General features: G+C 38.9%; 3 protein-coding genes across 6 annotated transcripts; 1 reads left to right on the plus strand and 2 right to left on the minus strand.

The window, feature by feature from the left end:
- Positions 1–8,055: 8,055 nt before the first annotated feature.
- On the minus strand, positions 8,056–103,900 carry maml3 (mastermind-like transcriptional coactivator 3). The gene is made up of 5 exons (XM_052601651.1): positions 102,862–103,900; positions 51,722–53,302; positions 11,901–12,167; positions 11,661–11,736; positions 8,056–10,905 (listed from the first exon to the last, which is right to left on the minus strand). Exons 1-5 carry the CDS (start codon positions 103,249–103,251, stop codon positions 9,923–9,925), a joined length of 3,297 nt encoding a protein of 1,098 aa, XP_052457611.1. The 5' UTR covers positions 103,252–103,900; the 3' UTR covers positions 8,056–9,922.
- A 15,668-nt stretch (positions 103,901–119,568) lies between these two features.
- On the plus strand, positions 119,569–123,537 carry scoca (short coiled-coil protein a). 4 transcript variants are annotated; one of them, XM_052601837.1, is made up of 4 exons: positions 119,569–119,816; positions 121,770–121,841; positions 121,954–122,034; positions 122,209–123,537. In XM_052601837.1, the coding sequence occupies exons 1-4, from the start codon at positions 119,753–119,755 to the stop codon at positions 122,349–122,351; spliced, it is 360 nt and encodes a 119-aa protein (XP_052457797.1). In that variant the 5' UTR covers positions 119,569–119,752; the 3' UTR covers positions 122,352–123,537. The 4 variants fall into 4 exon arrangements, with proteins under 4 accessions (XP_052457797.1, XP_052457818.1, XP_052457827.1 ...); XM_052601858.1 differs by lacking the exon at positions 119,569–119,816 and adding an exon at positions 121,026–121,186; XM_052601867.1 differs by lacking the exon at positions 119,569–119,816 and adding an exon at positions 121,040–121,088.
- A 51-nt stretch (positions 123,538–123,588) lies between these two features.
- On the minus strand, positions 123,589–133,936 carry LOC128016853 (calnexin). The gene is made up of 15 exons (XM_052601697.1): positions 133,771–133,936; positions 132,794–132,967; positions 132,550–132,623; positions 132,303–132,361; positions 132,028–132,169; positions 131,863–131,944; positions 131,417–131,609; positions 130,959–131,148; positions 130,563–130,676; positions 128,665–128,821; positions 128,255–128,470; positions 128,041–128,157; positions 125,834–126,005; positions 125,625–125,731; positions 123,589–124,558 (listed from the first exon to the last, which is right to left on the minus strand). Exons 2-15 carry the CDS (start codon positions 132,965–132,967, stop codon positions 124,478–124,480), a joined length of 1,878 nt encoding a protein of 625 aa, XP_052457657.1. The 5' UTR covers positions 133,771–133,936; the 3' UTR covers positions 123,589–124,477.
- Between the last annotated feature and the right edge of the window lie 10,243 nt (positions 133,937–144,179).

Genomic DNA, 144,179 nt, shown 5'->3' on the forward strand with positions numbered 1-144,179 from the left:
TTTTTTTATCTTATCTGACAATTAAGGTTTAATTTGATTTGATTTCTTAGGACTGACCGGCACATTCTGATGCAGGCATGTTCCTGGGTCAGCATGTTTTGTTGATCCTGGAACAACAATCCTGTGAAGTTATAACCCAAACCCTAATCACAACCTTACCTTTAAACAGGGCTGGTATGGTTACTTTTAAAATGTATTTCACTACAGATGACAAAATACTAGCTTTAAAAAGTAATCAGTAATGTATTTCATTAAATTACTCCGGTTTAGCAACTCAATCTAAATACTTAGAATACTTTGAAATACTTAAACTATGTAACGCAAAGGAACATATTAAATTGATGGCTTGTTTTTTTAACTCTTAATAAAAGTGACATCCACCAGTCTTGAGATCTGTGGTTTCTTTGCATTTTATTTTAAACAACATAAGTTTTCCAGAGAATTTCTATGAACAACAACAACAAAAAAGTTTTTTTTTATATTGATCTTCCAATCTTCCAATCAATATAAATTTTATCTGAATACAATGAATGGAATTCCATGCTGTTTCCATGCTGTTTCAGCCAAAACAACTGGCACAGTTGTTTAATGAACTGACCAAACTTTAAGTGATGATAATCCTCTCTACAAACAGACTGATATATTTCAGATTTTTATTTCTTTTAATTTTTATGATTATAACTGACAACTAAAGAAAATCCCAAATGCAGTATCTCAGAAAATTAGAATATTGTGAAAAGGGTTAATATTGAAGACACCTGGTGCCACACTCTAATCAGCTAATTAACTCAAGACACCTGAAAAGGCCTTTAAACGGTCTCTCAGTCTAGTCCCGAGGCTACACAATCATGGGGAAGACCGCTGACTTGACAGTTGTCCAAAAGATAACTATTGACACCTTGCACAAGGAGGGCAAGACACAAAAGGTGATTGCAAAAGAGGCTGGCTGTTCATAGAGCTCTGTGTCCAAGCACATTAATAGAGAGGCGAAGGGAAGGAAAAGATGTAGAAGAAAAAAGTATACCAGCAATAGGGATAACCGCACCCTGGAGAGGATTGTGAAACAAAACCAATTCATAAATGTGAGGGAGATTCACAAAAAGTGGATTACAGCTAGAGTCAGTGCTTCAAGAACCACTACGTACAGACGTATACAAGACATGGGTTTCAGCTGTCGCATTCCTTGTGTCAAGCCACTCTTGAACAACAGACAGCGTCTGAAGCGTCTCGTTGAAGGGTCCCAAAGTCTGGAAGAATAAAGGAGAGGCACACAATCCACGTTGCTTGAGGTTCAGTGTAAAGTTTCCACAGTCAGTGATGGTTTGGGGTGCCATGTCATCTGCTGGTGTTGGTCCAGTTTTCTTTATCTTCATGACTATGAAAATTGTAGATTCACACTGAAGGCATTAAAACTATGAATGAACACATATGGAATTATATACATAACAAAAAAAGTGTGAAACAACTGAAAATATGTCATGTTCTAGGTTCTTCAAAGTAGCCACCTTTTGCTTTAATTACTGCTTTGCACACTCTTGGCATTCTCTTGATGAGCTTCAAGAGGTAGTCACCTGAAATGGTCTTCCAACAGTCTTGAAGGAGTTCCCCAAGAGATACTTAGCATTTGTTGGCCCTTTTGCCTTCTGTCTGCGGTCCAGCTTACCCCTAAACCATCTCGATTGGGTTCAGGTCCGGTGGCTGTGGAGGCCAGGTCATCTGACGCAGCACCCCATCACTCTCCTACTTGGTCAAATAGCCCATGATGCCTTCAGTGTGACTACAATTTTCATAGTCATAAAAATAAAGAAAACTCTTTGAATGAGAAGGTGTGTCCAAACTTTTGGTCTGTACTGTACATACAGTATGGGACAGCATGAGGTTGACTAAATGGGATAGTTTTCATTTTGGGTTGAGTATCATTTGAAACACCATGAAACTGATTAAATATGTACAGTACAGTACAGAAGCTGAGCATTCTGCTCATAAATGTGTTGGTTTACCAGTAGGGCTGTAGAGAGTAAAGACTGGAGAGTCTCCTGTGATATACACTGTCACATTGGACAGAGTTGGATCCAGCACAAAAGAAAAGTTCCTCTTCGGGAACTCGAGCTGCGTCGAGCGCTTTTGGGGAACGCCTTTGGCAAGAACAACTCTTAATATCATGTGCAATCAGTTCAATGGAAGAGCGTGACGTCACGGACGGGGTGACGTAGCTACCAGGAAGCTATAAAGGCACGTGCCACGCAGCTGGCCTCAGCTTCGCGTCTTTCAGCAAGCGCTCTGTGTGTGCATGTTCATAAGTCTGTCTTGTAAGTCTTATTTACTGTTGTCTGTCCAGTATTATTAGACTAAGATGCCTAAGTCTAAAGCAAAGACCAGACATTTGAAGGGCGAAATCAAATCACACTATAAACTGTGTGTTCCTCCATGCCAGCGCTACATCACGGCTGGAGACACACATGATTTATGCGTGGTTTGCCTGGGGTCGGAGCACGCTGAGTCGGCTCTCGAGGGAGCATTGTGAACGATTGCCAATGCGGACGCTTCGATCCCGGAGGGCTCTCTTCGAGGAGGGAGCCTTCGCCAGCATTCCCCACGGCTCTGGCCCCACGTCTGCTGAGGCAGAGTGGCTGCTGCACTCGTGGGGTTCGCAGGTGGATCTGGCAGAGGGAATGGAGATGGGCCAGTCCTTATCTCCTTCCTCATCTGCTAGATCCGGCGCCCAAACCCTGGGATCGGAAGCACGCTCGTCGGTTTCTTCCCCCCAGGGCGAGGGGTCGACACTCCACCTCTCTTCGTCTGATGAGGTGGATGTGGAGACAGTTGGTAGGGATTCGCCACCCCTTTCGCCCCAGTATGAGGAGCTACTGGAGGTGGTTACTCGAGCAGTCGAGAAGTTAAAGATAGACTGGCCCCCAGAGAAAAAACATGAACCGCAGAGAAGTAAACTCGATGAGCGGTATCTCAGGCCCAGACAACCACCTCCAGCCCGGAGCCTTCCCTTTTTTCCCGACCTCCATGAAGAAATAGCGAGGTCGTGGAAACACCCATATTCCACCCGTCTCTTCGGCCCTGATTCGCAGTATTACGGGAATGTGACAGGGCTCGATGAGCATGGGTACAGAGCGATGCCACGGGTTGAACAGACGCTTGCGGGCTATCTGTCACCCGGTTCGGCGTCGTCTCTGAAGGCTCCGGCCTTGCCTACTAAAGCATTAAGAACGACATCAGCGTTAGTGGGCAAGGGCTATGTGGCAGCAGGTCAGGCAGGGGCGTGCCTTCACACCATGGCCGTCCTTCAAGTATATCAGGCCGACCTGCTGAGAGACGTAGACGAGGGAGAGGGGATCAAGTCCGACGATATTGCAGAGCTTAGACGGACCGCTGAACTCTCCCTCCGTGCCACCAAAGAGACCGCTCGCGCGATTGGGCGGTCTATGGCAGCCTTGGTGGCCGTGGAGAGGCATTTATGGCTGAACCTGTCCCAAATTAAAGACCGTGACAGGTTCTGCCTCCTGGACGCTCCGCTCCAAGCCTCGGGCCTGTTTGGCCACACAGTCAATACTGTCGTCGACAGGTTCCAGGAGGCCCGTAAGCAGGCGGCGGCGTTCCAGAGTTTCCTCCCTCGTCGCTCTTGTGGGTTATCTGGACGGGAGATACTCGCACCACTAGCAAGCTCCTCATGCCACGAGGCACAAAAGCAGAGCGTCGCTACTCGTGCTCCCCCACGCCGGGACGCTCTGAGTCGGGGGCTCCTAGAATAAAATCTGATCTTCGTACAGTTATCGAAGCTAGGAAGTCCACGACAAAGAGGTCCTGACGCCAGCATTCCAGTGACCTCGAGGGTAGCCCCTACGGGGTCAGAGCGGTATCCACCTCATTATACGGTGCCCGCCTCTCCCCGGTACCCTCTGGAGGCCGGTCTGCCAACCCTGCCAGTGTTTCAGGGCGCAGCGGTCTCCCGGGAGCGTCCCTCCCAGTTATTTCCGCCCGTGAGCGTAGCGGAGCTGGGAAGCTCGCCTCCCCTTCGGGGGCCTCTTACACCAGAGATCAGTCTTGAGAGACTGATTCACTTAGTACATTTTCGAGCAGCGTGGAAACTTCTGCCAAATGTATCTCAATGGGTCCTGCACACAGTAGAAAGAGGCTATGCTATTCAATTCGGCCGTCCACCGCCGAGATTCAATGGGGTTACACCGACAGTTGTCGGCCCCCAGCAGGCTCTGGTTATGGAACAAGAAGTGAATACCCTATTAAGGAAGGAGGCCATCGAGGTGGTCCCTCCTCTAGACAGGGAATCCGGATTTTACAGCCGGTATTTCATAGTTCCAAAGAAGGATGGGGGGTTGCATCCGATCTTAGACCTACATCAGTTAAACCTCTCAGTTATGTCACTGAAGTTCAAAATGCTTACTGTCAAACAGGTTGTAGCTCAAATCAGATCCGAGGACTGGTTTGTCACGATAGATCTCAAAGATGCATACTTCCACATATCCACCCTTCCACAACACAGGGAGTTTCTGAGGTTTGCTTTCGGGGGCGAAGCTTATCAATATTGAGTACTTCCATTCGGCCTTGCACTCTCACCCCGCACGTTCACGAAATGTGTAGATGCGGCTCTGGTACCCCTCCGTATGCAGGGCATCCGCATTCTAAATTATATCGACGATTAGTTGATTTTAGCTCAATCAGAGCAGATGGCGGTTTGTCATTGAAGTGTCGTTCTCGCCCATATGGGGGAGCTGGGTTTGAGACTGAATGCCAAGAAGAGTGTACTTTCTCCAGTTCAGAGAACCACCTATCTAGGCATAGTATAGGATTCGACCACGATGCAGGCACCGCAGGCACCGATCGAGTCGATCCTCACATCAGTCAAGAGAGTCAGAGAAGGCCAGTCACTCACTGTGAAGCAGTTTCAGAGACTGTTAGGGCTCATGGCAGCTACATCCAACGTGATACCTTTTGGTCTCCTGCACATGAGGCCCCTTCAGTGGTGGCTCAAGACCAAGGGGTTTTCCCCAAGGGGAAATCCTTTCCGAACTATTCAGGTCACGCAGCGATGCCTTCGTGCCTTAGACATATGGAAGAAACCTTGGTTCTTGAATCAGGGCCCGGTGTTGGGAGCTCTTGGTCGCCGTGTAACGCTAGCGACAGATGCGTCCCTCACCGGTTGGGGTGCGGTCATGAGTGGCCACCCTGCCCGCGGTCTGTGGAGCGGTCGCCATCTGACATGGCACATCACATGCTGTCGAGACAGGGGCCGAGGCCCGGGGAATGGATGCTTCATCCTGAGGTGGTGAAGCAGATATGGCAAATATTTGGCAAAGCTCAGGTGGACCTCTTCGCGACTCGAGAGACATCGCAATATCCCCTCTGGTTCTCTCTAGTTAACCCAGCTCCACTGGGACTAGATGCCATGGCACAGACTTGGCCGAGGCTTTGTCTGTATGCCTTTCCCCCCATCGCTCTGCTCCCGGGAGTTCTGGCGAGAGTACGCCGGGACGGGGTCCGTCTGTTGTTAGTAGCCCCGTTCTGGCCGGGCCGAGTATGGTTCGCAGATCTGATTTCTCTCCTCGACGGCTCTCCATGGCAGATCCCGATCAGGACAGATCTACTCTCTCAGGCGCAGGGCAAAATAATTCACCCTCGCCCGGAGTTGTGGAAGCTGTGGGTGTGGCCCCTGAGGGGGCACATCTGTTAGCAGCTGGTCTCTCAACCGAGGTTGTTGAGACCCTACTCCAATCCAGAGCTCCCTCCACGAGGAAACTGTACGCCCTGAAGTGGAAACTCTTCACTTCATGGTGCAGAGATCGCCACCTTGACCCTGTTAACTGCCCAGTTGGTACAGTTCTGGAGTTTTTACAAGCTAGGCTCTCTGCGGGGTTAACCCACTCCACCTTAAAGGTGTACGTTGCGGCCATAGCTTCTTACCACGTCCCTTTCAGTGACCAGTCACTGGGTAGACACCCCCTAGTTACACGTTTCCTCCGAGGTGCACTGAGGCTGAGACCTCCAGTACGGTCCCGTATTCCCCCATGGGATTTGGTTGTGGTGTTAGAGGCTCTCTGCAAAGCTCCATTCGAGCCAATTCAAGAAATCTCAGACAGACATCTGACACTTAAGACTGCCCTATTACTGGCTATTACCTCTCTAAAGAGAGTTGGAGATCTTCAGGCCCTCTCGGTGGCCCCTAACTATCTAGACTTTGCCCCTGGTATGGCCAAAGCATTTTTATACCCTCGAGCGGGTTACGTTCCTAAAGTTCCCTCTGTCACACCACAACCTGTCATACTGCAGGCCTTCTGTCCTCCTCCCTATCAGGAGCCAGACCAGGCGAAGCTAAATTGTATGTGTCCAGTGCGAGCATTGGACGCATAAATCCACAGAGCTGCCCTGTGGAGAAAGTCTGACCAATTGCTTGTATGCTACGGTCCTCCTAAAAAGGGTTCTCCTGCCAACAAGCAGACCCTTAGTCGTTGGATAGTCGAGGCTATCAACGTCTCCTATGAGTCCTCTGGTCTTCCCCTTCCTTTGGGAGCCAAGGCTCACTCTACGCGGAGTATGGCTGCTTTTAAGGCATTTCTAGCAGGTGTGTCCCTCTTGGACATCTGCAACGCTGCGGGGTGGTCCACGCCCTCTACATTCGCCAGATTTTACAATCTCGATATGCGAGCCGCTCCTGGCTCTTCTGTCCTCTCGTCCGCTGTGCTCTTCGGATACACACTAGGCAGGGGCTTGGTAGTCTGGCAGCGTTGGCACATCGTTCCCCAAAAGCGCTCGACGCAGCTCGAGTTCCCGAAGAGGAACGTCCCTAGGTTACGTATGTAACCCTAGTTCCTCGAGGGAACGAGACGCTGCGTCGCCGAGCCATACTCCCGGCACCCCTGCCTGCACTTGCTTCCCTATTCTGGTGATATAAAGCAAATTACATTTACATTATAAAATGCATGTCTACGTAATAGTGATGATGGAAGTACTGTAAATATATTTTGATAAAATATAACATAACATTGTGATCTCATTGTTAGAACTTACCAGGTCAGCAGTGATTAAATCTGTAAAGACTGCAGTGGCCTGAGATGATGTAGTGTTTGTGATGTCTATGGTCTGTCCATCAGAAACATGGGTCAGGTCTCTGTAAAGCTGTATTTCTGACTGAGACAGTGATCTTGATAAAACATTCAGTTGACTACTTGTTGAGATGGAGTTTGTCAGCAGGAAAGTGACCAGCAGTGCGGGAAGAAAGAATAATCTTAAGACCAAGTATATCCAACACAACAGATCCTACCTGAAGAACAAAACCTTTTATGCAGGAACTCACTTTTGACTTGGTGCTTTCTATCATGGTCCCAACTGAACTTTTGAATTATGTGTCCTTTGCTGAAGCATCAGTGAAAACCAAAATGTCTGAAGATTGAGGAGCTCCTGCTAGTGCCAACTGGAGAACCATGACACATTTGTTTGGATGTACCTACCTTGACTATGGCCCATACACAGTTCAACCAGTCAACTAGTTGCTCTATCTTCTGTTTTCTGGAGTTTCTTTTTCATATATCTAAATAAACAGATTAAACTTGTGCAATACTCTTTCCTAATATCAAATAAATTCCAGGGACAAATTTTAATGAGAACATTTTTTAATGATCGATCATTTCATTTCATTTATTTCTAAAGCACAATCAATCTCTTTAATGTATTTTTTTTCTGAAAAACAAATATTTGTAACTCTCTGGCATTACCATTTACATAACTCTGTACATGACAAAGAAAAAAAGCACTGCTTTAGAGTAAATTTTTTTAACTAGAAAAAAAAAACCTTCAAATAAAAATTAGAGGTTTACATTACAAATTAGTAGTAAGACATTGTCTGAAGTGCAATGGTATAGGTCAGATGAGTTTAAAAGTGGAAAAAAAGATGAAATAAAAATACTTCTCTATTTTAAACAGCAATATCTTTACAGTGTGTAGAGACGTATCCTCTGATGTATTTAAAATTGTAAAAACATATTTACAAATAACTGTATCTGATACATATATATCTTTTTCCATCACACATATGTCAGCACCAGTAAGAAACAAAAAGAAGAAATAGATAAGCTTGATGGCTTAAGAAGAAATCAAAAACATGTTAATCTTGGTCCCAGGTTGTTGAGTGAGTTATTTGGTGAGACGGCAGAAGGACATAGACTTTACCCTGTCCATCTGCAATCCTCTTGACAGAGCAACAATATAACACTGCGAAACATTACAGATGTGACGGCGTTCAATCTCCCATTAAGACAAAAAATTCTCAAAAGAAAAAAAGGCAAGTCAGTCGCAATGTTACATTCATGTTCATTCTTCAGAGAGCAGAAACAATAAAGCTAGACTTTTATTACAGAAACACCATGACTAAAATACCATAATACCGCAGCAACACACAACAGAGCAGAAAAGATAGATGTTTTATTTGTGTGGCATCTCATGGTTAACAACAGAAAACTAAAGTCTGGCTAGTAGGATACCATTCTGAGACTTCATTTAAAATTATTTGACAAATGCACAACAATGAACTCAAGTAGCTAGAAATGGGCAATAAATTGATTTATATTCCCAATAAAGAGAAAAGGCCTTTATAAACAAATTAAGTCCATTTTTGTTTTTGCTTAAATTTTGTCACATTTGAAAGAGTTGAAAGTTGTCTGCAGTTCAGTTGGCTTGATGGAGTCTTGATGTGCTTGTCTTTCCTCTGTCAGCCATTGTGTAGCAGGTAAAAGAGTGTCCGTGCATGTGTTCAAGAGCTGGGAGTGGTGCAATGATTGAAATTAAACATTACAGAAACTAATAAATATTGTCATTTGAAGAGTAAAATAAAAGACGAAAAGTGGTACGACCCATGAGCGGAAATACAGTATGTACGGTGTATTTTTTTTTTTTTTTTATTAAAATATCTTCAACCAGTGATCACAAGCAATAATGTTCAGGTAAAGAAAAAAAAACTGAATATTGGGAAGCATTTAAATATTGATTTAAAATTCTAGATGTATGAATTAAAATGCTGAATTTGCCTCAGATTAAATGTCTGTGTGCAGTCAAAATCGCATCATAAATTATATTGATGAGTTCATGTCATAGTTTCCTTCTAGCTGCCACTGTGACTAAAGAAAACATCTTTCTCACAGTTTTAGGGAGGGGAGGGAGAAGTTTGTAGCTGCCAAATCTCTTCAAGCAATATTAACAAACACACATGGCTTCACTCTTCTACTGACACCGGTCGCCTAGCGACAGTAAGAGCATCCATCTTGCATGCACTGAGAGCACACAGAGTCGGATGTGTTTTGTTGTGATGCTCATAGTGCAAACACACACCAGCACAAAGCAGAGCAAATGCAGAGGATGAACACGTGTCAAGAGCAGTGAAAAAGGGAGAGAGAGAAGATATGTAAGAGAAGAAAGAGGTGTGGGTGAACTGTTTGGTTTTGGGAAAAGGGATCCAAAGTAGACAAAGGCCCACCTCAAATTTTCACACACTCTTTCATACGAGAACAGGATGTCAGAATAAGGGTGAACTAAAAACAAAACATAAAAACATCCATCAAATCTTTGCCAATGTCATTTTGCAGGTTTTCAGTGCCTCTTACCCTTAATCCAGCAGAAAGGATTTAAGAGTAAAAAAAAAAAAAAGTCAGAAATGGATCAAACCCAAAATGGTTATTTCTTTAAAAAAAAAAAAAAAACACCACACAGAACACCAGATCCTTACATGAGAAGCAACCCAAACAGAGAGGAATTGGTTTAAATATTGTGACAGCACACACATGTAATACACAACATGTAATATATTTCTTAGATTTGTCGACCATGTATAAAAAAAAAAAAAAGAAGAAGAATAAAACGAATCACATTCTTTTCATAAAACTGTCCTGTTAAAAAATCCCGTAGGCTATTGGCTGGGAAAAAACTCGTCCATCCAACCTTCCGTTGAATCCAAGTCTGTCCCATCTGACAAGCCGAACGAAACCCCGGGCCCAGCCCCTGATTGGCTGCCGTAACCGTATGCCAGGTCCTGACTGGACGTCCTTTGGTAGCCCTGAGGCTGACCCCCTGGCAGGTACGGCCCACCCCCCCCCGATGTTCCCGGCATGCCCTGAGCAGGGCCCTGTCCGAAAGCAGCCATGTTGGGCACACCCTGGTTCATGCCTGGCATCACCATACCCCGCGGCTGGTTGGTCCTTGGTTGCCCTGCCATGTGTGGCATCATCGGCCCACCCATTGCAGCTGGGTTTATCGAACGCGGGTCCACCATAGTCTGTCCGCCCATCGCTTGTGTAAAATGTTGCTTGGCCATTCTAGGAGCCTGGCCACTTTGCATGGCGTATGCAGGGTTACTGTTAAAGGCCACAATGTCGTTTGAAGTCCTTCCGCCCATGGCCTGCATGTTTTGCTGCTGCTGCTGCGGCCACGTCTGGCCTCCACCTCCCATCATGCTTTGCAGTCTCTGAACATTGGCCATCGGCTGCCCACCAGGGGCAACACTGGCTGATTTTATTTGCTGCTGCGGGAGGGAAGGGTTCATTAGCATTCCCTGCCCATACCCGCCTCCAGCGCCTCCGCCGACCATCCCTTGCCCGCCAGCGCCCCCTTGTCTCTGTGCCATCACCATGCCGGACTGGTTGGGATGGTGCTGCTGTTGCTGCTGGAGCATCTGGCCCATATTTGGTTTCATACCTTGGTAGATCCCGGTCTGTGTACCTGGCTGGCCTCCATATGCCATGCTCATGTCACCCTGTGAAGGCATGCCGCCCGAATTTTGGACGGGTGTCATCTGCAGTATCCCAGGATTCTGTTGCTGCTGCTGCTGTAGAAGTCGAGCGTTGCGCATGTTCTGCAGTGCCTGGTTCCTTGCTGCCATCTCCTGGGACGTGCCTAAAATAATTTACAATTAAATAATATTAACTGACATCTGATGTTCTCATTAGTTTTCCAGTACATCAAAGGCTTGTTTCAATTAAGTCAAATGGCATAAGGACACACTCTCAAAAGCTTAGCAAATCACTGTCAATTGTATATGATGACATACACTGCCACACCGAAATCTCCAGATGTCTGTGCATCAAATTAATAATTCCATGTTCGAAACCTTAGAGCTTCAATAAACACACACATATGTATTACATGTTAAAATTATGTTGACAAGCATCAGACAAAAAATTTGCTATAAAGCTCAATAAAATTTAAGCTTTACGTTTCCTGTCTTAAAGCCGTAACACACACGACTGAACAATACTGCTTTTCAGCATAATTTGATTTATGAAGCTACATTTCTGATATTGTTGTCAGATTTTACTGCTGATAAGAAATATTTTATTAAACTGTAACTTCAGCAGACTTTAGTTTGGGTGAATGTATGTGTGTTATACTGCTTCATTGGGCATCAGTGGCCAGGCAGTATTTTAAAGTGTCAATGAGAAAATGATTTCTTTTCATTTTGAAATAGAGAAAAGCACTTTTCCCAAAGTTTTAAAGGAGGAGCTGAGATTTAGTATTTACATCAGGTCCTTACATTGCTTATATTAACACCATAAGCCATTTGGCCACAAAATAATGCGGCCATTATATATAGTGGCAAAGTGGTTAGTGTTTGGGCATGGATATTTTTTGTGTATTTGTATGTGTCTTGCCTTGAAACTGCTGGAGCGGGTATGGATTCCTCTGTGCCTGACTCATCTGTCTGGGGAGATGCTGCTGCTGTTGTAACTGGAAAAAGAAACAAAGCAAAGCAGAAAAATGCATGAATATCCAATAATCACAAAGAACTGAAAAGAAAGCTGAACTCAGAAGCCACAAAGGATCAGCAGCTGCTTGCACACTCACAAAGGTGACCATTTCATACGAGTATAAACAAAAGCCCAGCATATCACCTGTTCTGCCAGCATGTGCTGCTGTTGCTGTTGTCTCTGTTCTCTCATAAGCTGTACTTTCTGCTGCTCCATCATATGAAGCTGGACCCTCTTTTCCTGCTCCATAGCCATCATCTGCTTCATCATGGCTGCCTGCTGTTGCTGCTGTGGATTGGGCATATAACCACCGGGCCCTGCCCCGTTAGGCCCTGCTGAGGTCACGCCCCCCGGTCCTCCATGAGGTGGCTGGACTCCACCAGTCTGTCGCGGCAGACCAACCACACCTTCCTAAAAGCACAAGAAAAGAGAGCCGATTAGAGAATGCTCTGTGTAACAGATGATTCATTTCATCTATTCAGCCGTTAAATTATTGACAGCTAAGACAAATAATCCTGTTCGAATTGCTTAACTGATTTTTTTCAGGTTGAATTGTCAGTATGATTTTTATTTATTTAACCTTTTATAGGATGAATCAAACAGATCAAAAGTTATAGTAAATGTTACAAGAATGTTAGAGTAATGTCACAAAAGATTTCTATTTTAAATACTGTAACTGCTGTTCTTTTGAAAGTCCTGAAAAATGAATCATGGTTTCCACAGAAATACTGATAAGAAACATGATTTCTGAGGGGTCGTGTGACACTGAAGACTGGAGTAATGGCTTTAATATTCACAGTAAAAAATTACACTAAAATACGTAATATAATTTTTTTTTTATATTTAATATTTCACAGTATTACAGTTTTGATTTCTGATCAAATAAATGCAGCCTTTGTGAGCATAAAAGACTTCGCGTGTTAATACATTTCAATTTAATACTTCAGTAAAAACAATGTTAACATCAATAATGTAAATGAACATGTCCTTTCCATACTGAGACTCTCATAAATATTTTGTCCGAGAATAACTTGGCACACTTTCATTAAAATTTGTTTCCTAATGAACAAAAATAAAAACTCAAAACAAATTTTAAGGAACACCAAAGATAATAGGAGCTCTTTATATCATTCTGAATAGTGGTTCAGGTAATATAACATTACTTTTACTACTCTGGACACAGATTGTGGCCTGTCTGAGACATTATAAACTGAAATCCAAAACAAAGAGCCATGACACCCTGACCATGTGTTATGGACTTCCAAGAAAACTAAACTAAACACATTCACTAGGAGCGATCATGTTAAACCAGCTCTCCACGAGGCTTATAACAGAATAAATAATGAAGCACAAACATGCACACACCACAGGAGACTGTTCAGATAAATCTAGACCGGACCGGTCAATGAGCACAAATCTGTGTGTAGACAGCTGGATCTCTTCTGTTAACCAGTCATGCTGCCCAAACCTGCAATGATCAGCACGTACATATCTGTGGTGAACGCCGGACAGGCCAGAGGGGGGCAGTGTTGATCTTTCCCCCTCCCTAACTCCTTCATTCTCTTTCTCTCACTCCCTTTTTGAGTCGTCTATCTCTATTTCTTCCACCTCTGTGCCCATGTCTCTATTCCGTTCTCCATCTTTCCCTCCTTCCTCCACATTTCCCTTTACCTCCTCTCTTTTTCTTCTCTTTCACCCTCACTGCCTTTCATACTCTTTTTCATTACGATCTCCTCATCCCCCCCTTTCCCTTCAGCTCTCTCTGCAGATGGCTTAATCATGAGTGGTGTAAAAGATGTGTCTCCTTCTTCCTGCCGGATAATGCGTGTGAGCCAAAGACTCCTCAGCCGAGCATGGAGAGAGAAAGAGATGAGAGGTGAGAGAAAAGGACTCAAATGACAGAAAAACATTAAAGAGAGGGAAAGAGAAAAAAAAAACAGGAAAAAAAGACGAGAGATAGAGAGAGAGAGCAGGTAGCCAGGCAACAGTGGCTGTAATGTTGAGCAGATGGTACTCATAGGAGCCATGATGGACGACAGCGGGCAGCAGCTGAGAGAGAGAGAGAGAGGCTGAGCGAGAGCAGCGTAAATTAAGTCTCCCTCTTTCATCCTCTCTTCCTCTCTCAATTACTGATTCCATATCCATCTTTTCTCTTTCGTTCACACATGTGTGAACCACTCTTGAGCCACTGTTCGTGCTTTGTCATCTTTCTTTGAAACAAAACGTTCTGTATGACTGTATGGGAGGATCAGTGCAAATACAGTAAGAGTGTTTTGTATAATAAGATTGTTTATAAATATGTTGGGTACACCAGGGGTGGGGTAGTTTGTTTCCGGACAGGTTTCCAGGATATTCCTACTGCCAAAGTTTAAGCAAACAAGTAGCCCCGCCCCCAATCTCACTCCATTGGTCTAGCCAGAAGCAGACATGGTGGACAGCCCAATCAAACGGCAATGTTTTGAAACCACCACAGAACTTTCACTCTGCAAAGATGTCAAATGGATCAATATCAATTACTTCCTAACCTTTTAAAGGGATACTCCATCCCAAAATGCATATTTTGTCATTAATCACTTACCCCCATGTATTCCAAACCTGTAAAAGCTTTGTTTGTGGGAAGTCGTGGCCTAATGGTTAGAGGGTTGGACTCCCAATCGAAGAGTTGTGGGTTCTAGTCTCGGACCGGACGGAATTGTGGGTGGGGGGAGTGCATGTACAGTTCTCTCTCCACCTTCAATACCACGACTTAGGTGCCCTTGAGCAAGGCATCGAACCCCCAACTGCCGCAGCATGAATGGCTGCCCACTGCTCCGGGTGTGTGCTCACAGTGTGTGTGTGTGTGTGTGTGTGTGTGTGTGTGTGTTCACTGCTCTGTGTGTGTGCATTTCGGATGGGTTAAATGCAGAGCACAAATTCTGAGTATGGGTCACCATACTTGGCTGAATGTCACTTCACTTTCATCTTCTAAACACAATTTGAGATTTTAGATGAAAACTGGGAGTCTTGTGAATACTTTTTGTACGTGAAAGAAAACATTCACAACGTTATGATTGAACCACTGATGGCAGATGGACTATTTTGTCTTTCATACTTTTCTGGACCTTAACAGTGTAATTTACTTGGCCGTCAATGGGACTGTCACAAGACTAAAATATCTTAAATTGTGTTTCGAAGACAAACAAAGCATTTATGGCTTGATATGGAGGTAAAGTGATTAATGACAAAATTTTCATTTTGGTGTGGAGTAACCCCTAAAGTTATATTTTTACAAAATTTTTATGATCGACTTTTTTGATTGTTTTTGATTCAACAAAACAACATCCATTTGAACAAACAGGAAGGGGGAGCAACAGACATATCAATATTTGTACAATCTGAAAGAAGAAAAAAACCTTATGTTCATTCCCTTATATAATCCACAATTTTGGAAGGAAAACATTGTCATGCATCAAGCTACTAGGTTTTGCCTTTTTCATTCATGCTGCTGTACATCACAAGTCACTATTTAAAGGAGTATATGAATCCAAAATGTTTTTGCACACGTGAGGAGTAAACCAGTTTTGTATTATTGTCTTATTTGCCACTGTAAATCCAGCAAACATTCTCTTCTTTAATGCAATTATAAAGGAGTTAGAATCGTAATTGAGAATACATAAACACGGATTAGTGAAGAAAGTGAAAGTGATGTGACATTCAGCCAAGTATGGTGACCCATACTCATAATTTGTGCACTGCATTTAACCCTTAGGGCACCTAGGTCATGGTACTGAAGGTGGAGAGAGAACTGTACATGCACTCCCCCCCACCCACAATTCCTACCGGCTAAGGACTCGAACTCACAACCTTTCGATTGGGAGTCCAACTCTCTAACCATTAGGCCACGACTTCCCCTTCTCTCTTTCCCTCTGTAGACATGTAATCAAGTTGTAGTAAAAAGGATAAAACTAAATTCTGTCCATAGGTTTAACAAACAGGCAAGACTATCCGATGATGGCAAATTCTAAAAGTTCAGCTCATCTGCAGTTGTTAAAGGTGTTGGTGGATGCGCTAAGGAAAACAGCTCACTGCAGTTTGCACAAAGCAATACAAAGTGCAATACAGAGATTCAGAGTGATTGCTTTCATTGATCTCATGCATACACACACAAACACACATTGATTACCAGTAGTGAGCCTTGGCCCAGATCAGACACTAATCTGAGGGGCTTGCTCACAACATCCCCTCTAATAATACACCACGCGCCAACACACGGCCCTCATGAGGGCATTTGTGAGTGTGGGTGGTGGTAATAGAGACCGGCCAATTCAACAAATCTGAGCTGAATACTGACAGACGAGCACATAAACTCAAGCTATGACAAATGTTAAAGAATTTTGGCAATACCAAAGATTATGCATAAATTTAGGTTTGGCTGATCATTTGCAAGTTCAGGCTCAATATGGCTTAAGACTCTAGAGAGGAAGTTTCAACTGCTCTCAACTGGTTGACAGATTTTTTTTTATGTTCAGTGCCTGAAATCAGGGTGAGAGAGCAGGGTGGTGGCATATTTATATTCACACACTTCCTATAACTACTGCTCTTATATACTTGCGACCATCGCATTGGTTAGTGACTGTTACTCTCAAGCAGCACTACTTATTAGAATGATCGCTTAAACAGACTGATGAAATAAAAATACACTACAACAAAGTGTGGAGTGGCCACTGTCTATAGAAACCACCAGGTGTTGCTGCCTCCTTTATCAGATTATTTGCTTGATTATCAATAACGTCAAATCTACTGAGAGCATAAACAAATGAGAGCCTGGCAGGCACAGGATCACCAGCCAAAATCAAGAAATCCACAACACAAATTGACCACAAACAAAATCATATTTCATATTATCCATATATCTACTGGTGCAGTGAAAAAGAACAAAGAAATGCCCAAGTAGCCATTCTTTTGTGTGTTAAAATCCCCTTAACACACCTGTTATGAGGTAGGACTGGCTGTGCTGCAGCCCACCCCCTCATTTCCACTCTTCCATCCCCTACTCCACAAACTCTCCGCCTCTCTACCCCCAACCTATTGCCCTCCCTTCCCTCCCCATGTTGCGTTATCTCTCCCAGTGTCTTTATTCCCTTTCTCGCTCTCTCTATTCCTCTGCACAGAAGCCATTAGTGGTGGCCGTAAAGCCATATTTCTGTCTACAGCTCAATTACACGCACACACACTCACGCGTGCATAGGTTCAACGCCAGTTCATTGAGAATTATGGATGGAAATCCATCCGCAGCTCTGCACGCCGCTTTGTCCATATGAATCCCTAATAAACAATTCCAGTAAACAGACTGAAACATCAAATAATGACATTAACATCACAGATTTCTGTTTATGTTCATTTCAGCAGCCAAAGTGGGTGACCACATCTACAAAATCAGATCAGTTACTTAAAATAGCGTGAAATGAAATTAAATGATCACTCTTTGAGAAAGACTGGCGTTAAAAATGCAACAGATAGTGTCTGAATGAGGCTACTTGTTTTCCTTTGTTTGGACAAGTCTGTGGCGTGAAATTGTGCATTGTTCATCGGCTTCGCCCCAAAGTTTCAGAAATAAACCCTGAGCACACACGGCTCAATTAAACACAGACGGACTTGCTCTGTGAGGATCTGCAGGTAGAGGTAAGACGAGAAAATGATGTAATCTGCTGTAAGGATGAGAAAGGAAAGACAACAGAAGAACAGCGAAATAGAGGACTCCCTCTTGCTTCCTCGCTGTTACGCTCACTCTTCCTGTCCACCACTCTCCTTTTTTTCTTTATGGAGGATGAAATGCTGTTTTTGGAGCAATAAGCTATTCTTTTCTGCTTTTTTTTTAATGGATGCCATTAAGAAGCCCACACAACATACAATTCCGAATTCCAGACATGTATAAAGTTGTATGCATTTACTACATCATTATTAAATATTTTGGGTCATTTATGTTTTCATATATGAACAATAATGCAACATCTCTTCACAATTTCACAGGTGTTCTCCAACACTAGCAAAGAAAGCGCAGGAGAAGTATGCAGATTTGTATGCGTATGTGCGACCTGCATGTGTCATACAAAATTCTGATTTTCCCCTTAAAACACAACAGAATTCAGAGTTGAATGTCTCAACAGGTGCTTGCGGGTGTCAGTTTCAAAATCTTCTCTCATTCTTTCTCCTCTTATCTCTTCTTTGTTTCTCACAGCTGTGCCTTGTTGAAAGCGATCATGACCAATTATTCAAGGCTCAACAGACGCAGAAATTATGATGAACTTTATTATCCGAGTGAAAGAATGAGAGAGAGAGAGAAAGAGCGGAGGAAAATGTTTTAAGCTGTAGAAACGCTGTTTGATTGGTGAAGGATTTTTAAGTGTGTCTGTGACAGATTAATTGTCATCTTTTACGGTCTCACTTTCCAGGGATGAGTGAACCAATCATGACTCTTCTCTCAAGAGGGGAGATAAAACGACCAATCACAGCCTCAGATCTCCTTTCTTTATAGTCCAACATTCCCACACAGGGAGGCAAGCTCAGGCTCTGATAAATTGTGTGTGTGCGTGTGGAATGAAGGAAGCAGAGTGTGTCAATAGTACATGTGAGCTTTGTTCCAAATCCTAGTAAGCTGCATACCTACAGAGTATTTTAAGGTATCATAGGAATGCAAGCAATGAAATTCTGTAATCATTTACTCAGCCTCATGTCGTTCTAAACCCATATCGTGTACTTTATTCTGTGGAACATACAAGACATTTTCTGTGTTTTCTTTTTCTGTGGTCATTTCAAAATTATTTGGTTACCAAAATTGTTCAAAATATATTCTCGTTTTCAACAGAAGAAAGGCATACAGGTTTGGAATGACATGAGGGTGAGTAAATGAAAACAGAATTTTCATTTTTGGGTGCACTATCCCTAGATTCCTTGTTTTATTACTTTTGAAGATACCTTGTTTAAAGACAAATCTAAGGTAGCCCTGAACGACAGCACAAAAGGCAATCCCAAAATGTTCACTCAAAGCAAGATAAAATAACTATATGTAACAATAATAAAAAACTGATTATTTCACACCACATATGCATGTCCTTTGCATTTTTATGCTATCTGTTTGTCAGGCTGTTAGCTTAGCAACATGCAACCCCATTGGAATCAACTCACTAGTGACATTTCAGAAGCTGCCTTAAAAGGTAGCTGTCTATAGGCACTAGGTTTTCAGAGAGGAGACATATCGTTTCAAATCACATTTGAAATATGATGGCCTTGTGATGTGTGTGAGCATGCGCTAACGTGGCTTTAGTGTTGGGTTTCACAACCACCCTCTCCCAGGCACTTTTTCTCCTGAGCAGCAATTACAAGGGGCCTTGATTTATGTGTCCAGTCAAAGAAACCTCCTCCCCCTCTCTTTTCCTCCATCTCTTGCAGGCCTTTTATCAGCAAGTCACTCTCTAACAACACCACAGCCACCCCGGAGACAGACCTCATCAGATAACACACACACACACACGTACGCACGCAATGAAATCTTTAAGAAAAAGGCCTCATCCTCTCGAGACAGGGTGCAATCGTTTAAGTATCTGAGAGCGGAGCATCTACGCACACATGTATACGTATGCATCTTGTTGTATATTAATGCGGAGGGCACTACACACGTCTTCAGTGAGAGATGGGTGGGGGAAGGACTGAAGAATGCACGGCCTCGGGGGACTTCCGATGCTAAAGAGAGGGAGACAGAGCGGTGGAGAGGAAAAAGGGAGGGAGAGAAAAAGGGAGGTAAACAATTCAGCACACTTACAGAGCGCAGAGGGGAAATTGAGAGGATGGGTTAACGTGTTTAAGAACACACACACACACCACCACCTCAAAAGAGCCGTTCGTGGGCGAGACTTTGACACATACTCGTTCGACAAGGAATGGCAGAGAGGAAGAGACGAGATGTCTTTTTTTTTTCCCACAGCATGACAGTGTTGACTGTTGACGGCTGGGAGTGTCATTGTGGGCAACGAGAGGGAATTACCAGACATGAAGCAAACTAATTACTGGCTGATTCACTAATTACCTCCAGAGAACGAGACTGAGAGAGAGCTGCTAAGTGAGCATCTCCCCTCCTGTCATGAAATAATGGGAGAGGAAAAGAACAGCAGCCTGACACAATGTGCTTCGTGACTTCATAATGAGAAATGAACAAAGAACCATTTGTTATGTTTTTCTTAAATGAATGTTGCCATATAAACCTGTTGGTTTAAAACTAGAACTACTGTAAACACACATATAAAAAAAAAAAAAAACTTTGCAATGTCTGGATTGCTAATACACTTGCTGTTGATGTTAGGCCCAATATATACTTGGGTTTCAACCTTTCAAAGTATACTCCATTAGAACAAACTAATCCTTGTCCAGTGTTTGCACCCCCCCCCCAAATGTATGCGTGAAAACAATGTATTCATACTGGTTTAAAGTTAAGTGTCTTTTAATCCCCCAAAGCAAGCACTCATCGATGCAGGTGTCTATTGTTTTTTTGCCGTCTTCAGTAGTTTGTTCTTGTTCTGTATCCTCTACTTCATTTATAACTTTGAAACAACAGTTGGATTCAGTAAGTGTACTGTAAGTAGTGTAAGTTAGTATGAATATAAAAACTGTGTTGTACACACACACACACACACAAACATGACCTAATGACCAAATTCACGTCACGCAGACTGTAAACATACCCTAGCATGAGTAAAAAAAAGTATATTTTCTTATTAGTCTATATTAGTACTCCAGTAAATAATTAGTATATTGAAAATAATCAAAGTGCCTTTGATTTTCTATTAAGGGTCCTTACAGTGCATTTGTCGTCATGACAACTACCACGCCCAAAGGTGATGATGTGGCTCCTGAGAGGGTCATGTCTATATTGATTTCCTTGCTTGCTGCTAAAAAGGGAGAAACATCGTGCAAGAGAGAGAGAGAGAGAGAGAGAGAAAGAGAAAGAAAGGAACAAGAATATGGCAGCGGCAGAGATGTCGGAGGGGAGTGGTAATTACTTAGATAAAGAGACAGAGTGAGGGAGTGAACGAAAGAGAGACTGTGTGACAGAGTGAGAAAAGAGAGCAAGGGAAGGAGGGAATGCTGACACTAGCGGAGAGACAAAGATCTAGATATAAGAGAGAAAGAGTGGCTCATTTGCAGTCTGTCTTTGTGGAGAGGGTCATGAGCTTTTGCACACGCTCAGAGCGTGCCTGTCTACATTAGCTAGCAGAGCGCATAGCGACGGGGGCTAACACTAGATCTCACACACGCTCCACAATGGAGGGATGAAAGACACAGGTTAAGACCCTTAAATATCACTGGGATTTAGGTCTGAGAGAGAAACAGAGAGAAACAGAGTGAGAGAGAGAGAGGGATACAAATAAAAGTAGTGTGAGTTCAGTAGAAAGGAAATGTTATTTTATATAGTGGACCATTTTATACAGTCAGTTTATTAAACATACACAGTCTTAAAATTAACTTTCTGCCACACTGTTCAAAGATGTTTCTTCTATTCGGCCCTAATTTTTAATATACTTCTTGTTTATTGACGGAAAAATTATTTAGCAGTTGTTTCCCCCTTAGATAATTGTGACAAAGTACAGGTCAAGGTCACTCACAGCAAAATATTCGCGATGAGCCAGTATCAATCTCTATGAAACAAAAACAAGATAATAAAATATAACGTTTTCTTTACATTTTAATTCCATGGCTCATTACGAACGATTTCCCATATATCTGTGCCTTTGATTTGAGATCTACACATCTGCAAGTGTTAAGATGAAAGTTATTACAATATTATTTGGATGTTGACCATGTTACACAATTTCCCTCCAAGTTAAAGGGGTCATATGATGCAGTTTCAAGTTTTCCTTTCTCTTTGGAGAGTTACAAGCTATTTGTGCATCGATAAGATCCCTAAAGTTGCAAAGACTAAAGTCTCAAACCCAAAGGTATATTCCGTACACCTCATCCACACCCTCCTAAAATGCCTTGTTTAAACACTCTCCACATGTCTACGTTATGATGTGGGAAGATTTGCATAAGACCGCCCAAATGTTCACGCAAAGAAAGGAGGAGCAATTGACTATTTCTGATTCCTGAACCTGGAAAGGCTGTGCATAAAGGCTGTTTCTTTAAAGTGGGGCAATTCCAACTTTGCAAAGACAGTTTGGCACTTTTGACTCGCAGTCTGTAAGTACGTTTTCATATTTAAAGAATTTTCCCATTGAAGATTCAAACACGAGTTTGGAGCAGTGTAGAGTAGCGCTTGTTTTTCACTTCTGCGATCAAAAATGCAGACATGGTTCGATGTTTACGCAGTGCATAACGCAACACATGAAAAAAAAAGCGGTATATTAGTCATTATAATCAGTAATTAAGTCCCCACAAATGACTCGTTTGTAATGGTTTTTATTGTTTTTGTCTTGTTGTGCCGTGACAAGGCATCAGAGTATGGTAAGGGGCGTAACATTTCTGCTTGAGGTATTCAGCCAATCACAACACACTGGATAGCTGAACAATCATAACACACCTTGCTTTTCAGACCGATGAGCTTTGTAAAAATCAATGCTTTTCATGTTTCATGTTAATGTGTTTTTTTTTAACCTTAAACCACATGAACACATTGCATTACACCAAATACACAAAATAATTTTATTTTTAGCAACATCATATGACCCCTTTAACAGCTGTCTAGTAGCTCATTAGCAAGTTTTATTTACTCACCTATGTCAATTTTACTCACATTTGGCATTTGGCAACTGTTCAGTTTGGCATACACAGCATTGAAAATCCTCTCATTCACACAGATACTAAAGGCATGTGAGCAATCATACACACATGAAATACCACCTGTAGTGGAATTAAGCTTTTACTGTCAGTAGTAAAACTGACTCAGGCTTTTTCAATATCTAATGGTCATGGAAAAGACCAAATGCTTTCCTCTATTTCAATACACACCTGAAGCCGTAGCCTATGTATTGGCCAATTTGAAGCAACTCTGGACTCAGTTGCAGAATCGAAACTGCTTTGATATGATTTATCAATCTCTCCCAATGAAGCACGCTAAGCTGGGTGGGAGTTCAGAGAGCATTCACAATGTTTGGAACCATCCGTCCTGGGATGCATTAAAATACCAAAATAAATTAGTTGTACTGTAGGTTGTCTGAATGATTAGTTGATTAGTCAGTTTTAAGGAATCCTCATTAAGTTGGTCTTACTTTCACTTTTGATAAATTTAATGTATCCTTGAAGAATAAAAGTATATTAAAATAAAAAAAAAACTTTTTGGATAAATACAGAAAGCAAGCTAACAGTCAATCAGCTAATGTTTGGATGATAAAGCACATTGTTATAACAGTCCAACTCACTCTGAGAAGTTTCCACTAAGTTCATTCCACTATATAATATTCAATATTACAAACATTAGGATTAACTAGTCAGTTTTTGGACAGCTACTCGACAAGTCCATTGTTCTGAACCATTCCTCTCCTCCAAAACAACTGATCAACTTTTTTTCAACTAAGTCACAGTTTTAACTACATAAAATGTTAAACAATGCCAGTTTAAGACATTTAGCTTAATAAAACAGGCAATGAGAAGACGTGTAACATCAGAAGATGGCCACTTTTCACTCTTGAAAAGCTAAAAAGCTGTCAAAGGAGCGCAGATATGATTGGTTCAAACTAAGGTTAATGCATGTTCAAGCCTGAACTTGTCAAGTTAAACAAGCAGAGAATCTCCTGTGTGATAGTGGATGTCTACTGGGATCCACAACTATGTCCAAAGAAATGAGTTACATACTTAGAATCAGAGAACAATTTGCTGTACAAGGCTAAATATAATTAGTTAAAGTCATTTAGGAAAGACACACACACACACACAGAGATTTGTGCATGAATTCCCAGGTGAGTCTGAAGACATGACCATCACTATTTTTGTCTCTTCTACAAAAAAAGAAAAGGAAAGAAACGGAAAAGGGGGAATGGAAAAAGACGCTAAATATAGTTCAATGTGACATTCCAGAAGATAATAATACTTTTTTGCAGTTTGACCAGAGATTGAAAGAGTTAAGAAAAGAAAAGAGCAAGACAGAGAATTAAGAAATGCAAGTGATAAACACTAAGTAATGCCCTTAAGAATCAGATAAACATTATATTAATGTTTTTGAAGGCCTATTTTGAGTAAGTGTGAAAGTGACAAAGTGAAAGTGACGAGACCTTGCTCAAGGGCACCTCTTCAAAGTTCAAACCTTCTTCAATATGTCAGAAAAGATGACACAAAAACATAATAATATTTCTGATGGCTACTCAAAACTAAGTTGGTTACAAATAACACATACACATACATATACATATACACAGACGCGCATAAATATATATATATATAAAACTAACATTTAAAGTAAAAATAAAGAAATAAATAAAAAACAAAGAAACATCCCAATTCATATTAAATGAGGCAAAACGGCAAGCAGTTTTTATCTGCTGGAAATTAGCTGGATCCTGAAAAGTAGTCAGTCGATGAGATGAAAGTTTCATCTCAGTTTGGAATAACAAGCACTAATGAAATGCACAGAAACACCAGAAGTGGGTATAATGTGTCATTTTCATGTTTACTAAATCTAATTTATCGTGCCATTCTGCATTAGTATTTCCGTTTCACTCTGATTGTTACTTTAGGTGATTACAAAGACTATAGATTTACAAAGATGGCTCACTTCTATCATTTATGAATGGGAGAAACAGCAATATGCAATATGGCGAAATATGCTAATTAAAAGAGCCAATCACTGATTGATAAATCATTGTGTCACTGCAGTTAGAAGCTCTGGCTCCCACAGAAACCTGAGACTCGCGTTTATGACTGCACATGCGCATTGGCACGTCTAGCCTGAAAAATAAGCTTTTTTTTTAACGCTATTTAAGCATAAGGAACAACATTCATGGGGCAGTTAATTTAAGATTTTATTGCCAATTTGAAATATATCTTTTAATTGTGAGTTCAGCAGGCAGTTTTTGAGATTTAAGGATTTCCCCATTCATTTACATAGGACTTGGTCTTGGATGCCCGAAATAGCTGCCCGGAGATGTTGCAAATATACCAGAGTTTGGGAATTATTTATGATATACAGATATAAGTTATTGTCAGTGTCTTACTACATTTTTCCATGTTCAAATTAAATCCGCGGATGTTCCTGTAAAATTTGCACAGAAAATGTGACAAATGTCCACAGGTCTAGCGGATGCACCTGAACTCACCAAGTAATTTTGCTTTGCAGCTAGTAGTGTACAGTAAGCAGCCTGACCTTTTACTTGGAAGAGACGGAAAAGGGAGAGACAAGATAAGGTAAGAGCTTTTTCTGCCAGTTCAGCAGGAACCGTTTGTGCTATTCCAATCCAAGGGTGATATGTGGCAAGGAAGGGAAGACATAATCAAACACTCAAGAGCAAAGCAGCACAGAGAGATGAGATGAAGATGGGCCACTCTGACCAATCACACCCTGAGACTGACGAGCAAATCCATCTAGCTTAATAGCAGGCATCAGAAAGAAAGACAGGAAGTGGTGCGGAGAACACATGAGAGAGAGAGGGAGAGACAGCTAGGAGCACAGGTCAGCAGGAAAAGAGAAGGTTTGCTGACTTGTCAGATTTAAGCTTTCCTCCCCCCATGCTTCATTAGGACGACCATAAAGCACTTTCAAAACAACAGAGGGCAGGCCAACTCTTATGTCTCATTCAAAGCAAGTGATTATAATTAAAAACAAAAATGCCTAATAAAATAGCTGTCTCCATCTTGAAGTAAAAACACTTTTCTTTCATCTACACCCTCTAACACTAGCACTCTATTCTAGTTCTATTTTATCTGATAGTTTTCTTTTTACTCCTTTAAAAACCCTGACCATATAACACTTGCACTCTCTATTCTAACTACTTGTTTTCTTTTTATAAAAAAATAAAAATAAAAAATCTAACACTAGCATTCTCTATTATTTTTGTTTATGCTCTTTTTTTTGTTTTGATTGCTTCTATTGTCGCTTTGGATAAAAGTGTCTGCTAAATCACTAAATGTAAATGTAAATATAAAAACTGAGATGCAATAATATTACATCATAAAAATTTTGACATTATAAATAATTTTTATTTATTACATATTATTTATTACATATTTATTACATATTTTACATATTACAATATATATATATATATATATATATATATATATATATATATTTTTTTTTATTTTTTTTTTTTAAGAAATGACATTTTATTCAGCAAGCAAACATTAAATCAAAAGTAAAGACTTTTAGATTACATTTAAATTTAGTAATTTTCAGGTTATTTTTAGATTATTTTGCAGATTGCAATATATATATATATATATATATATATATATATATATATTCTTTAAAAAAACTATTTTTACTTTATTCAATAAATGTAGCTTTGGTGAGCATAATTATTATTATTATTTTATTATTTTTAATTGTTAAAAAAAAAACAATCAAGGGAAACAAAAGTTTAAATGAGCACACAAAAAACAACAACAAAAAACACACAAAATTGGCTAAGAAACACTAATAAAAAGAGTGAAAAAATCTGTAATTTTGACCATGTGATCCCTGTAAATTGTGTCTTAAATTATTTCAATGTCTTAAGTGTCCTATTACTAGCGTCAAGCACCCTCATCTACAGAGGTGATTCCCACGCCAAGGTCAGATGCCTCAAATAGCAATAAAGGAGCAAACATATAAACAAACATACATATCAAACACTTTCCAAATCACCTAAAGCACGCTGAATTAAAGATACATTCTAAGGACTGTGTATTTCCACATTACTTTTATAACATGCAGGCTGTGTGTGTTCTTGGATCTCCAGAGAGAAAAAAATCTGTGTGAGTTTCAGTGATGTCATTCAACATACTGTATGAAATTCTCTGATGGGTGGGTCACTCCAAATATGTTATTATACCAAATTCACCAGAACAATCCACAATGATCAGCATGATAAGTGAGCAGACCACAATGTCAGAAACATTTCCCATAAACACTCAAGAACAGAACTGAACAAATTTGGTGAAAAAGATGGTGGGAAATAAAACCATGCAACAAGCTGAAAACAACAGAGATAAGGCATAGAAAACATGCCGAGGGCATGAGGAAGGTAGAGGCTGATCATGAATCAAGAGAGAGAGAGAGAGAGAGAGAGAGAGAGAGAGAGGGGGTGAGTCTCTACTGCCAGATTAGCGTCTGACGTAACATTATCACACTGCTGCTGATAGGAGCAAGAGCTGGAAAGAGCAACCATTAGGGAGGAAGAGAAAGAGTGAAGGAGGGACAAGACAGGAGGGAGGGAGAGAAGATCGGAAGACTTTTTCCCTAGAACAAGACAGATCTTTTACCACCACACACACAAAAAAAAAAGAAGAGAGTAAGAAAGGACTAGCAAAAAAGGAGGGGCAATGAACAAGGGATGGAATACAGTGAGGCCAAGAGAGAAAGAGTAAACAGCCTTGAAAAAGTGGGAGAAAGATAAACAAGACTAAAGTGAGCCTAGCCAGAGAGAAGAGGAAAAAATACATTCAAAATAAGAATCGAGATAAGAAAGGAGAGATGAATCCAGGCCATTTCGGACATAATATTTTGGGTTGTGTTCATTCCTGTATTGCACGGCGATGCACTGCAACATTTGAAATACTTTCATGTTTGTTTTGTAATTTAAGGACCTATTTATATAAAAGGGTATGTAAGACATCTATTCTTTTAATATCTACATTATAATGATACAAGATCAGGCCCTTAACTTTATTTAACAAGATTTACAGTACACAATTGCAAGAAATCATGTCAAATAGGATGGAAACACACAACAATCAAGTTAGAAATTGCTCAGTGAAGTACTGAGATTTAGTTTACAAGAGGGTATAACTCTAAGGTTAATTTCTTAAAGATTTTTAACCATTATTTAAAATGTTGATATGATCATAATGTCATCAAACAGAATGGACTGAGGAATTAGACCGACCAAGACAAGTTTAATAACGCAAAACATCACAGAAATCATAATGTCCAGTGCTAATACTGGCTGATGTTTGAGCTGTTTTTCTCACCAAAATAAAGCCACTTCCTAGATGATGATGTCATGAGGAACTGGTTTTGGTTAAAGAGATTTTAAAAAAATTTAAAAAGGTGGAGCTTAAAGGGATAATTCACCTAAAAATTAAAATGTTAATCATTTACTCAGCTTCATGTCATTCCAAAACTGTAAGTTCCAAAGAAAGAAAGGTATGCAGTTTTGGAATGATACGAAGGTGATTAAATGATGACAATTTCCATTTCTGGGTGAACTATCCCTTGAACTATCTATCTGATAAACTGATTACCAAATAAAGCAATATCCCAACTACAAACTGTCCCTAAGTTAATATGAACCCCAGAACCGCACCTCTGTGGATTCTCTTACATTTCATCATAGTCTCTCACACAGCCTGAATAAGGAAACGGTTTTCATTTGTCCTGCTCTAGTCATAGACCTAAAACCACCTTCCCTCACTGATGTTCTCTCCTCGACAAACACTAGACATCAGAGGGGCTGAGAGAATGCCAGGCATTCCTGAGGCAGAGCCAGCACAAGGGCCGAGCTTTGAGGGAGTGCTGATCCTCACATCTCCTTCTTACTGCTGGAATGCAGCTCCATAACCTCTGTGCGTTTATTCAGGTGAAGAACAGCATGTGGCTTGATTTGATTTTCTTCTTTACACGATAAATGTAATCCACTTGAGAAGGTAACAGGTCTGAAGAGGCTTTGGTGGAGAGGCCAAGTACATAATCATCATATTTCCAATCAAATATGGAGATTAGGTATTGGTGGAGGAAGTCAAGACTGGTTGTGGTTTAAAGCTATTGGATAAAGGTATCACTGTGGTAAAAATGAAGTACTGAAAGGGCCTAGATTAGCTTAAAATTCTCCTGTGATACACATATTTTTGGTGATGTTTTGTTCATGGAGTGAACAGTGTAAACAGCTCTTGGCCTCTGATCAAGATGTCCACTTCAGTTTATAGAGTGCAATAGTTGGGTTCCTGGAGTAAAAACTTCATTCATATTCACCATTAAGAAATTTTTATTTCTTTTTGATGACAATAATATAAACATTTAAAGACAGACCTATAGTGAGCTCTGGGGTTGTTAATCAATGGTATAAGCTTTTGTTGAAGCCATCTGTTCGCATTATTTCAACTTATTTTATAATGATATAGTTTAACAGTTTAATTTGTGAGAAAGAAAATAATAATTACAACCCATGATGCTTTGGAAAAATGTATCCAAATCATAGAGCTGCAGCGAGTAAATCATATCAAAATAGCATGCAGGGAACTCCAATCCCATGAAGCACAACAAACAGCGTAACCACATCAGTCTCGCAATGCTGTCAACATTTTAAAATATTAGTATGTATATGTACACTAACCGGCCTCTTTATTAGGTACACCCATTCAAATGCTTGGTAACACAAATTGATAATCAGCCAATCACATGGCAGCAACTCTATGCATTTAGGCATCTAGATGTGATGAAAACTAGTTGCTGAAGTTCAAGCCGAGTATCAGAATGAGGAAGAAAGGGGATTTAAGTGACTTTGAATGTGGAATGGTTGTTGATGCCAGACGGGCTGGTCTTAGTATTTCAGAAACTGCTGATCTATTGGGATTTTCATGCACAACCATCTCTAGGGTTTACAGATTGGTCTAAAAAAAGAGAAACTATCCAGTGAGTGGCAGTTGTGTGGAAGAAAATGCCTTGTTGATGTCAGAAGTCAGAGGAGAATGGGCAGACTGGTTAGAGATGATAAAAAGGCAACAGTAACTCAAATAACCACTTGTTACAACCAAGGAATGCAGTATACTATCTCTGAACACATAAAATGTCGAACCCTGAAGCAGATGGGCTACAGCAGTAGAAGACCACACCGGGTGCCACTCCTGTCAGCTAAGAAAAGGAAACAAAGGCTACAATTCACACAGGCTCACCAAAATTGGAAAACAGAAGATTGGAAAAACGTTGCCTGGTCTGGTGAGTCTCGATTTCTGCTGCGACATTCAGATGGTAGGGACAGGATTTGGTATAAAGAACATGAAAGCATGTGGTGGAATGGGAGATTTGCATCATGGATTGGCAGCCGACAAATCTGCAGCAACTGCGTGATGCTTTCATGTCAATATGGACCAAAATCTTGGAGGAATGTTTCCAACACCTTGTTGAATCTATGCCACAAAAAATTAAGGCAGTTCTGAAGGCAAAAGTGGGTCCAACCAAGCACTAGTAAGGTGTACCTAATAAAGTGGCCAGTGAGTGTGTGTGTGAGTATATATGCATATTTACTTTAAGTATGGTTTCTATAGATACAATAAACAACTTAAAACATTGTCATTCACAATGCTTCATTTGATTATAGTTCACAGTCTTGTACCTTTGTCTTTTTGTCCAATTATCAAATACCTTTTTGCTTCAAATAACTGTTTGTAAAAGTAAAGTTTGTAATGTTATGATTCACCTCATAGCTAGTTGGTTTGGTTAACAGTGGACAATAAAAGCATGTGGGCACTAATTCACTATGACAAACTACACGTAACAGATACTGAAGGCTGTATATCTTACATAAATTAAGTCAAAATCACACAATTTGATCGTAAAGAGGTAAAACTTGTTTAACTGCCTTTTCATATATGAATACTTTAATTTTTGCAAAGCAAATAGAGAAGGAAATAGTCCATTAAAGTATTGCTTATTGCAATATCATTTAGGACAAACCATCTTGTCTTGGCCAATGTGTTCCCATTTGCCACCCACTGTCAGGTGCGAAGCAGGCCGACGTTTCCAATCTTAACTCTAATGGTGTCGATGAAGCAATAGAGTCTCCTTCCCTTTCATCTACTCTGATTTATGACCAGAGTTCCCAAGATTGCCTTTAACCGCCCAGACAAAGCAAGGTCTCGCCGCACAAAGATACACGCAAACACACACCATCTCGCAGTTCTCCTCGTCAAGGTTAAAGCGGACAAAAACAAATAAATGATCACATCACGACCAACGTCTCAACAGTGCAGACTATAAAACAACCAGTAAGGGCTAGGGACGCTAATGAGGATGTGGAGGTGAAGGTGTTTATGGTTGAAACAAATGAAACTGTAGCGGAAGGCAGTTGGGGCCTCAATCACGCACCACAGATGCTGCCAGTGGCTGTTAGGTTCGCTAAGAGCGTCAGCAAATTCCCTCCCCTTGACAGTGAAACCAAAGCTGATCGTACCAGTGATAAATGGCCCTCTTCGCAGCAGGGTCCTCCTCGCGGGAACGCCAGGTTTTTGTCTTTCGACTCCTCCCGGGGTCCGCAGGCCATGACGTTCCCAAATGAGATCCGGTTTAGAATTCCTGCATGCCCTCTGTGCCTCCTATTTTAGAATCTTTACCACCGCAGTGGACACAAAGATGGCGTTCCTCATGGCAAGCTGCAAATCCCAAGTGAGTGATTGAGAAAAATGGGGTTTAAAATGGTCTCTTGTTAAATTGGTGAGGGAAAAAAAGATCAGGGTTGACAGAACATGGCAGATGACATACGAGCAGCAAAAATAAATAAAAGAACGCCTTGAGGACAGGCTAAAATGGGGATTCAATGTGCTTACAATAAATCTGACTTTGGATATGTCAGCACATATAGCTCAGATTTTACGTCACATAGTGAAAAAATCTAGCAATGAAGTTCATTCTTGCAAATATTCCCTAACATTACGAATGTAAATGAACATTTAAAATAAACTAATTTAAAATAGCAAAAAATTCTAAAATATAATAAGAAATAATATAAACAATACAGAATCAGTTACACTATGACAGGAAGCTGTATTGTTTCGCTCTATTGACCTGGACCCACAGCACTCTAGGAAGTGTGGCCTCTCTTCCATGAATGCAGTACTCATCCCCTGACTCTCCTGATTTAGCCCTCCCACCAGCTTACAGGGACACACACACATGCACACGACGTACATCCCAGTTCATAGGCAGGGCTTAGCAACGCGGAAGGACAATTTCAAGCCTAGTCCACTCTGCAGTGAACCCCAACCAGAGACCGTCACTGGATTAGACATTCGTTCTCTCACACATTTACAATCTGTATAACTGTTAATTGCTCTCTAATTCTTTCTAGATCTCTTTTTCTTGTTCATATGGCTGTGCTCATCTAAAGACTTCTTTAATACTGGACACAGCTGTCTGAAAGATGTTTTTTTATTTAATTACTGCCAAACATTTTTTTTTTTTTTTTTACATTACTTAGTTCCTTACAAGGTGTCTGGTGTGGAAAACATCCACTATATTCATAAATTTGGTCTTTTTTAGGGCTGCAACAACTAATCGATAAAATCAATAAATATCGATAATGAAGATCGTTTAAACTGTTCTGCCCACAGTGCATGTCCAACTTCAGCCGGTCGCATCAAATTATAGCACTGAATGAGGCATTCCTACGGACAAAAAAAAAATAATTTAAAAATACTGGAGGAAACAGAATGAGTTCCCGCAGTAAAAGTACGTGATCCAGGCTGCCGCAAAACATGAGAAGTCTTTATTTTAGACTTGAAGCTTGATTAAGCTGATGCATCAGTCGCTTTGACAGATACATGTGTGTGTCCTCAGCGCAAAAAAATTTCAGTTAACGGTCATATCCTTATCTGTAAATGTCACAAATTCACGCAAGCCTTTCCATTTTTGCATAAAGGCCCGTCCTGACAGTCTGCGTTAAGTAGAAATCTTTACTGAAAGAGCGCCGCAGATGGAACACAGTAGAGAGAGAGACACTATTCAGCGTAAACTATATTGCCTAAAGTGATTAACTAATTTTGTAAGGTTTGTGCCACTGCTGCTCTTAACCTACAGTATTGGTAATTACCAAAATAATTTTTTAGCTTTCTTTATCAGTTAGCCCTCCAATGTGTGTAAGCTCTTTAGTAACAATAGTAGGCTATTTCTAATGCTATTATATTATTACGGTTGCACTTTATTTTACAGTACGTGTACTTACATGCACTTATAGTGTACTTACAGTGTATTTATCTAAGAATGTTCTGGTAATAAAAGGTAACTACATGGGGTAGGGTTAGGTTTACAGGTAGGTTCAGGGTTAGTACCTAGTTATTACATAGTTATTGTAACTACTATAATAAGTACATAGTATGTACACGAGGAACAGGACTGTAAAATAAAGTGCTACCATTATTACTGCTGTTATTTATGAAAGGCAGAAAAAATAGTCAAGAGATTTTAATCCAGATATCCAATTAGTCTAAAAAGTACATAATGTCAGCAAGCATGCAAGCTGTTATCAAAGGCAAAGGAGGTATTTTTTGTTATTATGTGAATAAGTATTATTTAGTTGTTTCAGTTTGTTATCTGCCCAATAAATGACAATACAATTTTTAGATTAATTTTTTTTGACAGATTCCTAAAATATTTGTGTTTTCTCTATTATGACAGGTGGTCTAATAAATAGTTAAGCACTGTATGGTTTCTTAGCATTCAGTTGGCACATTTGTTTGAAGGACATTGGGCAGAATGTGGAGTAGTTTGTTTTTGTCAATAAAATCTAAGTAAAGAAAATGATGTGTTTTTGTTTATCTGATTAATCGAAAAAAAAAATAATTGGCCAACTAATCGATTAGTATAAATACTCAAATTGTTAACTCATACAAAGGATGTCTGATGAATATTAATGAAGTGGTAAGTTCAGTTGGTTTAAATCCATCAGTTAAATTTTAACACAATATTAATATTAGAACAGTTAAATACTTTAGTTTTAAACTTTGGTTTTTATGATGTTTTCTAGTCTCAGTTTTGAACCGTCACCATAGCATCATAACCTAAGTGTTTTTGAAATTTAATCTAATTTATTAGACGTTACATGTTTTTGATGTACTACATTTTCCAAAATTACACGCAACAAACCCTAAACCAAACACTATTCCTAACCCTTTAGTAAGTACATGTTTAAGTCTATAATTACACTGTAACAAGGGTGCATCAAAATAAAATGTAACCTAATTTAACTTAACTTAAATGTATTTTAATTATATATTTTGTATTTTAATAGTCAATCAAACAAACAAACAAATGTTTGCTAGCAGAGGAAATGGGAGTATTTATTTGTGACAAAATGTTCGAATGTGTTTAAAACTATTTCGCTACTTTTTTTTACTAGCTTGTAGTGTAGCTAAAGTCTTTTTAAAATCTGTAGCCTTACTGTAATTGAACTTGGTTCAAGTTACTCGTACTGTAATTTCAATTTCAAACTTCCCAACACTGCCTCTGTACACGCTGCACCACTTAGCATTTTGCTTGTGAATTTATCACATTACTCAAAGCTATCCAAGGATCCGTGAACGCTACTGAGATTTAAAGGATTCCGGACCTGGAATTGGTATTCAGATTGTCTCTTCTCCTTTTTCTCTCCCTACCTCTCAATGTGATGTAACAAACCATATGGGCCAAGTCCAGCATCTTGACATTCCCCCAGCGTGCATCTCACTCATCACCTAACACCACTGTCCCATCTCTTCCTTTCACTCTCTCTTCCTTCACTTTCTTCACCTCTCTGTGTTATCGCTCCCCTTTGGAGAGCTATCTCGCTCCCCTTTGCTTTCCTTATCGTTTCGCTCCAGCCCACCACACACACAGGCAAACAAAGAGCTCCATCAGCCCTGGGAAGAGGTGTCGAGAGGGGGCAGCGCGGCCATGGGCTGGTCTGGCGGGGGCGGTGGGGGTCTGGAAGGTGGAGTGAGGCAAAACGGGGCTATTTCATTACAGGCTAAAGAGACTGGTTACTGCTGTTGATGATGGAGGGAAAGAGAGGATGAGAGGGGAAAAAAACCCAGGGTTACGCTATTTTTGTGTCTGTCCGTGTTTGTGAGCGCTGCTGAAATGAAACCATCAGTGTAGTGGGCGGCAGTGGTTTCTGATGGATGACTAGACAAGAGGATGGGGGTTGAAAATATCACTGTTTTCCTCTCTTATCTGGCAACACAAAACACAGTGAAGTGCAAAATAATTTGGCTAATTCACTGACAGTTTTAGTGTTTGTCACGGCGTATTTTTTTAAATTAGATAATAAGTTTAATGCATGGATGAATTACAGAAAGATAACCGTGTTACTACACACCTGAAAATGTGTGATAATGCCATGCAATGCATTGCTAAATGCTAATAAAAAAATAAGGCTAATCGCTAGTTGCTAACTAAAGGATAAAAAGAAATACACAATATATTACCACATCAGAAGTTGTTATATTAATAAAAGAAAGATATCAGCATATTATATAAATTAGGGTTGTCAATTATATATATGTGTATGTATGTGTATATATATATATATTTTTTTATAATAATAATAATAATAATAAAAGTAGATCAGATGACAACAATATTGCTGTTATTGCTGCTATTGTTGGTGGTGTTATTAACACAATGTTGACTTAATATAAAGTAAACTGTTTTAATTAATTAGTTTTGACTCAAGTATAAATTAAAGTCAATCATTTAATTCTGATGACAATGTCAGTTTTATAATAGTAATGCTCACCATTTTCTACACAAAATAACTAGGTCTGTCTAGATAAAACTATATAGCCTTCACATGTGAATCAAGTCCCTCAAAAGGAGATCACCATATCCTTGGTATTCTATTCTTAAAAGTGGAGTGGAGGAAACTGAGACCGAGAGAGAAAAAGAGAGTCCTTATTTTCCTTAGTATTGATATGTTCTATTCTTCATCTGCACACACACACACACACACACACACAAGGAAATAGATCTCCCAGCTCAACCCTCCAACTCCCACACCCAGGCTGTACCTGCAGTATCCTCTTCTTTCACTCCCTATGTTTTCAATGGAAATGGGCAGAAATGATTCATTACCACTAATGAATTGATTCAATTGGGCATAATAGAGTAATTTATCTATCAGAGAAAAGCCAATTCATGTTGAGAGAAAGAAAGGTGAACGAGGGAGGAGAGGAAGAAAATGGTGGTAGGGAGGAGCGAAATTGGGTGCGTTTGAGGATCGCTCTCATCTTTGGTAATTAGGCCAGAGTGCTGAGGCTTTGCCATAACATGCCACAATGTAGAGAAGTCCACACAAACACACACACAAACACACACTCTTTTTGTGAGAAGTTGGAACATCCCATAGGGGTAATGATTTTTATACTGTACAAACTGTATATTCTATCGCACTACACCAACCCTACACCTAACTCTAACAGGAAATTTGTGCATTTTTATTTCTCAAAAAAAAAAAAAAAACTCATTCTGTATGGTTTATAAGTGTTTTAAAAAATGGGGACATGGGTTATGTCCTCATAAGTCACCCTCTCCTTGTAATACCTGTGTCATACCCATGTCATTATACAGAGTTGTGTTCTGATATGTCACAAAAACAAGAGAACACACACACACACACACAGTAAGTGAATGATTCAATTCCGCCGGGACCAGCGGGGTCTGTGATAGGCAGAGCAGCAAGTTTTGCAGGAGGGAGATGGAAGGAGCAGGGACTAAATTGAAAGTTAGTGTGCAAAGTGAATTATCTCTGGCTTCGTTGAGCTCCACTGGCTATGAGGTGAGAGCGTGTGGTGTGTGTGTGTGTGTGTGTGTGTGTGTGTGTGTCTCGTGTGTGTGTGTGTGTTTACGTGTGTGTGTGGTGTGTGGAGGTAAAAGTGAGGCAGCTTGGGAAATAATGATATTATATGACAGCACAGCCAGGCAGAAAAAGCCACATATGCAGACAAATAAAGACACAACAGTGAATGCTCAACTTTTGCAGCCTTGGCCATGGAAATATTTTTATATTAATTTTCTTAAATGGATAAAAAAATAGGACTCCTAAGAAATGGACCAAACAATCAGATGATCCCATTAAGTAAATTATAAAAAGTATTTTAAAACTGGAAAAGACAAAAGACAAAAGTGAATTAAGCCATTAACCAATGACAATTACAATGATTGCAAAATATTGATAATACACAAAATACACAATATTCAATAAATACAATACCATTCAAAAGCTTGGTGCCAGTAAGATTTAGGGTGTAAAATCAACTAGTTCACTTGCTTTGGTCCAGTGCGGTACACTTTCACACTGCCCTTTTTGCAAGTGAACCAGAAATTGTAAACAAAACCACACGTGTGGAAGGTCATCCATTCATTGGACCGAAATTCCCAAGTAGGAAGTTCGAAAACAGGCTAATCATGGACATTTTTCGTAGTGCATTTGTTATTATTTTACTTCTTTTTCTGTTATCAGCTACAAACGCAATATGAAGACACATATGAACATCAAATGAGACAAATGTCATCTACACAATTTTGCAACAAGGATTTTGCGAAGACGAAGTGCTGCAAGACAGTTCCGGCAGAGAGAGCATGCTGTCGTGTGCGCTTACCATGGCATCATGACAGTGGCACTATGCAGAAGTCGGATTTGGTATAAAGAAAGCGAAAGTGAAACTAAAAAAAAAAAAAAAACAGCTCGGATAGGAAACCGATTACAGGCCTTGCAAGTGTCAGCTAACTGCGCAATCATCCATAAACACTACCTCATGTCTTATGTCAGCCTTGATGATGGTTATACCAAGAAAACCAAAGGTGCCTGGGGTGTGCAATATTTTAGTGGAGGTTTTCTAGGTCTGTAAATATTGACATCCTAGTTTAGGTTAAAAATATTTAAAAAAATTAAAATTAAAATCAAGACCCCAATATTTCTTATAAAGCAGTTATTTATATCTTTCAGTCCAATCATATGTTGCCGCCAATGTAAAACATGAGAATGATCCCCTCACCATGTCACAAAACAGACTGATACTAAGTAATGTACCTACATAAAACCATAAGATCCAAACGCCCACACCTGCAGGAGCAGAGAGCTCATGCTGAGTATACTCTCAAAGCGTCAGTCTGACCCTTCCATTAATTTTCATTCGTTTATACAAACATAGTGCAGCCAACAGATAAAGCGCCAAACTCCACATCGTCAGCCTGAGGCATCCTTATCACCGCCTGGGGGACAATGGGTCCTCTCTGATAGGTGACTGCTGCAGTGCCTGATAGGAAAGCTGGCTTCAATCAAACTGTCCATAAATGTGATAAAATGCACTAACAGTTGTGATGCCAGCACTATTAGTATCGAGTAACCCACAGTAACGGGATGAAAAGGGTAGTGAGGAAAAAACTAATGTGGGTCAGGGAAATTACCTGGCATCGCCCAATATGCCATCAATCTTATCAATGCAGTACTGCATCAAGACCCAGGACCGTAACAAAGGTTTCTAGAGGAGAAAAATCAAGGTACAGGAAGGACCCCTGAAGAGTCTGCAAACACTTGCGTAGGAGCAGAAAGTATTTGTTTCATGTCCAAAAAGTGAGCGAAAGCTGCTGGAGTTTGGTCGCTGCAGCATTCCCAGTGTCCTGTAATGAGAGAGGAGAGCTAAAGCAGCCACTCCTCCCAAATTACACACGCAGCTCGCTCTCTCGCTCTCTCTCTGTCTCTCGCTGCGAGTCCACAGGCAGTGGAGAGTGGGTGGGAAACACAGTGTGCAGTGCTCCTCAGGTTGCAAACAGAAAGAAAGAATGAGAGCAACAAATAAAGGAAAATTCACATAAATAGAGAGAAAAACTAAAACGATAAAGGATACAGAAACCTTAGATTTCCTGATACTTGCAATTCTAACTGCGAGAGTTCTTTTCAACAATGCAGAGTGCGAAAAACAATGTGCAAATTAAAATACTGAACCTGGTGTAAGAAAACAACACTGTTTTATGTTGCATTTCACCCTCTAAATGTTTAAAATATATTCAATCACTCTGATTTTATACTTTACTGTGCAATACATTTTTTAAATATATAAAAACAGTAAAAAAAAGTATATATACATACATTACTAATACATATAAACATATGAACTTCATATTTCATTTATTTATTCTCTTTTCATGGTAATGCAACACAAAATGCCACAACAACAATCCAACAAACAAACAAAAATACATTCCTTGACAAGAAGAACAGGAGTAAGATGAAGAAAAAAAATCTTATAAACCCCTACCCCATTCTTATATTAAGAAAATTACAAATTACAAATTAGATGGCCTCACTGACATGACATATATATATATATATATATATATATAAAAATATATATAAAATAAAAAAACAACAACAACGATGCAATAATGACAACTCCAGCAACAAAAACAATGACGAAACCATCATTTTTATATTTTTAATAATTTTCACATTCATCTTCGTACAAATTAAATATCTTCTGTTTATACTTATATTTAAATTGAAGAATATTTGAACAACATTTTAAATCATTTTCTAGAAAATTCCATCTTTTCACACCAGAAACTGAATCATACATTTGTTTGAGGGTATTTCCAGCAAAAGGTTGTTTAAAATCATTATTTCTTCTACTTGCCTCAATATTTACAGTAAAAAGGGTTTGCAATCCATGTGGTAACAGGCAGTGTTTTGCTTTATGAACAACTAATAAAGTTTGTAAAGAAACCAAATCCTTCAATTTGAGTAGTCCTGACCTCAGAAACAGTCCTGTAGTATGTTCTCTTGGAGCAACCAATTCCAATTCTTGTTCAATAGTTTTCATTAATATGTTTAAATTCTTCCCCGATACAAAAAAATTTGTATCGTCCGCAAAAAGAACAAAGCGCAAAATCTTTGATTCGTCACAGAGGTCATTAATATATAAAATAAATAATTTAGGCCCCAGCACAGAGCCTTGAGGGACTCCACGCTGTATTGTTACCAACTTAGATTCATGGCCTATATACTCTACATATTGTTGTCTATTTTCTAAATAACTAATAATCCGATTTAATACTACACCTCTAATTCCATATGTCTGTAATTTAGATATCAATATAGCATGATCAAGAGTGTCAAAGGCCTTTTTAAGGTCAATAAAAACTCCAACTGTGTGATTTTTATTCTCCAATTCTGTAGTAATGTCTTCTGTGATTTTCATCAAAGCCATAGCTGTTGAGCGGGTACTTCGAATTATATAATATATAATATATATAAATCATATAATATATAAATAACATAATACAATTTAATATACATATTTAATATATATATAAATACACTAGGGGGAAAAGACTCTAATGCTCACCAAGGTTGCATTATTGTAAATTAATAAATAAATAAATACTACTACAATTTAAAATAACTTTCATTTTCATACATTTTCAGCAGCCATCACTGTCTTCATTCTAAAAACATTGCCATCCTAAAAACATTAGTAGCTACAGTAAAGAGAACAGTAGCATGCTTTACAAATAAATACAACAACTGCCAGTCAAAACACAAAGACAGTTAATACTGAACAAACAGTCTCTAAGCATCGTTGACTCTTAGTGTTGACAGATTTTATCTGTTGGCACTCTTGCTATGTGAGTACTGCCGAAGACGTTCAGAGTTTTAAATCACAGATACATATCAATGTCACACACACATGCTTTACTTTCAACCCGGAAATACACTAGATCTGTTTGTCAACAAGAGTGACCTAGACTGTTTTCAAACCTGAAGGCAGCTGCCCAGTCAGTCAATGATTCACAGACCACACTGCTGATATAACGTGATGTTTGACTACTTTTAAATTTCTTAGATCCCAGACTAACAAATTTGAGATATTTTAATAAAAAGTGGACTAAAAATGCACAGTATACAATAGTATGCAGCACACAGTGTTATAGACTAACTTTAGCTTTACTTTTGGAGATCGCAGTGTTGGCTTGTGATCATTTAAGTAAAGTTTATCATCATGAACAAGTCATGTAAGAATCAAACTTCACAAGAATCACAACCTTTCTTTTCTGCAATAACCCAAAAGCCAGTGGAAAAATCTTATTGGTTTTTCGTTGAGGGAACTTTCAGCTTGTTCTACAAAAATATGTCGTCTCTGCAGTGCTCTATAGAACAAATGTGTGTTTGTGTGTGTGTGTTTAAGGGTTGCACAATGGTAAAAAGGTTTAAAAAATGGTTCAAAAGAGATATAGCTTACCAAAAATAGTAAGATAATGGTTTTTTTTTAATACTATAAGTGCTGCACACACCATAAAAAAATGGTGTAAAAAACGTTAAAAAAAAAAAAAACATTATTTGAGTATGAGAAAATGCTCAGTCTACTCCAATGTTTAATTCATTGTTACTTGCCATTTCTTTGCAAATGTTTTAGATTTACTAACACGTTCTGAGTGAAAATAGGTTTTACACTTTTTTTTTTTTCAGTGTGCAGTGTATACTTTACAGTACTAAGTACTCAGTCTTTTTTGCATTCCTCCTGAAATGCTATCCTTGGCACACTTTCTATCGGTAGCAGCTCTAACACCATGTAAGTATGTTCTGTGTCGGAAGTAAACGAGTGTTTCAGCTGACGGTTCAAACTCCTGCGTGTTGGTTCAGGTAAAGTGGAGCAGCACAGCTCTCAGTCTCTTTGCAGTGTGGATCAGGTAGCAGGGTTGTTGGATTATGCTCTTTTAAGAAGGGATTAACCATGTTTCAGCGTTCAAGGCGAATTGCTCTGAGAAGGCATCTTTGGCTACAAAAAAGTTAAATTCTGCACCTAATCCTTCTCAAAGCTCCTTAACTCGCTCGCTCTCCTTCCTTGTCACTCTCTCAAGTCAGCGAGTGTTTTGAGAGCTGCCTCCTTTAAGACAATTCACCCACCCTCCCACCGTCTTCCTTTCGGGATATGACAGTTTGGAGGCTCCTTGGAAAAGATAAGAGTCTGTGTTGGCAGGATGAGGTGCCGTTATTACACTAAATATAAAATAATGACACGACTGTTCGACTGGCATATGTATAATGCCACAATACATATTTCTGAGTGGAAGCAGAGGAAGCTGACACAACAATGACAAAAGTTTGGCTTTAAAGCTCCACTATTAAAATGAACTCAACGTGTCACTGCGTGGAAAACGCATGCGTGAGTTTGCCGTATTGCAGTTCAATTTGGATTCAGGCATGAAATAGTGAAGGTCTTTCAGAAGAGAGCGGAGCAGCTTGTGTTGATACTGTTTGTGTGTGTGTGTGTGTGTGTGTGCGTGCAATTCAAGTGTCATATCCATGACTTTGCCATATGGAAAAAGACAGCTGTCTTTCTTTTTTGGTGTATGTGGGGGTGTGAGACCCAGGTGTTCCTCACTCTTTATCTTCCTGTTTCTCTCCTTCAGTTGTGTTGGGAATACAACAAGCGATAAAGCCTGAGGAATGAGGATAGTCACTAAGATCTTGTTAGTTCTTTGATATAACTAGCTTGTGTGAGTGTAATGAAATGTAAAAAAAAGCTTAAAACTAAATGTAAAAACGCAGAATTTTTCCTACAAGGGTTTGATTTAGGAGTTATTATATGTCATACATCAGTAATACCTTACTTGTAATAATTATTATGTTTCAACAAGTGGTTAAATGGGACTACAGAGGTTGTCCCGTACATTAAGCATCCCGGCAAACTTATCTACTCACTAGTTTGATTTTGTAGTCTTGTTTCTATATATATATATATTTGTGTTTTTGCTATTCTAACTCAAACTTTCCAACTTAATGGAGCAAAACATGTAGGAGTCATAAACTTTTATTAGCCACAGAGCTTATTTTATGCAATAATGCAAAAGAAAAAAAAAAAATCATATTGGCTTTCTGTTGATCGAATTAGTGCAATGCTAAATTCCGGGTTGAAAATGCATCATCAAAAATATTTTATCACTGTAGAACTTTATAGGACAGATGAGTGTGTGGGTGTTTATGGGTTACACAATATTAGTGGCAGGGGAAAAGGGTACAAAACCAGGGACGGACTCGGACAAAAATTCAGCCCTGGCACTGTAGCCACACTGACACAGCACATTTACTACTTACATATGTGCACAGATGGTGAAATAACATAGCAGTACCATATGTAACAGATATTTATACATTTAATGTATGTGTCTGGCAAACAATGCTTACTACTTTTTAAAGAACACACATTTATAACAAATTTACACATACAGTAAAAACAAAACAAAAAAAAATATCTGAGGATGCTGCAGAGTCAGTGCTCTCCGTTTATGCCATTTGTCGCCTGTTACTGTCATTCACTACAGTATGTTGCTCTCTGATGACGTGCTTGATTTTTTTTTACTGAACGATTCGGACGGCCCATCTCGGGACCAGGTGACTGACCATCACTGACTGGGCCAAATGCTTAACATTTATTTATTATTAGAAATCATGCAAGCGATAAAAACCCATCCTATGCACTGGTGGCCAATAAATTTATTTTATTTATATGCGTTTAGAAAAAATCTGACTGGCCCACATCAAACAAAATGGTCCGGCCCCTCTGGCATTTGCTAGATGACCAATCCACCGCTGTACAAAACAATGTTCTGGCAGTTCAGGCAGGTGTACCAAAAAAGTTGAAATGTACAGAAACAACTTAAGATATTTTAAGCTAGATAAAAGTGATTATTATGTTTTGGATATGGATATGGATATGGATGTATGTCCTGTATGAGGCCTTTGTTCACCAACTGGAGCCCCGTGATACACTTTTTTTTTTAAATTGAAGGGTGCTTTTTATTTCACTTCTTTTGTACTGAAGCAATGCAACACCGATTGACTGCAACGATAGAGCTTGAAAGATCAAAGGCAATTTTTTATACATCTCCAACTGGATTCGTCTGAAGGAAGAAAGTCATACACACCTAAGGGTACTGAAAAATACTACTCACTGCAATCTCACAGCAGCAGTAAGCACACTAAAGACTAAATAACAATCCTCGCATGTTGACAGGTGTCAAACATTGCCATGCACACATACACCAAACACACATGTGCAAGCTCTTCACACACAAAACTCCCACCTTCCCATCTCAAGTCTGCCATTGATTTCGGAAGTAAATCGCTATGAGCCATGGTATCTATGGCAACACAGTGGCTGAGACGGCCAAAGTTTCTCTCTCTCTCTTATTGGTGAGGTATCCTCACTGGAGGAAGTGAGAGGAGGGGTAGAGGAAGAGAGAGAGGCATCATTCTTATTCTGTGCTACAGGCCAGTGTTGGCTTCATAGCACACTGGCAGCAACAGCATCCTGGTCCCTGCATACTAAACAGAGCTCTGTCAACCAAGCACACACTCAAATAAATGTGAATCTTATTAATATCCAGACTGTTTTATAGCCTACATTATTATAGCTACAACACACACACACACACACACACACACACACACATATATATATAATGCAAATATAATGCTAACACACACAGGCAGGCAGACACCCACTGCAGGCTGCTTTTTCCTGGGCACCATATGCCCCAGCACACACACACCTCCTCCTGGCCTGTGCACTAGCCCCCCACCACCACCACCATCCTCTTTCCATCTCCTCTGCTCTCTATCACCTCCCTTCCTCTCCCTCTCCGCTGCCATGATCCATGTGGTCTCTCCATCTGTCAGTGTTAGCGTGTGGACAAAGAGAAGAGTGCAGCAGTGGCAGCGCTCACACACACACACACACACACACACACACACACACACTACAGTCTGTTCGCACAGGTATTGCAGTGCAATAAAACCAGCATGTAGCTACAGTTGCCATGAGTGAATCCCAAAAAAACTATGACTGGGACTTAATTAAAACAGAAAAAGAAACTGCATGTTGACAACTGAGGTTATGTTAGGACCTATAAAATTTCTGCATTGTGACACTAATTTTGTGGTAAATAGGTGGTATATTAAACACATGCTTGAAGCCATATATTAATTATTTAAGAATTTTTCTCCTTTTGATTTTGCAGTGGAATATTACCGATACATTTCTTAAAGGTTCACGCTCACTGCACTGCAACACTCATGGTGTAACAGGTCTCTGTAGGCACTGCAGCTGCAGCTGGAAATCATATCACATCATGATACTGCTTTTGGTCTAGGTGCCATATTTCACACAGGTTTTCCCTATAAAGATCAACGTTATTTACCATTAATTAGATCTAAACTAAAATAAATAAACATTAACAAAAAAATGTAAACTCAAATATAAAATAATATACCACTAAAAGATTTTTAAACTAAACAAACAAACAATTATAACAATTCAATAATGATACTCACAAACTGACTAGTTGCTGGATGGCCATGTAACAGGTTAAGTACTGCAAAAAACACACTGTATGATTATGTTCTCTGTGAATATAACTTTATATCCAGTAAAAATTAACATGTACCACACAAGCCATTCAGAATTTTACATCTATGAATTACTGGTTAAATGTGTAAAATATAACCATTAACAACCAATCAACAAAAGGTGGTATATTATTAGCTGCAGACATTTTTAAGATCAACTTGAGTGTATAAGTGAGACTCTACTTACTCTACTCAGCCTTAAGCTTTAGTCTATAGACAGCCGCTATCTATACTGACACTCTTTCTGTAGCTCATTCATGGCTGTGTCAATGCAGTTCAGTGCAGAGATGTTGACTATAGGCCCCCTGTGAATATGCAATAGATAAACATACATCACTATTGGATATCAAGTGGAGAAAATATTGGCTGGGGAATTGTGTGTGTGTGTGTGTGTGTGTGTGTCTGCGTTTACAAACTCTCTATACAACTAGTCGCTAAAACAATGCTACATTGCTGTATCTGCCCTCTTTCCTTGTTGACTCACACAAGTGCACACAAATGCCTTCGTTTAGGCGGCACAGCGACGGTCGGCTGTGGTTTTGTCTGGTGTCTGTGTTGTCAAGGATACAACGAGTGCGGTGCACTTCAGCCCCCACCGCTCTTTCCTCCCGTCCTCACTCCTGCAGGATCCGAGAGCGGCTCGGCTCAATCCCTGATGTGTGCACGCATGTGTGTGTGTGTGTGTGTGTGTGTGTGTGTGTTTGGGAGAGAGTGTCGGACGAGGAGGGGGGTTTGAAGGAAAGCAATACCTCTCCTTCCTGTGAATAAAGAGAGGTGGGGGAAGGGGTGAGGACAAGAGCAGTAGGGTGGTCTTTTTATGATGCCTCTGAATTATGAATTTCTCTGAAACTCTGAATTTCCCCACTGTTTGAGATTTATTCCACAAGATTGTGCTTCCGTGGCACATGAAAGATGACCGCAATATAGGCAGAACTCAAGGTAAGCTAGTCATATGAATTCACTTTTACCTCAAAAGATAAGATAGAGATGTCATGATATTGCCGTTCTTTGTCAATATGGAATAAGGAACCAAACAGTGTCTGTCTTAGACACTGTAGTGCAGTAGTGCTGGCTAAGGCAAACATCACTATTACCCATTCTTAGGCTTCTGGAATCGAAGAAACCTAAACCTACAGAAACCTACGAACCCTAAACCAGGGCACTTCAGTCGTGCACGTAATTTGACCCACACACTTGTGCTACGAGCAAAAATGCTAGCTCGAATAACAGATGCTACTTGAGACAAGGAATGTTTTTACATTTAAAGTGTTCAGACATAATTTTGGCTTGGTGTATAAACAAAAGAGCAAAAAACTCCACTAGATAAACAATGCAGGAGAGACAAGGCCTTATCTCAGGACCATTTAGGCACATTCCTTAGTTAGTAACCGCCTCCTAGCAAACCCACAATATGTGCTAGAAACAGAACACGTTATAAATTGCACAGTAACACTTAAGCAACAAACTAGTATGCAAACGTACAAACTACACACAACATTTCAGCGACCACTTAGCAAGCCTTACTGTAGAAATCACAGACAACACTCTAACAATCTATATCAGCAATAGACGAATCAGCAGATGATTTGCTAATCTAACTCAAGGTGAGGGTGTTAGCTAACACAACATTAAAAAGTTACCATAGTTTAAAAACCTATATTAAATGATTACCTTTCAAAACACAAATATCTTTTTTTTTTTTACAATAAGAGGCTGTGCAATTTTGCAGACAAAAAAGGTCCATTGCCTACTGTCAATAATTTTGTGATGTATGAAGCACTGTTCACACAGATGCCAATTTCAAACCAAGCAGCTTTCTATTGGATCACTTGGCAAATTATCTTGACCCAGTTTAAACTTCTGTTTCAAAATCTGTGTTGAGAAATCACTTGCCCTCACATTTTTATCCAAATAATGGATCTTTTTAGAGTTGTTCCGATTCCGATACTAGTATCGGAAATATCTCCGATACCACAACAAATTCTGGCATCGGCATCGGCGAGTACATGAACCCATATACCGATCCGATACCATTTTCTTAAAAAAGACCTAGTTATGACCGCAAGCTTTGCCTAACCGCTGCACGGTTCTTCTTCGCTGCTCAAAATGCATTGAAAACACAGGAAGTTGTGCTGTGTTGCCACAAGCAACCCCTGTTTAGAGCAGCGAAGAAGAAATGAAAACGCGTTAGCAGCCCTTATCTATATATGACTGGATCACTCATCACATTCTAAACTGCCAAAAGACAGTGAAGCCGCTACTATATTATAGATCAGTGGTTAGCAGTATGTCTCTGTAGTACCGGTAGTTACAGACTCTCGAGTATATTCAGTACCGGCAACTGCGTTCAGTCGCTTCCGTGTAAGTCAAAACGCAGGGCTCCAGACAGTAGCCGAATATATACTAGTGTCTGTGAATATTAAACTGCAAAATACTATTTAAATATTACTCCCGCAAAATCTACATCTCTGTGGGTGACTGGCACAGATGCGCGAGAGCTCGCTGTTTTGTAGTCTCTGCTGTGTGTCATGAGGACACGAACGCATAAACCGTCACTTCATGAGAATTTACCGTTTCATTTGAGAATACTGTCATATCATAAACACAGACACTCAAAGATCTTCATGGCAGCCCATTAAAATAAATGTTTGGTTTACATGAGTAAATTGACAATATATAAAGCTACTGTTGTAGCCTACAGTAATAATAATACATCTCTATAATAATAATAATTATGCCTAGATGGTTGCTTGTTTTTTACTTGTTTTTTACTTGTTAGAGATTATCTGATTAATAGATCTTTTTTTATATTCCTAGACTTATTTGTTGCAGTTTTTTTATACAGTTATATTGTAAAACTTAAATACCTTTTTTAGTTTGCGGTGTTAGATTTTTGGCTGCATTTGAAGTTCTTTTTTGCATAAGAAAATAAATAATACTGTCAAATTCATGTTAGATAATAAAAATACTGTAATAAATATAGTAGTTCACCATGTATTTGTTCATGTTTTATTGAGGGATCTGTCTGAAGCACACCATAAAAAAATTCTAGCAATTTACACAGGGCTAGTAGTATATACAGCTGTATATACAGATATACACCCAGGTATCGGATCAGTACTCGGTATCGGCCGATACCCTGAGCCCAGGTATCGGAATCGGTATCGGGAAGAGAAAAAGGGTATCGGAACATCTCTAGATCTTTTCCAAGAATATTCTGTGAAAAATGGTAGATGTGATGGCACCTTTAGAAACTACATCATATCACCCCCACCTACAATAACCAACCACCTAGCAACATGCTAAAACCACTTAAAACACCTTAGAAAACACAAAGTAATGCACGCTAGGTGGTTGCAATATATTGGTAACCATCCACAACACCAAAGAAATGCGTTAAAAACTAGTCCGAACACTTAGAAATCTCATAGTAACACCCTAGTAACCATTCCAAACACCCTAGCAACCACCTACCACCAAAGCCCTAGCAGTTTCCCACAACACCCTAGCAATGTGCTTAAAAAAACCTCTTAGAATACTGTAAAAATGGCTTAGTAATGCCCTGGCAACCACCCACAACACCTAGTAAGCATACATCTAGTAACTAACGGATGACAGATAGTTTTGACAGATTTTTTTGCTCTGCCAGGTACCATTTATAGTTTCTTTTGAAACATGAAAACATAAATTTTGTCACACCAGACTACTTGAGAGGCTGACTGCCCATTAGGCATCCCCACTGTTAATATTTGAAGCCCCTAAGCATCTATTAGTTCACACACAAGCTTTCCATTGACATTAGCCCCAGTACACACACACACACACACACACACAAACAAAGCCCACCATATCACTTCCCCTTCTTTCCCTTTGATCACCCACAAATAAATTACAGCCGTCACAGCGATATGCAAAATGGCATGGAGTGACAATCAAAGCCTGACTAACAAGCTTTTAAGGACCGTGCTAAAGTTTCATAATCGCACACTAATAAGATTATGTAAACTCGTCCATTTAGCCACCTGTATATGAAAAATAGAAAAGGAGAAAAAGAAAACTAAACAACGAGATGCGTTCTGACCTCTATGAATGTGTGTTCAAGGAAGCTATTGTGAGAAAGCTTTTTACCCAATGTCTTCACCTTTATAAGCAACCACAAATATTTCTAATTGCTATTCCACCCCATCCCAAGACTGTCCACCAACAGAATCTGCCACTCTTTAATCAATAACCTCATGGTCTGCCTATTGTTTAGATGAAAGATCCAATAAGATGTTTAATTCAAATGTATTATCCAATCAAAAACTTGCCATTCCAATCCAAATGAGAACCTGTGCACACAGAGTATCAAGATATAACAATGGTAGTGAGATCTGAAAACAAGCAGCCAGTTATTTGATAATATATTGAAAACGATTACATCCTCCTTGTTCTTACCCCTATAGACCTACCCCTATTGTGTGAAGCCAGAAGCCACCTTCTGGTTTCATTGCAAACAATGGAGCTACTAATTTACAAAATGCATGTGCTATGATTTGTTATTGATTTTCCATAGCAGAAAACTGCACATGTAACACTGCACATGTTCTCTATGGGCAAAAGGGAGATAAGAATTATGAAATATTATCAGAGAGAAGCATTAGCATCGCATTCAAATTGTCTCAATTTAATGTCTGTGCTAAGCTAGCACCTTTTGTTTTGTTTACTGAAACAAATCTTAAATAGTTTGCTAGCTACTTCACTGCAGGTTGATTATTGTTCTAATTTGTGCGTAACAACATTTGCCACTAATAACTACAAGAACGGAAGATGATGCTGCTCTAAAAAGAAGCAAAGAAGTAATTCTGATATGTAGACCTCAGGCAAAACAAAAATTAGCATTAGCGATGAACACACCAGTCTGACTGGTCTTAGAAGGCTGAGAAAACATGATGTGAAGAATTAGCAAATGTCCGTCATGATTTTATCTACTACATTCAAAGAAATGAAACCAGCATTTATGTGAGGTCAAGTACATAGAGAAAAGTGCATTAAAATAGAAAAAGCTGATTTTGGTGCTCCCATATTGATTTAAACTAAGAAAATGCAAGACTGCGGATTATAACATCAATAGCATATTTAGCAGAAGGGAAATTACAAATGAGCTTATTTCTCTTTTTCATAGTGTCCATCTATTCTCTTTCATAATACCTTTATCTCATTTAGTCTTTGATTTCTTTTACACCTTTTCCATAATTCACACCATCTTTTACTTAGGGTCTACCTTCATTCTGGTTTCTTTATTTCTCTCTTTTTCTTTCTCTCTACCTTGTTTCACTTCTCTGCTGCATTATCCTCAGGCTGCAAAAGAACCAACCATCATAAATCTACCCCTTTATTGCGTCTGAGGAGAAAGAACGAGGGAAAAAGGGAAGGGAGGGGGGACATGGGAGCTGCAGGAGAAGAAGAAAAGAAGAGGAGAAGGGGTGGTGGAATATCTCATCTCAGAGCAAGAGCTACAGAACCCAATGAACAGATGGATAAAATGGAAAAAATGTGAGAGAGGGAGCCTGGGAGGGGCTAAGGATGTCACCATTAATGAGAATAATTTACAGTTCAGAAGCTAGCAGACTCGAGACCTCTTCAGTAACTGAGACCACCACCAGCACCCTTCCAATTACAAAAAGCATTCTAGCACTCTTGGCTGACTTTTTCATGTAAACCATAGTCTAACTAAGAAAGCTGTTTTAGATAATTATGCAAGAAATAGTAACATATTTCACACTTCTCTTTATTTGTGGACTGGAGGCCAGTGGTTACAACCATTGAGCAAATGGCAGTGACATTTAAGTGAACAGTAATGAATTTGAAAATCTTGTCAAAGTAATTTGAAAATCCTATCAATTCCTGACACTGAAAGAAGAGCTTCTCTCTTCTTTTAGTGTTGTCATTTGCTCTTTATTCCAATGATAGGATGATGGAAAGGGATTTTGGTGGCCACTGGTACATCGGAGGTTGGCGCATACGCATAAATATATTACAGAGTGTAAATTTCCTATTCAAGAGCTAGCTGTTGCTCAGGGCAACAGGAACCATTACTGTCCCATTGCACAACAGACATAAAATCCAGATTTATGGGTGAGGACTTATCGGTTGGACTCTTATAGGTTGTTTCTAGGCAAACTGCCCAATGCTGAAGCTTTACATGCATGATTAAGAATTAGCTTTTAGTCTTACATAGCCAGAATCTTGTCTAAAATTGCACAAATGTAGCATCTTATATCTTATAAAGTCAGTCTAATTGGCATATTAAAGCATCCAATCACAATCCTGATGTTTTGAGGTGGTTTTATCTGATGTACATTACACCACAATAATTGAATGATTAAAAAAAACCTAAATAAAAATTCAGAAATACATAACAATGGTGCAGCAGTCTCAATCAATGACTGTATAGAAAATATAGACACATAATAAATACACCATTGTCTTTGTCCCAAGCACAGACTAACAAAGATATAGTACACCAAGAAACTCTAAAGCGGACACCTCGCTGTAACAACAACCATCTGAACACAAAAAACTCAATAATTAGCTTATAAACATCCGATTTCCATTCAAATATTGATATTTAGCCCTCCATAACATAGCATGATAAAAAATCAGGGATCTTACCTGTACATGCTGCTGTATTGAGCCATATGGCATTCCTTGACTCAGCATTTTTTTATTCATCATCATCATCCTCTTCTGTTCTTCACTTAAATGGGCTGACTGGTTGGGCATTGGACCTGGAGCTTGTGGTGGCCCACCCCCTTGCCCTGCGGCGCCCTGCAAGTAGGGCATTATCGGGTTTTTGGCTTGATTGGCCATGGGCGGTGTTATCCGCTGACTCATGTGGTCTACTCCACTGAAATGAGTCAGCGGCTTGGTGTTGCTATAAGAGAGCTGCTTATTGAGGTTGTTTTGGGCAGCCAAGTTATTAGATTGCTGCTGCTGCTGTTGCTGGTTTAGCATGTTCATGTGGTTCTGTGGGAGGTAGTTGTTAATGCTTGGTGTTTTTGGCCCCATTGTGTTGCTAGCATTAAAAGTCTGCGTATACATCATGGGGCTATTTGGTTTGTCTGGGTTAAAGGGTCCACTGTATGGGCTTGTTGGTGCTCCTGCAGGCGACCAGTTTGCTGCCTGGGACTGCTGTTGGTGTTTTTGTTGGATAAGTTTGGCACGTTGCTGCTGCTGGGCAGCCATTTGCTTCAGCTGCTCCGCCGGTGAAAGTTCAGAGGTGGGTGGGGCTGGTACACCTCCACCTGTTCCCCCTGATCCAGGACCACCTCCTGTTACTGGAGTTGATGCCATGGGGCCAACAGCAGGAACTGCGTTCATCATGTATCCATTCCCGGGCCTTGAGGTCTGGGTCTGCGCTTGGGTGGGCGTTTGTGGAGAACGAGCCACGCAGTTAGCGGGTGATCCTGATGGCATTCCAACTGCGGGTGACTGCTGCAAGGGTTGTTGGGGTGGTGTCCCATTGGCAGCAGTTGCAAATGGGGGACCAGAGGAAGATGGTCTCACCTGAGGTGACCCCATGGGCATCTGTCCACTCTGCGGCTGCGGTGTACTGTTGGGTGCCGTAGCGACTGAGTTAGGTGCTGGGTCTTGTGCAAGCTGTGTTTGTTCCATTGTGGCCCGTGTGAAGTCACTCACCTCCTTTTTCTCCTCAAAGTCCTCATTGAAGAGGTCGTGCATGTCATCCTCAGGCACCGTGTTAGCCAGCTCATCAATAAGTTCCTGCCATTCCTGGTCATTCAGATTAATGTCAGAGAATAGCTTGTTCTGATTTGAAAGTGACGTTTCCGAGGAATCGATTCCACCGCCATCGTCCAAAGGCTCTTGTTTCATGTCCTTTAGTAGGCTAAAGCCATCTTCCAACTCCATTGAACCATTCAGTTTAATATCAGGCATTCCACCATTTTTGCCTAAATCCTCAGGTCGTCCAGTAATATGGTTTGTACCAGCATTGCCGTTGCCGGTTCCATTGTTTGAGGAGGCACTGTTGTTGCCCAAGGGCAAGTTGGGTTTGATGTCAATCGGATGAAGTGGGGAAATGGGTGGGAGGCTACCAATAGAGTCCATTCCAGTGCATCCTTCCTTACGGAGTCTCTTTGTAGTGGGAGAGTAACTCCCATCACTGAGACCATTTTGGTCACCGTTTAAAGGAGACCGGGCACTGTCTAATTTCCTCTTCACTGTCTCCTGGAGCTGAGAGAAATTAAAAGAGAGAACAATGGTTAGAAGGGTCTCTTTAGGTCCATATAAAAACATATGAACAACAACAACACACTTTCAGAACATTGTTGTCCAGTGAAGCAGTTCCTCAGTCTATAAATAGTCAGACATGGTTTTATTCAAATAAGTATTTACATTTCAGAGCAGAAGCACGTCAGAGTGGTTTCTAGTACAGAATGACAAAATGTACATAAGTAATATATTTTCGGTATTAAAACACTTCACAATAGCAAAACTTGTGGTTACCTGTACAATAATAATAACAATAATATTATATATAATAGGGGTGCTCCGATCGTGATCGGCCAATCGTTATGCACATCTCGTCAGAGAACCGGCTTTACTGACGAGATGCGCATTGGTAAAAGTTACATTTTTAAAAACTGGATTTTTATTTTTAACTCAAAGACACTTTCTATCTGACTGTCAGATCAGGTTCTTGTAAACTCTTAAGGCCGGGACACACCAAGCCAACGGTGTTATCATCTTGCGTCGGGAGCGTCGCACCAAAATGCTGTACTCGAACAACACCGCACAGACTACAGCCGAAGGCAAACTAACATCCGTTCTGTGCAAGCGTAAGAGGAACTATCTGTCCATATCAGCAGCTATCAATAATATATATCTGTCATTCAAAAGGAGAAACCGTAAACAAAGATATACGAGATAAACTCAGATACACTAAACGTAAACAAAGTGGCGCTTGCATACCATTTTGAATATCAGTAACGTTGATTACTTTAATAATTTTAAGAGGCTCATGTTGTTATGAATACATTTGCATATTAGAATGATTGGGAAAGATCACATAATATTTTAAACAGCCTTCTGTCTGTGCCACCTTCATTTACATGCTTGTTTTCATCACTTTCACTTTAATTCTCGGCACGGATTCGTTCACCAAACTGAACATCAAATCAAGACTTCTTACTCTCACCGACGGCCCCAACGTAGATTCAACATGTTGAATCGGGCAAACTGCTGCTGACATGAGCCTGACGAGTGGAAAACACCAAACAAACTAGCCCGACCGTTGCTTGCCGTCAGCCAACCGTTGGGGCTTGGTGTGTCCCGACCTTTAGCCAGCTTAATTTTGCAAGGCCTCATAGTGAGCTAGTCATTCAACCCACCGGCTCATTCGTTTTGTAATATGTACACTACACACATAGACAAAAATATTAATTCTCACTGCACGGACAATTACTGATAAGAGGGAAAAGGTTACAAGCATCAGCTATCACTTCACAATTACAAAGAGAGAGAGAGAGAGAGAGAGAGAGAGAGAGAGAGAGAGAGAAGAGAGAGATAATCTGTTGCAAAACAAACTGAATTTCAGAGTTCACACATAGGCACACTTTTATCCCACAATGCTCTTCTGCTTAATTTGTCTCAGCCATTAAGCTGTGTCTAAGCTGCTCAACACAAGCATGCTAGACAGTAACACACATGTACATGCCAACAGAGGTTAGGGATGGGAGACACACCTTAAAAATGTCATTATTGCCTTAAATAGCATTACATATTGTCACAATAAACAACAAATGAGAGAACTGCAATTAGTCTAAATGAAAGTTTTCCTCCAGTTAGTCCACAAATCTTTCTTTTAACATTCAGTTGTGCCACTTTGCAGACGGTCCCTTTCCCTCTCACACTGCAGGGCAGTGCGGTGGAGAATGAACAGCAGCAAATATTAACGGGGGAAAGAGTGATAGATGCCTCCTCAGAGGTGAGGAGAGAAAAGAAGGTGAAAAGCATTTCCCATCATCTCTCCACATCTTTCTTCTTGTGCTAATGACTCTCACAGTGAACACATTTTACGGTGTGTTAATTACAGAAGTGAAATGTGTGCGTAAATCCAGAGATGTAGATAAACTGGAAGAACATTAGCGACAAATTCTCCCCATACACAACAGCAGGATCCCACCCACCTTATGCTTATCCCAGTGGACTTCAGTGTGTCTGTGTGTGCGTGCATGTTAGAAATCTCTCTCTCTCTCTCTCTCTCTCTCTCTCTCACACACACACACCACTCTACTGAAACATGCGAAACAACAAGATTCATGGATCTTCTCTCCAGCTCTTCTCCGAGGCAATACGTCTAGTCCCCCTCCCTCCTTCTATCTCTTTCTCTCAGTCTGTCTCTCCCTACATAACCAGAAGTACCGTGAGAGGCTGATGTTTACTGTCTAGCTTTATGTAAAAGAGGAAGATAAGCATGATAAAATGAGATATGCATACACGTACAAAGCACGCTCTGTTGTGGTCCACTTCTTCTCTAAGACCTTTACACCATCTGGCTATGCTTAACAGACATTAGTCATGCAGCATGTACTTGAAGCTATACTGTAACAAGCTCAAATATGACCCTCGTATTCATGATAACCGTAGGTCTGCGTGGGGTTGCATCTTTCATTGTTACACCTCTGTCGTGTGCAACAGCTCAGGGGGTTGTCAAGGAAACCGTTCTCATGACGTCTGTCAATATTCGTGCAGTTTATCATGCCATAAAGACGATTAGGATGACTGTCACTCACATGGAGAGAGTGAGTGATGAGGAGAGAGACACAGAGAGAGAGAAAGAAATCAAGGCAGTAATCGAGAACAATACAAAACCGGCTGCATTCGCACACTAGTATTTACATTGACTATATGAACAGGTAACCAAAGTCATTCGCCTTCACTTGTAAAGCACAACAGTAGATTGGGGTGTCATACACTTGTTTTAAATGACACCAGTGGCAAATCAATGTATAATAATACATACAAATAAAAATAAATAAATTACATTTGTATACAAATGAAATAGGAATCTCTTTATATAATATTGTCATTACTAATTCAATTCAATATTAATATTACAACGAATATATATGCTTTTATGGTTGTTTTTTTTAATCAGAAATTGTATTGTCTTGCAACCAATTCCAATAAAACCTCTAAATAAAAATAGTAATAATATATATAAAAAAATAATAAGTATATGTAATATAAAATCATTTTTATTATTAATGTTATCCTCTCAATGTCTTTCATAAATAAATTTGTTGATGACCCCACTAAGCATTTTCTCGCTCTACTCCAGCACACTATTGGTCCGTGTGTGATGAATCCTATCAGAATGGCACATGAATGACATCAATATGATCTTCTTCCTGCACAGACTCTGCACACTAACTGAGGTGTAATTGGGTATGTTGAGCACCAACCCCCGCTAGCAGACATCTTCACTGACGTTTGGGGTCGATCGGTGTTGTACGGTACGGATGGCCTAGCTAGCGACGCCATAAGCTGCAGACAGAGACCCATCTAACCAGCAGCATTTGGCTCAAAACCGCCGTAATAGGATAAGAACGGCGAGAAAACCTCCCCCTAGCATGGCAGGGTTAAGAAAACATGAAGTGGAGGTAGAGACAGGAAGAGAGAGAAAGTTTGCGTGTGTGTGTGTGTGTGTGTGTGTGTGTGTGTGTGTGTGTGTGTGTGTCTGTGTGTAGCGGGAGGGTTAGGTGGGGGCTGATGTTTGTTTTTCTCAATTTCACTGCCTATTAAAGTGTTCAGTAGCTCACACAAACACACTCCCCTCTCCTGCTCTCTTCACAGTCACCATGTGGGAGAGCACACAGATAAAGGGAGGGATAGAAATACAAGAGGGAGGGAGGGAAAGACAGAAGAGCTCTTCAGACAGACGGTAATGCTTTCATGTGACTAGAGAGAGAGAGAGAGAGAGAGATGGGGGGAGAGAACCACCAAGGTGCCGTTGTTATAGCAACCTCGTGATCCTGAAGCCCCTCCTCCCAGCTCCAGGGCTGAGTGCACTGGACACTTCTGCCAATAATCTCTCTCGCTCTTTCTCTCTAGTGGTCTCCCTCCCTTATGTTTTCTTTACTCTCTTTCCTTCTATAATAACCCAATGCTTTTTTTCTTCTCATCTATTGCATCCTCCTTTCTTTAGGTCTCATTATCTGTGCACTCTGCTTTGTCAATGTATGCAGTACTTACCCTGCATTACTGACTTTCTCTTGTGACAGTGTTGTAAAAGGACAACATAAAAAAAAAACACAAAAAAAAAAACATTCTTGATTATTTCACCTTGACACATGACCATGCATTTATTACAGGGTGCACCGAGCAAATGAGCAAAGATATGTTGCAGTTGAAGGTAAGAAAAGGCTAAATTGTCTCAGCGACAAGCCATTTGTCTGTCCAAATAGACTGCAAAAATTGTTGTGCAGCATGGCATAATCACAACCAATCAGATTATGTTTGACATTTAAATGTACTGTACAATGTGAAGAAAAAAAGTCTGGACCAATACAATTTTACTGTGGGTGGCGCTACAAAGTGGGACAAATTAATGACAATGCCCTGATGCTTGTTGCAGAAGCTTAGGACAAAAAGAAGAGGTGGTATTTATTAATACAATCCAGCATAAGGCAATCTAGATATTACTGACAGATACAACAACTGTTAAAAAATTTAGGGTCAGTTACATATTTTTAAAATGATAAATTAATACTTTTATTCAGCAACTAAATACTTCAGAATTAAATTGCTATTTCAACTATTTCAATAAAGTTTTTTTGAGATTTCTATTCATCAAAGAAACCTGAAAAAAAAATCTTCAAAAAAATGAAGCAGCACAACTGGTTTTCAAAAACTATGATAATAAGAAATGTTTCTTGAGAAGCAAATAACCCTATTAGAATGATTTCTGCTGTATTCTGTGACATTGAAGACAGAAAAAATGATGCTGAAAATTATATTTTGCCATTACAGGAATAAAGTTTATTTTAAATAATATAAAATTAAATAAAAACAAAATCATTCAAAATTTTAATATTTTGCAATACACCTTTTTTATTTTATTTGTATTTTTGAATTAATAAATGAAGCCATGTTTCTTTTAAAAACATTTAAAATTAAAACTCACTGAATAGGTGCTTTTTTTATTAAGACTATGGATTCTATTTCTATGAACTAAATATAGACACAGACAATGAGATATGTACAGTTAGACAACAAAAGATGGCCATGAAATGCATGCATTTGTTGAGTATGTCTAAGTTGATGTGTGTGTGTGTGTGTTTAATTCACATCATTAAATTAAGCTCTTGAATATGCATAGTGCAATAAAGGCAGACCGACCTTTGACACACAACAGATAACAGCTAAACACACAAAACAGGCACTTACACACACCTTCTCTATAGTAAATACTGTACAGAGTACTGAAAAATGTGGTTTATGTATGTATGTGTATGTTTACGTGCGTGTTCAAGATCTAGCTCATCAGACCATAAAATGAGCTGAGTGCATGACCCTTTAATTTCAGAAGTGAAAGAAAAATCCTATGATACAGACCGTTACTCACAAGTTTACACTTTTGCAGAATAAATTAAAACATTCATAAAATTGGCATTTTATTTTTTATTTATTACAATCCCTAGGAAGCTATTTGCATAGCAATAATTTACATATATTGTGTTAAGCCAAAATTGTAAATTAAATTGTCCTGTTCAGGAGTTTACATACCCAAGGTTCTTAATATTGCCTGTTGATCCTTGAGCTTCTACTCTTTGTGACTGTGTACTAGACCCTGGATTGTCCTGGCTAGTAAAGCTGCTCAGTGATTTTAATATTAATTTTAAGAGAGAGAGAGAGAGAGAGAGAGAGAGAGGGGATGACTGAAATAGTCAACAAATTACTCTGAGTTAGATCTGTGATAAAAGGCTCATCCAGATTATAAAACTGGTCTGAATGATTCAATAAAGAACTGGACTGATTCAACTCTCCCGTTCAATTCACTAACCAAATTTTGGTCTGTTTGTCAAACAAAGTTATTGTATTACTTCAGAAGACTTGAACAGTAGTTGTCATTTTTGACATTTTAAAGCTCCAGTCCACATAAAGCCAGGAAAAGAGTGACCAGCACATTATTTAAAATGTCTCCTTTTGTGTTACACACACAGAAACACAATTAAAAGTCATTAACGTTTGGAAAACTGCTCAAATAGGAGCAAAAAAATGACAAAAGGTTCATTTTTACGTGATCTATCCCTTTAAGAACTAAGTGTATGTACTATTGAACAAGAATAATATACTTATTTCACACACATATATTCTTGTTTAGAAGTATATATGTTCCTCGAGGCAATACTAAAAAAATGGCATTTTTATGACCACTCTTATTTGTTTTAAAATACTAAACATCTGACAGATTATGCAATGGATATATAAACATATGAGCAGGACTGTACGTAATTAAATGCACACAGCATGCACACATCTGTACTAAAACCAAATTAGTCATTTTTAGCTTGTTGCAAGCTGTTGCTTTATCAATACATGTTGTTCACGCTTGAATCAAGTTGTAGAGAAATTTTGGAATGTTGTGGTTAGCTGGAAAAAATGTATTACCTCACCCCTCCTTTCTCTCTTTCTATCTGTTCTACCTCACTCTCTCCCTCGTGAGTTCCTGTCTGGGGGATACAGAGGTTTATAAATAACTCTCAGCCCAGTACAGTGTTTTTCTGGTGGCAGCATGTGTGAAGATGGAAGGAGCACCCACTGGCTAACACTAATATAATAGGATATTAATGAGGGAGATGAAGAAGAAGAAGAAGAAGAGAGAGAGAGAGAGAGAGAGAGAGAGAGAGAGAAGGAAGACAGGAGGGGGAGGACAGGAGAGAGCAGAAACAGAGGAAAGGAGGGAGGAGAAAGAGGGGGCATGGAGAGTCAGCACACGAGGCTTCCGCTCGTTGAGCAACACCGCCTCCTCCTAAATGCTGCTAAATACTCGCTCTCTCTCACTCGACGTCTCCCTCCCTCACTGTTAATAGCACCCTGTTTAAACACTGGCTGAGTGAATGTGTGTGTGTGTGTGTGTGTGTGTGTGTGTGTGTGAGTGTGTGTGCACTGTAGCGCCTGGGTGCATGTTAAACACAGTCCCTGAAATCCTACTCCAATCCAATAAAGCCTTCAGCAGCCCTGCCAGAAGAGACAATTACTGCACCTCAACCAGAGAGAGAGAGAGAGAGACAGACAGAGAGAGAGAGAGAGAAAGAGAGGGAGAGAGAGAGAGAGAGAGAGAGGGAGAGAGAGAGGGAGAGAGAGAGAGAGAGACAGAGGGAGAGAGAGAGAGAGACATTCGAGAAACGGAAGGGAGAGAACAGGAAGCATAGAGAATGAGGGAAGGAAGACAAAGAGCATCTTGTCACAATAAACTGCTCATAATCATCTGTACATTACTCACACGCTCTTCAGGCTAAGCTCCTCCCACTGACTTTATTTGGCACATTCTTAATAACTTCGAGTCATCAATTCAAGGGTTTGACAAAGGCTTGAATTTTATGGATTCCTTATCAATTCCTAGTTTTGATTCCAATAATATTTAAAAAAAATCTCAAAATTATTTATTATTTCTATTTACAAAGTATTCTCTTGCAGGTGAATAACATGAGCAAAAATCAGCAGCCTACAGAACACTTAAACGTACAAGAGGAACATGTGCCTATATGGTTTTAAAGAGGTCAAATAATGTGATTTCTATTTTTCCGTTATCTTTGAGTGTTACAAGCTCTTGGTGCATGTAGAAGATCTATAAAGTTTCAAAGACTAAAGTCTCAAACCCAAAGAGATATTCTTTATCAAAGTTAACACTCTTCAGAGGGCGCTCTCGTGCAGAAAGTCCAAATAAGCCTCAAAGAAGAAACCCAGGAAATGCCGGTCACTGTAGCTGAATAAACAGAAGATTTAACTCCTTTTATTGATATAACTTGACTAATAAACACATGACTACAACAATATATGGTTTATCTGAGTTTGTCTTATTATAATTTTCATTATAATAAAGTATAGAATAATGCAGTGCTAATCAACAGACTATTTATCACTGTTTAGAAAACTATGAAATATTGTGTGCCTTATTCTGTGTAAGAAGCCACATCCTCTCACAGAAGGATTTATTTCAATCACTCGACTGATGTGATGAAGTGAGTTTGGAGCAAAAACATGTTATTCAATGTGGTATTTTCACATGCTTTCAGATGGAACAGCATTTACTACACAGAGCTGTAGTTCAGTGAGAAACTACGCAAACAACTGTCATCGTCCACGATTTCTTTCCGTAACTTGTCAGTGATCTCTGGCTCTGTGTAGTAAATGCTGCTCCATCTGAAAGCAGGTGATGGAGTTTTACTACTGATTACAGAACCAGCTTTACTGACAAGATGCACATGACAAATCACATTCGATTAAATGTGCAGCCCTACATCCGGGTACTTTTTGCCTACGGTTATCCGAAAACTATGAATTCAGATTCGCCTCATATACTGTTCAGAGAAGGGAAGCATACCACTTCGGATGCAGTGCAGTTCTTCTGTGTTCATGGCACACAAAACAAGTTCTTACCCTTCTTGCGCTTAAATAATTGAAAATCTAATTAAACGTGGGAATCGTTAAGTGGAATCGAAATGTGCATGTCTTATCAAAAACCCGGTTATGGGAAATTTGGAACCGGTTCTGAAATGGAACGGGTTCTCAATACTATAAGGGACTATAAGTCGCACTTGTTTTCATTGTTTGGCTGGTCCTGCGACTTATAGTCAGGTGCGACTTATTTATCAAAATTAATATGACATGAACCAAGAGAAATGAACCAAGAGAAACCATTACCGTCTACAGCCGCTTATGCTCCTGTATCCTACACTGAGCAGCATAGAGCGCCCTCTCGCGGATGTAGACGGTAATGTTTTCTCTTGGTTCTTGGTTCTAAATAAATGCGACTTATAGGCCAGTGCGACTTATTATGTTTTTCTCCTCATCATGACGTATTTTTGGACTAATGCGACTTATACTCAGGTGCGACTTATAGTCCGAAAAATACAGTAGTTTGACTTAAGTATGTCATCTTAAAACATCTACACAAAGCCTCAATGTCTGATCAAACACTAGCTAAAAGAGGTATTCTTAAGCTTTTAGCAATATACTTTGCTAGCAGGCTATGCTGTTAGCTTGCTAACCCAGAGTTTCCCAACCTTGTTCCTGGAGGTACATCAACAGTACACATTTTGGATGTCTCCTTTATCCATCCAATTCATTTTTGATGTTTTGGATTCTGTACTAATGAGAATAGTTGAATCAGGTGTATTTAATTAGGAAGAGTTTGAAAAAGTGTTGTGTTTGTGTACATCTAGGAACAGCGTTGGGAGACCCTGTGCTAACCAAAGGCTAATCTCAAAATTAAGAACAATAAGAAATACCTGCTGTTCATTTGAACAGAACAAATACCGTAAAGGGGTTGGTAAACATGTTAAAGCGATTCATTGAATTTCATATTATACATTTTTACCTGGATCTGCCACATGACATTTTACGATCCGATGGGTAGAGAAACATAATCCACTGACTGCAGATTTCAAAACACTTTTATTGACTGGATAATCAAAGATAATCTCACACAACATGATAACTCAACATTCCTAAAGACAAAAAAAAAAAAACATTAGACATTGATATTGCTTAAGTTTCAAGCTTCAGCTTTTTACTGACAGCCAACAGTGGATCAAGGAAATAAAAAGGTAACATGCGTGGATTTTCCTTAGATTAGCCAAAACACCCTCAGGTGCCATGTGTAAACGATGTTAATGATTGAGAAGAAGCTATTCATGATGCACTCATCTATACTAACCAAACACTACTCACTCAACTATGGGATTATCGCAGAAAAACACCTAATGTCAGACACCTGACAAATTTGAACTCAGGAAGTATGTGTTTGCGTATAAGCATGTCTGAGTGGTCTCTATAGCTATATGCTAATGGTCTGTTAGTGCCTTATGAATAATTAGCATTGATGCTACAGGTTAAACTCCTCACAGAATACCTGGCCCAAATGGCACTTTTTACAATTTGCAACCATTCTGAGTCCAAATTTAGTGTCTCCATTCAAATAAACATTAATCTAATGTAATAGAAAGAGTATGAATAGTAGGCTATGTGAAAAGACCAGTATGTCTAAATTCACAGTATTCATAAAACAGCAGGTAAAAAGTACTCCGATGACCAACTGCTTTGTCAGTAAAATAACACCATAATAATGCCTCCAGAGAGGGGTTGTGAACGTCAGTGAAACTGACGCAGGTAGGTCACATGACAGTGACAACATGACAAATGTAATACGTCAAGATTAAATTCACACTACACACATTCATACTACATAGAACATACTTTTGTAATAGTCGCAAAGTACTTATTCAAAAGAAGGTCCTACTCTAGGAATTTTTGGCTTTGGACTTGGCCCCGGAGATGGGAGGAGGGCGACCTCTCTTTATTTATCTGTCGCCCCCTCATGTCATTTACCTTCATCCTATGTCAGCAGGAAATGAAAACTTGCTTTACAGTTATCTTGTTGACCACTGTATTACTTTATTTTCTCTCCCTCCCTCGTTCTTACCAATTACCCATATGTTTATGCAAAGTATTTCTCTGTTTATATCTTTCCATCCCTACTTTCACCATCCCTCCCTCTCTCCAAATGCTCTTTTCTCCGTCTGTCTCTCTTTCTCTATTTTTAGTGTTCCACTGTGTCCTGTTCTTGGAGCCATACCATAGTGAGTGAGAGAGAGAGGGAGAGAGAGAGAGAGAGAGAGAGAGAGAGAGAATGTGGATAGGCGGAGGAAGAAAGGAAGGGATGAGAGGAGGGGCTTGCGCCTGCTGTCCTCAGTCCTCTGTAAATCAATCCAGCCATTTGCCTGTCCTTTTCCTCTCTCCACCACCTCCCTTTCTCTCTCCATCTCTCCCCTCACACTGAGATCAGGCTCAAAGCAGGAGGAAAGTAATAAAACAAGGAGAGGAGGCTGAGAGAGACAGACACAGAGGAGTAAAAAAGTGATAGGAAAAGGAGAGAAAGAAAGGACAGTAAGCCAATATTGTTGATGCAGAAATGCATTAAGAGCAAAAAGGGGATCAAGTTATTTTAAAAACCAAAAAATGAGCTCTGATACTTATGCCTTTACATACTAAATCTATTTGGAAAGGATTAGCTGTTAAATGATGTCTCTGTTACAAATATTAATAGAGCATACATGTCATTTAATGTACTGATTCAAACAGGTTTGGGATCTTTGTAGTTTTTATTAAGATCCTGTCTGGATATGGCCATTATTGAAGGTCAAGTGCTCTGGATATGTGCATCACAGCATTTATTAAAACACATAGGATTATAACAGATAATATTAAAACGAGAATCATCTCTGACACTTCTACTACCATGGCTACACAGGCAAGCAAGAAAGCACATTTCTGCATAGTAGCTGGTAAAGGCCAGCAGTAGCAGCATCAAGGTCATGGGTGCAGTTTTTAGGAGACACACAAACCGACAAGTTGTATAGTAGTTGATTCAATAGTTGAGCCACTAGCCGCATTTCCACTGTCGGGCCAGTGCGAGCCAGGGCTTAAAGCGGGCCGGGCGGGGCTCATAGCCCCGGGCCAGTAGCACCGAGGCCAGAATAGCGCAGGGTTTCCACAGTGGAGCTTGAAGCACCGCTGCACGTCACTAAAACACGCCCTTACACGCCTCTCAGAACAACGTCATGCAACCTCATTATTTCACCAACAAAGAGAAGTTATCAGAAAACTAAGAAATAAGTCACTGGAACATGCGCGATCACAAAACGAAGATGATGAAAGCGGCAGTTTGTTTGCATGCTTTGTTATATATTCAAATTCAAAAGCATGATGTTTTAACTATAGAATAAGTGATACATTGATCATATTGTTTTAATTTATCATGACTCAAAATAATTCACACATAAATACACTTATTTCTATTTTATTTATTTATTTTTAACGCTCATGAAAATAGCCTGCTTATTCAGTCGAGTCTGTTTCTGCTTATTAGCCACAGCCGTCACATTTAGAATGAAGCTCCCGAACAAAAAACATTGTTTGGCTATATTCTTTTATAATAGGCAACGTGAGAAAAACTCTCGAGACGAGGCTTGTGACAGATAATATAAGTTACTTAATAAATACACGATTGTGATAGAGAATAAGAAGCTGACGTCTAATTTCTTCAAGCGGTCATATTTTAAAATGTTTACTATGGTAACATGTTTAGCGTGCATATCTTTTTCATCACTTATAAATATTTCTGCCTTGTTTAGTGATTATAATCCACATTGGATCAAGTTATTTCAAACACTCACTGCTGACTGAAAGAGAGTTTTGAGCTCGACTTATTTAAAAAAAAGTGTTAAATGCTGATGTTAAAGCGGTTATCTTTTTGAAATGATCCTCAGCGCAGACTCTCTATTTTTATAAAAGCTCCCAAACAAAAATCATTATTATATTTTGATGATATGCAACGTGGAGCTAAACTCACGAAACGACAGATACAATGTTACTTAATAAATGTGATAGAGAATAAGAAGCTGACGTCTGATTTATCCAAGCGGTCATTTTTTAACATGTTTACTATATAACGTTAATGTTTGGCGTGCATAATCTTTTACATCGCTTATAAATATTTCTGCCTTGTTTAATGATTATAATCCACATCGGATCAAGTTATTTCAAACGCTTGGTGCTTACTAAGAGTGAGTTTTAAGCTCAACTTATTTTAAAACGTCTTTAATGCTGGTGTTAAAGCTGTTATCTTTCTGAAATGATCCGCGCTGACGCTCTCCAGACGCTGAGAAACTCCGCCTTTGTTCATAACCCCTCCTCTAGCCCCAGCTGGCCCGCTTTGGCCCAAGGTTTTCGTCGGGCCGAAAAAACCTGGCCGTTGGCCCCGAGGAAGCCCCGGCGAGGCACGATCAAGCCCCGGAAGTGACAGTGGAAACGCGACTGGCCCTGGCACGCACTAGCACGCCCGGTCCTAGCTCGATAGTGGAAACACGGCTATTCTGAATTGTTATTTTATAACAAAAATTATTTAATTCAATACAAAGGTGCGCTTTAACCAAAACTTAAGATACAACAATCTTATAGAGGTGTCTCAATCATATGGTTTGATTTGCTTTGTATGTGTATGTGTGTGTGTTTGTATATCAATAAACCTACTAACTAAATCTGATCATCAACCTTACCTCTTCACAAGATTAAACTGCTAGATTTATATGGATTTGTTAAACATTAATACGTTACCTAGACTTTCGATGGAGGTACAGAAACCTCTCATATTTCATAAAAAATATCTTCATTTGTGTTTCAAAGATGAACTAAAGTCAACATGAAATAAAAAAAAAAGAAAATGTATCCAAATTACTTTCATGTAATGCGCCACTGTGTTAGAAAAAGAAAAAGAAAAACAATGTTTGCTCCACCTTTAAAACAACTGTTCCTTTGGAAGACATCACAAATTCCCAACTCCCTGTAGTCTACCTGTCATAAAGAGATGTCTTTTCACAACCATCATAAAGTCTTTTGGCTGAAGTCCAACTCACTTTTTTTTATTGTACAACTATCATCTTAAAGTTGGCTTTAATATAACTGCAGATGGGGCTTATTTAAAGGTGGTATCTGGGTTTGCCCTCTCAGGGTGGGACAGGGTGCCTTTGACTTGGAGCCATTTAGGCCAGGGGCAAAAGGGGGAGAGAAAGAAAGGAGGGTGTCCCTCCTCAGCTCGCCAGCCAGATGGCCTGGTCTCCACGGCTGCATTGTCCCCGCCAGGAGGTGCTTTGATACTGGAGTGTGTGTCTCTGTGCATGTGTACATTGTCCTTCTCTGTTATACATGTAGTCCCTATATGTCTCCATAAACATCTCTGTATATATGGAGAAAAATTATTTGTTATATTGCAGAACAATAAAGATGGACTGCTGGCCTAGAGCCGGTGTGAATGTGTTTCAGGTCAGTTGACAGACTGGGATCTACCCTATGGGGCCAATGCTGCATTATCATGGAGAGATTCTGAAAGACCATCACTTTCCAGCAAAAGTTAAAATCAAGATTTAATTGCAAATGAACACCAAATTATGTTGTACAGAAACCTAATATTTAATGAAAAAAAAATATTATAATAATAATGAAGTGAAGTTAATCTCTGAGCTACTACTGTGACTGGTAAAAGTCGGAAACGTAACATTTAATGAAATACATAAATTATTAATATATATTAGCACACATAAAAATGCATTGTAAAAATGTAAAAATTTTCTTGGCAGGTGAAAATGTTGGCAGGGCAAGAAAGACCTGGCCGGGGGGGGGGTTAATTGTAAAGCCTTAATGTTTGCACATTTTATACAACCATCCTTACAGAAAGAAGCAGAGCAGAGTACAGCAATAATACATTTCAGAGAAGAACAGGAAGGAGTTTGTTTTTTCCAGTTGCTTTCAAAGAAAACCAGAAGTGCAGACAGTAACCTCATAATATATTCTCAAAAATACACAAAAGCCCATTCAAGTGGACAAACCATGGATATCTTTTCATATTCAATAATGAGTAAAACACCTGCTGCTGACTTCAAATGGGAGTGTGTGTTAAGTCTGGAGTGTGTGTGTGTGTGTGAATAAGTGGATGAGAGTGTGCACCTGTGCATGATTCAGTGTGTGTGTGTGTGTGTGTGTGTGTGTGTGTGTGTGTGTGGCAGTCTGTCTTCTTTAACTGGCTCACAGGCAGCGGATGGCTGACTACAGCTATGCTAGTCGAACCAAAGAGAGAAAAACACAGACATTCTTGAAAAGAGATGCATACTTTGGTGCTATAAAGCATCACTGACATATTTTTCACTCTACCTACTTTTTTCCTTTTAAACTGTTCCACTTTTTCAAGATTTCTTCTTCCACAAAGCAGCTTTTTCAGGGTGGTGGGGGTTTGGCTGGAGGAGACAGAGGCTACCATGGAAACGAAGCACATCATCGATATGAGCATCCCTGATGGCGCACTGGCGAGGCAATAACTGTCCCACTGGCCTCACTCTGTGAGTGTGTGTGTGTGTTATGGCATGAGGAGCAACAGAGGATGTGCTGTGTTATTCAGTATTCTATGAACAAAGGTTTTCTAGAGAGCCAGACTGTGTGAGAGAGAGAGAGAGTGCAGACACAAGGAGCTGCTCTCTTGTAATTGGCCCCAGTGTAGGCTCTCAGGCAGAGGGCAATTTAAATATTACTGAAAAACTAAGTATTTTCTACTGACATGCTGCAAGAAGAGAAAAGATGGAAAAGAATAGGGCTGCTAAATAATAGATAAAAATCTATAAAAAAAATGTCTAAGGAAGCTTGTTTCCGCCACGGGACAAAAAATAAAAAACTTACGAAGGTAATAGCAACTTTTTATCTAGGGTTGGGTACTGAAACTTTTATGACCGTTATGTACCAGACTGAATCAGAACGCCCTCTTGTGCTCCGATAAGAATGCAAGAAGGATCTTCACCGCGCGTGATTCGCTAGTTAAATTATATTGCAATCATGTGGTGTCAGAATTATCTGAAAGATTATTTCCTGACTGAGAAAATTCACATGAACTCAAGCTGAAAAGCTCTGGTAATACAAATCCATAACATCTTTGTAGTAACGTTAGTGTCCATGCCGTTTATATATTCAGCACAACTTGGGAATTGAAAACATCCAAGGAGCGCATGAATGCAGCTGTTACAATTGCTCTGATATCAGCAGGTAGCCAACCATTAGCTAGCTACATTAAACGTGCTTAAATTAAAATGCCTAAAGCGAAACCTCCCTTGTGATGACTTGCAATGAGAAGCGTTTCTAAACTGGTGTCCAACAAAAGAGAACATTATGACATGTTTTACTCCACGACATCAGTCAAATGCTTCCTTTTGTGATCTGATGTGACTTCACGTCAAAGAATGAGGCAGAAAATATATTCTATACTGTTATAACGGCTATGCTAATTAGCAGTGGATTATAAATATACTTAATTATGAAAAAAAAACAGATGCTTTAAAGAACAGATAAACTATACACTGTCACAATCAAGTGTTCACGGTCTTCATTTTTCAACGTTCAAAATGTTTCATCATCTTTTTATTCAGTCACAGTGATGGCTGGATTTATACTAGGGATTTCTGGTGCATCATAAGTTCTATTACTTCTGTGACGCATATGAGAAGTTTCTGCACGATGGTGCCCTTTGGCTTCCAGTACAAATGAATCAGACATTACATGTGTTTATAGCGCTTAATAATGCCCAATCCATCCTATTTTGGGTAAAAATAGGAATAGTTATACTTCGCTCAACAGAAAATTGAAGTAGACACATGATAATCCATGTTTTTCTCCAGTGTACAGGAGTGTTATTTTTATTTATTTTTTGTTGTAGATTTGCTTTTTTTGTAGATTTTGCTAGATTTGCTTGTAGGTTTCTTTAAGTACCGGTGGTACCGAGTACCCGGTCAACCCGGTTCTTGACGCATACAGCACTATGATTTACGCGAAGCAGAAAACGTGGCCAGAATCTCAAAATCATGAAAGTCATGAAAATGAAACATACATTTAAAAAAAAAAAAAGTTATTTAAATTTTAAATTTAAAGCCGTTTTGTGACTCTTTTTTTAAGTATCGGTTCAGGCATCGTTTAGGCTACAGCTTTAGAAGTATCGATTTGTCACAGCCTGTTACTTGTACACTGAAGGATGACTTGTAATTTGTGTTGAACTAGAGGATTGACAAACCACTCACCAAAAAAATAAAAAAGTCAACTGACTTCCTTAAAAAAGACAATAAAAAATTTATTATAAATTATTATTATTATTATTATATATGAATATATTATTATACACACACAAACATATACATATCTATATACACCAAGTGGCACCTCCCGCTCTCTCTCATGAAGACGAAAACTGCAATGCATCAACTGGCCGCTGGAGGCTGGCTAAAAGGGACCCCTCATGTTGAAATGCCCAACTTTACAGCAGAAAAAACCATGCTTACAACCTGGTACAAAAAATGGTTTTGGTCTATATAGCTAATTTGCCCTTCGTAACAACCGTTGTGTGTGTGTGTGGGGGGGGGGGGGTTGTTATAACTTATCCATTTAAAAAAAAATTACTTTAAAGTTCTGCATAATTAAGGGCGTGGCCACTTGAGTGACAGGTGGATTGCCGCTTCTGACACCGCCATCGAGCTAGGTGGATGTGGCTTCAGCAACCAGCTCATTTTCGATGATCTGGGAGTGACATGCAGTGACGCGCTGCCAAGATGGTGGAGGTCAGCTCCGCACAATTTGAGCTTCAGAAACACTCTTCAGACAACGTTCAGGTTTTTATACAGTCTATGATAGACACAGACATACATACACATACATATATACTCTATCAGGAAATCAATAGGAACATAAACACTTTGGTTACCAGCATTCAGCAAAATATCGTCAAAGTCAGTAATACAGGTTTGGAACGAAATTAGGGCAAATACAAATGATGATGACAGATCTTTCTTTTTTGGATGGACTGTCCCTTTAAGATGGGATAGGAGAAAGTATTTTAACATCAAAACAGTCATATAAAAGAGCATTGTAATTGCAACAAAACTATGCATCCCTATGAACCTTACAAATTAGTTTTTACCCCACATTTTTTTAAACTATTGATTTTGCTTTTGTTCAGGTATGTGAACTGTTCTCAGATGCTCATGAAATCTCATGTTACATTTGTTATGAACCGTTTTAGTTTGAAAAAGAAAAAAAACAAACATCGCTTGCAAGTTTTGTCAGTGATTCATAGCACTTAGTCATGTCACTCTCTGTGTGAATCTGTTAGTCAGAAGCAGCAGGAAAACCGTGAACTACAGGGCATCAAACATAAATGTGCACATGATCTGCTTACTATGTGCTAGGAGCTTTGGTTTCTTCACTACATCATGACTTCTGGACCAAATGCATGGAGTTAAAAAGACGCTCGATTCCACCACTCTATTTTTTATTACAATACCTTGCATACACCACAGACAATGAAAGCTACAGTAACATAAACATCCTAATGAAAGTTCAAAACATCTTTGAGGGAGAGCATCCATGTGCAAAAATAACCTCCTGATTAACATGAACTTTCTACTGAAAGTGAGACAGAAAGTGATCAAATGAAATGAACAAAGCGGAGGAAAGGCTACGTACTGGTGACTCATTTGTGTGTGTGTGTGTTTGTACGAGGGAAATAAAAGGATGGAGCTATATCCCAGACAGCCTCTCTGTTTGTTGGACCAATTAGGAAGCGCTAAGAGAAGCTAATCTAATCACAGAGGCGGTCCCAGCTGCTGTTTACACACACTGATGGAGAGAAAAGAGAGCACACAGCATTTATGAATGGACCCAGGGTGATCAAAACACCTGTATCTGTTAATTCAGCTCATGTCAGTTCATTCATGCGGTCATTGTTAAATGCTGAAGTAACTCTTTTGAGCCACATGATTCTTAGCTTTTATAACTCCTGACAAGTTTTCTCATCATGATAGTAAAATAACATTCACATTTAAAAACTACAAAAGGCCTGTATCATCCTAGAACCGTGTAAAATGACTAAAAGTGGCACAAATACAGCCGACATCAAAGCCTGAAAGTAAAAACATTTTCCATTCATGATTTCAATAATAAAAGCAGGCTATAGAATTTATATACATTATATAGAGTAATCTACATGGACTCCATAAAAGTACACTAACTGTGTACTTTCTACAGGTACAGTGCTGAATTAGCACAACCAAAAGCTGCTCTGGTTTGTACATTAGAATACTGTAGTACGCTGACTACCACCATAATAACACTGGTGGTAATGAGGAAGCCACATGAAAAAAAATCTGAGAATCATCACAAGCTGAGGTAAATACTAAAATATAGAAGGTGCACTGTCTCATGCAAATAAACACCATCATAGTAACAAAAACACTAAAATAATACAATAAACATTGTTTTTTACAACATGAGATGTCATATAAAACCCTAATGTACGTAAGCGATAGGAAAAAGGAACAACTATGAGCTTGAATTCTGGGAATGTCAATATACATTTTTATCATTGTAAATTACAGTAAGACTTTACTTAATAGTTTTTTTCTTTTTTACAGTGTACTAACAATGGCAACTAAAATATACATGTATTCATTTAGCAGGTGCTGAAGAACATTAGCAAACAAACACTGCGAGTGAAGCGCAACAGCTAACAGCACCACTATTCATCAACTGTGCCACAAATAGAACAAAGTAATTAGTCTACAACTGAATATGCTGAATAAGAGAGACTTTGAGAGAGAGAGAGAACCGTGTTGTTCAGATAGAAGTGCAAATGAGAGATAAATGCCACTAAAAGCCGGGCAGCAAAATATCGAGAGCTGAAGAGAGAAAGAAGAGGAGAGTTTCTTTTAATATCTTGGAAGAACTCTTCTTACGTCAGCGTGATAGTATTCATTCACACTCCTGAGTGTGTGTTTGTGTGCGTGTCTGTTTGTGGAAGCTCCTAATATACCACAGTCTGTAATCTGAACAAATCACGGTTATGGTGAGGCGACCCATTAATATTTTGCCTTGAATCCCTGAAGGAAGCCCCAACCACCGTCATCCACCATGACCGGAATCAACTCATCAGCACCAAATGTGTAAAAGCTCAGAGATATTTTACAGAGTTCTGAAAAGCCACATCTTTCTGACGAGTGTAAAAGGTCTGGATGAGCAAAACATAAAACAAAAACACTGGAGGGTTGCAGCAAATTCCTCCCAGACACATAAGGAAAAGAACATTCTCATCCGAGCGGCTGAATCTCAACGATCTCCACACAAGCAAGTACACCTGAGCCCTGAGAGAGGGGGAGGAGAGGGAAGCCAGAAAAATAATGATTTTTCTCCCTTTTAAACCAATGCAAATTGTTGCTGTGGAGTTGTGGCATCAGCACACACACACACACACACACACACACACACAGAGAGATCCACCATGTCTGATAATGACAAATAGTCCCCCATGGGCTCTGATCAACAACCTATCATGACGTCCAAAAATAAATCCACCTCATCTAGGAGTACAAAAAACTCAATTCCAGAGGTACACACAAACACACACCTCTGGTCTGGACGGATGACAGGGACTGTACTCAGGTGGTAGCCCGCTCCCTGCTTACCCACAATGCCAGGCGACGGCTCTGAAGTCACATTTGGTTGGGTAAAGGAGTAAATGGCAGGCTTGAGCGAATGTATTACGATGGAAAATGACAACATTAACATATAAATGACTTCCTACCAAACACATCTGCTAATGTGTGGTTAGTGCCAGCGAAACACACACACATGACTGTATTTTCTCTTCTAAATGTGACTGTCACAGAACGGAAAAGGACGTGTGTGCATGGTCTTGTTTACTGGAGAAGTGTGTGGATGCTGTGTGAGTGAGTTGGCTCACTGCAATGACTGTCCAGTGTCCAACGTCACAATCGTCATGTTGCTTAAAACACACCCAGCCACACACACACACCCTCCCGCTCAGAGTGTGTCAGGAGAAAGACTGGTTTGGACAGGAAACAGCATGTCCAGATTGCCCCTGAGACAGGAAAAGGATTGGGTGCCGTGTCTGGTCCAGCATTCAGTGATGCTGTGTAAAAATATTTTTTGTTTTTGCTTTAAAGGGGTCCTATTATGTTCTTTTACAAAGTCTTGATTTTGTTTTGGGAGTGTACTAGAAGAGGCTCCTATACTAGGTTATTCAAAAATACATTATTTTTTCAAATTTTTCACATATATATTATTACAACACTTCTCTCCCCAGTCTGGCATGAACTGCTCAAATAGTTCCTTTATCAAATGAAGGCCCGCCTTCTAAAATACGAAAAGTGCTGTGATTGGTCAGCTGGGCCAGTTTGTGTGGTGATTGGCTCCACTCAGCACCTGGTCAGGAAATGTCACGCCCCTTACCATAGCCGCCTGCTAGCTTCAGTGTAAATATTACTTAAAAATTTAAACCTGGATGATTGTAACCACTCTTAAGTTGTCTGTCTTGGGAACACTAACGTGAAACACTAGCATGTCTCAGACATTCGTCTGCATTTCTGATATCACAAATCCTGGAAAATATGTGTTGTAGTCCAAACGAGTCATTCGCTGTAGTTTTTGAAAAGTGATTTCTGTTAAATAAAATATCTTCTTTTAAAGTGGACTTTGAGCTTTGCAGATCTTTTTTTTATGCTCAAGCAGCAACATTACAGACTAATAGTTGAAAAAGCATAATAGGACCCCTTTAAAGTAATAGTTCAGACTTAAAATGACAATTTTGTCATCATTTACTCATGATCATGTTATTCCAAACCTGTATTATGTTCTTTCTTTTAATTTTTATATGGGAACATCTTGCTAATTATTTTCAATATAATAAAAAAACTGAACAAAGAACTGGACTGAACAAAGACAAAAAAATTTGTGTGAGAAACAGATCAAAATTGTAGTTGGTATTCACTAGGGCTGGATATTGAGAGATGAACTGATTCGATTCTGATTCACATGTGTGTGTGTGTGTGTGTGTGTGTGTGTGTGTGTGTGTGTGTGTGCAGCTTTTAAGCTCCATATTCATAGTAATGGCATGGAAAAGAGCAATCAGCACATTCTCCAAAATCCATGATCACCTTTCATACAGGTTTGGAACAACAAAATGATGAGTAAATAATGACAATTTATGTTTGTATAACCATCACACTGTACTTATTAACAGAAAATAATGCTAAATCACATCTCATAATGATCGGAGGACAATTTTAACCCTCTAACATTCAAATTACATGAGAGAAACACTACCGGTCTCAGTCCAGTGACCAACAGAAACCGATTCCAGCTCGTAATATTTCAGTTATGAAAAAAGCTTTTAGACAGAGCCAGTGTGAAAAGAAAAAGAGCGTGAAGGCAACAAAAGGAGTGAAGCTGTTGCCTGAAGCCTGTCCTCTTCCATGTTTCCTTCAGCTTTGTGTGTCTGTTCCCTCACATTTTCCTCTCTCCCTCAGAGCGCCTCCGGGCATCAAGCCCGCCACACGTCACAGAGCCTGGCCGCACCGAGAGAAGTGTGTGTGTGTGTGTGTGTGTGTGTGTGGGCTTTGTTCCAAAGCTGTAAGGGCTGTTTACTCACTTGTGCACTCAAGCCTGTGTTCACTCCTTCTCTCCACATGCGCACACACACACACACACACACACTCTGAAAACCACCCATTTCCTGTGAGCCAATCATCTTCCTCTCCAAACTCTCTGCTCCTAAACTATCCCTCTCTGTTTCACTCTAACCTCACCAACCCATCTGTCTTTCCTTCCGCTGTTACATGTGATCTTTCCATCCTCCTATGCGCACTCCTCCATCACTTATTCATGAGCTCTCTCTCTCCCAGTGTAAAACGCATGCTCACCTTCTCACAACTGCCGTTGTATCCATAACCAATAGCGACCACTTTGATTGACATGGTGTAATTGGCACGCTTCTACATCGGAGGGCTGGTCCTCTTTAAGGGGGTGGGCATTACAGTCGGGACCCTTAAAGGGGTAGTTATTATCGCTCATCGTAACAGTCCCTTAGCAGAAACAAAGAGGTCGTCTCAAGAGAAGAGGAGAATTAAAGGGATTTTTAAGATGAGGAGTCGACGGAAACATTAGGATCAATTATGTATGACGAAAGGTCACCCTCTCTGCTATCCCATTGATTAGCATGAATGATCATTTGCTCATTTGCTGATTGTTTGATGTAATTAGCAGACTGGCAACAGTGATTAATACTGTGGGTTTGAACAATAAATGAACTAGCAGAAGTGTGTGTGTGTGTGTGTGTCGGGGGGGGGATAGTAACAGAGAAAAGGAGGGAAAAGCATGTCAGATGGCTCTGACTGCAGCGTGAGGTCTTACAATATTAACCACGACTGTGACACATCAGAAAGGCTGTGTATGTGTTCACACAGACACAAAAGACAGTCGACAGCAGCAAAAGTTGTATACATATATATCTACACACACACACACACACACACACACAAAAATTAAAAGCACAGCAATATCATACATGCTGCAATGTTAATATAATTATAGAATATTTAGATAAAACATGTTTTTTTCCCTCTCTCATTATAGTAAGGAAGATTTTTTTAGGGGTAAAATTTATTCTTAAATCCAAAATCCCTTTAAATGGAAATTATGTCAAATGTATTTATAAAGAATATAGTCACATAATTAGCAAGAGAACTGGAAGTTTGTGTTCCCAAACCGGCAGGTGAATGCAGAGATTGTCCTCTTCTCCTGCTCTCTCTCTCTTTTCTATGTCACACTCGCTCTGCCACCTCACATCCTGCTTTACAATCTCTCTCCTCTAACAAACTCCCGTCCGCCCTTTTCATGTGCTCTCTTTCTCACCCTGAAGTGTTTAATCATGATGGGGGCTGGTAGGTCTTGACTGGGGGGTAGACACACACACACACAAACACATCTGGATCTACTGTGACAAGCGGTCAATTTGATGCATTAATGATTAGGAGAGCGTCAAAGACTTTTGCACACCGGCTCTGGTTGAGAAGCGTTTTAGGTGTGTTTACTGCAGAATGGAGGTGTCTGTCTCTCTCTCTCTGTGTGTGTGTGTGTGTGTGTGTGTAAAATTGATTGTTCCGATGTGGCGAGATGACAGACTACAGCCCATCTGGCTTTGGGCTCTTAACGCACCGATCAGCAGAGATGTTCCAGCCCTTCACAAACACTGAGACACACAGAGCACAAAATCTGCACTTTCCCTGGATGTTTCCTGCAGCCAATCAGATGCTGATGTGCCTCTTTGACTTCCTGGTCTCCACAGACTCCCCTTAAAGTGACAGCACACAGTTTTTGCCATCGCTCCTGAACATACAAATACACACCGGACACACACTTCCAGAAATGATATGAGGTATGTGTGATTTTAACAAACACACACTCACATACACGCAGGTTCACCAAACCATCCTTTATGCCAGGAAAAATAACTCTCATATCTCTCTGCTCCGCTCCGCATTTGGAGAAGCTGTCTGAGGGCATTCAGTACCCATGTCACCACACGGGGCATTGTCCATACCAAAATACTGCCAGCTGCCAAACAGGACAGACAACACTATCAGCCAATGAAATGTTCAGTTTGAAGAGACGAGGCAGGAGTGAGTTTGATTACAGAAGCTGTATCAATGAGGTGTGCCATTAGAAAGAAGAAGGGCTTCATAGAGAGAGACGCAGGCACAAATGCGCACACTCTTTCTGACCCCTTCCGTTGTTGAGCGCTAACACCTCCCAGCCACACTTCTAAAGCAAAACACTGGGGCTGAGGATGGCTGGGGTTACACGCACACAAAGCACAGCAAACACCTCATAACCCACCGCCCCCGACCACGTAGTTGCTCCCTGGGGGTCTGCCGGCTTCCTCTTACTCCCTGTCATTCACATGTCCTTTGTCTTCTAAAGACAGGAAAAGACATGGTGGGGGGAGTGGATAGTAAAGGCTATACGACAAAGCCTCTTGAAGACAAATCAGTTCACTTGGTAGATATCTTGGTTAAGCTCCCGGGGAGCTGTTTTCATGTATGTACTGAGTAGGTTAAGTACAGCTCCTAGTACAGGAGAAAGAACGAAATCACTGTCAGAGAGGAAAATGATTTGTCTAGTCAATCAGTTTAGTGTAAAGTGTGCACCAAAAGGTAGAAAACTAGACTGTGCATCATTAAATGTGCCAACAATATTCTGTCTTGTATGTTTGCTTGGAAAAAGAACACAAAATAGAATTAAAAAGAGAGAAAAACACAAAAAAAATGTAACGAAACAAAAAAACAAAACACAACACAACTTATTTTTTTTTACAAATTGATCATCTCCCCCTTTATAGTGTCTATTCCATATGAGAGAATTGGAAAAAATAAACAGATCAATTTTGAGAAAAAATATTAATAGGGAGAGAGAGAGAGAGAGAGAGAGAGAGCACAGGAGAGGGCGAGAGAGATTGAGAGAGTACTGGATGAAACAAGTTCAGGGCAGTTCTCCTTCCAGTTCTTCCTCCACATACATTCCTGTGGCTGCATGGGGCTCAGTGTGTGTGTGTGTGTGTGTGTGTGTGTGTGTGTGTGTGTGTGTGTGTGTGTGTGTGTGTGTGTGTGTGTAAGAGAGACAGAGTGAGAGAGAGAGAGAGAGAGAGAGCATGTGTCTGAGTGAGTGAGGCAACAAAGAAAGTGCTAAAAAGAGAGGACCATGTGTCAAGAAGTTTACAGATAACAACTTAAACAACAGGAAGATAACTCTACAGAACTTGTCCCATATCAAATTTTCAGACTTTCAGCACAAATGTCTAATATAAGCGTTCTAACTCAGGTTACTACTACTGTCAACTCAAGCTACTGTCAATTGTGCATTTCTAAGAGACAAAAAAAATGATATTACTACTTATGTGCCCTCTAGAAGCTTGCATTCTGCAAGTGAACGTCGCTTGATTGTGCCATCCCAAAGAAGCACAAAGTCACTTTACGGACTTATGAAATTAAATGTTCCCTCCTGGTAGAATGACCTCCCCAACTCAATCCGAGCAGCTGAGTCCTCAGCCATCTTCAAGAATCGGCTTAAAACACATCTCTTCCATCTTTATTTGACCCTCTAACTTTAACACTCACTATTCTAATTCTATTCTTTAAAAAAATCTAACTACCTTTCTAATCTTTTTGTATTGTATTTTCTTTTCATTTATTATGCAATTGTATATGTATGTGTGTGTGTGTATGTGTAAAGACCTCTAACTAGCTTGCTCTATTCTTTTATTTTTTTATTCTATCGGTTTTCTTTTTATTTATTATATTAGTTAAAATCCCATGCTACGTGTACTGTGTTAACCTAACTGAGACTTGATATAGCATTTATATATCATTGCTCTTTTTGTTGTTTTTGATTGCTTCCACTGTCTTCATCTGTAAGTCGCTTTGGATAAAAGCGTCTGCTAAATGAATAAATGTAGATGTAATGTATATTATTAATGCCTACACTGCAAACTGTGCTGAAGAAACCTATCATCAAAGTCGGGTAATACAAACCGGTTTCATGATTTAAACAATATCACTCATTACAAACATGCAGAAACTAAGGAATTCATTTTTCTATTACTGGTAAGATGTTTATTTTGTTAAGGAAAACAAATACTAGAAAAGCATAAAGAATTGAAAAACGTGAAATGTTTGACATGCTTTGACCATAAAGAGTAGTTTAAAACCACAATTAATCTGGTTTCTACTATTTTTACCAAGGAGCAAAAATCTGCCTTTAAACTTAAAAGAAAGAAAGATTTTAAATGTATCACGATAATTATCAATATCAGGTGATATGAAAAATTATATTCTGAATTTTCTTGGCCATATGGCCAGCCCTAGTTGCACCATTAACCTCCGCTGTAAGTGGATTTCTGCCAGTCTCTGGGAATTATATGGTTATTTACTTTTACAAAACTGACACATAAAAATGAATTTCTGTGGTAATAGACTGTTGGCAGAGCTAAAATACTGGACTTCTCTTTATTTCACAAAGATGCAGTCAAACCATGCATCAACGGCACCACTTGGGTCAATACAGAGGGAAATATTTCCTTTGAAGCATTGATCAACATAGCACTTCTTGATTTCTCACCTTGGAGCCATTCAACAGGTTTGTCAATATTCATGAATTCAGACAATTTTCCATCCCAGAACACCACTTGATAACTATCCTGCTACTGGTGTATCATGCATAGCATACTGTATGTACAGTAGCTAAGCCAATGAAGTGACAAATCAAACTACGTCAAAATGATTCTGGTTTTCTGGTTTATTTGTAGATAAAAGATCCCAGGAAACCCATGACTAGTTCCATGACAACCCTTAAACTCACACAAACAAATAAATGTCAAACCTCAAACACACCCAGAATAAGAAGTCACATAGAACATAGTAAAGACGAGAAGTGATATCAGTGTTTGTGATCGTATAAAAGGATCAATGTTACCATCATCATCATGCCAAGCTCTACATACTCATGCATAAAAAAACTATCAGATTTTAGTATTACATGCATTCAGTTTTACATGCATCTGAAACCTACACAAACAGAAAACAACATTGAGAACTGGTTTACACTTGGTTTATGCCTTGTGCACGTGAACCAAAATAAAGCAAAAATGCCATATTGTAACATTTTAGTTTCAAAATACGATGCAATGTATTTTGAACGACTGTAACCGTAACAAACAGTGACAAAAATAACAACACAGAGAGCTTATATTTAACTGTGATTAAATATTTCCACCTAACTATTCTCCGTGAAATTTACTTAAACACCTAAAAATTGTCCCAAAATATACAAGGGGAAAGAAACACCAATTCAAAAGCACCTATACGGCACAATAACATTCCACTTTAAGCTCAAAACTTTCCTCCAACTTCCTCAGTTTGCCTATATTAATCAGAAAATGCATTTGAAGTTTTATACATATGGTTGAAAAGTTTGGGGTTGGTAAGATTTGTAATGTTTTTGCAATAATTCCCACCTTCAGAAATTATTCTAATATGATGATTTGGTTATTATAAATAATATTTTTGTGAAAGTGATAGTCGACAGTGATACTTTTTTTTTCAGGAACAATATAAATGTCTTAACTGTCACTTTTGATCAATTTAATGCATGCTTGCTGAAGAAAAGGAATAATTTCTTAAAAGAAAGTCTTGCTGACCCCAACATTTTGAACAGTAGTGTGTTTTAAAAGCTTTAATATAATTTCAGTTCCCTGACAACTGCCTGGAATAAACTAATTTAGTTCACAGTGCAAGCTGATTAAAGCACTCGTAACAAACAGAGGCATTATGTCACTGTCTCACAACGCTGGAAATCAATCTGCACTAAAATAACATGGAATTAAAAGATCTTTCAAATAAACATGTAAAACCAAAATAACTCTTACCTGTACCCATAAAGAATCAGAGCAGGAGAGTGCCAGGAAAAACATGGGAAAAAAGAAAAGAATCATGCTTAATGTAAGGAACCTAATTATTTATTACATTCTGTATTCACTCACTGTAGGGTTGAAGATTTTGTTTTGGAATAGACACATAAAATCAGAGCATCTTTTTTACAGACAGAGCAACTTAAAAGAACAACTTTTTTTATTTTTTTACAAACTATCATTACATAAAAGACAAATGTAGTAAGATAAATGTTCTAAGAAGATAAAATTGTAAAATACACACATACTCTATATAAGCTTTAACTCCACAGCAATCAACCAACACATAAAAAGCCAGAAAGGATATCCCACCGACACAACCACAAAAGAGGGAGTGATGCCCTCACACAGCTAGCCGCGTCACAACTTTGCACCATTCCTCCAGACCATTAGGGGCCACTAACACAATCCTTCTGCTCCAGACTCACTGATCTATTGCATTATTCAACATGGACCTCTTGTAATTATTTCTAAATAAACCCTTTGTTAATATCACCTGCAGTTAAAAAAAAAAAAAAAAAAAAAAAGCTCATTCTCCACTTATTTGATCACACTTGCAAAATGCAGCCATTGGTTACAGAAAATGTAATTAATTTCCAAATCATGACAACAGCACTGGCTGAATTTTACATACAACGTAATGTGACAACAATGTAGCTTACTGCTGTTTGAAATCTTTATATTTTACAATATATTTAGAAAAGAAAAACTCATAGCCAAAAAGGCAGAAGGAAATTCTACAATATATTGACAGTATTTCAATGCAAACATAGGCACCGACTCTCCCATTGCATGTACTACACATTGTTATTTTTAGTTTACTTGCGATAATAGGCCTATATTTTTTCATTATTTTACATTGTTATTCAGGTTTTTGAATTTTCAGTCAACTGACTCTGATACGCTCTACATATACAAATACACACTGTACTTCACTAAGGATGGTCAAGTACACACATACTCTGTGTTCATAAGCATTAACATATCCAAATTAATTAGCGTACAATTAATTATCACACCACTTTTAAGTTCATATATTTAAAAACTGTTGTGGCAACCACAAATATCAGCCTTAGAACCACCAGATATACAATGCACCTGAAAAACTGTGTCATCTAGCATGTTAGGCGTACTATTTATTAATGTACTGTTGTGTGCTTACTTTACAGGTGTCCTGAAAATCAGCACGTAGTAGCACTCAACACAAGAAGGTTTGCCAGGCTATGTTCAATAATACTGCAAACGTATAGAACAAACAAGACAGAGGGAGAAAGCGGGGGGAGAGACGTGGAAAAGCCAAATATTTGAGATCAAGAGAGAATGTTTTGGTGTTTTAGCCTTGCAAAGGTGAGGAGATGAGAGAAATGAAACCGATCCCTCGGATTGTGAGTTACATAAACGCAGACTTTGTGTGTGTGTGTGCGCATGTGTGTTAGCGGCAGTCCGAGAGAGAGAGAGATTTGACGCATCAGTACACAAGAGTTAAGACTGCATAGACTAAGAGTTCAAGTGTGTTGGTGTAGGGGTTTTGCAGCAGTGGACCTGTGTCTCAGGCACATGCAGTGTAATCTTCTTACTGTCTGTGGGTGCGAGCTCACTGCTGCCATTATATAACTGCTAATACATACACACAAAACAGCAACTGTCAAGCCATGACCTCTCACACACTTACACTCACACTGTTCAGGATGGTTCTACACACTTCATATCAAAAGTCACTGTCAGTGTCCTTCCTCTTTAGTGTATGTCTCTCTGTATGCCCCGAGTGTCTGTCTCAATCAACAATTGAGAAGTACACATTACTTGACAAATGATACAAATACCAAGTGTAATATTAAAATCATACACTATTCACTAAAACAAATAGTGAAATTAATTATCATATGAAAACATGAAAAATGGAAATGTATTAAGTCTTAAGTTGCACAGGGATATCTGTAGCAATAGCCAAAAATACGCTGTATGGGTCAAAATTATAGATTTTTTTCTTTTATACCAAAAATCATTCAGTAAAGATCATTTAAATTTTCAACCATAAATGTATCAAAACTTCATTTTTGATCAGTAATATGCATTGCTAAGAACTTCATTTGGACAACTTTAAAGGTGATTTTCTTAATATTTAGATTTTTTTATGCACCCTCAGATTCCAGATTTTCAAATAGTTGTATATAGGCCAAATACTCTCCTACTGTAACAAAAATGTATACTTAAGACTAGTGTTGTGGTCCAGGGTCACATTTGTTCCACAATTGTTGCACATTAAAGTTCTGTATTGTTTAATAACATAAAAAATTAAGCTAAACAATCACAAATGAAAGAAACTCTACACAAAGAAGATGTGCATGTGCTTGAGCAGTCATATGCGCAATGTGAGTTAGATCCTGGCTTGCCTCGTTTCCCAATTCTGTCCCCCCTTTACACCCCATTTAATGTTCAAAGCTTCAACAAAATTAAACATCCCTATAAATATAGACACAAGTAAAGATTTTACATTCCTTACTTATCAACCATTCATATCAACGTTCTTGAAATGAGAAGTCTTGCACTGCACATCCTGAGAGAGATTATTTGGCTCAAGCTTAAATTAACCAGAGTTCCACATTCATCACCCTTTGTGATTGACTTTGATCAAACTCAGATCTGCTGGGGGGTTGCGTATTGTATGAGCTTATTCATCAGGAGTCGATGGAGTAAAGTTTCTTACATGGGGTCAGCACAGTTTCACAAGTGGTTTACTAGAAAACGTCATAAAGTGAAATAAAAAGGCAATATCTTCATGAGCCTTCTGAGGAAAATGGAAAAAAAACCTTTATAAGTACATTGCTGGAATCTTGCTGCCTACAAAACATGGGCAGAAAAAGAAAATGTGGAGTCCTGGCTCTGTTATTTTTTCTTGTTACTTAATTACGTCAGCAATACATTGACATTTTAGCCCAAACAAATGTGAAAAAGGTTGTATTTTTCCAAATCAGTTTATCTTGACTTTCAATAACTTCCATGACCGTTTTGTTCAGTAACACATACACATATTTAAGGGAGCAAGTGCTGATGATCCTTGGATAACACCTGTTTGGGTAAAACAGGGTTTTTGCGCTTACGAGACCACTAAAGCAAAGCACCATTAAAGACTGAATCCCAAGAAGAACGGTGATCTGAACTGCCCTTGAGTGTCCTCATCTCGTCTGAGCTGCTGATAATCAGACAGCTCCTTCCCTCTCGCTTCAGCAAAGAAAATGTAATTCGTTGTTAGAACATTACTGTTTAACAAGACAACAAAGCTTGCATTTTGAAACCTATACCTTTGTCATAAACAGACTGGGGTGATTATTTGAGCTACGTCTGTCAGATGCAGAAAAAGAAAGGCAACTTGACTAAAACGGAGACTAAAAAGTGAGTGGATTTAGTCTGAAGAAGGATTTAGGAGAGATATAGCAGTGTAGTGCTGAATGAAGTTTTTGGTTTTTCATTGTTCTCTTGGGTATTTGGCAAATATCGGAACACAACCACAAGCACATGACATACAAACAAACAGCTGATTAGTGCATGCTGTACGGCCTCTGCCTTTTCCTTTCATTGATATAAAAGCATCTACAGAATGAGAGGAGATGCGGTTGAGTAAACAGGCATTCTTTGTTGACATTTCAGCATTAAAGGAGTAGTTCACTTTCAAATTAAAATTTCCTGATAATTTACTCACTCCCATGTCATCCAAGAGGCACATGACCATATCGTTCGATATATTGTCCAGCCATACTGTAAATTGTACAATCTTTTATCACTTCAAAAACTGTATTCTATCCATAAAATTTCTTGAAATGTTTATTACAGTTTTTCACTGTAAGGGAATTAACCAATAAATACGTTTTTACTGTAGCATTTTACAGTATTTTATCATTAAAGTTAAATAAAGTTTTTACAGTTTGCACACTAAACTAGGGCAGAAAATGCATCCACTAAATCAATTATGTTTATTACAAAAAAAAGTCGATTTGCATGGAATGCAATACAATGTTTAAGGCCCCGTCCACACGAAACCGCATAATGATGTAGTTACATGCCAGACCAGTATGTGGCGCTGTAATTCTGCCACAGAGATACACTAAAAGACTGTTGGTTCTTTAAAGTACATGATGGATAAACAGGTGCCTCATTGGACTAGTTTTTTTTAATGAACCATGAATGCTGATAAAACTTCCTGGTGTTGTGCATAGATATTTATAGGTAGATGGCTCTTTTGATGAAGACGTGTCCACCATCTTGCAACGGTCAATTTGACATAACTCGCCATAATAATCAATGCCACAGGTGAGAATGCGAGAGACAGAGGGGGCGGAGCCATAGATATGGCATCTTTCAATATTCATTGATTATTATGGTGAATGACATCAAGTTGACCCTTCCAAAATGGCAGACAGCTTATATATAGCGGCCCAGTCACTAATGAGGCATCTCCGTTTACATATCTATGGTCTATGGGTTACAGATATTTATTCAAACAATATTCAATATATATATATATATATATATATATATATATATATTCAGTACTGTGCAAAAGTCTTAGGCCATTAGAATTTTCACAGACATAAAATGGTTTTAAGACAATTATTTCTATCTTTTGCTTTAGTGTGTCAGTAGGCAATATCAGTCAGTAGGGAATATCATTTCCAAGCATTTATTTTGCCATTAATTGTAAGACTCCAGTAAGATTTTTGTTTGCACAAGGAGTCTGACGACAGCCAGTGCTCCACACAGAGATCTGACCTCACCATCATCCAGTCTGTCTGGAATTACTCACAAAAATAAAATACAGAAAAAAAACTTAGACTACATCCATAAGAACCATGACAATGTCTCCAAGACACTTGAAGAAACCTACCTGCAAAGCTACAGTACTGTGAAAAGTTTTAAGCACTTATACTATAAAGTTTTAGGCACTTGTGTAACAATACTGTAAAGTGAGGATGTTTAAAAAAAATTATTTATTAATTAACTTCTAAATCAAATCAGTAATTCATGAGGCCACTCTGTGTTTAAAAGCTTGTCCTAGGAATACTTGCATATAGCTTTTCAGATAGCTTTGTTTTTCAAGTGTCTTGAAGACGTTGTCACTGTTCTTCAGAATTTAGTCTGTCTCAGTGTTGTAGTTTTTTTTTTCTTCATGTTTCAAGTAATTCCAGACAGACTGGATGATGGTGAGGTCAGATCTCTGTGTGGAGCACTGGCTGTTGTCAGACTCCTTGTGCATACAAAAATATCACTGGATTATTACAATTAATGGCAAAAGCAAAGTTTGAAAATATAAACTGATATTTCCTACTGGCCCACTAAACCAAAATATAGAAATAACTGGTTTATAACCATTTTATTTTTTTTGGAGAAAATACTTATAGCGCATATATATATATATAATGCTCACATACGTATATTATGTAATAATACACCTACAATATCAACTACAGTTAATCCAAGTAAGGGATAGTGTATAGTTAGACAATAATTAGCGTAAAATAAACCTTACCAGAGTATATTATAATTACATGGCTACATGTCAAATCTGCAAGTAAATTGACATATGCCGCGTTTCCACCGACTTTTTTTCCCCCCAGACCTGTTGCTTTCTGCGTTTCCACCGCGGTGTAAAGTGCCGGGAAGATTAGGCAAATGACTGGTGACGTAGGTCCGCGCGCGTTTCTCAATACAAAGTACCGCTGATAAAAAAAAAAAAAAAAAAGTATGCTGATTTTGGACGTGCATCATCGGTAGTTAGTTCAGACTTTGTGCATTCGACTGGGGAGTGTGATGTCTGCAACTATGCAAGTCTGGTAAATCTATAAACAGCAGCGTAACTAATATATATATATATATATATATATATATATATATATATATATATATATATATATATATTATACTTGATAACTTCAGTCAGCTCGTCTTGGCTACTGCAATTTTCCCTACTGTATATTTACAATAAAACGAAATAGGATATCAAATACCACTGCCTCCTTTCGTTTTCATTTAAACATAATAACAGCTGCAGAAATGTACTTAGTTCAGAGATATGTGTATATGCAGCCATTACAATGAAACGAAATATTATATAAATTTGCCTTTTTTATTTTCATTTTAACATATAGATAAATTGAATACAGACCAAAGAAAACCTGTTAGATTTCCCCCGCAGCTGAATTATATTTTATGTTTAACCACTAAAGAGACATCAGAGCCAGCGGCACATATCAGAAGGTCTAGCCGAGGTGAGGCTGCTCTCTGCGGATACATGAGGACTGAGCTCCCGCTGATCGCTGATCACATTTTTTAAATGGGCGCTGTCTTTATAAATAAACCACAGATTTGAGTTTTAAACAACTACATTCTCGCCTGAAATACTTTTAAAATTACATTTCATGACACAATAACAGTAATATTTTGAAAATGTTGATTCGAATAAATGGTGGTTGAACTCAACCAATGCTGCGTGAACTCAACCAATCAGCATGTTTAGCGCCAAAGTCGCGCCCCCGAAAGTTCCTGAACTTTAAAAAAGTACCACCTCGCCAGCAGGGACTTTCTGGGGGGCATTTTTTTACCCGGAACTTTATTTAGTTCCTGGTTCCTGTGGTGGAAACACACCAAGTACCAGGCCAAAGTCCCTAGTTCCTGGGTAAAGTTCCTGCGGTGGAAACGCGGCTATAGTGACAATATTATTTTGAGTTGAAATGATATCATGTGAGAAGACAGACACCACAGAGTGATACGAGAGACATGAAAGCATTGCTGTGAGATTGGCTGCCAAGAAGACATTCAAGTATGACTTAGTGGTAATTATACAGAAACTTAATTTGGTGATTTGAAATAGCTACCAGGGATCACTTACCTCCCCTTTAATTTAACAATAACAACACTGGTCATCACAATCCTGTTACCACCACTTTATAAAAGCATAAAACTTTTATGGTTTGTTTTGTGCATTTTAACTTGTGCATATGATCAGGAATATACTCTTTTTATTGCTACATCTGGGAGGCCAGACATTTAAAATAATAAATAAATAAAAATGTTAGTCTTTCTGCTATTTCTCCTGCCCCATTAGTTTTCTGGCTCACCCTGCTGTCTAAATCACACAGTTCCCAGTTTAAATGTTGAACACATCCAGTATTCGTGTAGAAGTCTGCAAATACTGTTGGAGACAGCACCTAAATAGCTCTTGACCACAGTTCAAGATCAATACAAGCAGAACACAGAGGTGTGTTTCCCTGGAGCCACTTTCTGTCGCTCACTTCAGCCTCCTGCTCTGGGTTTAACGGTGTCGCAGTAATTAAAAGAGATGGTGTGAGCACAAAACTCATAAAAAGTACAACAATGTCTTCTCGCCCACACTTCACAATAGATAACTGCACAAACAGCACGAAACAAGATAGAACCAAACAAACAAGCAAAATACTAAATGTAACTGGAACTTTCTATTTCCCACTGAAGTGTGCATACTACAATAACCTTGAACCAATACCAACAGACAAATGTCTAGACTTGTTTTCAAAAGGGAACACTTATGAAACAATCTCTCTTCTCCCTTGTCGCCTATTACTCTCTCGTACTTATCCAAAGCTACAAGCAAACCTTGAGCTTAACGAAGAATTAATCAGGAATTTTTGCAAGCTCAAAAAAACTGCAACTGCATTCTCTTTCCATGAGATCAAATTGCTATCCTCATATTCACAGCAAAACTATTAGGGCTGGTCCGAATGCCATTTTTTGAGCTTCGAAGCTTCGGTAGTAATCAACAGCGAATATTGGAAGCTTTGGAGGGAGGGGCTTAACATATTCTTCTCTGTAATAAAGGCAGGAATCTGTGTATCTGTTAGCATTTTTATTATGTCGAGAACCGTTCATCCAATCGACTTCACACGTGGCAGGTGTGCTGCTGCGGAGTGCAGTGTTGTACAATATATTACTACATACAGGTGATTTTTCAAGCTTGATGTGCTGTTGTGGTAAGTCCAGTTTCAATTCGCATATCTAACACACTGACTTTGTCTTGTCCTCACTCAATTTAAAGTGCTCCCACACAGCTGAGGTCTTCGGCATGTTTGTCTTCTCTTCCAGATGAACTGAATCACAACGTTCACTCAAGGGCGATTCATAAGCCGCTTTCCCGTGCCAATCTGGGCCAGTCAGCATGGATACGGTTTAATTTTCTACTGTGATGCTTATAATGGAGCTCTTTGGAATGCAATACAAATGCGTCAGTAGTTACCTTTGTTATGCAGGTGTAATATAAACAGCGAAATGGACGAGGATCAGATATTTCTGTATTTGGGACTCTTTGTGATTTACTTTGTTCAATAACAGAAAAAAAGGCACAAACTCTACATGAAATATAAAATAATCAGAAGGCAACGATGATATAATATCAATAAGTACAAATGTTTCCTCCACAGACCAAACTGTCCCAGACATTTTTTTTCTCTTTTATACTGAATGTAGTGTAGTTTCACTTACGTGATCAACAGACAACACAGTTGTCTAACCATGCCGAGAATTCCTGGCAGAGAATGGTTTATAATCATGCCACGCTATACCAAGCTAACCTGGAAATACAACTGTAAACGTACCTGACAGTCCTTGGAATCGGTCGGCCCGATAGCAAAAAAGTGGCTATATTCAACAAGCGCGAATTGAAACCGTTTCACGGGGGATGCAAGGTTTAAGTTTATAACGATTATTTGAATCTCAAAATTGAAAATCGAATGCAAACCCACTGAGCGAATATTCAAATATTCTGACCCAGCTCTGAAAACTATCAACTAAATCGAAAAAAAAAAAAAAACTCACTGACCCTGTGTAAACATTGTGTCATCTACATAACTAAACGCACGCCTTTGTCAACTATCTTGACGCCACTTTCAAAAAAAGATAGACAGACTCTTTTTGCCTAAAATATTACTATTAATGAACTATTAATTACAATTAATTAACTTCAAACACACAAACTGGATGCTTAAACATTTAAAAAAAAGAAGAAAAAAAGAAAGAAACTCCACAGAACAAATAAAGATGCGTAAATATGTCTTTGAATGACAAAAAGAGAACAAATTAGCAGCTCTATCCATTTCTACTCTCACTGACTATTTCCTGCCCCCCCACCCTTTCCTTTAGGATGGCCCGCCCTCATTGCACATGTGAGAGCAAGCTAGTAGAGGATGTATTTTTAGTTATGTTTGCAGATTAGCCAAGTATTTTTAGACAGTGTTATCCAATAGCACACCCCCTCCTACACACACACACACACACACACACACACACACACACACACGTCACAGGGGCTCTCTGCCTACTCCCCACCCCTAACTCACATTTCAGAGTCAGACCTAAGAGAGAGTGAGAGAGTAAGAGAGTGTCTAGGCAAGGCACGAGGTCACAGTTAGGCTTAAATAAAACCCAAGCTAAATATCATGTCACAGGAGGCAAGTTCAAATAGTTCAAATAAATCAACACATTAAATGAATCTACATATGTGAAATATTTTAGAACTTGTTACATTAATTTTTTTATTTATTTATATATGTACCAACACGCTACCTGATAGATAATCACAAACAACACAGGCCACATCCTAATGCTACAAATGACTGTAGAAGAGGTCACTTGCTTTATAATTATGAGTAAGAGATTCAGAAAAAAGCCGCTAGCGCTCACTCTCTCCCTCTCTCTGTTTTAAAAGAGAACATTACATAATTTTCTCTGTAAAATGAGCACTGTCTAGTCTTTTCGTGCAAACACACAAACACACACTGACAGATCCGAGATGACAGCCAGGCTGTTCCCGGCTGTCTGCATCACTGTCACCATGACAACTCCCAGAGATGGAAAGAGAAAACGAGGGAGAAAGAGAAAGACTAACAATGAACACCTGATAAGCTAGACCAAAAACAGGATGCAAGGTCTCCATCATACGCAAAAGGTTACATTACGAAGAAGCTGTCGTTGAGCCCAATGTAAACAAACACAATGAAGAACAAACTATAACTACAAGAAAACCATCTGTCATCCAACCTCAAAGTCAAACTAAGTCATATGTCATTATCACATACATATCTGATGAGGTTCATTTAGGATGAAAACAAATATTTGCATATGGTTTGAGATCACACAAACCTCTTTGCACATTCTTTTGCCTAAATAAAAAGTATCAATTTCAAACCTCAAAATATTTTCTCTAGCCCAGCTCAGCTCAATACAGAAACAATTACAATTAAACTTTTAATTTACTTTAAACTTTTTCAAAATGTGTACACACTGGCTCTGTGGCACCATCACTGTAAAAAAAAAAAAAACAAAGACATTTCAATGTAATTTTTAAAAACAATATTGTGCCATATGCAATGAAAAATTGGTCAAACATACTGCAACATTTATAAGTTTTGTAAGTAAAAACTATGAAGAACCATATAATTTAGAGTTAAAACTGTTATTTTAACATTTTTGTGTAAATTTCAATTTAGTTTGTGGATGTTTTAGTGTCATTTTTATCTCTCTGATGGTTTTGTCTTTGTGTGCAAGACTTTGCAGCATCATATATGAGTATTGGTCATGGTTTATGGACAGTAGTATTTATCTGTGTAACCATTTAATGAAAGGTTAATTGGCGAACCAAAAACTTTTTGGAAGCCTTATTTTTAAGAGTGCACCTGTACTGACAACCACCATAATAATACATTTTAAGAAAATAAGTATTTTTGGTAGTTCACATAGATGGGTTTATTAACATTATATCACTTAATGAAATAAATATGCTTAAAAGTTGTAAAACATACAAGCACCAATTTGCCATCCTGTATTACTTGAAACATGGCAACCACAGCTGTCAGTTTTTTGCTGTAGATTCCGAAGCATTACTCTTTTTGATTACACTGTTTGTCCCAACACAGCAACAGTGTGAGTTTGGGGCGGGACTGTCTGCTAGACCAACCAATGGAAGATGGTCTTCATCTTCAAAGAGTGTTCAAAATAACCTGTTTGAAAAATTTACATTTAGCAATTTCATACATTGACACTCCTGGGGAAGAAATGATGCACAACAGTTCCACATAAAAATAGATAAACTGATTACAAAAAAGTTATGTTTTCATGTGTATATACATGTACATGTGCACTCAACTGTAACCTGGCAACGTGAGAGAAAGAGGGAGGAGTGTAGTAGTCTCTCTCTCTCTCTCTCTCTCTCTCTCTCTCTCTCTCAGGGAGCGTCTGTTTTGAAATATGCATGAGTGTGAGTGCTCAGTTTCACTTTTCTCATTTCTGCGTACTTGGAAAGCAGCTTCATTCCCTGAAGAGCAAGCCTTCAGCTCTGCAACGCAAGCGCTGTGTAACCTGCATCATTAGCGGTCAAATCCACACGCAAAGACTCAAGACGACATAGCCCACGGGACACTTATTACAGTTTGCTCTAAGAATAAAGAGGAGTTTATAATTCTACTTCTGTTGAGGATGTCATAGCAGGTCAATAAAAGTTTAGAAGGTCTTCGTAATTGGTGTAAAACACAAAGTATAAAGGACACTGAAAATCAGTAAAATAAGGGAAACTTTTGAAGAGGTTTCCCTTTTAGCATTTGTTATCTGGTTGCTTTCTGAACCACTCTGCTTAAACAAGGAAGTTATAAACCAGATCGAGAGCGCTTGACGGGGAATGTGCTCTTTTGTATGCTGCAGGTGAAGTAGGTCATCCAGGTATTCCATTAATATTTTGTATACTATGGGAAAATATAACCTCTTAAAATCAACTTTCTATTTGAATATAAAGTATTTTAAAAGGTAATTTATTCCTAGGATTGCAAAGCTGAATTTTCAGCAGCCAGTACTCCATTCTTGAGTGTCACATGATCCTTCAGAAATCATTAAGCTGATCTGAGAAATATATCTGCGCAAAACAGGTGCTGCTGAATATTTCTTTGGAAACATTTTTTATCAGGAGTTAGAGTTTATCAGTTTAGTCTGAGGAACAGAAAAGATTTAAAGAGCAACATTTAATTGAAATAGAAAACCTTCGTCTCATTTTAAATGGCTTTACTCTCACTTTTCATCAATTTTAAAGCATCCATGCTGGTAAACGGCAGTTTATGCTGTCTTACCAAGCTCAATTATAAGTAAGAGGAAACGATTCAGATCAAAAACCTCAGTAAACCCTTATCCCGGACCACTTTAAAAAGCCTGTGTTACAACGGCTGCAGAGCTGGACAATATTCATCAAAACGTCCTAGTAAAAATAGCATTTGTGAGCACACGTACATCTACAATTATTCCATAATTAGATCCAGAGAACACAGGGGCAAGAAGTCAATCAATGGTCCATTACGTTTCTGGAAAACAAACACTTTTAAAAGTATGTTCCAAAAACGTACACCCCACATGCTGATCTGTCTGTGTGCATCTGTGTTTATTAGACTTGTGATGACTTTCGATTTGTCATCCACCATGACAGTTTTAACGTATGACAAAGGCATTAGAGTTGGTAAGTTGTAATAATTTCCATAAATCAGGTCAAATGGTCCTTTTATCCAATTCAAAATTTAGATTCAGCTATTTGTTTGTATTGTTACTACAAAAAAAGTCTTCTATTAAGCCCCTGTTTGAATTTATGTAATCGTACTTTTTGTACTGTTGCAAAATTGCAAGCTGCCATGTGAAATTTACTGTAATGGTGCATATAGACCTATTGTACTTTGTTTCTGATTCAGGTTGAAGTTCGCTAAAATGAGGAAGAGGCCCAAGAGGAAGGAAATGCGTTAAGAAACAACAAATGTCCATTTTGTAACAGAACATACTAATTATGCGTTTCAAATTATATGAATACTGAAAGACAGTCACTAATAGATGATACCTTAATAGTTTAAAGCTCCTAGTCACATGTTACAAAAAAGTTCTAGTATAAGGTTGCTTCATTAAAACTGTCTTGCGTGTGTGTGTGTGTGTGTGTGTGTGTGTGTCTAGCGTGTAAAAGCTTGTTGATCTGGTCTATGCAGAAGTGAAATGCTAGGACAAGGACTAAGCTCACTCTGTGCAGATCACCAATGACAGATAATCCTATCAGCGCTAAAGTTCATTTTGAGGGTCGATGCTGCTATACTTGCCCTGCATAGTTCATCCTGAATTAAAGTGGGAATGGTTCTTCCATTAACCTGCAGTTTACATGGAGGCTATACAAAGAGCTGTTCAAAAGTCTGCATGGGGTCAGCTTTATTTATTTCTTTTCTTGAAAATAATTAATACTTTTTTTTTTATCATGGATGCATTAAATGAATCAAAAGTGACACTAATGAACATAAATCACAGTTTCCACAAATATATTAAGCAGCACAATTGTTTTCAACATTGATGATTTAATGTATTTAACAAATAAATGCAGCCTTGATGAGCATAAGAGACTTCTTTGATCATAAAACTAGTCCAATGGCACGGCCTTTAGGAAACTTACAAGGCACAGAAAAGTAAAGAATACACTATTTGGTTGTTCTCAATCTCCACCTCACTTTTTAAAATCAATGTGGATCAAATGTGTGAAGGCGTCACAGTACGGGTGTTAAAGGTGGCTTTTGAATGACAGGACAGGATTCCAACATTGGGATTATGACAACAGTACTGTGTGCGTACAGACTGGACACGGATTAGTATGTGGTGCATTTAGCATCTCACATGCAAATGCCAGAGACGTGTTCATAAAAAGTACACATGCCTTTTTATGGGTGAGAAGAGAAGCGTGTTCAACTGTTCATTGCTTAAAAACAGCACTTTTCACTTCAAAATGTAAATCTTTAATCCAATGTTACATGCTGTTTCTTTATAATTATGTGAAGCTTACTAGCAATTGATAAGTGAAAAATGTTTCGACACCAATCCTACATCAAAAAAGTGGTTCCTTTAATGCAAATGCGGTAGCGACTGAGTGAAAGATCATGGCTGTGTTCCACACAATCTGGTCATTCATATGATGACTCTTGATGAGTGTTTGGCCCTGGTCAGCTCCACAGACAATGAGGACGAGGAGCCGTTCGTGTGCCTTGAACATGTGTATGTTGTGTCTGTGCACCATTTTTGTGTGACTCAAGGCCAAAGCAGTGGGAAACCATGGCATGGAGGAGCTGCATGAGTGTGTGTGTGTGTGTGTGTCTGATGACACTCATCTATATTTAACCGGCTCTCTCATATGGTATGAAAGAAAGGCAGAGGCAGAGACTGACTTCCAGGCATCCTCCTGATCAATAATGAAGCGGTTTGTAGTTTGTCTTCAAACAAACACACACAACCCTGATAAGATGATCCAAAGATTTTTGTGCTTTCTTTTCCCTTCAAAGATTGACTATTAAACTTCACTTATGGGTAAAATATTCTCTCTTTTGCAGAAAGGTGTATCAGAATTTCTAAATGGCAATAGTCTGAACAAACTGTACTTCTATCCAGGTCTTGGAACAAGTAGTCTCTTTTTCAGCCTTTGCTTCACTTGTCTATTACAATGGGAAAAGAAATTCCCAATGTCACTTGACCTTACATAAGATTCTCAAAGAATGGACACTCAGAACAGAAGATATGTGTCATCGGTACTCAAAAATCCAACATGAAAGAAGATGGTCACATGAGATGCTTAACAGAGATGGTGAGAAGATGATCGAGTGAGTCATGAATCACTTGTTTTCCTAGAACAAGCTTTATAGGAGACTTCACTGTTTCTGGATCAGTGTTTACATCTGAAGCGCCGAGATGATCGGTGACCAATGCGATTATGTAGGAACTGATCCTATTGGAACTGGTAAAACATAATAGACTTTGTATGTACTCCATTTCTCATTTTTTCTCCATTTCTTTCTCTCTCTAACGTCCAAAGATCACGAAATAATTGAATAAATGGAGAGCCAGTGAGCTTTTTTCTCACAACTTTCACAGACACATATTAACACTTCTGCTGTCTAATCCAGACGGGATTTTAAACAATGTGTAAGGACACTGTTCATAGCATGCAACTTCAAAAGTGCTAAGATCAAGTTTCAACTGCCAGTACATATATAAAGCATTAGAATCCTACAGCAGCTGCTGTCAATGCACTGTACAGAAGTCACAATATCAGGAAGTAACACAATTACGTCTAACATTAGTGCTGAAAAAACACCAGGGTGTTGCTACTGTGAAGAATTACTTTGGGTGCACTAGTGCAAGAGATTTCCGACACCTGATCAAAACTTACACAAACTCCCACCTGAAAACCCTGTAATGCATCTAACCTTTTAAAGAAAATTATGTTCACAAATTCTGTCTTCTGAACTACTGATCTGATAAGCTTTACATAATGTTTTAATGATATTATATAAGAATGAACATTAGCAATTTGTTTTAACAGGTTTATTAGATGTTCATAAGGTGAGGATGAATCAGTGCTGTTGTTTGATGCAAAACAAAACAAACAAACAAACAAAAAATACAATAACAAACAAATTAGTCCTGTGTCATATATTAGATACATATTGAATTGGTGATAAGTCATAATTCAGTTTTGCAGTGCTTATGCATGTTACATTTTGACAGAAACGTCTGAACTTTCTACAAATGTAAATGTTTCAACACAAATGTAAGTGTAGAGTCAGTGTCATAGCTTGTCTATTAAGTATATAAGTGCAAAGACAAAGCCTGGGTAAAGTGCAAGCTCTACAAATTGGATAAAGCCTAGCTCAAGCAGCTTCAAAGAGAAAAAAAATCGATGCAAAATGGCCAGAAATTGTTAATGGCATATTTATTTAGCTATTAAGACAAAGCTTTCCTTCCCAAATAATATCACTACATATTTCAGAGAGTATTCTGCTTAGTAGGTTGTGAGGGTGCGGATCTCATGACACTTATTGAGAGCTAAAAATACAAATATCAGGAGCAGAAAAAAGCAAGTGCACATAAACATTAATGCTGAAAAGTTTCGGATGTTCATTTTAAAATGGGCAGCACTGACCAAAAAAACAAAAAACAAAAAATAAGCATTGGCCTACTTCTTGCACAACATATTGATTGTGCTTTTGGCTAAATAAATCATGCATACTTTTATCAGCCTTTCTTGAAATGTTATCAAGCCTTTGCGCCTGGAGAGTTTTGACTAATGGACAGATTACATCTGTCGGCCATGGTACTGTACAAGTGTCATGCAAACCACACCAAGACATGAAATCACCTGGCGTAAGAATGAAGCATGGGTACTACACTGGATCATTTCACAGTTTAAAGGGTGATAATATACTTGTGAACAGCTGGAATGATGAAACAACATTTCACTGGTCTAAGAATTATAAATAGGAATGCTAAATATTCACTAATAATGTCCAGCAACTTGATTATTCTGTAGGACGATGACTAGTTGTGAGCACAAACAGGTCTCGTGCTCTGTAAAGCTGAGATGGACTTTGTTTCGGTTCTCTCTGAGAAAGCAGTGGGTTTCCTGACACTGAGTCCATGCGTGTGGTCATACTGCAGGTGCATATGTTTGTGTGTGAATGCACAGCAGAATATGGATCCAATAAACCTGAAAATTAAAAATGCCCAAAGACAACCAATATTGGATATCTTCTTCTTTTAAAAATGGTTTGTGGTGTGTGTGTGTGTAAGAGATGGTGTGGAGATACCACGCACATTGATTTAACTACATGGACTATGTGCTGCAGTGTTGACGTACACCTTGTCCTACATTCCAGTGAACATGTGTACATGCATACCAGCATGAAAGTGTGTGCTGCAACCATAACACTGCAGAGAGCGTGAAGTGTGATTAAGGGAGGTCGAGGTTGTTGGCAGGAAAATACTAATTGTTTTTAATAACTAAATTAAAAACTATTTAACAAAATTGTTTTGAAAATGGTTTTCGTTAATTAAGGTGAAGCAAAATATATATATTAGATGAAAAAAAAATAGAAATTTTACAAAAAAAAATACTAAAATGTGAATAAAAATAAAATATTGCTATGTTTAGCTTGACAAAACAAAGCACTTAACAATTACTAAAACTTCAAAAAAAAAACTGAAATATACAATTAAAAAAAATACAAATACAAAATACTATCATACGAAAGAAATAACAGTAAGATAGCATATAAAACACTATACAGATGTACCTGTAAGGTATTGAGAAGAGTAAAACTGTAAATTGTGTAATTTAAGACTTGAGGCTGTACATATTTTCTCCTCCCTATTCTGACACAGACAAAAGGTGCGAGGATTCTGGTAACGGACTCCAGTAACATTACTTCCCTATCTAGCGCTCTTGGGTTAGTTTCTGTTTATCATTCATTTAACAAACAGCAGGTAGAGATTGCTAGTTAGTAATGAATACTTCTCCTTGGTACTGGGCTGTCAGGTTTTAAAATGTACAAAAGAATGTGGTCCATACAACTTGTGCACTACATTCCAAATTTTCTGATGTTAGCTTTGTGTGAGAAATAGATTGAATTTCACTCATTATCTTGTCCTTCCCAAGTAGTTGCCAGTTTCTGGTATCCATTGACTTCTACAGTATGTTTTTTTTTTTTTTCAAACCATGGGAGTAGACGCCAGAAACGTTTTGGTTTCTAACATTCCAAACATCATCTTTTGTGTTCAACTGGAAAAAAAAATGAAACTACTAAAGGTTTTAAACTACTTTAGGTGAGTAAATGATAAGATAATTTTCATTTCTGGGTCAACTATCCCTTTAAGGCAGATTCATTCACTGGGTTAAATCATTCCACCCAGCCACCACCAACAACAAAAAATAAATAAATAAAGTTGTGGGGGAAAAGGTAATACGTTACACTAACAGAAACTAGAACTGCAAAGTTTTCAGGTATCCTACGATCCAGACAAACAACCCCTGCAGGAAAACAAATTCTTTTTATAAACGACTGCAGCTTTTCTGACCACTGAAATGCTTACATGCAGACACGCACAGTGAGACGCATCACACATTTATACCTGCGCTACCAGTCTTGTAGGCCTCCTAGCAAACACATACAGAAGACAAGAAACTTACACAGTGGCAATATGCTCTTGGAGTGTCTGACGTCACAAACCTCATCTAACCCTGCCAACTCAGGAGTTAAATTTAGATCTTGGGCACTCGTCCCAGACACTGCAAAACAATGTGATACCGCAAGCACCGCTTTAGCTAGAGAATACACACACGAGTGCTGGATGTGACTTCGGGACTGATAAAATGTGCACACAGATGCATGAAACACACTTGAAGAGAAGTACTGTTAACTTTAAGAACTTCGACTTGGCTCAGAGGTGAGTTTGTGCTGAAAACTACACTTTCAGAGAAAGACATTAAGTCTCAAATGTCCATGAGACAACACGAAGCGATTCATCCTGTAGTTTCCTGGTGCTTCTGTTTGTTTTTATAAAATCTACAAAGTACTTGTTCATACGTGGTATTAAAATCCATTTCAGATGATGGGTTAGAGGTGGAATAGCACTAAATACAGGTTTCAAAATACTGGCTCGGTTTAATTTGGACCCTACAGTAACAGGCCAGTGTTGTTATTGTTAACTAAAACTATTCGTATTGTTTTCATGATTTGAAATAAAGCAGAAATAAAATCAAATGTAATTTTAGGTGAAAAAACTGAAACTTACAAAAGTTACAAATTTGGCAACTAACAGAAATAAAAGAAATGTAAAGTTGAAAAACTAAAAATCACTAAAAGCAGAAATGCAATAAAATAAAGCTAATTAGATTTTAAATAATTAAAATTACTGACATTTAACTTATGCATGTTAGAACCAGGTGAAAACAACACTGCCTACGATTTGATCACCCAAAACAGATCTCAATACCAGATGGAAACGAGGTCTCAGAGATAATACTGGAGTCCTGAACCTTGGCTGAAGACTGTAAGATTGTCCCCTCCTTTTATCTCTAAGGGTTAAGATAAAATGTCATCACCTTACACTGGTTTCAAACTGTCATGCCATGTTTCATGTTTCATGCCATGACACACATGACTCACAAAGACTTGCACTCAAATGAATACATAAACTCTTGAGAGCTGACTACATAAACAAATCTCCTTTTGATATGTAGACCTAACTATCATTTCATAATGCATGTGCAAAATATGAAACTAATATCTTTAAAAATTTACAGGTATCAGCAATTAAAGAGTGTAGATTAATATAACAATATCAATCTGTATAAATTAGGCATCATTTCAAAACAATTCATATTACAGGGATCATATGATGCTGTGTTCCTGTGGCTCAAGTGGTAGAGCATTGTGTTAACAGCGCAAGGTTGTGGGTTCGACTCCCAGGGAACACATGTTAGGTAAAAAATGTTAGCCTGATTGCATAGTAAGTCGCTTCGGATATAAGCATCTGCTAAATGCATAAATTTATTTATTTATTTATTTAAAAAGAACATTATTTGGTGTAATGAAATGTGTTTATGGGGTTCAAGGTTAAAAAAAAATAAACAATATTATCTACTTGCTGTACATCATTGTTTCTCCTCTTTGCCCCTCCTTCTGAAATGCGTAGATTTTTGCAAGGCTGGTCGGTCTGAAAAAAGCAAGGTGTGCTCTGATTGGCCAGCTATCCAGTGCATCGCAATTGGCCGAATACCTCAAGTGAGTGACAGAAATGTTACACCCCTTAAGATACTGTGATGCCCTATCCAGCCAGAGCGACTAGATATAAACATAAAACCCATTATAAACATGATTTCTAGTCGTGTCCTCTTTTGGAAGGCCAAACAAAGTAGTTTCACTTTATCAACGAAACAGCGTAACACCGCGCGGCCTTGAGTGGATGGAGGCCAGAGGCCTAGAGTGAGCCTCAATCTAGAGTAAGCAGAGGCCGGCTTGAGAACAGCGTGGCCAGTGGATTCTACGAAGGAGCGTCCGTTGGGCTTGCGCCGCCTCATATGATGACCCCGGGCTGGACTCCGCTTCGCCCACGGTGAAAGCCACAGTGTAATGTTGATACATTTCCTCAGTGACCAGCACGGATCAACTCCAGGCATGACGAAGCGGATATCGTCCTCTTTTGGAAGGCCAAACAAAGTAGTTTTGCTTTCACAGTAAAACACACAGCGTCTATACGCCATGGCGGCAACAACAGTTCTACAACGAGAATAAAAGTACGCCTTCTTTCTTTGCATGAACTTTTGCATCTGGCGTTATGCAAATCTTCCCACATAGTGAAGTAGAGATGTAGGGGCGTGTTAGAACAAGCCGTTTTAGGGGGGTGTGGACGAGTCTTGACTTTTATATCTCTTTGGATTTGAGACTTTAGTCTTGGAACTTTAATATCTTCTTTATGCACCAAGAGCTTGTAACACTCCAAAAAGAAAGGAAATTTTAAATAGCATCATATGACCCCTTTAGAGGCTTTTTACGTTGTTATTTATCCAGTTAAGGTGCTGGACTTTACATAGAGAGCATGTATGAGCCTGTAGCATTTTCCTCACATAAAAGCTGTCTACCAAGGCAGCTCGTCGGGTTTTGACACAAAGCCACTGTGTGGGGGCATAAGACCCTAACTCGACTTGATACAGCCACCTAGCTGCAGCACGGTGCTCATGTGGAGAAAAGACAGAAGCAGTGAGCCTGTGGTCTCTTTAAATCGCAATGACTCTTATGTGAAGCATTTGTTTGCCTGTTTACCTGCTCAAAGTAATGCCTACAGCGCACAGAGGGAGGTCGACGACACCGGCCATTAACGCTTTGACAACTACCTATATCACCCTCAGAAAACAAAAGTCACTTAGCATTTCAAAGAGGATTTCACCGCCTTGACACAAAAGGCAAAGACACGACGCTCCTCCGCAATAGGTCCAGATTCAACTGACTGATTTTTAACACTGTAACTTTTCTGTGGTGGCGTCTGAACCGAGAGTCTGAGACTGATCCCAGCATACTGATAAAAGATCATACCTGCAAGTGGATTTGTTTCCCCACCGTACCCATCCTATACTTTTCATAAAATTATATCTATAGACTCCCCCCTGGAGAGTTGCATTGCACTAGTAACGTTATACATCCAAAGAGAGTTAAATGTGTCCTCGCCGATAAAAACAAAACAGGCTACATCATTTCAAACAGCGCGCCTAAAAAGAAACTGAAACTAGTAACGTTAGAGTACCTTTTTTAAGCCAGTCCACATCGAACAGTAAACAAAACGAATACACAATCGCGTACTTTAAAAAGCAAACTGATTTAGTTTCTCACCTCCCATAAAGTTATCTAAACATGTAACACGCCAGAACTACAAGTAGTAAGTAGGAGGAGATCGAATGACATCATCAACTACTACATAAATTTAAACAGACTGCGAAGTAGCTAGACGTCTCTAAAAGTTACTCGAAGCTCCCATACACTTCCACTTATGACTATGAATAGTCCGCAAATCGTGCTGAAGTTATGTGTGTTATTATTATGACTGCACCAGTTTAGAGTTTTCAGTTCCGACAAGTGTAGAAACGCAGACGCCGAGCGAAAGTTCGCACTGCAACCCAAACAAACCGCATTGTGTTCCCTCCAAACACCGTGGAGTCCTGCAAAAGAACCGTCTCACGCACTGTAAGGAGAGCTGAACTCACCGCGATCAGGGTGCTGCTCCTCTGCTCGGTGCTCGCGGTCGAGTCGGGCTCTTGTTGCTTGCTCTGCTGCTTGCTGTTGCTGGATTTCTTGGCCCGCTGCTCTAAACTCCGCTGGTACAGACTCAGCGTCTCCCTGCGGTCCAGCTCCAGCTGCTCGGCGTGCGCTTGGTGGTATCGGCTCTCGCAGTTGACGTGGTGCCGCCGGCAGCCCTCGATCCGCTGCCGCAGCCGCTCCACCACTGTGCTGTGCTTCGGTATGCCCAGGTTACCACCGCCGCCGGTGTTGCTGTTGGTTGCATTAATGGCAGAGTTTAAGTTCACGTTACTGTTATTAATGCAAATACCGCCGCCGGTCGGTACGGCAGCGGGGCTAGCAAAATCCCCCATCATCTGTGATTCGGGAAGAACTTTGTCAAGCCCCCCTGACACACTCTCTCCCCTCTCCAAAGCGGGGCAGAAGTCCGCTTCGCCAGGGAGGCGAATACAGTGAAATTGGGGAGAAAGAAGCGTCTAAATGAGTGTAAATCCCTCCTCCGGGAGGATCGCCGTGTCAACCATTCAATAGACAACAGTGCGGGACCGTGGAGGAGCGAGAGGCGACCGGGTCTGTTACTCTCTCGCCTCTACTGGAGCTCCATCAAACATCCGGATGTTACTCGCAACCATCACGCATAAGCACCGCTGCTGCGAGCCCGTCGTTTTATTGTGTTGTCCTTTTGAAAAAAGTTTTGCCGTCTGCTGCGAACAGGCTCCTGAGTTGTTTCGTGAACTTGCATTTCATCAGTTTGGCCTGCGAAACCCTCCACGAGCGCGAATAAGGTGTGCAGTTTCTTAAAGTCCCGATGGCTGGAGAGGAAATCCTACAGTCGCCAATGTGTACAGCAGCTGCCACCATCACAATAATCAAGCGCTCCCCTCCTCCATGCTAGCGGAGTGATATCAGGACAACAGCCGAGCGAAGAGCAGCCACCAGCCTGCGAGCAGCACGTCAGCTCCGCGCAAAACACGGCGCGGAATCTAGTGCGCCGGGCGCGGAGTCAATATTGACTTCAGAAGAGGTGAACGATAGAGCGGTGTAATGCTTTACCGGCGGATTGGGGAACTGCATCTGATACTCAAGAGTTCATGAGAGTACAAACACTATCGGACTGTGAGGTTTCACGGGGTAACATTGTTCGCTATATATACATGCCAAAATAAAATAGAAAAATAAGTTTACAAAAATACAACATAAATTCAAAAATAATTTCAAACAAAATTTAATAGAAAAGTAAAATATTTGTATCTTTAATAATAATGAACAAAAACCTATATGATTTGTTTTAATTTAAATAAATGTATAATGAATTAATAATAATTATTATTATAAAAAAGAATAACTAAGGTTCTTCTATTGGTTTTAGGTTCATGGAGCTAGAGGTTCTTTGGAGTTGAAAAGTTATATGGCAGGTTCTCCTGTTTTCTTTAACATTCAACATTGATGGTTTTCTACAGAACTGCAAAGAAGCTTTCTATAAAAACCTATGACACATGACAAAAATGAGTAATACATGTGTAATGCAAAACAGTTATGTAGCTTATATTATTTGTTTGTTTTTGTTATGCCCCTTTTCCTTTCCTAAATAATATAAATAAATGAAAAACTTGTTTGGTGATACAGGAAATGTGTTTTTGAGGAACATATTGTGCTAGTTTCCACTAGCTTTATTTTCATAGTTATTATTAAAAGAATTGCCCTTGCTCTTGTGGCTTGTGTGTAGAAGATAATACACACATCTTAAAAAGTGACAGAGGAAAGTAACAGGATCAGGTGAGGCCCTGAAGTACAGTAAGTAAATGATGATTAGGCTGGACAGTTTTTTAGGTGTGCGTGTGTATGAGAGGGTGTGAGTAATTGTGAAAAAGTGCTGCTGCCCAGTCTGGTTTGCTGAGTGTGGCTGTAACGAATTGCAATCACATTCATTCTCTCTCTCTCTCTTTCTCTCTCTCGCACATATACACAGATATAGTCAAGGCCAAAAGTTTGAGAACACCCTATATTTTGCTGGGACTATTCTGGACCTGTTTCTCTGGCCCATCAAGATCAGCCTTTCTCCTGTTTTAATTGTATATAATAAAGTGTGCCAGACAGACTCTTTTAATTTTTTGTAATTATCTTTGATCAAACTAGCAGGTGTACTGGATCTTTTCATCTGTTTTAAAAACTCGGTCTTAAATGAGAACAATGACCCGAGGATGTTTACTGAATATTTGAATTGGCTGAACAGTGATGCAATAATTTATTTATTTCGTAATATCTATGCAATTATAAATATGTTATCACAATTTAATTATATGGTCTCAACCTTATTTGTCTTATCAGATTCACAAATAAAACAACACATTTCAGAACTTTTTAAAACTTTTTTTATTTGGTACTACATTAAAGGAAAGTGCACCGGAAATTAAATCAAAGGAACGGTTTGTACAGAGTTTATATGAAGATTCATGTTTGTGAAAAAATAATATATGAGATGCCCCAGATGTTTATTTGCCTCTTGTGTCCATCAAGAAAACGAGTGAGCGAAGTGCTTTTGGTGTAAATCTCTAAATTGCCTCACGGCGCAATTCTTGAAAGAAAAAAAAACGGTCAGGATATTACTTACAAAATTCTAGGAATATAAATAACACATCCACCCAGGTTTGGGACTCTCTGTACTTGTTCTGTTCTGGAATGGTTGATACTGACACTAGTATTTGGAACTGCCCTTTTAGTGTCTGTGTTACAAGTTTGTTTCTCTTCTAAATCTTTTACTTGGTTTACCAGCTATTAGATCTGAACAAACAGGTGTGTCAAACAGTTCACCTTATCTTTACACCATGCATTGTGCTTATAATAGACACAGAGCATAACTTCTGTAAACATGCTTTTTCTCTAAAGTTTGTAATTAAAAAGCAGGTTGTTACCTGTGTCACGTGCAAACAATATAACAACTCAATCAACAATTACTTTTGTTATGTAACATTTATACAGTAACACAGAGTTATATGCAATTGTAGAAACAGAGCTGTTTAATCACCAGTAATATTTTATGAATATGTAGAAACACTGGAGGCAACACAAGAAAAGCACAGTGCAGTGATACTGTTGTTGTTGTTTAAAGGCATATGTTTAGAATCTCTAATGGATTTCCAGTTGTAAACTTTATGAATCATGCTATAAATATAAAGTGTGACCCCTAAGTGTTTCTCCTCCCACAACACTCGGGTTCATCTACTATTTTTACTCCTACTTCCATCTTTTTGAATCTCTGTAAATATCTTTGACTTTGATTACTTCAATTACATACACCTTTGTTCAAAATATCGGGGTCAGTAAGGTGTTTTTATTTTCTTCAGAGAAAATGAATACTTTTTTTGCAGCAAGGAGGTATTTCACTGATCAAAAGTGACAGTAAAGATGTTTATAATGTTACAAAAAAATTAAATAAAAAAATATATCAAATAAATGCTGTTCTTCTGTTCATAAATATTTCAAAATCCTTAATATTAGAGACGTTAAACTAAGAAGGAATTTAAAAATATATATTTTTTTGACTTATTACCTCAATATCTTTTCTTGTTTTCAGGAAAAACATTAGAAAATGTCAATATATTGTAAAGGAAAAAAAAAACATTAAGAAAAATACTGATATAGTATCAACACTGAATCATCTTTCAGTAAAGTGTACATCGTGAGAAAATGGGATGGACACAGAATCAGAAAAAGAGCGGGTCATATGGGCAACATTTTCTGTGATGTTGTGGAGCATTGCAAATATTTAATGTGGTCACACATCCGTTAGAGTGCTGATAAACGGAATCAATGGAGCTGATAGATTCAAGATTCAAGATTTTATTTGTCACGTACAAGTTATAAGACATACAACAAGCAGTGAAATGTTGGATTGACTGTCCACGAAGAGACAGAAGGAATAACACACCAGAGGGGATGTACGGGAATCGTTTTAGTCATTTATTTTACAGCCTTGCTCTCTTGCTTTTTATAATCCATGAGAATAACAGTGCTAGTTTGTGTTTGTTTGAGTTTTTTGGAATATGTTTACACGGTGGTAAGGAAAAGAGTACAGCAAAACAGTGTGTCAAGAGTATATGGGTATGTATATATAAATACATGACTCCATTGAGTAGGTGGTGTGTGTGTGTGTGTGTGTGCTTTTTGCAGGCGGCTCCGTTCTGGATACGTGACTTCCTGTGTGTAGTAACTGACATTTGTGTGTGTGCGCGTGTGTGTGTGTGAGAGTGTGTCTGTGTGTGTGTTAGGAGTGAGGGGATCTCTGACTCATTCCCTTGGTATTCAAAAAAAGGATCTGATGTCCCAAGAAGAAGAATTAATGAGAGTTTTTAGGACAAGAGGTTGGAGGACAAAAGGGAAAGGCATGTGCACAGGGGAGAAAACTGCAGAGACAAATTACAAGAAGAAAGAGAAGAAAAGCCCTGGCAGGTGAACTGGCAGTATGCAGTGTGTCACGCATCCAACATGCAATTTCTTAATGTACAGAGGGAGGGAGGTGTGCGTGTCCTAATTTCTCCACAGTCATGACTTCACTCTGTCTGCTCCGCCTTGCAACCGGCCTTAAATCATGACACTTCTCAAAAGTCTTAAAATCCTCAAAGATACAATAAGTGCATTTTACATTTACAAGGTGCAATCTCCAATTGTTTTGTAACACCATTGTAATTACATCCTAAACTGTGCAAACAAACAAATAAATAAATGCTGTGGCTTCATTCATTCATTCATTTATGTTGTAACACCACCATAATTATATACCAAACTGTAAATCTGCCATAAAGTGCAAATAAATAAATAAATGCTTCGTTTTTAATATATTCATTTAATATATAAAATATATTCATCTTATAACACCAATATTATTATATTAATAACTATTTATTACTTTTTCATTATTTTATCATAAATAAAGTGCAAGCAAACAAACAAACAAATAAAAGCTAAAACATGTAAAGTAAATGTAAAGGAGCATTCAAGATTTCAAATAAAACAAAAATGCAGAGTATATTGTCTGGTACACATCTGAATACAAATATGACAATTTTAAGTCTAAAATTAGAATAAAATCATATCTTCTTACAGGCATGAGTCAACCATGAAAAGAAGTGTTACCAACAGAATCAGTGTATTATATATATATTTTCCTGCAGCTGGTGTTACAGTAAATTTGTTTTACACAGTCACTTTTGTCACAGCTAAAGCATGTTTACAGTGAAGTAAAGACAGCATGTTGCATATGCATTTTATGCACTATATTTTACAAATATAGTGCCTTACAATTCTGCTATATCTGAAGCAGATATGGAAAAGGAACTATATTACTGCTAGAGCGCTTCCTTACTTGCAGTTCTCGTGCAGTTGTCATCTTGTACAGCAGGAAAGAGAAGGTATACAGCATAAATGGCAACAACATAACAAAGACAGCTCACATGAGACTGAGCTCTGAGATCTGTCAAGTGTATTTACCGTGGTTTGATTCCACTGGAAAGACAACCTTTTCCCCAGAACACTCAAACAAAGACATTCCTTTTTCCCAAAAGAGCAGATTTATGCATCTTTTGTCATCTTGACAAAAGAACTCAGGCGTGGTTGTGCTAATCTTACTAATTAAAGTAAATGAGATGCATGGAACAGCTCCCAAGATTCAACTGTCCACATGCAAATTTAATTGGCATACAGTATGGTGTGAACTCCTATATGCTTTTAGTGTTTGTGTAAAATTATGCGATAGAACAGTCATAACAAGTTTAGATTACCAAAAAAAAAAAAAAAAAAAAAAATGAAAACAACTGCTGGCTGCTTACTGTATACTTATTGTATAATTCATGATTTTCTTTATCCCTTTTATTAAGACTGTTAAGCATGCTTTTATGACACATTTGCATCAGTTTCAACCCTATTTACAATAATGGCATGAAAAAGGGTGACAGTACTTTCTGTAAAATGTTTCCTTTTATGTTTCTAGGATGACAAAATATTCATTTCTTTGGTGATCTTTTTCTTTAATGGAGGAAGAAAACCTAATTTAAAAAAAATTTGTTTTGACAACTTTGTTTTCATGTATATGCCTCAGTCATGGTTGCGATTACAGTAATGACTGTCCAAACCACTAATAGCAGTTTGGTTGGCCAGTTAGCATTGTTCAGCGAAACAGGTGTTTTCTTACTGACATTGAACCGCTCTGTTTATCGGAGACGATGAAATCAGATGTAGACATACAGTATGTGGGCAACACGTACCAAACAGTGTAAAATAAGAACATGACCTCATTGTTTGTTTACCTGCTCCTAGAGCCTAGATTACTGTTTTTCACATTTGACTAGTCGTGCTGAAACTTGGACTTAGGGATACCCAGTGACTAAGCATATTTCAGTAAAACACAGCCTGAATTCTTAATAAATGAACAGATGAGCACTGAATTAATGTCTGGTGATAAACGTTCCAAAAATGTTGATCTCAGGAGATCAAGCTAATATGAGCTTTTTATACTTCCAGCAAAATATGTAAATTAAAGGAATAGTTTACCCCAAAATAAAATTTTGCTAAAAATGTAGCCTCCCCCCTCAGGCCATCCAAGATGTAGATGAGTTTGTTTTTTCGTTTCAACAGATCTTGAGAAATTTTACATTACTTTCTCACCAATTGATCCTCTGCACTGAATGGGTGCCGTCAGAATGAGAGTCCAAACTGCTGATGACAACATCAGAATAATCCACAAGCAATCCACATGACTCCAGTCCGTCAGTGAATGTCTTGTGAAGCAAAATGCTGTGTGTTTGTAATGAACAAAATCAGCATTAAGACATTTTTAACTTTTAAAGTGTTTCCAGCTAAAATATCCAGAATCCTCCACCCATAATATTGAATACTCTAGTGAAAAAGTTGCTTAATATGAATCAGGGGAGAAATATGCACAGATCAGGCGCCATTTACATGTAAAAAGAAAAAAACATTCCAAAAGAGTTCTAAACAAATATGTCAGTGGGTTTCATGTGGGAGGACAACCGGGACTTTTTCACAGGAGGAAGCAATAATATGGATTATGGACTCATATTTTGGCCAGAAACAATGGTTTCAATTTAATATGTTTGATGGACTAATGGTGAGTACATTTTGAGAAGATTTGCATTTTTGGGAAAATTATACCAGTAAAAACAGTTTAAAAATTATGATCTAATAATAAAAAAATAAAAAAAGTAATTGTTAATAAAATATTAAACAAATATTTGTTTGATAGCTTATTCTTACAATAAGCTGGGTAACATATGAATGCAGTAAGCACATCAATATTTGTAGAAACTGTGAAAATGTCCATTCAAGTATCAAATATTAACTGAATATCACTTCAGATAATTACAATCATGACACTGTTGAATGGTTTCAATTGTTTTAATAGTTTTAACAGTTTGTTTATAAAAAAAAAAAATCACAAAAGAAGAATGTGTGACTAATACTTTTAAAATATGACAGTAAAGAACACTGTATTCATACACTGAAAATACAGAGGTTGTTTTGTTAGGCAAACAAAATTATGTTGACGAGACAAATTCAGTGACAAAAGGGAAGGACTGGAAGAAAGGCCACTATCTGAAACTCATAATACAGCACTGTAGCACTTCACAAAATCTTACAGGTCTTTTGAAAATATGAAATGGAGTCACTGGAAGGTAAGTTGGAATCAGGTGCTTCCTAACAATCCACATCAGATGTGTATCCTAATGACAGCATACGATAGCTTCAATATCATTACTAAAAGTAGCCCATGTATTCTATGATGATCACTTAAAATGAAGGAAATCCGCAGATCTTACCCATGATCGAAAACTGTAACTGAACCCACATGCATCATCACACACATACTTAGACCAGCTGAGATCTGTTAAATATTTTAAAGCCAATTCCATTAGTAAAATGAATTACAAAGTAAGATAGACAGGTAAGAAACACCTATTCATGTACTCTCAAATATGTTCATGCATAATCTATGCACAAATCTATTTTTGTCCCATTAAGAGACAAAAAAAACCCTGATATTTATATCTGTGGATTTATTTATATATATATATATATATATATATATATATATATATATATATATATATATATATATATATATATATATATATATATATATATATATATATATATATATATATATATATATATATATATATATATATATATTCAAACACACATAAACACACAGAAGGAAGACTGCACTAGTACTGAACAGTGTTAAACAGTGAAATCCATGGTAATTAGCTGATCATTTGAGGACATGAAAAGTTGCAGTCAGGACACACACACAGAGAGAGAGAGAGAGAGAGAGAGAGAGAGAGAGAGAGAGAGAGAGAGGAGATCAGATTAAATTCTCCCACTTAAAGAAGACATGTTCACATTTACTAAAGATTACTTCTTATATCTGTTTCATACAGCAAATACCATATCGTCCCCTTGGAAATATAAGGTTCTATCTGACATTTTTGTCAAAATTGAGTTATTCACATATTCTTATTCTGTGACAATTTATTTACATTATGTGATGTTTTGTTTTAAGTTGTGTACATTTGGGGATTTTTATTGAAAAAAACAAAAAGGTTCTATCTACAGAAGTCTATGGAACACAAAAACTTTAAACCTCAATATCTCAAAACTACTCAGAACGCAGATAGAACCTTATAATTCCAAGGGGACGATATTTCATATTAAGTCTATTGCTGAAATGTTTTTGGTAAGAGGAACCTCAAATCTGCTCTGAAATAACTCAAGCCTCTGACATCTTTTGGAAGAACTGTGAATCATACACTCGGCTGAATTTTTACAAGGACAAGTCGATTGAAGATCAAATAAAGATCATTTATTACATAAGATCATAAGAGTAGTCTAGAACTACTTGGTTTTAGGCAGTGGTGTATAAAGTACCTGGAAGTCATACTCAAGTTAAAGTACAGATATCTTACCAGAAAAGGACTTTGGTAGAAGTTAAAGACACCGCGGATATTACTAAAAAAGTAAAAGTCTTACAGTATGTGATATTTATTGTACTTAATACAAAAAGTACTTTTTAAGTCTTAAACATACTTAAGTATTGTGTAAATATAAATATAATAAATATGTTCATACACAACTTGAGTAGCAAGATTGTGTTCAGTTTTAACTATTTCTTCCATTTTATATTTTTATATAAGAATAAGAAGCACTTCTTCCGGTACTTATGTCTTTCATTCCAACATTAGAAAACATTTCTGAAATCTGCATCTGAAATAGCATGTATTTACACAGTTTATGTATCTCAGAGGGGATATCGATTCATTTAAACTGCAGATACAGATGTATAAAAATGCCTAATGTTTTGTTTTTAGCATAAAACGTTGAATTCTGAAATTTGAAATAATTTAAAACATGAAGAAAAAAAAATTGATATGTGAAATTAAAACTGCCAGTAGGTGACAGCAAGTGAATGTAAATTTGTGAGTCATTTAGATTCAACCGATTCATTTAAACGGCGGATTCATTCAGAAATAACGCATTTGACTGTGTTAATGAGTGAATCACTGAAACTTTTATTCAACCGATTTGTTCAAAAAGCTAATTCATTCAATAAGTAAACACTGTCCATTGCTCAGAGACGCAAAATAGTGCCATGATCTTTGTTTGGAACTATCGTTAGCAAAACTGAGCAAAAACAAGCAACATTATGTCTAAAATGTAAGTCACTTACTGTGTTACTGAATTTGTATAAAATTATTATTAAGGGGGGGGGGGGGTGAAATGCTATTTCATGCATACTGAATTTTTTACACTGTTAAAGAGTTGGATTCCCATGCTAAACATGGACAAAGTTTCAAAAATTAATTTGTACGTTTGAAGGAGTATTTTTGTTCCAAAAATACTCCTTCCGGTTTGTCACAAGTTTCGGAACTATGGGTCCTTATATGGGTCCTAAGGGCACTTCTGCCAGAAGAGTGCGCGCTCCTGTATAGCAGAGCACTTACTGAGATCACAAACATTCACTGATCAGAGCGAGAGCGTCGCGAAATGTCACAGAAGTGTGTTTTTGGTTGCCAGGGCAAGACAACCCTGCACAGATTACCAAAAGAGAAACAGCGTTAAGGGACCAGTGGATGGAGTTTATTTTTACAGAGCATCAACGGAGTTGTGCAAGTGTTTTTGTTTGTTCCCTGCATTTCGAAGATGCTTGTTTTACAAACAAGGCCCAGTTTGACGCCGGATTTGCACATCGTTTATTTCTTAAGGATAATGCAGTCCCAACGAAAAAGGGTCACGATCGTGTGTTGGAACCGCATGCGGTGAGTAAAACTGCTTCAAATATCTCTGTGTTGTTAACTTAGCTATCGGCGCGTAAGCAAATCAAGTAAACAACATGCGATGTTGTCATCAAACTGCACTTTCCACATGTACAGCTTAAAAAAAAAAAGACGACATAAAGTGGAACTTAGTCATTTTCCAAAACCGCTAAGCAAATATATACAGTTTTAGTACATACCACACAGAGACGTCATTTGCTGATGCTGCTCTTGTTAAATTTCAGCCTCTGGATCTGTGTCACAGCTTCCAAACACTCTCAACGCAAAAGCCTACTCGCGCTCGTGATTCTTTAGCTCCGCCCACACGCCACGCCTCCAGCCTGTTGTGTTTTTCCGGGAAAAATCGGTACAGACTATCTTTCTCTTATGAATATAATAAAACTAAAGACTTTTTGGAGTTATGAAGGATGCAGTACTACTCTATAGGTACTCAAGATTAACAGGATATTGAGTGAAAACGAGCATTTCACCCCCCCCCCCCCCCCCCCTTTAAATGTGTTCATGCATCTGCAGAACAATGGTAACTTAGCCTATTCTTTGTGTTATATAGATTAAGTTTACTAGGCCTACATTAAATTGTATGAATGTAGAAAGCATACAAAAGAATACTTGCGTCTGCCATTAATAAATGCCTGAAATATTGAGTTTTAATAGACTAATAAATCAATATGCATGCTCTCTGTGTGTGATTTGGTGATATAGCCTAATTTACTCAATAAAGTCAGATTGCACTTCATTACAACAACACATAACATATTATCGCAAACGCCAGACCACTGATTCACCAAACCTGTTAATTATTATTATGAAATACAGAGAATATTTATAAGATAATCCTATGTTGTCATGCAACAGGACCTTCACAGATCACCAAAGGAAAAAAAATCTGGTTGAAATCCAGTCTATAGAGCTGTGTTTCTCAACCTTTTGACTCCAAGGCCCCCTAATGTTAATAGCAATATTCAAAGGCCCAATCATTTTTATTTACTAGATAAAGATTTAACAATAAGTAAACGTTACTCATAAATGTTACCTGATACAAAATTTTAGATCTAGAAAAATGTATATTCTTTATGAAAAGATTAATAGATTTTTGTAAATGTCCAGGCCTAGAAGTCACATTTTAAAATTCACCATCATCCACATTTCCAGGCTGATATCCAGCCAATGGCTTTTTTTTTAATTTTTTATTTTTTATTATTTATTTATTTATTTGTTTTAAGTTTAAGTCATCTTGGGCCCCCCCTGTCCACTGCTTTAGACTGTTCTTGTCCATAAGTGTAACAAAACCAACATGGTAGTTAGATGAAGACAAGGTGATTTTATTTCATTACAATAATAAAGGCATATCATCTACCCTGCAAATCCAGATTGATGTCAAAGGGGTTCCCTGTTAGTACCTTGGTGCTATGTCCTTCAAACATTATTGGTTTTCTATTATTAGCAAAAGATGCTTAGAGTCTGTAATGGCTGATATTTTGGAAGGAGTATTTGGAGGTGCAAAATGCAGATAATAAGAATGACCACGACGAGCGTGTTGATTTACGGTTGGAGGTTCTGTCAGGCGTGGAAGATGACGTGATAATGTCATAGAGAGCGATCTGCAGCGATGGCCCTGGCATTCCACCACGATGACAGTTTCTTCCTTTAGTGCCTTGCACTCCCCTTCCTGAAGCCTCTCCAGGACCAACCCTCCCAAATCCTCTCTTACATATTGAAGGTATAGAAAATAACCCCCCCCCCCCATTAAAATAAACACATTTTGCTGTTTTGCAGCCTGAATTTTTTTATCCAGCTGTATTTATTAAGTGAAAATTATAACATCCAAGTGAAAGATATAAAATAAAAAACAGAATCACTGAGTTGATTATCACCCCCTTGTGTGATGAAGTTTTTAGTTGATCCACCTTTTACTTTAATTACAGCCTTTAGTCCATTGGGATTGTCTCTAGTAACTTTGCACATCTAGACTTTAGAAATATATGCCAACTCTTCTTTGCAGAACTGCTCAAGTTCAGTTTAATTTGATGGTGGTTGTTTGTGGACTGCAGTCTTCAAGTCATTCCACAGATTTTCAGTGGGGTTTAAGTGGCTCTGACTAGGCCATGCAAGAACATTCACCCTTTTCTCCTTCAAGCACCCCATAACAGGACATTAACAGCTCCATGCTTTATTGCAGGAATGGTGGTATTTGGATGGTGAGATGTGTTAGATTTCCACCAGAGATATCGTTTGGTGTTGAGGCCATATAAGTACATTTTTGTCTCATCTGCCTCAGGATCTTCAAGGTCATGACTGCATGTGGCCTTTCTTTAGCTGTGTTTTTCTTTCTTGCAACTTCCCTATTCAAGCCACATTTGTGGAGAATGTGTGATATTGTTGTCACATGCACACAATGACCACTTTTTGTCATAAATTCTGCAGCTGCTTCAGAGTTGCTGTAGGCCTCTTGTTTAGCCTCTCTGTCCAGTTTCCTCCAGGCTGTTTCATTTGGAGTTTGGAGCGACGTCCTGATCCAAGGAGGGTCTGTGTTGTACCAAATACCTTCCTCTTCTTAATAATAGACTCCACTGTGCTTCTAGACAACGATAGAGCCTTTTGTTTTGTTTTTTGTATCCATCTCCTCACTTGTTCCTGTCTACAACTTTAATCCATTAATCTTTTGACTGTGCCTTGCCACCCATAGTTGATGGTTTGCTTCAGTTGCACTACCAAGGACTGAAATGCTCCAGGAAACCTCTTTTCATGTTGAGCTAGTCAAAATGAGCACAGCTAATTACAGTTGAAAGTCAAGCGCTTTGAGTGACATTGAGAAGGTGATAAGCTGTATTGAGTTATTTTTACAACTTTTTTTCCCTTTCTTTTTTCTCTTTTTATGACATGTTGGTGTTACATCTTTCATTTGGATGTTAAAGTTGCTCTGAGTAAATACAGCTGGATAAAACAAAAACTGTCCGTATTCATTTCAGGCTACAAAGCAACAAATTGTGATTATTTTAAAGTGGGTGATTCTTTTCTGTACCTACTGTATTTAGCAAACTCTCAGCATGAGCATGTAAACACGTTTAGACAAGTCAATACAGTATATGCTGGAAATGAAGTGATGGGCCTTAAACACAAGATGCGTTGTATCTAGAATCAGGCTACAAAATTATCTTCATTTTCTTAATTTTCATGTAAATGTTTTTTTTTTTTCAGCAATGTGTCTGTATCATTGCATGAAAAAGCAAGAGCAATTACAAATTTGAGATTCCTTTCTTGAATTCTTCTTAGGTGTTTAAGGGTATTTCATGCACTACACAGAATGGAAGTGATTTGGAACATGTCTTCTGTGTCTGGGGTTTAGTTCTGTTGTATCATTTTGCAGTGCAGGCAGATTGAACCTCGGCTGGATATCACACCTCAAAGCGCTGGAGCCAGGTTCAGTGCCACCTCCTCTTCCCCTGGTTGTCCAAAACATGGGCACAGGGGCACCTTCACTCCCTGGTGTGTCCTATGGTCTGGACATGCTATGTTAGCATATTATCATTTGTATGGTCACCGGCAATGTGATTTCTATTGATAGAGAGGAAAGATCTACTCAAAGAGTGAACGAAAGTGGAAAGTGGCACATACAGATGTGTACTATACTGCAGTGTATTATTTAATAGCCTTATATTACAAAACTTGTGTGTGTGTGTGTGTGTGTGTGTGTGTGTGTGTTTGATTGGCCATTGTTTTTAATGACACTTTTTGCATGTGTACATCTTTCCACCAATTGGTAGCAACAAGTAACTGCTTTTAAGAGTCATTGAATTAAACACTCAAACTTTTTTTTTTTATGTTGACTGTTCAGGAATTTCACAAGTGACTGACTACCCCGAAATTGCATGTTCTCTGAGTAGGTCTACTTACATTGCAACCCTTAAAAAAGTTGATTTAATATGTATGAATGTAAGTTACTCGATATTACCTAATATTTTTGGAATTGCCATATAAAAAAAATCACAATTTTTTCACAGCATTACAATTACATTACAGCCATTCTGGCTGTACAGGGAGAGATCTCCTGGCAGCACATGTTTGGTAACATGGGTAATTACTGCTCTTGCACCAGTCAAAAATAACATTAATTCTCATGGCTCTGTGGTGTTCCTAAACCCAAAGCTGGTTTGGGGTCTGTACAGGATTGATTGTTGCTGGTGCTTATGCACAGTGCAGATGGGTCGAGCCTCCTTTACAAGCATCAAGAGATCCACTGCCAGCCGTGGGCATCTGTTAACTTTGCAGTCAGAAAGAGAGAGAGAAAAAGAGACTGCCTATACATCTCAATTAGTGTTTATGCTTCAATCGGCTGCTCTGTTGCTTACCATGCCTTTTTCTATCTGTCAAATAATTTTCTCCTGTCAATGTTTGTACCTTCCTTGAACTAGTAAAAAAATAAACATATCTTCTCAATATACTTTCTTTATTCCTTCTCTTCATTTACTCATTTTTCATTTGAAGATATGTTTATTTTTTTACTATTTCGGCCAACAATTAAAATTTTCTGAAAACTTACTGAAATTATCCAACTTTTTCAGGTTTGGAGTAATATCATCACTTGCTCACCAATGAATCAGTGAATGGGTGCCATCAGAATGAGAGTTCAAAAAACTGATAAAAAACATCACAGTAATCCACAAGTCATCCATGTCTTGTGATGTGAGAAATTGCTAAAGTTGCTAAACAAATCCATCATAGCAGCATTTTAATAAAAAAAAAATATATATATATATATATATATATATATATATATATTACTAATATTTAATAGAATTAAAAGCGCAAGCTGACATTTGACTTAATAGGCAGAAATTTAGCTGTGATGCATAAGTATGTTTATTCTGACAAGTATAAAATCTGTGTTTCATGAGCACAGCTAGAGATCAACACAGAAGATGAAAACTCTGTCAATTCCTCATTTAATTTATGACAGGTTTTAACCACCAGGAGGCACTTCACACATACTTGTCAAACGATTATCAGAGCTTCATTATTCTCATACTGGGAGAAGGATAATGTGATTCTGCACAGGAATCAGGTCATTAATCAGATTTTTACAAATATTTAAAACTAGTATTAAACTATTTTAGAAAGCGCCTAGTGCTTTTGTAAAGTATACATTTTAAATCTTAATTATATAATCCATTAGTCGATGTGTTTTACTTTCTTAGGAGCATTCTAAAGAGAACCAAGAGAAAATGCACACATTAAACATAAAAATCTATTCCAAATTGTTGTATGTAGTCACCAACAGGCCATCCAAGATGCAGATTTGAAAAAATGTAGCATTCGAATGCTTGCTCACCAATGGACCCTCTGTAGTGAATGGGTGCCGTCAGAATAAGAGTTCAAACTGATAGAACTAGAGTTGTTTTGGACAGTTTTTGTTTGATCATGCATATTTCTTTCCTGATTTAGACAAGATAAATGTTTGGAGGACCTGTATTTTAGCCAGAAGCAACAAGCAAACACAACACTTCAGAAGACATTAATTGATGGACTGGAGTCATACTGCATTTTAATCAGCTGTTTGAACTCTCATTCTGACGTCACCCATTCACTGCAGAGGATCCATTGGTGAGGAAGTGATGTAAAGCTACAATTCTCCGAATCTATTCAGATGAAGAAACAAACTATTTTCCATATTGAATGGCCTTCATTTTTGACTGAACCATTCTTCTAAAACCCCCACAAAATCACAAGTTTTTTTTTTTTTCATTTGAAGTCCATGCATGCTAGCTTTGTTGTCATTTCAATGAAGATACTAATATAAATATAACAATATTAAGATTCACATCTTTGAATTTGTGGGCAAAAAATAAATAAATAAATACAAATATTATGCTATTGCATTATAGAAATGCAGCCTGTCCATAAGTAGTATTTGCAGCAGGTGTCTGAGTTTAAGTCTATTAGAATGAGAAACTAGCCCATCAACATTCTTATGCCTGCAACTTAAAATGAAACCAGAATGAAAACATTTAGAGTGTCAATCAATGTAACACGGCAAGTCTTTTCTGTAGCTTGTAGTAAAACTCTGGGCTTTTCACAACACTGATCGAAGTGCAAACCAATTAAGTCGGTGTAGTTAGGCACTGCCATGTGGCTTTGTTTGTGTGAGGACATCAGATGCTTCCTTTAGTTAATGTGTCACACTGTAGCACACATGTAATGAGACAGATGGTGCCAGAAAGTTAAAGGTGGGGGTGGGAGGGACTCACTGTAATCTGAGAAAGTGAACGAGTGAACTTTGGATCTCTCAGCAGGTGTCGCCCTAAATTCTGCTCCAGCTTTGTCACCTGAGTTACCACACAGGTCTGGTTGGTAACCGTGGTGGATGGTGAATAATTGAGAGGGTAAGGCCAGACAAACTACACAGTGTTTCAGGAAGACAGAGAGAGCTAGATAGAGAGAAGGGGACATTTTTAAAGGTTTTAACTAGATAGTTTAACTTGCTTATACATATTTGCGAACACACTCGGTCATGGAGGGAGACGTGGATGAAGATGATGGGACTTTTACTAACATTTCACTAGTTGATGATTCAGGTAAGACATGCCTTTTGTTGTTTTAAAGCTGATCTGGAACCAGTTTTCTTTGTCCGGTATTCACTGGGAAATGTATGTGAATAAAATCACACTGGTGCAGATTATGATGACAGCTATAATCTGAATGACAGACTTTCAGGGTTATAATAGTTAACTATAAAGCAACCTTTTTGCTATGCTGAACATCTTTGGTGTTTAAAAATGGTCTGTCTGTCATTATGCTATATTAACACCAAATCTTGGATTCAGTCTTTTGGTCAGCTTGTTTTCTTTCAGTTAGCATGGGTTTTGTTTTGCTTTTTGGAAGTGTTTGGACAAAGATTTCATTGATCTGAGTTTATGCACCTCAGCTTTTGTTTGAAAAATAATTATATTTAGTAAGTATTTAATAAAATACTTACTAAATATACATTACAGGTCAAGTTTTCATAAACACACAGCAACAAAATGTAACAATTTATTAATAACAAAACAGTTTTTCACAGATCTGCGTTGGTTTTCAGCAATGTTTGAATCCAATATAAGTCCAATGTGATAACATCAACCGTACTTTCAGAATAAAAGAGAAAATCTGCTCCAGGTTGGCACAATAACTTTAGCATCTAAATGCTTCAGTGTTGTGCAGCATGTGGTTTTCTTGTCCAAATACAGGGATGAATGGAGAGGTATTGTGTCAATGTCAGAAACCTACATAAGAGGCAGTAGGTGTGTTTTTTTTTGTGCAGGGAGTGCAGAGACACATGTGTGAATGTAGCTACTGCCAGAGCAACATGTATGTAGAACAAAGGCTGCATATTGCATAAGTCCTCTCTGATCTGTCATTTAATTCACCTAAGAATTAAGAATTGGTCATCATTTACTCACTTTTTACAGTTTCCAAACCTCTATTGACTTTATTTCTTGTGTAGAACAGGAAGGAAATGTTATACTGGAATATATCACATTTTACACAAATTTTACCAAGGTATCTATAATCATTATTACATTTATTATTATTTTTTTTTAATGAGGCCATGTGATAGAATACTAAGTAGCATACTCCGATATGAATTAATAAAAAATATTCTAGTGAGGAGTAATGTTTATTATGTTGCATAATGAATTCTGTTTTACATACTATTATTTAAAAATAAAATAAAACAGAAGGCAGTGTGCTGTAAGCAGAATGCTGTAATGCTTTGTGCTTCATAATATTCGAGAGCTTTGTCTCCCTCTGTCGGTGCTGCTCGGTAGTGGGTGTATATGAATAAAAGAAGAGACAGAAGCGATGAGGTAACGGATGGTCTGTATCATTACCTTGACATCATCTTTGGAGGCTTGATCATTTTTTAACATCTTTAATAACGCGGAGACATTTAGTCTTATATTAGGTAGGGTGGTATGAATTTATCAGTGTGTTAGTGTGTGTTTCTTAAGTTACTCAAGTTCTTCACTATCACTTTATGTTTAACTATTTCGTATCGGTTTGTATTGATTTCCTATTTGCATATTTACCAAGTTTATGTAAACTGAATTTTAATTTTCGGGGTCATTTAAAGCTATTTTTAACAAGTCTTAGCAGCCAGGCTGCAGCGGCCTTGTAACGTAAATGCATGAGAACAAATGGAGACTGATGATTTGGACTGGGCATGATTTAAAACTTCATAAAACCAAAGTTATGTCATGTCTCTAGTACTAATATAATTACGTTTTAACTATGAAATATAAAAGCCAGCGATCTCAGTTGTCTGTGAACTATATTTATTCATAACAGGCGATGGTTTGTTGTGTTAGCCAAAAGCTAACTGTTGTATCTTGAAGCGCTTGGTTCTTCAAACGACTTAGTTTGTACTGTAACGTTATTTGTGTTTGAACGTTACTTCAACGAATACCAAGGAATTACTTTTGTACATTTCCAATAACATTATAACATGTTTGTATTATTTGATATCACATTGATACTATCTCTCACAGCTGACGGAGAAGCGACAGCCCAGCGCTTCAGACCGGAGGAACAGTACAGCACCATGAACTGTGAGATTGATGGTAAATATCACCCACAATTTGTAATATTTTTATACGGTGTTGTTGAAATTGGGTGTTTCTTCAGTCTAAATAGCTTTGGAGCAATTTCAGATGTGTATGCGTGTCTTTTCAGGAGATATGGAGAACCAAGTCGAGCAAGAGGAGAAGACGAGACTCATAAACCAAGTCTTGGAGCTCCAGCACACACTTGAAGGTACAATTATTTTGCCTACACCTTGTCCTAGTGGTTAACTGTTGCGGTTTTGTTTTGTAAGTCAATATAAACCCTTCATGTTTCTGTATTTCCTCTGATCCACTCAGGCACTCTAAATGGCTGCCGGAAAAAGCTAAGTGATGCACTCTAATGTGTTTTGTCTGTTTCCATTAGATCTCTCTGCGCGTGTGGACGCGGTGAAGGAGGAGAACCTTAAACTCAAATCAGAGAACCAGGTTCTCGGGCAGTACATTGAGAACCTCATGTCCGCCTCCAGCGTGTTTCAGACCACTGACACCAAAAGCAAACGGAAATAACGTGTGGATCACCCCTCTACATACTCCTTCGTCTCCTCTTTCCACTACTAGCTCATACATATAAGCCGCTGTTTGTTTTCTTTTTATTTTGTTGTACAATTTACTAATGCATCTCTCAGCATGGTTTGGGTAATACTTAAATGGACTGAGCTGCTGTCTCTCTGTGTCAGCTAACTGTGTTACAAGATATAAAAGGATGCATGATGCGGTTTGTGATCAGATAAGTACAGAGCCAGTGTAATGCCACTCCTGTATGATTCATTTAGCAGGTACATAACCAATCTCAGACCCTCTCATTGGCTTGACAACCTTTTTAAATACTAGACAGCCAAAGTCTGGTTTGGAAGAGTTTTTCTGAAAATACAGTTATGCCAAATTTCAGCCTTTTTGTATTTGGACTACTAACATTTACAGTGTAAAGCAAGTACAGCTTGAACACAGGTGTATTTCTTTGAAATTGCATGTCATGCCATAACCCATAACTAAAGTGCATGATGTAAAAGGCTAGGGATGGATAACCTAAATTAGTCCTCCCTCTCTTGGCACATGGTTTTTCTATTGGCAATTATCACAATGACAGTTGCTCAGCTGGGGCAGAAAGTCTGCAATTACAGTAATTTCCTGACCCATTGGTTTAAACGAAGTAGCTCCTCAGTATGTAATGACATTTACTCACTTTCATACTTGGATTTATCTTATAAGGTCTGACTAGTGCTCAAACCCGACTTCTTTTGAGCAGGATAAATAGATTGAGATCGGCTCGCATGTAAACTGCAGCATTGTGCTGGAGAGTTCGCTCTTCATGGCCGTGTCTTTTGGATTGAGGGACTTAAAACGGATGAAGCTTTTACTGCTTTCAAAGACTGAAGTGAGGTTGAGTCTGCAGAGTGATATTGATCTGATTGCTCCAAAGTGTCTGCTTGAGCGGCATTCATGAGGACGGATGCTCTGCTCTTCGCCCAAGAGTTTGCTGATGTGAAATTTCACTTAACTATGAATCATCGACATGACACTGAAGCATCTGCAGCGACACTACATAATCTGTTTCATATTATTTTCTTGAAAATGTTCAGTAGCGTAATTTACGTTTGCAAGCACCTAATGTAAAGTACTGCCTGTTCTAAAAATGTACATTTTTATTTTGTTACAATTATGCCTTTAATAAAATACCTTGCCTTTGCACAAATGAGTATAAACTGGAAAGACCTGGTGAAGTCATGTCAGCGGAGCACGGAAATTTATAGTAAATATTTATTTCCAAGAGCAGTGAACACTTTGCAAACATGTAAACAAAAGGCTGTCCTCGTAAGGCTGAACATACAACCAAAAAAAAAAAGCAGAAAGACATAACTGTTCATCACTTGAAAAACAACCTGTCTGCTTCCAGAGCTCAATGGTTTCATACATGGTGGTAAGTCTGCTTGTGTCTGAATCTGCTGTTGGAGTGTCAGTGATGACGCTGAGCTGAGATCGGCGCTGACTGTGCGTAATGACTTTCTTCGATGCCAAAAAAGCAATACTGATTTGCATTCCTAGCACTTCACTGACCTAGATGTTTGATGGAGCTATTATCCAGAGCCTGCTAACAGTGGTTATGACAGCAGAATGCAAGATTAAAAAGTCCTATAGCTAAACTCAACTGCATCATTCATCAAACAATAAATACGATTTGATCATGTTAAAAAGCTCATAACTTAAACTCAAAAGGAACTGAACCCTTTTTAATAACTTAAACTGAAATGTTGAGGTGATCAAACCAAATCATCTTTCTAAAATATCCATTGTACATTTCCCTTCACAGTTTTCAGACTTACTAGTAGGGAAACGCTGGCCCAGTACTACTCCATGAATTCTAATCTGAAAAGAAAAAAAATATTAGGAAAAACTTGGAGTTAAAACTCAGCAGGCCTGACTTCTGTATCTAAATCCCAACGGTAACTGATAAGAACTAAGAGGAAGACTGAAAGAGGGGAAGCGAGGTTCAATCGGATGAAGGGTGACCTCTTCAGAAGAGCAACTAGGTTTGCCATTTTTGCATGCTAAAGGGCATAATGCCGAAAGCATGCAGCAAAAAGAGGCAAAGGAATGGGAGAAGGGAGGAAGAAACGTGGGGAAAATGTGGATTTTCAGTCCTTCCGTATTCTTCTCTTTCTCACAGCTTTGGGTTCTTCTCCTGTGCTCTGAATTCCTTCATCAGCGTCCTTCATCTGCAAAGACCCACAAATGTCAGTCTAACAACAAGCAGTGGATCTAGATAAACCAGTACACAGTAAAAAAAAAACAAAAAAAACATGGCATCATCACACAGTGTTTCTTTAAAATAGAACCAAACACTGAACATTCATAATACTGCATAATTATTTCTAAATGTGTTATCACTGATTTCAGATTTACACACTACTAAATGTATTGATGATTCAACATGCTGCTTGAACAGACGGTGTGAAAAACTGACGGAATTCTGGAATAAATCATAGACGAGTGTGTGTGAATATTTAAGTGCAAAGAGACTGATTTAAATATTAAGTATAAAGAACATTTTAAAAGACCCCCATTTATTAAAAAAATTCAATTAAAACCATTAAACCATTAAAATAGAATCTAAAAAAATAATATATATTATATGGGATAATAATAATAAGATTAGAAATAAATTAAACTACTCTAAATATAAAACAGTTTGTTTAAGTCTTTAAAAGGTCTGTCAATATTGGTGCCACACTACAGTTTTTAATGCTGTAGTAATTGGGGAAGAGATTTGAAGTGCTTACACTTTTAGATGCAAATTGTGTGAATATATTTTAGTTAGAATTATTGCATTCACTTTCTAATCTTCTCCATCTATTTAACACGCGTGTGAGCTAGCACTCACTGAAGCCTGTAATGTTAAATGCAAACTCACTTGCAGTCAGGATAATTCTAAATGCAAAATGGAAGTACTAGCTAGTAATTAACAGGCAAGTATAAAAACATAAGAAGTATGCTCTGCACTAAAGAAAACACATCTTAAACAGCACACATTTCTGGCAATAGGGCAAGAAGTGTTGGTTAAACCTTTAGTTTGAAGCACTAAATTTAAAAAAACATCTTATGTTAAAGACAACTTGGGATTGTGCACTTTTCCAGCAGCTCATTCTTTGTCTGCAACACTGTATTTGTTCACACATGTGTACCGAAACAAAAGACCCATTCCGAAAAGGTTTAGCCTGAATATATGTACCGTTACACCCCTACTGGCCACGGAAGACTAAAAGTCAATGTGAATTTGCTTACTTCATCCTCTGAGGGACTGTCATTTGGCTTACTGGCCTCGTCCTCATCCTCTATATCTCCTCCATCTTTTCCAATGTCCTTGTCCATCCCATCTCCATTCTCATTACCTGAAGAAGGAGTCACAAAAGAAGGAAATTACGTTTAACAACTACACTGGAAAAAAAAAAAAAGTACTTTAATAGCAAACAAGGATAAACCATTTTACAAACCAGTAGCTTCAGCATCTTCCTCTGCTTTAGCTTCATCTTCATCTTCAGCTTTCCCTTTCTCCGCCTCCTCTTCCTCCTCCTCCTCCTCCTCTTCTTCTTCTTCTTCTGCTACCTCCTCTGGTTCAGCTTTGGGCTCATCGGTTTTCTTGTATACATATTCATCATCTGATTTCTGCAATACATATACAAGTGTGTGAGCTGAGGATATTCGAGACGCCAAGTTCACCTGACGTCACAGGTGCCAGCACAGTTCTCACACTGAAGAAGCAGGAGGACACCCTCCTGTTCAGATCTAGTGACAAACCTGTAGAACGCTGAGAGTCTGTTGTTCTGCTACCAATAATAAATATACTCATTAAGAGGATTTTGTACTTGGAAGCTAATCCTAAACACCCTAATCTTCAGCAATATATAAGATGGGGTTAGCATGGTAAACCAGATTTATCAACTGTATTCTGTGTTTAGAAAAAAAGCTAGCTGTAATGGGGTCTGCTTGTGTGGATCTCATCACAGCAAACACACAACACAACAAAGACTGCATTTGAGCCGGGGTCCTCACGATGACCAGTTGAGTATGAGTCTGACCCCTGGAAAAAATGTTGATTTCCCTGATCTACATATGTGTATTTTAAGATGTATGGAGGGCAAAAATTCAGATAACAGTAGTAAAACCATTCCAGTCATTTTCATTATTATCTGCATTTGTGAAAAAAAAAAAAAATACACATGATCATGAAAAATAGCATTTGGGTTTGAAATAACAAAATCTGAATGTTAACGATATCAAAATTTTCCTTTTTAGGTGAACTATCCTTTTAAATTCAGAGAGCATACCAGCCATAAACGCATCAGTATACTGTAAAAAGGCTGTTGACATGTACACACTTTTTTTCTTAAAAGGCTAAATGCGAAGCACAACCTATAAACACACTTTTTTTAAAGCCACACATATGACCACATTCTAGTTTAGGCCTCAGTTCATTCAATTCATGCACAATATGCACACCAGTTTAATCTTAATGTGCTGAAACTGTGCTGGTTGTGTTGTTCCATCTCTCGATATTACTGTTGGTTGTTTAAAACTTCTTACATAACACAGGCATCAAATATTAAATATTTACCTAGTTATATCTTACACATATCTTGACCAATGCAGCGTGCTAGAATTTAAACTTGGTTTTTGTGAAAATGAACAGTAATGCCTGCATTCATGCACTGTCGTACCGCTCAGTGTTATCTTGGCCTTGTACAATATCTTTGCAGAACCAAAGCACAGCTATTATTAGGAAATTATTTCCAGACCTCTGGGACCTCAATAGTGGGTACAGCCATAACACAGAACTTTTTTTCTATGTCGTATTATAAAACTGAATAATTTCCATCTTGCATGCTGATTGGTCAATACAGTATTTCATCCCTTTGTTGAAAATAACATACAAAATAGCTAAAGCTGTGACACAAAATGCCTTGCTTTAAGAAATTTTACTGAATTTCCAGTTCAGGAAGTACCAGCTCTTGCCAGGCAGTAAATGAAAATAAATAAAACAAAAAAACCAAACCAAAGGTTTTAGGAAAGCTTAGGATTTGTTTAAACCAGGGCTAGGCAACTTCAGTCCTGGAGGGCCACTGTCCTGCAGTGTGTAGCTCAAACCCTAACCCAGAACAAGCTTATCAATGCCTTCAAGATTAGAAAGCTACACGCAGCTGTGTTCGACTAGGGCTGGAGCTAAACTCTGCAGGACGGTGACCCTCCAGGACCGAAGTTGCCCAGCCCTGCTTTAAACCCACGTCTCTGTGCTAGCCTGTGCACTGTATGTTCTAGCACATTTTGGTGCAGTGTGTTTCAGCAGTTCTCCTCAGGATGAATCACTTGTGTCGTCCTCATTTGTAAGTCACTTTGAATAAAAGAGTCTGTTAAATGAATACTCAGAAAATGCAAATGTGTACAGTTAATTGTGTATGTGTGTAGGCAGTGTGTTTGTTTTAAACTCCTTCTCTTGTTATCCGCTTTGATTGTGGTTATACAGGACAGAATCTATCTGTTGTGATGAAAACAGATCCTGTAATGAATTATTACGCTGTACCCACACATCTATATTATTTACAGCAAAACACTGACAGCCTAAAGATAGCTGTACCACATGCCTGCTATATCAAGCGTTTGATTCTGCATTGAATGGGATCTCCTCAGTGGGGTCAGGGCATACCTTTGGCCAGCAGAAGAGCACAGCCAGTCCAATAGGCAAACCAATAGTAAGGATGTAAACCACCCACAGCCAGGGCCTCTCTTCCGCAGCCAGTGCCAACTGACTCAACACCCCAGGCTAAGACAGAAAGAGACAGTTTGAGTATGTCAAGCGAACTACAGCCCAATGAGCAATAATGGCAAGAGCAAAACGTGGCTGAGAGGCAGAGGCGTACCTCATTGGCACTAGCCACCAGATTTTTGAGTCCCCAGCTGTCTGCAGCCCAGCGGTCCGCCACTTCCTTTTCCGAGGTAATAATAAAATTGTCAAAGTAAATGTCAGAAGTCATAGACCACAGCTCCAGACCCACAGCTCTGAATGACTCCATCCTAAATGGATGAAGATCTTCAAAGTATTCAGGGTTTGCAATCTTCCGTGGACTCCACACACCCTTTAAACAAAGAAACAAAGTTGTTGAATATCCTTTTTTTTGTTATACTTTAAGACCTTTGGTCAGTGTATCCAACTCATTAATTCAAATTTGGTTAAAATAATGGCAGTTTACAGCAAAAACAGGCTGTGTGTGACATTTGTTAGTACTAGAGAAAATAAGGATGCTTTAGCAACATTTCCAGACATCAATACCTGGTAGTTGGGGTTATCTATGAGAGGAGCTTTCCATTTGCCCTTATACTGAGGATTATTGATCATGGGCGGCTTCCATTCACCACAGCCAGGAGCGGCTGAACATGCTGGATTTGGCACCTGAGGAGCCTCCCATTCTCCATCCATTTCTTCATCCCTGAAGGGGGTGAAGAGATTATTATCTACAAGGTGCTATAAAAGGGGCAATAATGCAGTTCAAATAAAAGCATGAGGTATTACATAGTGTAATACAGAGGACTGTCTAACAATTCTATCAGAGAAAGGGAGGCTAGGCTGAAGTGTACGATATAGTTCATGGAATAATTGCCTAATAATAACGTATTTGGCACTGTACAAAATTTGCAGCACCCAAGATAATGGACTTTCTCATCTGAGATGACACAAGGGTCTAATATAGCACTTTTGTGTCAAAATGATCGAGATGGCCAATCAAGTCAAAGGTTCTCTATCCGTTAAAAATAAACCTACTATAAAATATACAGACACTTTATTTCTTTGTAAGTTGGAAAACTGACAAAATCAGTTGTTTTGTTTTTCGGTTCAGCAAGAAAAGAAAAAAAAAAGATACTTCTTCGATACCACGGCAAAAACTACTAGCCTAACTAAGAAAGATCAAATATGATTAAAGACAAAATAAGAAAAAATACACAAATTACAAGCGTAGATATATACAACAGTAGTATTTAGATACACAAATGTAATAATTAAGTGAAATAACACTATAGTGTTCTCTGTATAGATTAAACAAAGCTGTGTTTTGTTGTTGGATTAGCATTAATGACAGCAGCAGGTATTTACAGTATTTACTGATGCACCGATCCAATATAACGATACACATCCAATTGTTTTCTCATTTGTTTTCATTTACATACTGTCCTTAAAATGGTAACGATGCCCCTGGAAATCAATTTAAGGTGGCACATGTTGGCCCTTAATGAAAAAGTTTCCGTCATTGCTGTGAACTGATCACTACACATCATATAAAAAGCTTTGACAGGACTAAACCCGCTAAAGTTAAATCCAAGAAAATACTGAGATTTGATTTGTCAAATTTGCACACACATACTTCAAGAATCCATACATTATTATTTCACTGTACTTATAAAATAAATATTTCTATGAATATTTAAACTGGCAAATAAAATAATCCTTGTTATTAGTAGTTGACCAGTATTGGGTTTTTGACAGCCGATGCAGATATCTTGGAAATCAGAGGGCCGATATAATTATTATTTTTCAAATTAATAAAAATAAATACATAAATACATAAATACAGTACACAGTAAAAATGACATGAATATGTGGCAGGCAAATGCATACAGCGCAGCATAATTTAAAATCCCAAGTTTAAAGTTTAAAGCATTCAGTTCACACGGACCGACCGTCACACAGGGAACACGTGATCATGCTGGATGCACATGCACACTTCACAAGCTCTCACAGCTGGATTCGACTAAGTTTGCATGATTTGTGATAAATGTGTATTTGCTTAATGCTGACGGCAAACAATAAAAAGTATTATAAGGTTTGCCTTTCTATTACTAATAATATAAATAATATAATAATATATAATAATATAAAAGCGTTAAAATCGTTATAATTTTTTTTATCAATTAATTCCTTTGTTTAATCATTCTATCGGATTATTAGACAGAGTCCTATCTGAATTAGACATAACTGTTAATGACAACAGTGAACAAGAGGGACATGTTGTTCAGGCGCTGCTGTTCTCAGCGCCGTCAAAATAAAAGTCCTGACTTGAACACATCAGCCAAGCAGAAGAACATATCGGCTAACCACTACTCGGTATTACTGAGAAGCTCCTCATTGTGCACTGACACAAGCCACTAGATTCACGGAATCACTTTAGGTCTCACCAGTCATCAGGCTTTTCTGCAGTGGGCTCAGACACAAACTCCGGCTCATCATCCAACCAACCCTCAGGCTTCACTGCATCAGGATCAGGCACCTTAGCTGGGGCATCCTCATCCCTTGGTAGATAAAGAAAAACTAAATTGGTCTTGACTCTTGACATACCACTGCTGCTATTCTCTTGATAAGACAACTTCATAAATTCACATGGCTCCTTTCTCATATGACTACCATGACTTTTAGTGAAATCAAATACAAACTATGAAGGTAGTAGTTGTAACTGTTTTATGGAAGTGACACTGGCAAGTAAACATTCATGTAAATGAAAAATAAATAAAACACAAGCTATCAATACATTGGTAAATACTTTCTCTCCATTTCGGATCTTTCATAGACCTCACCAGTCATCAGGTTTGACTGCTTCTGGGTCAGGGATTTTGGCTCTCTCATCCCAGTCCTCTGGCTTGGAGTCTTTGGGATCGTCGACCTCTTTTGCAGGGTTCACAGGAGGAATGACATCTGTCAAAAGACTTCCTCTGCTAACACTGGACTGGTCTATAAAGATCTCATAGCTATTGTCTGGATTTAAAACTGAGAAAAAGAGAAAGAATTATTTAAGAATTTACCATCTAATAATATTATATAAATCAGATTGCTTTCAAATAAACAATAAAAAAAGGCTTTGCATTGAGGTCACATTTCAAATGTAATATGGTGGAAAATAAATGATTTCACTACCAATTTTTACATTGGAGTTATTCAAATACTTGAAATAATTCCTATAATAATAATAATAATAATAATAATAATAATAATAATATCCCTAAAGGATTATAGAAATATAAGTGAGTGTACACACCAAGTGTATAGAGGTGAGTCTTTTTATCGGTGTAGATCTTCTTCAGATCAACATCTGGTCGTTTGGCATGTTTTTCTTCCACATCTCCATTAAGCGGGTTTTTATGTCTGAAGATGAAGTGCAGTTTGTAATCCTCTCCACATTTGTCCGGCCCAAACATGATACTGTACGGTGTTCGGTCATTAAACTGATCCTAGGGGTCAAAAGACGCACACATCACCCCTAAAATATGTGATATCACTTATTTCCTTTAAAATGGCATATATATATATATATATATATATATATATATATATATATATATATATAAAATTATATCCCATTGCTCTTCCAATCCAGTATCTTACTATTTCAATTTATATAAAAAAGTGCAATAAAATTAATTTGTATTTTATGTTGTTTTCATAAATATGTTCTGATCATATAAAGCAGTCGATTGATGATACCAGGTGTAAATCTTCTGAGTCTGACAATAGCTTGATGTAAGCACCGCCACAGTCAATTCCGTTTTGAAAATTGACCTCATACCTGCAAAGATTGGATTTCGTTAGAATGCACAATCTTTATTTTTCAAATATAATAGAAATTGCAATTAAGAATCCCACACTTACTGCACAATAAGGGGACTGTCCTTAAATACGAACGGTCTGTTCAGCAGAGCCGCGATGGCATGGTGCTTAGCACGAGATTTCAGCACCAAGCCCAAATCACCAGGCACCTTGTTTTCCTTCAGGGACTCAACCTCCCATTTACCTAAAGGCATGAGTGACATATGGGAACAAGTTTAAAATTTTTTAGATGTCTGGTTAAGGATAAAATATGTATCAATAAAGAACAGATAATCATAAATAAATATAACAAACGTAAACCATTATGGAAAACTAACCGTCATATTTTGCAATATCTTCATCGGCATCCTCTTTCATTGTTTTAGACACCTGCCAACTGCAGAAAATAGAATATATTTCCAAAATATATTTTGTGATCATTAAATCATCGTTGCTTGGACAAAATTCTGAAGAATGTAAAATCAGCTATTGATATTTTTGGTCAGTTTGCCTACAGAAAAGCATTTTAAAACGTGTATTATTAGAATAATTTGTGCAATGAAAATCTGATTAAGCTTTACAAACCTGCTCATAGATTCATCATCAAACGTTGCGGTGAAGTACACCTCTCCTGTTGGAATCGGGGTCTTGTATGTTACCTAGACGTGTCAGATAATGCATATTTACATATAACACAAAGAAGCTCATGGCCCAAGCTAATTAGTTTGAACACTAATCATGGAGAACGCTTCTGATATACATTTCATTATTTTGGAGGAGGAATGCCCATTAGAACAAATTCTTAGATTTTGGATGAATGGTATCTTACCTGAAAAGACACATTGGCGTCTGCTTCGGTGCTTTCTCCACTGTCTGCCTCGATCTCCACATCTCCATCTTCCACTTGAGCCTCCTCTTCATCATCCAGCTCTTCTGTCTGGGCCCATGTTGCCATGGAGAAGTAGAGTAACAATAGACATGTCCAGCTCCACCGCGACTTCATCTACAAACAAAAATATGCAAAAAAGAACATGACCTAAAGAAAACACCTCAATTAAAAAACAAAAAAACATTAAAATGTTATGTTTTTTCATTTCACATTCTTCTTTGTGGTGGTACGTCTTATATTATGACACGATGAACCAGATTTGATCGACACATCTGTCATCAGAAGAGGATACGGTTTCAATATTTTACTTAATGTTTTATTAAATATTGATAGTTGCTCAAAACAGAAAAGAGCAGACATTATGCCAGCAGAAGAAAAGAGTAAAAATGTATCTACACAAAAATGCTATATTTTACTGTTGATCAAAACTGCCTCCAGCTCTGAGTTGTTTTTGGGTTTCTTAAAATAGTCATACAATTTCACTTTTTAAATGATATTTTTTACAGTCCTCCCCCTTCGCCCTTCCCTTGAAGGTCAAGTTAATTTTATTATCTAACTTATATAGCGCTAGACTACAACAGAAGAACATTTAAGGTTAACTTGACTATAGAACAGGAATAATGTTACTTGTTATTTTATTAAACAATATAAATATCCTTATGCTACTTATTTTATTTACACGACGGCATGTCATTTCTGTCTCGCGCACACGCAGGCACGTACACACAGGTAACGTTAGGGCCCAATGATTTCTGCGATGCGGAGAACGCGGTAATATTTATAACAATACATTACAGTATAATAAGGCTCTTCGGCTAGCCGCGGTACCGCTAGCAGGGCGATGACGATGATGGCTGTCTCCACGTTCAACGTTTATAGAATTTATTCAAAAAAAAAAAAAGTATTAGTTCACTCACATCTTTCAGCTGAATTAATATTTGCAATATGTCGGTTAACTGTAGCTCAAGCGGATGTGTTTGTCATGTAGTGTTTCGGCGCGAAGAGTCCGCTATGAATGAAAGCGATAGCTAGTGTTATCAGAAGCGCAGGATGCCACTGTTAACCGCCCCTCTACGATAAAAAAAAAAAAACACTTCCGCAACAGATGTCAAAATAAAAGTCTCATTTATTAACGCAAATATTTTTTGCCGCTGCACTGGATGATAAAATTCACTTTCACATGTCACGCCAAAATAAAGGTCCTCATTATTTATCCAGGCATTTGCTGAATTCGGAACCACTTACTGACGTAATACTTTTACTATATTGGTAGAAATAGCAATCCTATTGTCACGCATCACCTATCAAACTAAAGGTCCCATTTATTTATCCAAATTTGTATATCTTTATGTACCTTTTATACACTCTCACTTGCTTCTCTGACTAAAAAATCGTTGTATTACTCTATATGTTTTTCTGTATGTTTTCACAAAATAAAATCCGCTTATGCGTCACATAGACATATTTTTAAAAGGTCGATCTTATCACACCCATTTCATAAGCAAGAACTAAATTGATTTAGCATTCTGTTTTTAATTAACATGTTATGAGCCTAAAACATCTCGGTTACGTATGTAACCTTGGTTCCCTGAATAGGGAACGAGATGCTGCGGTGACGTCACCACGTATGGGAACACCTCCGGTGTGACGAATGTCTGAAGCCCTATACCATCCCGCCAATCCTATTGGCCAAATGGCGCAAGCACCACCCTACGCATGCGCACGCATGATATACCTGGGTGCAGCGCGCCATTTCGCTCAGATTTCATGACTGAAGATGAAGAAATTATCAAGGTACGGAACGGCCAGAACCGCAGCATCTCGTTCCCTATTCAGGGAACCAAGGTTACATACGTAACCGAGATGTTCCCTATCATAGGTCACTTCGATGCTGCGGTGACGTCACCACGTATGGGAACGATATACCAAAACGCCTGACGTACCTGATAACTGAGATCCGAGGAAGCATCTGCTCAAGCGGAGAGAACCCGGGAGCCAGGGGCCATCCTCACATCCAGACTGTAGGACTTGATAAAAGTGCTCGGTGAGGACCATCCTGCCGCAGCACAGATATCATCCATAGAAGATCCACTGAGAAAAGCTTGAGAAGAAGCTACAGCTCAAGTGGAATGAGCCTTAATTCCTAAGGGCGAAGCGAGTCCGCGCGCCTCATAGGCCAAAGAAATTGCCTCCACCAGCCAATGGGACATGCGCTGCTTTGTAACCGCATGGCCCTTACTTTTATGTCCAAAACAGACAAACAGCTGGTCAGATTCATGCCAAGGGGCTGTACGATCCACATAAGTCTTTAAAGCTCTCACAGGGCAAAGACTTAGATCTCCTGACCCAGCCTCAGCAGGTGAAAAGCTTCCAGGAACACTTGCTGAAAGCGAAAGAGGTTAGATGCGACCTTAGGAACATAGTTAGGCCTGGGCCGCAGCAGCACCTTCACAGAGCCCGGTGCAAATTCCATGCATGAGGGTGAAACAGAAAGAGCCTGTAAATCCCCAACTCTCTTGAGGGAGGATAAAGCCATGAGAAGAAGTGTCTTCAGTGTCAAGAATTTATCCGATACGGTCTCCAAGGGCTCAAACGGATGCCCTGATAAACCTAGCAACACAATGGATAAATCCCATGAAGGAACTCGCACAGGGCGGAAAGGCCTCAGCCGTCGCGCACGCTGTATGAAACGAGAAACTAATGGATGACGCCCCATAGAGGCACCGCCTATGTATTCGTGGTAAGCTGAAATGGCTGCCACGTAAACCTTAAAAGTGGCTGGTGTTACGCCATCCGAAAAACGATCCTGGAGGAACTCCAGCACTGAAGCCACTGGGCAGTAAACTGGATCCACATTACGATTGCCACACAGGCTGTAATCAGTCTCCACTTGAAAGCATATAAGCGTCTCGTAGAAGCTGCTCTAGAATTCAATATAGTCTCAGTGGTTTCAACAGAAGACCGGGACATACTAATGCACTCCGCTCAGTGGCCACGCCCACAGTTTCCACAGATCCGGCCTCGGGTGCCAAATCAGCCCCTGTGCTTGTGATAATAAATCCTGTCTGAGGGGAATCTCCACGGAGAGCCCGCTAGCAGACTGATCAGATCCGCAAACCCCGACTGCGTGTGCCATCGCGGAGCCACCAGCAGCAGCTGTTCCACTCTGTCCCGTCGTATTCTGCATAATACCGCTGGGATCAAACGAATCAGAGGAAAAACATACAGACTGGTCCTGGGCCAGCTGTGAGCTAATGCATCCACGCCCAGGGGCGATGGGGGGGATAGGGAGAACCATAGCGGGCAATGCGTAGTCATGTTTGACGCGAATAAATCCACTTTCGCTTTGCCGAATATCCGCCATAAAAGATTCACCGTCTGGAGGTGTAATCTCCATTCTCCCTGTTCCAGAGCCTGTCTGGATAGCATATCCGCTCCGAAGTTCAAACGTCCGGGGACATGAACAACTCGGATCGACAGAAATTTTCTCTGAGACCAGAGAAGAACATGTCTCGCCAGCCTGCACAGGGGGCGAGAGCGTAATCCTTCCTAATGATTCAGGTGTGAGACAAACGCTGTGTTGTCTGATCTGAGCAGCACAAGACGGCCGATCAGCAGATTCGCGAATTACTGGAGAGCCAGAAAACTGCCAGTAATTCCAACCGGTTTATATACCAACTGCGTTGTGCAGCTGTCCACACTCCATGGGCTGGTAGCCCTTGAGAAACAGCTCCCCAACCGGTCAAAGACGCATCCGTCGTGACGGTCTCTGGGAAAGCTCAAATCCCCAGCCGAACCCCGGTAGGAGAAACTCGGTCGGCATCCATAGCTTTAATCACATCACACAACTCCGTGTCACCGAAATCGTCGGATGCGGAAGACAACGGGGTGAAATATTTCATCTTTCCGCCCACTTTTCCACTGAAAAGGGCGCATGTGAAGTAACCCCAGACAAATTACGGGGAATGCCGCTGCCAATCGTCCAAATGGTTAACAGACGGACGCCCTGGAGCCGCAACGGGGCCAGAGCTACATCCATGCATTGAGAAGTACGGGGTCTACGACTTCTATAGCCCCTTTGCTCAGCAGAGTTGACATCTCCTGTCACAACACTGCTATTACCATCAGTCTACCACCGTGGAAAGAATTCAGCGGAAAGAGGCGGGCCTCTAAAAAACGAATTGGTGTATCCGTGACAATTGTGCGTAACACCCATTGAAAAATGCCGGGCAAGCGTTCCACGCGACCCAAAACAATACTAGCAGTCTCAAATTTCCGTTTTCTGTAACGCTGTCATACACATAATGTCCGTGCACGGAAAAGCCTGCGGCATTCGTGCACAGGGGAAGTGTATGCATAAGAGCTATTGCGTCCCGTTGTGTATAATCCTGAACGTGTCCACGGCAGGAATTAGACCAACGAATTGAACATCAGGCTCTGCCGCTAACTAAAACGGCGGCTGTGCGAGCCGTCATAAACGGGTCGTCTGTGTAAGACCCTTGAATCGCCCCTCGAAATCTGAAAGCTGGATTGCGCAGTGTCTGAGGGATTATTATTTATTATACGCCTGGCGTCACAGCCCGATCCAATGCTGCTCGAAGCGCTGTTTGCTGCGAGACAGTCAATGTTAGAGCGTAGGGACGGCAGTGAGAGTGTTGGATGCGCATTAGCGGTCCAACAGCACTCTACAGTGGAGGGCACAGTCCCTGGCGAACATGAAGTAAAGCGCATGCGTAAACTCGCTGCGTTTCGTTGTGTATAATCCTGAAGTGTATCCACGGCAGGATTTAATTCACCAAGATAAAAATTGGGCCACGTCGCCATTGCGAGAACGTGGCGGCTGTATGCGCAGTCATAAACTGGCCATCTTTGCCAGCCTTTTGTGCCGTCCCTCAAACTCTGAAGGCTGGATTGTGCAGAGTGTCTGAGGGGGCGCTCAAATGATAGCTCAATCCAATGATGCTCGAGGTGACTTTGCTGCGAGACAGTCAATGTTAGAGAGTGGGGACTGCAGTGAGAGGGTTGGATGTGCATTAGCAGTCCAACAGCACTCTCTAGTGGAGGGCACAGACCCTGGCAAACATAGAAGGAAAGTGCATGCGTCAAACTCGCTGCGTTTCGTTGTGTATAATCCTGAAGCGTGTTCACGGCAGGATTTAATCCAACAAGGTAACATTAGGCCACGCCGCTAGCGAGAACGCGGCAGCTGTGTGAGCCGTCATAAGTGGCCATATTCGTCAGTCTCTCATGGCGTCCCTCAGACTCTGAAGGCTGGATTGTGCAGAGTGTCTGAGGGGGCGCTCAAATGTTAGCTCAATCCAATGACGCTCGAGGTGCCTTTGCTGCGAGACAGTCAATGTTAGAGCGTGGGGACTGCAGTGAGAGGGTTGGATGTGCATTAGCAGTCCAACAGCACTCTCTAGTGGGGGGCACAGACCCTGGCAAACATAGAAGGAAAGCGCATGCGTCAAACTCGCTGCGTTTCGTTGTGTATAATACTGAAGCGTGTTCACGGCAGGATTTAATCCAACAAGAAAACATTAGGCCACGCCGCTAGCGAGAACGCGGCAGCTGTGTGATGCCCTCACCTTCATCCAATTCCTTCAATAACTCCGCTTGGTAGGCCTGAAGGACCGCCATAGAGTGGAGCGAAGCAGCCGCTTGACCAGCCGCCATGTAGGATTTACCCACCAAACTAGACGTGACTCGACACGCCTTCGAAGGAAGAAGGGGGCGAGACTTCCATGCCGCGGCCGAACTAGGCGCAAGGTGTTCGGCGAGAGTCTCTTCCACCTGGGGCATCATAGTATAGCCATGGTTCGCCATATCAGAAACGGTGGCGAAATCCGCGGCCGCAGCATTAGTGATCCGCGCCGAAAACGGCTGTTTCCAGGACCTCGAAACCTCCTGGTGGAGGTCCGGGAAAAAAGGCAAAGGCCTCCGGGGCTGTGTAGGTGTCCGACTGGTTAGAAAACGGTCGTCCAGCTTAGAAGAAGGTTGGGCCTCGGCCTTGTCAACCTCCCAGTCTAGCCCCAATTTACCCACCGCACGAGAAACCACATCCAACAGCTCACTGTAGGAGGGGGAAACACGCCTCTCCTGTCCGCTAGGAGGAAGAGGGCTAGTGTCGGTCGCGAAGTCCTCAGACCCCGAGGCCGCGGTGGATAAAACATCGTCGTCATAGCGTCCACAACCGAAGGAGATGGCGGCGCATGCCTCCGGTGTGGGAAGTAAATCCTCATTAGAGAAGACGACAGGCTCAGTATAAGTTTTATTCTGCAGCAGGGTAGGGGAGAGCGAGCGATGTGGAGAATATTCCAGCGCTGCGCTGTCCACGAAGTCCATGTCGCACGTGTCACCCCAGGCCCTCGCCTCGTGCGGTGCCTCGGCAGTCGCAGAGGTGACCTGACGGGGGTTAGACTCGAGGGCGACATTAGAGAATACTTCCACCCTGGAGCGCAGTACTCTGAGCCGCAGGCCATCACAATGGGGACAGGAAGAAAGGCCGCTAAGCGCCGCCTGTGCGTGATGTAAACCAAGACATACTACGCACCTGTCATGAGTGTCCCCCGCCGTGATGTACCTGGTACATGGCTCCTTACATTTTCGAAAACTCATCGCGTCCGCGAAGAGGAGTTAACACTGCTCGAAGAGATCGCTGGAGAACGCGAGATGATAGGGCACAGATGATTCGCTATTCCTGAAGGAATGAAATCTGAGCGAAATGGCGCGCTGCACCCAGGTATATCATGCGTGCGCATGCGTAGGGTGGTGCTATGCGCCATTTGGCCAATAGGATTGGCGGGATGGTATAGGGCTTCAGACATTCGTCACACCAGAGGTGTTCCCATACGTGGTGACGTCACCGCAGCATCGAAGTGACCTATGATAGGGGACTGTTTATACGGGGCCATAATGTAACATAGAAGGTCATGGAGCCCTTTATACATTGTCGTGTATCTTTAGAAATAAATAATGGACAAACGGAGTCTTTAAACGCCTCAGATGTAAAGTTATTCGCTGTCAAAGTGACGCCAAATTGAATGGGAGTCAATGGGAATGCTAACGCAAGTGAAGTTCTGCTACAAGATGTGAGCCCTCAGCCGACTTCAACTTCCGGTCGACTTCCTTGCCGCCTGGTATAAACACACACACACACATATATATATCTTAATGTTTTCAGGCTGCACGCTGGCGGTCCTGAAACTGCAGCGTCCGGTTGTGCAGGAATACCCTTCTCGATGCAGCGCTTCTCTCCTCCGGGTCAAGCTGCTCTGCTACCCGTCACGGACAGCAGGGGGCGCACCGTGTGTACGTCATACATTTACAATCGGTTAAATTTGTGTAAGCAATCATTAGAAAAGTAGTAATTAAACAATTATAATAAGTGCTAGATTGTAAGGCCAAAAAAAAAAACAAAAAAAAACACTGTGTATCTAGGTAACAAACTTCAGCATGTCTTAAATCATAAGAAACCCCAAAACACCGCAGAGATGGCGGCAGTTTTGATCAAAAGTAAAATATAGCATTTTTGTGAAGATTAAATTTTACTCGTATTTCTTGTGAAAATACGTATTTCTCGTTCCCCCCTAAACCCCCCCCCCCCCCCCCCCACCCACCCCCTTTGGTAGACCTAAATTTACGCCCTTGGGTTTTGTTAGTGGTTTATTCGCACGAGAGCAGAAGGGCTGAGGAACTCTACCAGTTCCATACAGGACACTCCTACTGAGGCTAATTTAAACCTCGTTACACCGCTAAATCCTCAGTTTTCAACGGAAACATCCATCATATTAATGAAACCGTGAGTATGCAATGAACTTTCTGTGTGAATAATATTACCTTTGTTAAAACTGCGAAAATAGACTAAAGCATTTTTTTTTTTTGCAATTTAAAGCTTGTTTTCCTTTGCTATTCAAAGTCGTTGTTTTTCTGTAAAGTATGTTGTTTTAAATCCCAATACATCCGTTTTCTCCTTTCGCTTTACAATAAAAGTAACAATAGGCTATCCACATGCAAGAGGCGCGTGAGCGTTTGTTGTTGAAAGCCATCCTAATATTTTTTACAGGCGTTTAAGATGCATATTTTTTTCAGGGGCGCAACTATCCAGTGTTAGAGGGGTATGCAGAAAAACATTTTGGCGCCCCCACCCCCACCCCCACTTCTAAATAAATAATTTTCGGACATCATCATGTATGGGCTTGAAATAATAAATATTTATTTTAAATTATATCAGACAGCCACTGTAAACCTACCATCATTATATGGTATATACATATATACCATATTTTTTAGGGAGGTTAGCATTAGTTTTTAGGTACAGAAATTGAATAAAGTAATCAAATGTAAAACAGCATCGCATATTTGAATGTATAAATTAAAGACTGTTCTTTATTAAAGTTACAAAAGCTTTTTAATCTAGAGCAGTGAGTGATTTCTCTGTTGTTGCTGTTCGATTAATATAAAGACTGTCACTTTGAGAAAATGCACTGATCCAGTTCAGCCTGCTATGATACTTACCAAGACGGGCATTTTGACAATTTTTGTGTGCATTTGTCCATTTAAATACAATACTTCAGAGAGAGCTTATATTTGCGCGCTGTTCTGAGGTGCGGGTTTGCGCGTTTCGGATGAGCACATGCACAAATCTTCACACTGCGCATTGCACTGGCTCTTAAATGTTTAAACTGACAAAGCTTAAATGATTTTAGTTATATCAACGTGTGCTGATCAGGTCTCATCTGTGCGAGCGCGCGCACTATCAGCACCTGGGTGATTATGGAATAAATGACTGCTCATATTTCAGCATAAGATATTCGCATTGAACTAAAGTGCAATTTTTTGTCCACGTTTTTTATGTCTGGGAATCCAGAATGAGCATGCATCAACAGAAACACACACACACACACACACACACACACACACACACACACACACACACACACACACACACACACACACACACACACACACACACACACACACACATATATATATATATATATATATATATATATATATATATATATATATATGTTGAGCACCACACCTTTGCCCCTTGGTGCCCAAAGTGCCATTTTGTCAAAGCAAATTTTCCTCATTTTTTTTTTTTTTTTTTTTGTAATAACATGCTTGCCCATGCCCAATCTAAATATTAGTAAAATTTATTAATAATAATTTATCCGTAAATAAAATGACCCACACGATGACCTTTCACCTGACGACGATGTCGAACTCCTCCAGTCAGGAGGACGATTCCTCTCAAGCTGCCGGCGCATTTTTTAATTGCTAGAGGATATTATTAACACCGTGGCAGCTGGTAAGTGGTGTTTTATTCTCAGCGAAGTGATTTTGATGTTTATTTACTTATTATTATTTTACAAGAACGATGTGATGTGAGAACATGCAGATATGTTGCTGTGTGTAGCCTGTAGTGTAGAAGTAACGTTAGAGTGCTGTTTGAGGGAGAAAAGTTTCACAGGCATCGAAGGGTATGGTCTTTTTTATGTTGTTTGACTAAACTAGTATTATATTACAGTATTTATTTTTTAAAACATAGCGTGCCTTAAAAATAATTATCACAACACTGGTAAGGCTTATTCAGATTTTCTCATTCTCCGAATTATCATTATAAAAATAAAAACAATTAAGAAATGAATTAAAATATAATTATATTTAAATGTGACAAATATATATATATATATATATATATATATATATATATATATATATATATATATATATATATATATATATATATGACATCTGACACCTGACATCAAAGTGCAGTGTGAAGGAGATGATTAACATTTGTAGCCTGTCATTTGTTTACATTGCAAAGGTTTTCAATTTTAGACAACAACAACTGCAACAGTAATAATAGTATTAATCACTATATTCCAGTGTATTAGTTGTTTAATGTATTGTATCAATATTTAAGGTGAACTTATTGATTAGGTTCAAGAGTAGACAGTAGTGATGGTTAAAATAATAGATTAATGCTGAAATAGTAAATTATGCCTTGTTTCTAAATGGACAGAGTTGAAAGTAATAGAGCTGGTGCCCGTTTCACTAAGGAGGTTCAGCCAACTCTGAGTTTAAACTTGAACTCTGAGTTCACTTACCCTGAGATGGGAAACTTAAGCGCGTGCACCACTACTATAACACCTGATTCGACCGGTGAGCAGGAATTCTGGGATTGGATCTGGAGTCTTCTCTTGTATATTTGTGGGTGATCAACCATTTTGGATGGATGATCACGGCCTTCTGAGCCTAGTATCTATGGGCTGATAACCGCTGATAACGCCCCATTCAATCGAGTGATAACGTTCGAATCGGGTGACTATAAGAAGCCAGTATCAATGGAGCGCAGATATTAACATACTTTCTTAGCGATAAATCCTATTTACAGTAGGCTAAGTGCAAGTAGCTCTAGATGCTATTTACAGAAAAAAATTTACAGTGAAAATCGTAATATATTCTATTTACCATGTAAAAGTAGCAGTTCTTTGCAACAGGCTAAGTGTAAATAATAATTAGATGCTTATACTTTATACTGGCAGATACATTTGCATCTCAGTATTGTTGTACATTAACAGGATGCAATAATAACATTGTAAATGATTATATTTATTACAATTAAATAGTTGTATCATTATTAAACACTTGTTAGGCGCTTTACTTCCACTTTTAGAACACTTTGTTCATTTTTATTGAAAATAAATTCTAATGTGACATGTGATAGAATAAAAAAAAGTGAGAAGAATGAGCTCGGCAAAAGCCGAACTCTAACCCAATCAATCAAAAACATTACTGCCTAGTGCCTACACCACTGAAGCCGTTACACAAAGGGCTACACAAAGACATAGATCATGGAAGTAATAAAACAAACTTGCCACAGAAGTCCTTGCAACCAGCTGGAAATGTATGCTGTAAAGGGAGACAAAAAAGTTAGGTAAAGAGACATTCATGTAACACAGGCAGGCAGACAGACAGCTAAACAGAAAGAAAGACCTTTGGGGTTTTTTTTCAACTTCAAGTTGAAGTTCAGATAGATAGATAGATAGATACACAGCTAGCTAGCTATAGAGAGAGAGTGAGAGAGAGAGACAGACAGATAGACACAGACAGACAGCTAAATATATATATAGATAAATTATATAAATATATACACAGCTAGCTAGTATAGAGAGAAAGACAGAGAGACAGACAGACAGATAGATCCAAACCCACAGAACTTTATTTTACACTCTAGTCAAGATCCCAAGGTTTCCAAACAGCCGTAAAATACTTCTTGTGTTTAATATTTCTCTCAAGTCAATATGGGTTA

Source organism: Carassius gibelio, chromosome A1, assembly GCF_023724105.1.
Source record: "Carassius gibelio isolate Cgi1373 ecotype wild population from Czech Republic chromosome A1, carGib1.2-hapl.c, whole genome shotgun sequence".
Classification (NCBI taxonomy): Eukaryota; Metazoa; Chordata; class Actinopteri; order Cypriniformes; family Cyprinidae; genus Carassius; species Carassius gibelio.

Coding starts and splice junctions, on each gene's coding strand:
- maml3 (XM_052601651.1), bottom strand. CDS start 103,251: ATGATGGGGGATTTTGCTAGCCCCGCTGCCGTACCGACCGGCGGCGGT. Junction 53,303..102,861: donor GGAGCAGCACCCTGATCGCG/GTGAGTTCAGCT, acceptor AATTTCTCTCAG/CTCCAGGAGACAGTGAAGAG. Junction 11,737..11,900: donor AGCACATGCTGGCAGAACAG/GTGATATGCTGG, acceptor TTCTTTTTCCAG/TTACAACAGCAGCAGCATCT.
- scoca (XM_052601837.1), top strand. CDS start 119,753: ATGGAGGGAGACGTGGATGAAGATGATGGGACTTTTACTAACATTTCA. Junction 121,842..121,953: donor CATGAACTGTGAGATTGATG/GTAAATATCACC, acceptor GTGTCTTTTCAG/GAGATATGGAGAACCAAGTC. Junction 122,035..122,208: donor GCTCCAGCACACACTTGAAG/GTACAATTATTT, acceptor TGTTTCCATTAG/ATCTCTCTGCGCGTGTGGAC.
- LOC128016853 (XM_052601697.1), bottom strand. CDS start 132,967: ATGAAGTCGCGGTGGAGCTGGACATGTCTATTGTTACTCTACTTCTCC. Junction 132,624..132,793: donor ACGCCAATGTGTCTTTTCAG/GTAAGATACCAT, acceptor TGACACGTCTAG/GTAACATACAAGACCCCGAT. Junction 132,362..132,549: donor GATGATGAATCTATGAGCAG/GTTTGTAAAGCT, acceptor TATTTTCTGCAG/TTGGCAGGTGTCTAAAACAA.